The sequence below is a fragment of the Carassius auratus genome, chromosome 5 (assembly GCF_003368295.1).
Source record: "Carassius auratus strain Wakin chromosome 5, ASM336829v1, whole genome shotgun sequence".
NCBI classification, from domain to species: Eukaryota; Metazoa; Chordata; class Actinopteri; order Cypriniformes; family Cyprinidae; genus Carassius; species Carassius auratus.
Genome location: NC_039247.1, coordinates 12,863,785 through 12,985,300, shown reverse-complemented (window position 1 = coordinate 12,985,300; position 121,516 = coordinate 12,863,785). Strand labels below are relative to the sequence as shown.

Sequence of the window (121,516 nt, the reverse complement as noted above, 5' to 3'; positions counted from 1 at the left end):
CAGTAATCTGCATGAACTGTGTGCAATCTTCTGAAAGTAATTGTATGCTGTGCTTCATGTGTTTGCGGTACAGCACGTGTGGACTTGTTAGCACTTCACCCGGTGGCAACACGCTCTCCACTTGTTTAAATATACTGAAGAAAAAGGAGTGAATGACAAAGACATAAACTTTGCTGATGAATGCAAACCGCAAGAAGCATCCTACATACCACCAGCTTCTCTCTACTCTCCATCTTTTCTTTCCTAATCAGTTTCTTAAACCCTCTCCAAGTCTTTCTTTCCTAATTTTTTTACACAATTATTCTAAGCAAAATGTCTATTTGTCTGTATGATATTTATGTCTATTTGTTTGACATTTGAATTAAACATATAACTGATTATTAATCTGTCAAATTTAGCTGATACAGTTTGCTGCATTTATGCACACTCAGAAACTGGTGACTGTGAACGAATCAGCAGAGCTTGTACAAGCTTTTGTCATTGTTGAATCTTTCTCAGACATATCTATCTGTGCATGATGATGTCCAATGCCTCCAGTGATTGGAGTTTCTCAAAGTTGGGAATAGTCAAAAGAGTCCTCAATGGGGCAGGATAGGCTAAGCATGCTGGTGCTTATGAGCATTGAGCATGAGCTGCTGCACAGCCTTGACTTCACTAAAATGATCGAAGAATTTGCACTTGCTAAGGTTCGAAAAACAGCAATATAAGCAAGCAGCCTAGTAAGAGTGACAATATGCATATAAGTTGATCTGGTTTAGATTTAGTTTTATTTTTCAGAAAATTGCTATTGAATGTTGATGTTACATAGCTTGATGTTAATCTCGAGTTGTTACGATGATATGTCATTATTATTATCATGTTCAATAAAGGCTGGCTGTTTGCGTCACTTCTTGTTCCGAGTGTGCATGTGCGTTGAGTATCGAATGCACATGCACCAATGCCGAGAAAAAATAGGCCCTTTTTGCACTGCAGCATCAGGCCCAATTTTGTCTTAATCCGGCCCTGGTGGTGAGCACATGGAAATATGTGTGTGTAAGTGTCTGGAAAAAAAGGTAATTGAGCACCACTGAATCTGAGGTAAATTGTGTTCTCCTCCATCTGTCTGAACACGACCTCACATCCTGTCCAGCACAGGTGAGCTTCCCGCTACCCTTATGTGAGCTACAGCCCTTTTCCTGCTTGGACTTGTAATTTTCTTCAGAATACCTGCGTCACTATTCCCAATTCAATAAGGAAACTTGTCTGAAGAGTAAACAAGAGAAAAACCGAAGCACTCTTCAATAACCATTAACAGTGAAAAAATGAAAATAATAATTCAATACATCTGAAGTGACAGTCCAACCAAACGGTCCAAATTGTATTGCTCCCTCCTGTTAGAAAAAGGCTTCCAACTCAGTTATCAGCCTTGTTCTGAGACAGTAAGTGTTTATTCAAGAAGAGTTAGAGAAAGAGAACAATTGGGCTCCTCGGAGACCAGACATTTGTTTTTCGCTATCTTCAGTTAACTGTCACAAAGATAATGCCAAATTTACTTTGGACAGCAAGAATATTACTCACAGGGTGATAATTACCTTACATTTTCACTGTTGCCATGCCAACTATGTTATTGTAGAGAGATATCACTTGATATTTCTGTCTAGATATTTCTAATAAGACATAGGCTTACTTGTGATGGCCCCCAAAAAATTGACTTTGTTAGGACATTTGAAGCAGTTTTCTCTTGAAAAGTGAATTGGTCAAGTCTTGTTCCATCAATATATTGTATAAGGGTTTGAGGCATGGGATTTCCAAACTTTTTATCAGCCAAATCCCTCACATATTTTCTTAAATTACCCCCTGAGATTTGAAGTTAATGTAACAACATTTGTGCATGCAGAAAAACTAATTCAGAAAATTCCCACAAGAATCAGTACACTTTGAATACCCGTGAACTTATCTAAACCATATACATGTACAAAATGACTTAGAATAGGGCATATGCATACTGGGATGCACCCATTGATTGATCTGGGCTCATATCGGTTAGTGTTGTGATTGCTTTGTGTAGTTTTTGAAGCATAACTTTTGAGTTACTTTACACTGACATTATGTGGACTCAGAGATGGTTTATTAATCTAAAAAAAAACAATTCTGGGATGGCATGAATTTGAGTAAGTGATTAGAGAATTTTGCTTTCTTTTTTTGTGAAATTTATTTATTTATAAAAAAATTGTACCATTGGTTTATATGGAGAGGGTGGAGTTTATGAGCCACCACAAGGCAATCAAAATGCTTTTGGGCCCTATCTTGCACCCAGCGCAATTGACTTTGTACACCGACGCATGTGTCATTCCTATTTTGCACCCGCGCAAAGCGCGCTTTTCCCTCCACAGAAGCACGTCGCTAAACTAGTGAATGAACTTGCGCTCCCTGGGCGGTTCAGCGCAAAAAAGGAGGCGTGTTCCGGCGCAAACGATCCCTGGTGCTATTTTGCTGTTCCATTACACAATTGCGCCACTGACCAGAAAAAACCTAGTCTAAAGTCAGTGGCGCGTTGCGCGTTGTTCATTATGCTATTTTAAGGGCGCATGCTTGGCCATAATGTATAGCGTGCACAACGCACATACACTTTGCTCATGTAATCTACACAGATGCAACAGTTATTTTTGCAAATCATAAATTGTTACACTAAAAAAATATTAACACATGAGATGACGGAAATCATTGTGGTGTGACACGAAGATGTGAAAAAAAAATAGGCATAAAACTAGCTCACAAATTATTCAGGCTAATTATTCTCCCATCCCCATACAACACAACTTCTCTGTCTTTCACTGCTCTTACAAGAACATCAGTCTCCTCGGCTGTGAACCGCTCCTGGCGTGCGCCTGGTAAATACGCCATAATAATAGCAATCCGTAATGGAACTTGCGCACCTGCTTTTAAAGGGAATGTTGGATGACGCTCTGATTGGTTTATTTCACGTTACGCCCAAACCACACCTATGAATAATGAAGCTACTTCAGACCAACCCACTTTAGATTTGCGCCGGGCGCAAGAGCCATTTATCCAGCCGGGAAAATAGCAACAGCGCCGAGACCCGCCCACAAACTTACTTGCGCTTCGCGCTTTGACACTTGCGTTTCAGATCGTCAAAATAGGGCCCTTTGTGTCACTTTTCAGTATGTGTGCAGCACACTTGATGAAAACCATTACATCAAGGAGAGGTTCTTACTATGAAGCTTCAAAGGTCTGTCTGTCCACATGCACACAGCAGCTGCTTAATAATGCGGTTACATAGTTCACATGTAAACTCACATCTGTCACTTTCAGGACTCAGTCACATACTAGTGCAGTGATTCAGTTTGTTTTTCTTAACTTTTGACCTCTTAAAACTCGAAAAATGTTTTAGAATTAATATAAGGAATTCTCCCTAGAGGGTTTTTTTTTTTCTAAAAAATGCTAAATCTTTTCTATTTGTTCATTTAATAAGCTGGATTTAAAACATGCCCCTTTTTAGGATGAGAATGTATTTCTTCAGTAGGATTTGTCTTGCCTGCATAGGAGTCAGCTTTTTGCTGAATGAGAAAAAGCACTTCCTGCTAACACAGCCCACTTCCTATGTGCAAGACAGGAAAATATATTTAGCCAATTGGAAAAAAGAAACAACATCTATTCTAGTTCATGAAGGCTCTATTAATGCTGCTAAACTTGTGTATCAACAAGCAAGCTTGAGGCTATATTTCAGTGTCTGAGGGCATGAGAAAAGAAAGAAAGTCATAAAGATGGCATTAATAAGTTAAGGAACAAAGTACGTTGTGGCAGAAACGTTATAGTTATGCTAAATTAAGTTTGATATCTAATACTTAATTATGTAGGCCTATTCAAAATGTTAACTATACTTTTACGCAAAAGGATTTATTTTATCTCCAGAAAGGATATAAATAAGTGTTTGCATCAGGGATTGGCATTTTTATGCTTTCTCCCTATTCAGCTCATAATCCTGCAGTGAATCGGAGTGTCACATAAAGTGAATCCATAATTTTACTTTTTTTGTTCTCAAATATATCTCATTTAGAATACACACATCCTATTTTGAATGGCCTAGTGGAAGAAGTCAACAGTGACAAATAAAAACCCAGATAGTGTTTATGTCAGTTTACACGCCTTATTCCAACAACTGTTGCAGAGTTTGAGTTTGTGTGATCAGTATCTGCACCCCTGAGAAAGCTTGTGTTTTTCACAGCAAGGTTAAAGGTCAGAATTAGCTAGTCTGTTATCCATTACATTACTCACCGACACACAACAACTCACATTTTGTTATCTCAAAGACATACAGATCCTCTCACACAAAGGATCTGTTTAAAGTTGATTGTCAGCTTGATTCATATATTTTTTTTTTATTTAAAAAGTATAGTTCACCCAACTTGACAATTCACACCCTCATGTTGTTGCAAAGATTTCTGAATGATGGCTATTGGCTGTCAATCAACCAAAAATCCATAAAAGTGCAGTAACAGTGATGCATATGATTATATAAATCCCAGTTCTTCTAAAGCCATGCGATGTCATGTTCTTTGTGAGGAACAAAAAAAAAGTAAGCTGCCATGGTTCTCAATCTTTTTTTTATACCATTTAAAATGTCATTTAAAATACACACACAAAGCTCCAGAACACTTGGAAGACAAATGCACCAGCCACATCATCTCTACTTTTTTACTGTTTTACATTTTGGAGCCACTTTTTTCCATTTTGAGTGAACTATAACTAAATTTACAGTAGTTAAAGGTATAGTTCACTGAGAATTCACTTAAAAGATTTGAATTGTATTGATATTATCCACCTATTTAATATTATCTATGATTCATTACCTGAATTATTTCTGTTGACTGAATTCATATATCAAAGACCATATCTGATCAATGCAAAGAAATTGATGTACAAAACAGGCTCCACACCACATTCAGCTCAATGTTTGACAGACATATCTTTCAAATCTACTTTTCAGCATTAACATCTCTTTTAGCGATCACATGACACATTTGGTAGCAAGTGCCAATAACCTTTCCCTCTATGATTTATTTAAACAGAGATGGGTCTTGTTTCATATACAGTATACACATTTAATACCTAATATTCACCTAAGACTATGGATATGTAAAGTCGGGATTAGTCCATTTCCCTATATTCAATTCCTGTAAAAGTAAATGATTTTCCAGTCATGTTTACTGAATAATAAAGACATACTGTACAACAGTGGCTCTGACTTACAGTGTGAGTCAGTCGTACCATGTTTTTAAGGGTGAACTGATTAACTAATGTTTTACATAAGGACAGTGATTCTTTGTAGTAATGTTTCATGGAAATGTCGGAAATGGAAATGTTTCAGCAGCAGGCTAAATCTGTATGCATTCAGAGCTACAGATGAAATATGCTTTTATGTCCTTTTAATGAGAGGTAATCAAAGATATGGTCTTGAGTTTCTGTTTCTTTCTGAGGCACAGCGCATGGGGACAAACATGCACGCTTAAAAGCCTCTCTCAGCTGCATGAATATTAACAAGGGTGTGCAGGCCATTAATGAGCGCACATGCAGGAAATATCTTGTTGGTTAAATATTAAACCTGCAATGTGTCCAATCCACTGGGAGAACTTGTATATATATACAACTTAAATAAATAATAAATTGCCCCTGATGTATTATCATAAAATTCATTAATTTAACATTCTGTTTCCTTGATGATATGTATAAAATATAAAATACATACTTATAAAAAAAAACTCTCCTTCCCCCATTTCATAGACAAGGCTTAAGCATAGTCCTAGACTAAAATCCATGTCTGAGCTGTTTTAACTAAAAGAAACTTACATACACACATCTTAAAATGTTATTGCCATCGATTTGTCTCAAGATGCACAACAATATTGTTGTTGTTTTTTTTGTTGTTGTTGTTGTTTCTAATTGACAGAACAATGTGGATTCATTCAAGTTTTAAAATTATATTAGAACTGTGCTAAAAATAAAATTATGAAAACGCATGATCAGTGGAAGCCATATCCTTCATCGCCATAGTCATCACTATACAACAGAACTAAAGAAAATGTTAATTGTTAGACATGGATAAATTGGTAATATCTCAGATTTTTCTTCCTCTTTGTCTCTTAGGCAAAATATCTGTACAGTCTAGTTCTGAACATATTTGCAAAGGTGCCTGATTAAAATGACTTGGGAATCCATTTAATTGGCGTGTAAGATTAATTTCGCTCGCTGCATAAAGTGTGTTGTGTGTTCATGGAAAATACAACAAACAATGAACCTAACAAAATTGGTGGGACAACAAACAGCATGTTGGGAGGTTAGATTCCCCGCATGGAATGGCCTGTGTATGTATACAGTATGTACCTGTGTTCTTGTGGGACTTTGTTGGTATGTGCCCCGGACTAAGGGGTTTTGAGAATTTACTTATCATGTGCATGAAAGCTGTGTTTCACACTGCAGATACCCTAGAGGTCTTTGATCCACAGTGTGGGAGATGCCATGGGTCCCAGATTACATCATTCTGTGAGTGTGGTCTTTCTTTGTGTAGCTTTGTACTTGTTTAAAGCTTAAAATAATGATTTGTTTGGAACAGGCAAGTACTTTACTCAATGACTCAAGTTCTTGACTGGCACTGCATTTTAAGCACTCGCATGCGAGTACAATATGTTACAGTAAATGTTACTACTTTTTCTGTGATTAATTTTTTCTTTATTTAAATATTTTTTAAATACAAAGAGAACAATAGCTGTTATTTGAGAACACAATGGCTCAGCTAGACAATGATTACATTTAAATCATAATTTACACACTATAATGATGGACTGAAAAGACAAAGAAAACAGAAGGCTACTGCTGAAATTTATCTAATTCAGAACTTTCTTTGATGCAGTTTTTCTGTATATGAGGTGAATAACAGATTTCTTTGTATTGTGTTTTGCATAATATTGTTTGTAAATCATTTTCCATTGGAAACGTACTCAAAAAAAATTATGACATTCTTTCAGACCATCAGTTACATTTTAACCAAGTGTGTGAGAGAGAGAAAGAAAAAATTAAATTCTGACTTGTTAATTTTTATTCACAGGTCATCTTATCCATTAGTGGTTAAAAGTTCCTGCGTTCAAAAAAAAAAAAAAAAAACAGGTGGTTGATGGCTCGTCAGGTATAAAAGTCTTCTAACAGGCTAGCTTAACTCCAAATGTGCACTATGAAAGAATAAAGGGACACTGTTAAATGCTTTTATTCTGTGGCAATGAGAGAGAATTATGTATTTTAGTCCCTTATTTTAGAAATACAGCTGTGTTAAGTCAGGAAAATACAAACTCAGAGACTCAAGGAAAAAAGTAATGGGAATGGAGAGGTAGCGCATTTACACACTCAAACATTCAACTATTTCAGAACTTTGTTTGTATTAAATGGCAACTTTGATGGCAGTCCAGTGCATTGGGGATGACCTGCCGGCCTTTGCCAGATATCATGCCATCCGGGAATGCTGCTATTCTTCTAAAGCACTTTATCAACCACTGACATTTGGCCCAGGGAACAGATAACATGGAAAACAACTGACTGATGACCTGAACTCAGACCTCAGAACAATCAGTCATCAGGAAGGAATGACCTTTTGAAATATTTTAACCTCTTTTCTCTCCTGGATGTTATTAGGCTCCATATTTTAGAGAGGCCTCGTTATCATGCTTGCTGCTATTGATTAGTTAAGATTATTTTCTGCTTTTGAATAGGTTTTTATAGTTTTCTCTTAAATGTATTATAATGTGTAAATGTTACTTTAGATTGTAATGGCTATAGATTACAGCTATACAATAACAACTCTAAAAATTGCAGATATTTGAAATGTACTGTATGTGTATCTGTGATCTATATGTGTACATGTACTTTTATTATGTTGGCAGGTTTTTTATTTTTAGTTATTTTTTTATTTTACGCATGCATCTCAAAGAACATAGGGCTTCGTTGCATTTAAAAGTTGTCCAGTGAATGGCCAAAACTGATGTGCTTACACAATAGCTAAGTGCTTATCTTATTATCTCAAAAAACACATTTTTTTTAAATCATTGCGCATAACAAAGCTCCTCCATTTCCTGATCTGCTCTTTCTCCTCAATAAATATTATCTGAATACACAAACACTATCAAATGTTGCTTTAACAGTGGCAGGATGTTTGCGCTCATAAATATGAATAAAATCTTAGAGTTATCCTATCTTATCATGGTTGTATTTAAGATGCCAAATTTGTTATAATGTGATCCTGCTGTGCTAAATGATGCTTTTCTGTGAAAAACCTCCACAGTTTTCAAACATGAATTCCTTGAGATATTTCTCATCATTACACATCAATTCAATGGGTGGAAATGCAACAGTCCATTGAGTATTCCTATGGTAGTTGCTATTAAAACCTCATTTAAGCTTGGTGCAGAGTCATTTGGATAAACATTCTGTAGTTTATATTTTTTGTGATAATTAGTAGTTGAAACACAACAAATTTTAAGCAAAACTCACTGAAAAAGATGCAGTAATAAATAATTGGTTTGAGAAAGCAGGGAATGAGGGATGATTAAAGGTATTTGGCTAGTGTCTGCAGATTTAAGCTAAAAGAGAATGATGAATTGGTTAGAGAAAAGGTGTTCCTTGTGTTTAAACATTGGTAGGGCCATTAAAAATCAATCAAACCTATATACCAACTCCACTGTAAAACTGCCTTTTAGAACTAAACAGTTCTTGTTTAGAAAATCAGACATCAGACGCCGAGATCAACCTGTCATCATCCATTCCCCTTTTTTCTACTCCTTTCCTTCCCTGTTCATCCCTACATTTATACATTAAAGATTATTCTTACATTGCCAGTGTGGTGTGGTCCTTGCTAATGAAATAGTCTCTCAAATGTCCAAAATATCCAAACCCAAATACAGGGCTACTGGTCAGAGGCATATTTAGGGAAGCAGATGATGGAGTGGAGTTAAGTTTTCTGCCGCAAAGCTGTCATACGTCAACTTAAATGTGTGATTTAGATAAAGAAACAATTTCTTAGTGAAGATAACAGGAAAGGAAGTCTTTTAAGTTTCTATTTCATTCATGTTTCATGAGGAAAAAATTGAAGCTGACCTTACACTTATGTTTTTTTCTTTTTTTTTCTTTTTTTTTTTACGTATCAACTTTTTCATTATGCATAATTTTGTGCAGTTCTGAGACTTTTCATTGTTGTTAGTGAGTTTAACATTGATTACAGGTTACAGATGATGGTTTTACTAAGGAGGAAAGCTTTGACTGACTCATCTCACTCCAATCAAAACACTCTATATTGAAACAAACAGTTCAGTTCATGTTGATATTTGTGTCTGTTTACGCAGACTCTCCATATCAAAACCCTCTATGTTAACAATGTCAAATAAAATGGGGTACATATGACCAATAAGAGGAACTTTTAGGACCATTTTTCAGGTCAGTATGTTGCTACATAATGGTTTCACCGAGCAACGAAGCTGTAGAAAGAATCTGTGTCTGGATTGCAGGTGGAATTCAGGCACAGTGTGTTTCTTTGTTCCAGCTGTAAATACACATCAGACTGATGTTTCTGACCACTACACCACGTCAGTGTCTCGAGCATGAGCATCACATTTCTAAAATGCCTGTCAAGTTTAAAGTTCAATCTTTTCCTTAACCTGCACTGCTCTGGACTTCAAGAATGGCTTATAGCACCTTAGTTGAGTGAAGAAGAAAATCCAATCTGAGATGTATGTATGAAAGTGTTTACACAGGAGAAAACAGAGGCAAGTGTAGTGAGATGGACCATGCAATGAGAACAGAGAAAAAAAGGATAAAAATGGATATTTCTGGAAGTAATACAAGAGATTACATATGCGTGTCTGGCAAGAAATAAGTGCAGACTGCTCAAAAAAAGAAAGATTTAGGAATCCTACAGTGTGGTTTTTGACCTCTGAGATCCCCGGGAGTGTTCCCAAGCTTTTCTGGCTGGGTAGCTGTCCCATGTTGGCCTTTTTGTTGAACAAATACTGTCCAAAAATGCTGTGGTTTTATTGAGTGCACCAGTGAAACTGATCTGTCTTGGCATTTCCCTTGGCAAACAGATGGGCATCTTGAAAACTGTTGCAATTGTTTACCAGATTCTAAGATAGTTGCTAGTTTAGTTTGTGGGTCATAGACAGGTTTAACATATTTTGGGGAAAGACATGCTAAATCATGATTTACTGATTATCAGAACATTTCAATTGATTCAATGTGCTGGTTAAAATAAGAATGAAAAATGTTGGGTTGAGAAACATCATACCAGCAACAAAAAGTACTAAAGAAATTAGGTATACATGTATACACCTAGAGTGTTTCTGAAAAAAGTAAACTTAAATGGCTTTCCCCCCAACAAAGGCATGTCATGCTCAATGTGCTGTCATCAATAGGTGTCCAAGATCTATGTACAATTGTGCTGTAATTTTGAACGATTCCCACTCATCCACTTATATTAGACCACCCACAATCAAATCTGCATGTAATGTCTCAGTTCACAGATAACTTTTAAGGAATGTGGCCTTTTGCAAATGTTCTCAGCTGTTGGGACCAATCAGTCTTGCCAGATTTCCTGATCTAATGCCTTTGACTGAAATGTGAGCTGAAAGTGCAGTTGGGTGCATCTGTGCACACATGGTTTGTTCATTTAAGCAGGTCGAATGTTCTTAGATGCCATAGTGGGAGACACATTGCCAGCCAATGTACTCTGTCCAAAACAGAGCATATTTATGCTCAGCACAAAGCATTGTGCCAGTGTTAACAGAAGCTGACATGGTGCTATTAATTTAGCACTGTGACGATGACCATTAAATCAATCATCTGTTAAGAGCTTAATTCTAGGCAGTTAAATAAATGGCAAGGTATGTGGTGATCAGGAAGTCCTAGATTATGATGATGAAAATGAATAGCAGGTATTGTGTGTCATTTACTGGTAACTGTTTTTTGTTTGGTTTGTTTTTTCTCCGAAAAGGTGCATTACTGGAAAAGTGGTTTGCTGCATTTGTAAAGTGGCAGTAGACTGTAACTCTAGATTTTAATTCTAGCTCTTTATGGCAGCCGATAATAAATAATAGCTGATGAAAAGATAATCTTTAGCGAGTTGAAGGGTTGTTTATAGTAGATTAGACTGAAAATGTGTTGCAAATCCTTCTTGAACTGAGCTTGCCGATGTGTTTCTCTCATCAGCACATGAAGCCTCTAGTTAGGTTTTCCATATGTTCTGCACAAGCTATATAATACAAAACAAAATGATCATTTAGAAAGTATTGTTGTGGGATTTTAGAGGAATGGCAAATACAAATTGTAACTGTTGTTTTGATTTTGCATAAATACAGACTTAAAAAACAGCTGCTTTTCATCTCAGACTAACTATAGTTTGGGAACAGTGAAGTCTCCTTATGTGTGTGTGTGTGTGTGTGTGTGTGTGTGTGTGTGTGCTGTGTCCATAGTCAGACCTGCTGATTCTCTGTCTATTAGTAACAAATGTACTTGTAACCCATTGCTAATGCAGCAGCGCTTTGATCCTCAATGTTCTTACAAACTGCAGTATGGCATGTTGAAAAGCTTTTCATGTTCAATTTGAATGAGTAATATTCCAGAAAATTAACAAAAATGTTTTTTATGGGCTCTCATGTCATAGACAGCTTGCATTATTTTACTTGACAAACCAGTGATAAGATGCACAGCCCTTTGTAAAGTCATGTTGTTTGTTTTTACTAATAACTCTTATGGATATTCTTTTCTATGTATTACATAATTATTATCATAACATGTTGTGGACTTGCAATTGATGGTGATCAACCTGGATGTGTCACTGCAACCATGACATTTGGTTAGATGGACGGATATAAATGTGAATTGCAGTATTACCATAGTTCCTGTAGATGATGTAGTGAGGCAGTCAGTAGTATCCACATTCCTACAGTGACAAATATAGGTGCTAGTCATATGATTAGAATACCATCTAAAAGTTGAATTATTTTGATAATTCCATTCAAAAAGTGAAACTTGTATATTATATTCATTCATTACACACAGACTGATACATTTCAAATGTTTATTTCTTTAAATTTTGATGGTTATAACCGACAACTAAGGAGAATCCAAATTCAGTATCTCAGAAAATTTGAATATTACTTAAGATCAATACAAAGAAAGGATTTTTAGAAATCTTGGCAAACTGAAAAGTATGAACATGAAAAGTATGAGCATGTACAGCACTCGATACTTAGTTGGGGCTCCTTTTGCCTGAATTACTGCAGCAATGCAGAGTGTCATGGAGTCGATCAGTCTGTGGCTCTGCTCAGGTGTTATGATGAGAGCCCAGGTTGCTCTGATAGTGGCCTTCAGCTCTTCTGCATTCTTGGGTCTGGCATATCGCATCTTCCTCTTCACAAAATTTGACACTGATTTGTGATGTGTGATACTGTAGATGATGATAACTTCAAACTCTTTGCAATTTTTTTCTGAGAATCTCCTTTCTGATATTGCTCCACTATTTTTCGCCACAGCATTGGGGGAATTGGTGATCCTCTGCACATCTTGACTTGTGAGAGACACTGCCACTCTTAGAGGCTCTTTTTGTACCCAATCATATTGATAATTGATCTAATAAGTTGCTAAATGATCCAGCTGTTCCTTATATATACATTTAACTTTTCCAACGTCTTATTGCTACCAGTCCCAACTTTTTTGGAATGTATAGCGCTCATGAAATCCAAAATGAGCCAACATCTTCCACTATTCTATTGTGAATAAAAATACGTTTATGAGATTTGTTTCCCAACTTTTTGGGAATCTGGTTTGTACAGTGCAATTAAAAATGAATAATAATAAAAAAATATTAATAGGAAAAAACTTTCTTAAAGTTTGGAGCTTAATTATTAGGCTACAACAGACATTATTCAAAGAGTCTGGCGCTATTTGAAGAGTGATGAAGATAGCATTTGACAAAATATTTAACTTCACGGCTCATTTTAAAACGCACATATTGGTGGTTTATTCTCTTCTGTAAATCTAAAATACCAACTTAAGAGGTGCATTCTTATCCTTAGTGAAAAGCTCTTTTTAAAAGAGCCATAAACTATGAGTGGATAAAACATGACTCATGACACACCCCCTTTATACAAACACAGGCTGTTCAGACATGTAGCCTAGTTAAAGACATCGTCTACTGGGCTTGCAACAAGAAACTGAGTCTGGGTTGACAAAGCCTCACCATAGATTACTACTATTTGCATGGTTGTGTTTAATTTATTTTCCGAATCAGTATGTTTAAGCACTCATGAAGAGGAGAATGTGTAAAATAGAATGATAGCGACACCTAGTGGAATATTAATAAAATGTTTCAAGATATTACAATTTCAAGTTCAAGTCTGCTTCATTGTCAATTTCCACATGTACAGTACATACATACAGAGAATCGAAATTGCGTTAGTCTCAGACCCCGGTGCATACAGATAACATTAACATTAATGCCTAAAAAATAACTAGATCAAATATAAAATGTAGATAAAAATATACAATAAGGGAAGGATAAAAAAGGACATATAATAAAATTAAAAAATAAAGTTAAAAATAAAGTTAAATAAAGCAGCGCAAGGCAAATGACAGATATAGTGCAAATCAATGAAGTGAACAACAGTGCGGTTAAAAGATTTTTTAGTGCACAAAAATCACTTATTAAAAATATCTTATTAAATATCTGATTAAAGTGTCAAGTGACAAGTGACCAAGAGCAGTAATTTAACTGACTGATGAGGTAGTGGAATGACGTCAGTTCCATGCCGAATGAGGTAGTGAGCGGTGAGTGTCCAGACCAATGCTGCACAAGTGACTAGTGCATGCCATCATATAATTAGTGGGGGGGGGGGGGGGGGGTTCATAGTTCAGTGGTGCCTGGGGAAGAAGAGGGGAGGGGTGGCAGGTTTGGGAGGGAGTTCAGCTTCCTGACAGCCTGGTGGATGAAGCTGTCCTTCAGTCTGCTGGTCCTGGCCTGGAGACTCCGCAGTCTTCTCCCTGATGGTAGCAGGCTGAAAAAGCTGTGTGAGGTGTGGGTGGGATCACCTGCGATGCAGAGGGCTTTGCGGGTGAGACGTGTTCCATAAATGTCCTGGAGAGAGACACCAATGATCTTCTCAGCTGCTCTCACTATACGTTGTAGAGTCTTTCGACAGGACGCGTTGCAGGCGCCAAACCACACAGTGATGCAGCTCGACAGAATGCTCTCGATGGTGCCTCTGTAGAATGTGTACATGATGGGGGGTGGGGCTCTGGCTCTCCACAGTTTGCGGAGGAAGTAGAGACGCTGTTGTGATTTCTTGGCCAGTGCTGCGGTGTTTTCAGTCCAGGAGAGGTCCTCTGTGATGTGCACACCCAGGAACTTGGTGCTGCTCACTCTCTCCACAGTTGCACCGTTGATGGTCAGAGGAATGTGCTGAGTATGTGCTCTCCTGAAGTCTACAACAATCTCCTTTGTCTTCTCCACGTTCAGAGACAGATTGTTGTCACTGCACCACTTGGCCAGGCGGCTCGCCTCACTCCTGTAGTTTTTCTCATCTTTGTTGCTAATGAGACCCACCACAGTCGTGTCATCTGCAAACTTAATAAAGAGGCTGGAGCTGTGTGATGGTGTGCAGTCATGTGTCAGCAGAGTGAAGAGGAGGGGGCTCAGCACACATCCTTGGGGGGCCCCAGTGTTCAGTGTGATGGTGCTGGATGTGTTGCTGCTGACCCGTACTGCCTGAGCTCTTCCAGTCAGAAAGTCCAACAGCCAGTTGTACAGCGAAGAGTTGAGCCACAGCTGACTCAGCTTGTAAATGAGCTGTTGAGGGATGATTGTGTTGAATGCTGAACTGAAGTCTATGAACAGCATTCTGACATATGAGTCTTTTTATCCAGATGGGTGAGTGCTGAGTGGACGGCATTGGAGATGGCATCATCGGTCGACTGGTTGGACCGATATGCAAACTGGAAGGAGTCCAGGGAGGGGGGAAAGGCAGACTTGATGTGGTGCATGACTAGCCATTCAAAGAACTTCATGAGGATGGGGGTAAGTGCAACAGGACGGTAGTCATTGAAGCAGGATGGAGATGGCTTCTTCGGGACTGGGATGATGGTGGTAGTTTTAAAGCATGTGGGAACAACAGCCTGACTCAGTGAGATGTTAAAAATGTCTGTGAAGACATTCTGCTGCACAGTTCTGCTGCACAGACTTTCAGTACACGCCCAGGGATGAGCTTTGCGGGCATTGATCCTATTGAAGGATCTCCTCACGCTGTCTGGGGTCAGCGTCATCATCTGGTCGCCGGGAGGAGGTGGAGTCTTCTGTGCAATGGTGCTCTTTTATTGCTCAAAGTGAGGGAAGAAGGTGTTCAGCTCATTTAGCAGAGAGATGTTGTTGTCGCAGGTCCGTGGTGGGGGCTTGTAGTCCGTAATGGTCTGTATCCCCTGTACAGTTAAGCCAGGCGATATTTTACAGGCTATTGTATCATCTTCAGTAAATAATAATCCAAGGCTTCTTCGAATTAGACAACTAAGTATTGATCATGCACAAAATGTACAGCTATAAGCAACTAATAAAAAATTATAATATTTAAGACAAATATGTGCACCCTGAATGATCAAACACAATGTCTTTTGCTTGTTTTGAACAGACTAATAAATATTTTAATGTCTAAGTGCCAGATTGTTAATTTTGTAGATACTGTTAAAAGTACTAGCAGCTTGACAAACAAATGTATACATTGAGACATTATGTGATACCTCACTAGAACACTAGGGGGAAGCACAATACTGATTACATTCAGATTCTGAACCAAACTGATGATAATTACTGTTTTGAAACTGCCTAATCCTTTTTTTTTTCTTTTTTTTTTACAATGTATGCACAGTAAATAAAAGGTTTGTAATGTATCATGAAGATTAAATATATATATATATATATATATATATATATATATATATATATATATATATATATATATATATATATATATATATTACTTTTTTAAACAAAATTATGGTTTCATATGACAGAATCTGCCTGACAACATTTGATTATACCTATATGTATGCACACACACACACACACACACACACACACACACACATTTATACATGTCTGTATAGTTTTTATAAATATATACTTTTAGATATTTAGTTAGTTCAGTTTGAACTAATGAGAATTGTTGCCTTGGCAACTAACTGAAATATAAAGGTTTTAATATTTTATTTTAATGTTTAATTTATTTCAAGTAACAAATATGGTTTTTCTGGTTTTATTTTTTTTCTGCTCAGATATAATAACCCACATGTGTCCACTTTTCACAGTGTAAATAAACAACTGAATTTGCATTTTCGAAACCAAACCTCTTTCCATCTTTAAAAAATTTGTAATATATTGGATAAAATGACAATGATTCCAAATATTATTTTATATGAATTATCTAACACCTCTATAATTGTGTGTCTTGTTTTTGCCTTCTTTTACCTTATTTGACCCATTTAGTGCTTAAAGTGACCAGCAGACAGTGTGTACTACTGTGTAGATGGCAGACTCAGACAGAGCAAGGCACACTGTAGAGACAGATCAGTGGGAGGTCCTTCTGACTCATCAAAACACTGAACACATATTCAGTCCAAAAACTGTCATGCTGCTATACTGTTTACCACTTGCCCTGCAGAGGAAAACAGACTTTCGTGTAATTTGCTGGTTTTCACAGGCTGACATAATTTCATGTTTATCACAATAATTACACTGAGGTCATTTTATTTTCAGGTGCATTTGACCACAATGCTGCCACATGACTGCTTAGATAAGTTGCTGTGTGTGTGTCTTCCAAGGAGCATGTGGGCATTACAGTATGTGCTCAGAGTGCCCCCCGGTGATTTAGTGTCTAGTACAGAGAAGGATTTGCCAGATTAAGACTAGTCCTGCTCTTCATTCCTTTGTTAATTATTAACTAAAATGTGTTTTAAATCCTCAGTGTGTATGTGCAGTAAATGTAAATGTTTTTAGCTAAATGAATTTCTGTGTGTGTGTGTTGTCTTTAGTTTATTGTAACTATTAGTGTAGAAGAAGTGAAACTATGCTGTAAAGAAAAAGTTTAAATGGAATAAAAGTATAAGACAGTATATTTGTAAACGCATCTGTGTAATTGTTAGTTAAATAAAATGTTGGAAAAACTGATCAAGCATGACTTTATCAGATCTTGTCAATGGTCACTCATATGCCAGTCTGGGCATTTCCATAGCAATGATGATGGTTTATTCTGGTGCCCCATGCAGCGATGGGCTGATTATGGTCCCATGGCACAGCTACCATGGCAACAAATGTTGTTCTCAAGACAGACACCGCTTAACATAATTGTTGCTGAAATAATTTCATTCTCTTCCTTTAATCTATTTGGATTCCATTCCTCTTTATTGCCTCAGGGAAATGTAATCTCCTAATTCTGTTTTAAATCTAAAGACTCTCTCTTAAATAGCCATTTACAGAAATACACAATTATGTGTTTACTCTTTCTATATTAACACCTCAACTAACAATATCAACATTTCATTTCTTCTGACATATTCCATTCTGTCACTTTACATTATACATCCTTCCACACTTTATTATCACACTACATTTAACAAAAATGCCTCTGATTGGCTCAAATGTTGTCTTATAATTTATTTATAACAGGCTTCCTACTTTTCCAGATGTAATATGCTGAATGTTTGATGTGCTGAATCATGCACCACTTCCAGTGCTCAAAATTGCAGTGACTGACACACTGATTTATCTTACTGAAATATTTAGACATGCACATAGATAACAGGTTCATTTGAAAGAGCTGAAGGAAATGCAAAACAAAAATGAGTAAACTAGACTTGTGACTTGATAAAACAAATTCTTCATTAACAATCAAAAATTAAAATAACACTGAATAAACCCAAACTAAACATTAAGTACCTTTATACGAAATACTTAAGTTGGTGTGTTATCAGTCATATGTTGTAATAGTAAGAGTGGTTAATGTTCAGAATCTGACACAGCTGTATTACAGCGCACCCACCTTTATAAAGGGAAAGTAGAATATGTGCAATGACTCTGCCTAAAATGACATCATCAAGACAGGACGAGGATGAACACCCTCTTTTGCATCAGTACAAAGGCCTCTACATTAAAAATAGCACAACAAAGTATAAATTACATTTTGTCTTTTAGAAGTACGTTAAAATACAAAAATGCAGAAAATATGTTGCTGGAAATATATTTTTATTTTATGTATTTAGCGTTGCTGTTAAAGTGTTGAAAATTAACAAATACAATTGATGAGTAAATGAAGAAAATGACAGCCCAGATGTGAGATTGGGAACTCATATATATATATATATATATATATTTTTTTTTTTTTTTTTTTTTTTTTTCAGTCCTGCAATATTTATTCAAAAGAAAATTAAATATTTTATGTTGTATTATTGAGATACTTTAGCAGTCACTGTTTCTGACATGCTTTCTGTTCAGTATCAAATAAATTAATTGGTATAATTGTTTTATAGAATATTGTCAAGATATTGTGATACAATCCACATCAACAAGTTAGACCAATAGGTTCCGCTTGGGCTCGTGCTGTTTTCTGATTTGCTGCATGACATCAGCTGGATGAGAGGAGAGGCAGCAGCGGTTCCTCATCACAGTCTGAGGATATAAAAGCCTGGGCCACTCCTTCTGCGCCCGCTGCACGGCTTCAGACAGCAGCTCACTTCAGACAGACAGAGTGAGCGAGTGTGTGTGAGTGAGTGAGTGAGTGTCTGAGAGAATGGCGACGCTAGTTGGTCCAGTAGAAACTCCTGCACCCTTCGGAGGTGTCAGTTGCATCAAGAACATGGCATCACCCACGGCCTCGACACATCACTTCGACGAGAGCAAATATTACCTGCTGGTAGTCATTGGGGAGCTGGTCACCGACGAGCATCTGAAGTGTGCCATTGCGGACATTGAGAAAGGTAGCGCAGCTGACACGAATAACGTGCAATACTTTAGTGCCATTTACCCCATTAATCTATTTGAAATGATTTTTGGATGCGTATGCCTTCTGCAGTTGCCTTTTTAAGTTAAATAATCTAACCTTGAAGTCACTTTGGGGTTGAAAAGGTGATTTGAATGGAGGAATCTAGCCACAAAATTCTGCTGACTGCAAGAAACTTTCCATGCATCGTGTTATTGGATTTCTTTGTTGTGTGAATATGTAGATGGCAACTGTAGCGCAACCCCTCCCTGTTAGTAGCTGGCGAGTGCCATCAAAGCGGTCGCATCGCGCCACCCCGCTTCCCAAAGACATCATCAGCATAACCACCATCGCACCATCACTGTTTTCGCAGGGCGTGCTGCTCTGTCCGATGATCCAGCTGTTGTTTTTGGCCAGACGAACTGTCTTACTTGTGTTGTGGGCTAGGATGATTCAGCACGCATATTTATAATGCGTCGATCAATGAGGCTCATCGCTCGTTTTGCGGGTTGGAGGGTCGTTATGGAGCATCGATCTGCTCTGCAGTCAGGAGTGCACCATCACCTTGGGTCTGCGTGGATTTGATGTTTCTTTGTTTCCCAAGCTCGTGTTTTTCTCAGTAGCCTATACCCCTGTCTTGTTTTTGCGATTCTTGTGGGAATCACCCTAAATAACAATTTTCAGTAAATAATTAATTCAGTTTAATCGAATCACTGAGTGAATTCATCATATATTAAATATCTAGCTGTATTGTATAGCTAGCAACCCAGCAAGCAATAGCCGTCATTTCAACGTCTGGGTTAAATATAGACCAGATATAGTCCGGCTATGTGTAACCCACTTTTAGCCCAAATAACATTTAATCTGGATAAATATATTTTTTTTGCAAAATAACTTGTGAGATGTATGATATTCCATCATGTACGCAGAGTCTAACGTGATTACAAGTTGTTTGGCTTACTTTATTTTACATGTTATATGTGTAGGCTGTGCGTAGCCACGATTTAGCTCGTATTCAGACCCGGCTATTGTAGCCCACTTTTTGTCAAAACTGATTAATTGTATTTTTTGGCCAGGCAGTGCATGAAATGGTTAATATTCAATCATGTTCGCATTGGTATGATATCAAGGTTCAATACGTCATTTCACGGCATGGTAGATCACGATTTAGCTCCGAATTGGACGGGCTATATGCGGTCTGCTTTAGCCCACCTGGCGAAATTATTGCAATCTGGGCTCAGATATAGACCAGCGACCTAGAATATTAGTCTTTGAAATGTTTTCGCTTACACAGCTTAATATATATTTTCTGTCAAACATTCATACACAATCTACGATAAAAATATCTAATCAAATGCAATTGCATTTCCCAACCGCTAGATGGCACAATTGAAACACTACTGAGACATGTCTACTGGAACTAATGCCATTGCGTGACTAGATCACTTAAGCCAAATCTCGCGATAAACATTTCCGCCATTTTATTTTACACGAGGCAGCTGTCGGAGAGCAACGGGTGAGCAACAGTCTGAGTGAAAACCTTCACATTTCTACTTCGATCTTGTAAGTATGCGTGTTATTTTTGATATGTTTATTGTTTAAATTAGTTAGCTGTTATAATGTGTAGAAACCGTGACATTTTAACATTAACATTGCAGAGTACTACTTTTCTCCAAAAAGTTAACGTTACCTGCACGTGTTATTGCAAATGTATCTAAATTCAATGAATGTGGTAAGCATGAAACTATGAAACTTATCATTACTATTTTTGTATTATTATAAAGATACCAGTATATCTTTGTATTTAAATTAGAGTTGATTTAAAGCAAATTTTGTAAGTACTTTACATAAAATTTAACAGCAGCATAGTGCAACATGAAAAGAAAAAAAAAAAAAAATCCTCTCCATTTAATAAAAGGTAGTGGCAAACATAAGTCTTTAAACTTGTTTGTAAATAATTAAAATATGCAGCATACATTCAGTTTTCAGTGAATTTGTTTCAGATATAAATTTGAATGCTGCTTCTCCATGTTTTGTTTTGACTTTGGAGATATAAAAGTAGCTGGGTACTGTCCCAGATGTCCTGAGAGGTCTGCTCTGGATGGTTCATAGTGCATCACAAGATTAGAAATTTACTTTGGCCTTAAAATGTTAATTTAATAACCAACTGTAGTTGTTGGATATTAATTTTTTGACAGATAGCCAGTGTAAAAACCTCAGAACTGGAGTGATGTAATCCACTTTATTTGATTTAAAGACACTGTTTATTGGAAATCATCCTGCAATCAGTCAACAAAGTACAGCAATTGAATATACAGAACACTTGTCAGTGACTACCATTAAATGTCTTGTTACCAACATTCATCAAAATATATTTTTTTGTGTGTGTTCAACAGAAGAAAGCCATACAGGTTTGGAACCAAGTGAAAGTGAGTAAATGATTACATGTTGTTGTTTTTATTTTTTTTTAAGTGAACTACGCCTATAAGTATTTTTTAAGTTTATTAGAGTTATATGAGTAAGTGATAAAGAATGATTTATAATGATAGTTCACTTTGAAATTAAATTGATATGTTTAAGCTTACCTTATGGGCATCCAAGATGTAGGTGTCTTTGTTTCCGCAGTAGTTTCAATTTTTATATTTTTAGGTCAAACTGTTCTTGTCTGTCAGTCATATAATGCAGATATGGTCACCACCTGAAAGAGCATGCACAGAGAAGTCCAAATTAAACAATTCCCCACCATACACACTGATAGCCTAAGACACGAAACGAGCGGTTTGTGTCAGAAAACGAACAGTATTTATATCGTTTTACCTCTTATAACACAGCAACGTCGAAGTGATCTGAGGGCGCGCGTGCTTCGGTGTGTGCGCATTCTGGGCTGGCTTAGTCTAAGTGCGGCGCTTGCGCAAATTAAGCCAGAACACGGACGCATCACACACCTGGAAGCACGCGAGCCCTCATATCACTTGGACGTGGCTGTGTACAAGAGGTAAAAACAATATAAATACTGTTCATTTTCTCACACAGACTGCTCGTTTCATGTCTTAGTCCATCAGTGTGTACTTACGATGGGGAATTGTTTAATTTGCACTTCTCTGTGCATGGCCTTTTTAGGTGGTGACCATAGACCTGCATTATATGACTGACAGACAAGAATAGTTTGACCTAAAAAATCAAAGTTGAAACTACTGCGGAAACAAAGACACCTACATCTTGGACGTCCTTAAGGTAAGCTAAAACATACCAAAATTTAATTTCAAAGTGAACTATCCATTTAAACTTGAGGGAAGAACTAAAGTAGAAATGAAAATAAAATCTGTTTTCACCTTCATTTTAATGATAACTAAAAAAAATACTGTATTTCAGTTTCAAAACACATTATGGTAGTAGTCAGACATGTCTTGGGATAACAGTGTTACATAATCAATTATAATGTTAATTTTATTTCCATATTCAGAAGTTATGGATCCCAAATATCTAAGAGAATGGCGTCGCTTGAGAGATCGAGTTAATGCTCTTGCTGAAAATTAATAGGTCATTTTCATTGCCATTTAAGTGAAATTACAGAACTTGCATATATGAGCTTGATAAAAATGAACATTCGAGAAGAAAATTTCAGATATATATGTATATGTGTGTATGTGTGTGTCTGTATAGCCTATATATGTGTGTATATATATATATATATATATATATATATATATATATATATATATATGCCTTGTACAGAATTGTTCAATACGGTATCGTTACACACCGTATTGCATCACCACTACGCGAGCAAAAATGTTCAATTATTGATATTAATTATAATATTGATATAAATTATTGTCTATATTGATATAAATTATATAGTCTCAATCTATATTCTGTTAACTCTATCTATTAAATCATCCTAGCAAAAGTGATTGACTAATTAGTTAAAAAGGATTGTAAACAATGTTCTTCTTGAGCAATAATTCTTTCCTTTTTCTCATTTGGCAGACGCAGTGATGACCAGATTCCATCAGCTATGGAATGTGAAATAAAAAAATGCTATTTCTAATCATTTCAAACAAGCACCAGGGAGGGCAGGGGGTGGGGGTTATGGATCTAAAGTAAACAGTTAATTCTTAAAAATTAATTGTTTTACATATTTTTCCAATGTTTTTTATTTGTTCATTTTTATGTTTGAATGTTGTCCAAGTTGTTGTTGTCTATATAATTGTTCAAAATAAATCCCTTTATATTCAATTAGTTTGGATGGATTTTCATTTATGAGAACCTGTTATATTTGAGTGAAAAGAATCCTTATGCCTCATTTTGTTGTCTATTACATGTATATGTAGTGTAATGGATGACTAGTCTATTCTTGGGCTATGGTTAGACGTCTATTAGATTTTCACTGATAGCCCAAAATCAGCCTTGTTTTAGCCTAGACCCATATTGCCTGTCTATTAGACGTATGTAGTTGTTTAGCGGTCTAATTGATGACTAGTCTATTCTTGGGCTATGGTTAGACGCCTATTGGACGTATAAATATAGTCGTTCAATAGCTTTCTGATTGTCTATTCTTGGGCTATGGTTAGACGTCTATTAGACGTATATATGTAGTCATTCAATAGCTGTCTATTCTTGGGGTATGTTTAGACGTCTATTAGATTTTCACTGACAGCCCAAAATTAGCCTCGATTTAGCCTAGACGTCTCGGCTGTGTTTAGACGGCTATTAGACGTCTATTAGACGCAAAATTGCTTGCTGGGAAGTATGGCACTTCATCAGACCGAGAGACATTGTTGCTGCTCATCCTGATTTATTTCCATCCTACATTCTACTCACTCCTTTCTGGTCCGACACCGGCTTGTGGGCGTGGCTCGGGCCGCACTGCAGTCCCTACGGAAAGTCAGAAGGACCCGTGTTCCTGCCAAAAAAGGTGTTTCAGTTTAGTGATGGGACGTTCGAGTCGTTTCCGCTAACAACAGCAAATTCAAGTCAAGTATAGACGTAAAAAAAAAAAAGTTTAGGCGTAATTAGGCTTTGTCTTCACTTGGTCCTGCATCCAAATGTTACATTTTTATTACTAGTAACATGTAGGCTGTGTGTGTCCATAGATCTTGTTGCAACGAAGGCCTATTAGTTAAACCTTTTGTGTAGGCTATGTGTTGATAATACTGTCATAAACGTATTTCCAGTAGGCATAAGATTTTACATTTCTGCGATTTTGATATTAAATTTGAACCCCAATCAGGTTGACTAGCGCTAGATAGCTCGGTTCAATGAGTTCACGATTCACTCCGGTGAATCATTCAGAGCGATTTGGTTCAACTGATTCATTAAAAAGATCCGACTCAGAAGATCGAGTTGAATGAATCAGATAGTGGTAGTTACTTTTGTGGATTATCAGGGAATCATAATCCCTTTTGAGTGTGACAATGCGCAAGAATAAGAATAAGACTTTCATCTGCTCTATCAGGAGGCATTAGTATCACTTTGATGATATCTCTGCTTCCATACTGAACAATGGACGATTGTTCAGAATTGCTTGTTACCAGGTTCACCTTATTGGAAGCTTCACTGCTGTTTATTGTGATAAGCAAAAGGCTACTGAATTGAATTGGGAAATATTTATGCGATTGTTTTGTGGAACTTTATGAGTAAATGAGATTGGGCAATTCACAGGCAGATACTGTAGCCTAGCACTTCATTCTGATCTCGAGAAATGTTCTCTTCAGCAAACAATTTCTCTTCTGGCTAACCATTGATCAAAAAGAGAATTAGAACAGATATCTGGTCTCAGAACATTTCATAGATATTTCCATACATTGATTGACGTTTGTGTGTGAATCAGCAGAGCATGGCATTTAGTTAATGTGAATTTAGTGATGATACTGGGCTTCAATACAATATATAGGAAAGATCTAAACCTCAATTTGATTTTTTGAATACCTTCCCTTTTAGACTAATCCATAGTACAGTCAATTATGTTATTTCAACATGCCCAATTGAGTTTCAGATCTCTCCCTAGACCCTAGTGATGATCTGTAAAAAGTGCAACATATTTTGTGTTTTCACACTTTGCCCTCTGATTTGCAGGAATTCGTTCATGGGACACAAACCTGATTGACTGTAACCTAGACCAGGAGCTGAAGCTTTTTGTTTCACGACACTCTGCCAGGTTTTCAGCCGACGTGAGAGGTAGGCTAAACATGATCTGCTCACTTCTTATCCCTTTAGCCAGCTCAAAACTCTTACATAGCAATTTATGATAACCTAATATTAAATATTTAAAACACTAGCAAGCCCAAAGTTCAATAGTGGTACATTAAAGAGTAATTTTGTACTGTTTATTTTCCCAATATAAAAATGAGCATTGTCATGATGTAGCAAAATTTCGCATTTGTTACAAGGTCATTAAAACTTCTTAAAAAGCAGCTAGAAAATCTGCTTAAAAAAATATACTGTCTATAAATATAGACAGGAAAAGTCCAAGTGACATCATTTCAGTGCCACCTAAATCAGCTTGTTGGCGATGAAAGATGTGACAATCACTTCAGCGGTTCGGTGCCTGAATCTGACTCCATTACACCTGTTTAATTTTTTTCCATCATGGTTTGCTCTGTGACTCTTCTGACCATCCCTATCACAAGAGCAAAATGTTTTGTTACGTAATGTCATGCTTCAGCTGTTAAGTAAATGTGAAGTGAGTCTTATCAGCTAATTAGCATGTAAACAATGGTGAGATAACCACAGTGTTCAGAAATTTTGTTTCCTATTTATTTTTATCTTTAAGCCTCTTCTTTGTCTAAAGTCAGCTCATATTTGCTTTTACATTATGATGTTTTTGTGAGTTCTTGATTCATTATTTTGATGGAGATAAAAGAGGGGGATAGATGGTCTGCCTGAAGCTCTGTCTGGATCAAACCCTGTCCCTGGTGTCCACTCCCTGCACACTCGCTCTGTCTGTCTGCCTCTGGATCTTTTGTTTCCTCTATTTTCTCCTTTTTCCTCTCTCGTGCTGAATTGCTGCAAGGGATAAAAAGCTAGATATAAGATAATTAGCTGAAAAATGAATGACAATGGGTTTGTCTCCCTTTGAACTCAAGGCTTCACACATAGGGTTTCAAATGCAGTCAGACATGTACAGTAGAATAAAATGTAATTTTTTTCACAAAACAGCAGTAAATTGTGGGAGTTTAACCATAATGGAAATATCTTCCAGAGAGACACTCAGTCTGCTAAAGTAAGCAAATGATGAGCCAACACTGACCTTTAATGACTGAAATGTGATCTGTGCTTGAACACACACACACACAGCACTGTAGCTTAATAGCACAATAACTTACACTCACCATGACTGTCTCCTTGATTATATATGTTAATGCAAGAAGCACTTGGGAGTCTTCCGGTATATCCATTGGGCAGCAAAGCTCATTACTTTGATGTTCTTATTTACTCATCTGAATGGCTGTTGGAGGAGGACAAAACATGAATATATCATTGGCTGCTAATCCCCCCTTTTGGACAAATATGACACATGTAGGTGTTGGTTCATTTCCATAATCAGAGGAATTTGCATTGTGCCACTTTGACCACTAAGCCTTCTGAGTGCAAAGCCATAAACTGTCCACTACTACTTTCAAAGGATTTTCATTTAATTTAGTCTTTAATAGTTTATTACAGGATTTTTCTTGTAGGGTTAGACAGATTAGACAGATAAAAGGGGCCAGGGAGAGGTTTGAGTTATTAGTAGCTAGCAGGGTGTGGGGCAAAATATAAATCATTTAACAGGCCTGCGAAGAGTACAGGGAGACTCACACACACACATATATTTGCATTTATTAATTTAGTAGATGTTTCTATTCAAAGCAGTGCACAAATGAGAAAAAAACATTAAGATCAAACTAAGAAAAAATATATATATATTTTTTGAGAAATAAGAATGCAAGCACATGGTTATTCACATAATTCACAAGGATAAAGGTCAGACAAAATTTATACAAGGTTTATACAAAACACCACCCCAATGCCTTTGAAATGCTCAGAATCCCCATCAGAATCGCTAACAGAAGATGAGTCACAGTGCGAAACTCTGAAAAGAGATTACAATAAAAAATAAAATAAAAAAAGATGAGAAAGCACTTGAAAGGATGCTTGAGGAAGAATTATGAGAGAGGTAATATCTGTGAGGCTCAGGAGATAAAAGGAACATGGAGGATCCCTTTGCTTCTGAAGTACTTCAGGGCCTTTAGAGGATAAACATATTGTAGCTGAACTTTGACTTTTCCATTGCTTTGAGTCGAGACTAAGGCTTACATTTTGCCTGGAGGTTCAAAATTAGATCAGATATCATAGTCCAGCAGATTCGCACAGCATTAGACAGTGCAGTATGTAATCAATAATAATGAATCTGCTTCTGTAATGTAATCAATAAGCACTTAACAAATGACTGCACTGTCTACTGTATATTCCCATGCAGTCTTTTCATCTGAAATTATGCAGTATTATTAATATGAACAATATTAAATATATACTGGCTATATGATACATTATTATATCATAATATAAAGTATACTACTTTGTTTAGGTTTCCTTCAACAACTTGACAATCTAAAGGAATAGTTCATTCAAATATTTAGTCATTTACTTACCCACATGTTGTTCCAAACATTTATGAAATATAATGAATATCCAGTAAATTTCACCACAGTTTTATAGTAAAGTCCTGCTGTCCTATGCGTGTTTGCAAGTTATAGATTTTTGTCATAATAACTTTGATTTAAAAATAAAAATGAATTGATATAACATAAAGCACTGTAAAAATAAAAGTAACTTGATTAGTTTTGATTCTACTTCTATTTTTATATTTGAGGCCTTTGGGAGATGCTTTTATCAAATTGAATTCACAGACATGGTCTACAGACAGCAACCATGCAATTCTAAACATATTGTGAGTAAAAGAACTCACTAGCTATAATTCATACAAATAACAGATAAAGAGCATTTTATGTCATGATTAGAATAGAGTAATACAGGTATGTATTGCATGAAGCTTTTTGTGCAACATGCCATTTGTTCAAAGAGGATTCTGCTGTGGTAGTTTTTAGTGTCAGTGTTGTATTTTAGTTAATGAGACTATGGGAGTTAATGTTTTTAAGAGGAACTGTGATGGGGGAGACCGGGTATGGTTGTAACTTTGGGAGAGTTGTAACAACACCAATTCTACCAATAAGTCAAGTCACCTTTATTTATATAGCGCTTTATACAATACAGATTGTGTCAAAGCAGCTTCACAGTTTTAAAACAGTAAAAATGTGTGCTGATAATGCAAGAGGACAATATAAAACAATCAGTTTATCAGTTAAAGTCAGTTCACTGTTGATTAGGGATAAACTAGAAGTCCTATGACAATTTCATTATTTACCCACTTCCTCCCAGATCCTATATGAATGATGTGCATTTTTACTTTCTCAAAAAAACCTCATTCTGTATGATTCATAAGCGTTTTGAAAAATGGGGATTTTCTTGTAATACCTTGGGCTGTGATATTCTTGAAGAGGCCTTTTGTAAACAAACTCAAAAATTCAGCGAGTTACAGATGCAGAAACAAAAACTGTTACAGCCATACTCTGTCTCTCCCTAAGTGGTATTGATATTTCTAACTATTCATATGTGTGTTCGAAAGGGCTCTGCTATGCCCTATTCAAAGTCCTATTTTGGCATCGAAAGGACAGGACAGAGTTGGAGAGAGACAAAGTGAGGTAGAAAGTTAAGTTCATGTTCATGGCATTGTGTTTGTGTGGATGCTTTGTTTGTGCGTTGTGTTGAGTGTCATTGGATGAGGCTGCCTGCCCAAAGGGTGTTCAGTCTGTATTAGTATCAGAGACAGTGAGAGTTGAGATCAGGACAAGAGGGGTGCAGGACTGGTTTGGGTGAGTGTGGCAACACAAAACTAGTGTAAGTTAAACAATACAAAGGGTCAAAATGCTGGTGGCGGTTCGTAAATGCTTAATGTTCCCTGCTCATGCGGGAATCTTCTTCCGACTGGATTGTCCTAAGTGGTTATGTTTTGGGGAGGGGGAATTAGGGAAAATGTCTTTGATTTATATGTTGATTGTTTCCCATTAAGTATAATGCATATAATAAGTGCCATTGCACTGAGTACATCACACTATATCACTATTATTAACCATTCATCCATGCTTCTTTTTCCACTCCACTCTGTTTTCCCACTAAAAGTTTAACAGATATATTTACTTAGCCATATAGGCTTTCTATGAACTTGATTGAACTATTCACACTTTATATCATTGCCACAATTTGTCACAATCCCCAGCCCTAACATGCACTAATGCTTTTGAAACACATTTGACAAGCTTGTTAAATATTAATCTTAAATGTATTTAAAAAAAAAAGAAATACATTTTATTTTATTTTTCATGTTTTTAATTTATTTATTTATTTATTTTTATACAAAGGCTTTACATTTCTAAATAGTATTTTGTATTTCAAATACATAATTTAATTGCATGTATATTAAATACTGCCCATCACTGTGAGAGGGATAAATTAAATAAAAAAATACATTTAAAATTAAAACATTTACACACACTGATATTGTTCCATACCTGTATGCCATTCTTTTTGCTGTTGAACACAAAAGGAGATATTTAAAAAAATGTTTAAACTGTATTAGTCTATAAAATTGAAGTCGATCGGGTCCAAAACAACAGTGAGAGGGCGGAGAAAAAGAGGAAAACGTTTCAATGTCAGATTTGGAAAATCAAGGTATGGTGGGGAATCATTTCATCCTAAAAGCTCCATTTTACTCATCCATGTGAATAATAGTTGGTGGCAGCACCTACATTATCCAAGGGCAGAGGAAAACTATTGACCGTGCCGTAATTTGTTCGAACTGTAGTTCGCATCACTGATTCTAATAAAAAAAATGTATCTTCATCTCTTTGGAGTTCCTGACAGCAGCTGTTTTTGTCACATAAATGGACTTCCCCCCTGGTGTGAGACTGGCCCTGTAATGTTGCCGCTTTTCTGCTTGCGTGAGTCTGGGTGTGTGCTGTGCAGTTGGAATAGCATTCATGACAGGTTACTGCCATCTCAGCCATTTTAGGAGACCTGCCCGGATTTAGAGGTGTAAAGGGAAAATAAATTAGGTTAGAAGAGATTCATTCATTACCAATACACAGCTTTCTATGTTCTGAAGAATGTCTGGAGCTAAACTAGAGCAGAGAGTACTGCAGTGAAATGACTGCAACACCTCCAAACACCCCTGTAGAGAAGAAGTGCATCAAGTATGCTCCACTTGCTATGCAGATGTCAATTTCAGCCGAGTCAGATGCATTGTATTTCCCTTGTTTAATTCATTCTTCCATCCCATAGCTCCTCCCTCCCATCTACATACTGACCGCGATAAAGCAGATTCTCCCAAAGGAACTCTAGATCCCACTGTTAATGATCAAAAAGAGATTGGCATGTACTGGGATGTGGAGTCTCAGATATGCTGCATACCTACTTAAAAAAAAAAAAAATTATTGGGAGCAGATGCATGTAAAATGTAATATGAAACACTTTTTAACACTAATTAATCACTACCCTTGGGAAAAGTCTCACACATTCCATTGTTGTTGCCCTCGTCTGTCCACATTATTTCTCTGAAATACTACTAAACATGAACTGACTGAGTCAGTCTATGTAATCTTTAAAATATTTTGTCTGTGTACATATATATTTTGTGGAGAGCTGTACGAAAAATCTAACAATGCAGGGGAAATAATGATGAGGGAATGTGCAAATGAATCAATTCAGAGCGTTAATGATGACTCTGCAGGTGGGAAACACACCTGGATTTATGCACACACACACATACAGACTCCCACAAACATACTCAGTCCTAATGAGAACAGTCCTTAATACCCACACAGAACCTACAGATATATCAAACAGGTTGATGAGAGAAAAACAATAAATATATTTTTTGTAGACCCCTCTGAGGTTTAGGTAAGACATTGGGTCACATTCACTATAACTGCTAATATAGTTTTTTTCCAACACAGAAAAGGTTCTTATGCAAAGTTTCCAAACGCATATACATTTCTTCTCAATGTCAGTGTATCTGGACTATTCTAAATTAAGGGAGCATGTGCCTGCAGTTAGTAATACCATAATGCATCATACCAAATCCAGAACAGTGAGTTTAGGATATGTATGGATTATGTTTTTGTATTTCAAACTTATTTATGAATCATGCAATCTGTGTGAGTGTGTTTGCATGCAGGTTAACATACTTTAGTGAATGAGACCCAATATCTGCATTGTAAATTCCTTGGTGCACCAAAGCATGTAGCTTTTTTTACAAAAAATGTTGGCTGTGGTGTGACCAGTCATGTAAACGTTTGTGCACTGTTAAGTGCAAATGGAAAAATTGTGTGTGTCCTCGTGTTTTAGATTTAGATCTTGAAATTGTAGATATCGAAGGCCTTATTCTTCAGGCAATTTTCAGCACTTTTTGAGTGCGCAGGCACTGAACCTTTACAAACAACCTCAGAGGGGGGATTATGAGGCAATGAACAACAATTGTTGAATGAGTGAGGCTGATGTTACAGAAGGGGCTCACACACCTCTGCAGTAATAGCCAACACTCTAGTACTGACAGTGACAGACGGATTCCTGCAAGCTTATAGCCTCACTGCTTCTGGACAGCTTGATGAATTTATAATAGGATCAACTCACAAAGACAAAGAGATCTCACAAAGAGATCGTAAGGTTGAATTTATTTTGAGCCATTTGGGCAGGGGGGTGGGAAATATCAGATATTGAAAAATCAAAGGCAGAATTAGATTGTGATATACAAACCTGATTCCAAAAAAGTTGGGACACTGTACAAATTGTGAATAAAAACAGAATGCAATGATGTGGAAGTTTCAAATTTCAATACTTTATTCAGAATACAACATAGATGACATATCAAATGTTTAAATTGAGAAAATGTATCATTTAAGGGGAAAATGAGTGGATTTTAAATTTCATGGCATCATCACATCTCAAAAAAGTTGGGACAAGGCCATGTTTACCACTGTGTTGCATCCTCTCTTCTTTTATAACAGTCTGCAAACATCTGGGGACTGAGGACACAAGCTGTTCAAGTTTAGGAATAGGAATGTTGTCCCATTCTTGTCTAATACAGGCTTCTAGTTGCTTTCTATCTTCATTTTTATGATGCACCAAATGTTTTGTATGGGTGAAAGATCTAGACTGCAGGCTGGCCATTTCAGTACCCAGATCCTTCTTCTACGCAGCCATGATGTTGTAATTGATGCAGCATGTGGTCTGGCATTGTCATGTTGGAAAATGCAACATTGACCTATAGAGTTTTAGCCAGCAACGGTGAATGACACGGTGGATTGTGTTCACCGACAATGTTTTCTGGAAGTATTCCATCTAAGGCTCCGAAGATCAGGCATCCAGTATGGTTTTCTGGCCTTGACCCTTACTCACAGAGATTGTTCCAGATTCTCTGAATCTTTGGATGATATTATGCACTGTAGATGATGATAACTTCAAACTCTTTGCAATTTTTCTCTGAGAAACTCCTTTCTGATAGTGCTCCACTATTTTTCGCCGCAGCATTGGGGGAATTGGTGATCCTCGGCTACAAAAAATATTTTTTTTGAGATTTGTAAATTATTCAATTCCTTTTTAACTCACAATTTGTACAGTGTCCAAACTTTTTTGGAATCGGGTTTGTATGTCAGTCATGGTGTCAAAGGAAATGTATGGACAGGATGTACGGAGAAATTTCTCAGAGAAAAGGGAAAACTCCGCAGAAGCTTTTTCGTGTGCTTTTTTAATCATGAGGTGATTGAAAGAGAAAGGATGACAGGATGAAAGGAAGTTACTGGAGGAGGACAGAGGTTAATTATTTATCTGTGTCAATAGAGCATAAAGATGTCTCCTGTCTTTATGGTTCCTTAAGCTGCAGCATTGGTGTTTTGTGTTCAGTGAAGACAATTCTTAAAATATGTTGGCATATTCATAACATGCTATTTTATTTGCAGGACAAAAGAGTCTGCATCACAAAAGTAATGTTTTGGAGACAGTAGTGCTCATCAACCCTTCAGATGAAACTGTTAGCACTGAGGTAAACACCCTCTTTCTGTCTCTTTGTATTTTTAGAAATATATTTCAATGTCTGTTGCTAAAACATATCGCCTAGTATAAAAAAAAACACAAAAAAAATTATATATCTACAAAGATAAAACCTGTTAAATATTTTAATTCACTAATATGGCAGTATTTCAAAGAGTTCAAAAAGTATGTATTGGGTGTGTCACAGTTGCAGATAAACTAACAAATGCACAACACGCTCAAACACACAAGCTTTGCTTCCAAACTGTGACTGCAGTTTGACTCTGCATTAATAATATGGGAGAGCACTGCAGGTCTGACCCTGGCAGACTGCTTAGTACAGTCAATGGCAAAAAACTGGAAAACGCTGGCCCTGACAGAGAACAAGAAAGAGGAAAAGATTCACAGAGCTAAAGTAATACAATTCAGTAAAACTAAACCTTATAGAAGAGCTTATAGAAAAAAGTGTACTTGTTAGCTGAGTACTTCAAATATGGCATTTAAATCATTTAGAATAGCTTTCACATGCTGTGCTGGTTTGTTACAACAAATGCAAGCCATGATTTATTCAGATCAAGTCAGTGTTTAATGAAGATTATAATATTTTATAAACTTTCTGTCTACACTCAGGTACGTGTTATGGTCTCAGACAAAGCCCACCATAAGCTGCTTCTCCTAGCAGGACAGTGTTTTGAAAATACAGGCGAGCTGATTCTCCAGTCAGGCTCCTTTTCTCTCTCCAATTTCATTGACATTTTTACAGATCAAGAGGTGAGTGATTATTAGCTTTTTGCTTCGGTTTGCTTTATTTACCAGTTTTGTGACTGCTTTAGAGAAGAGATTCTCAAAAAAAGTAAAAAGTTTAGTGAAATGTTTCAATTCATTTGATTCACAGATTGGAGAGCTTCTAAGCACCATACATCCAGCCAACAAAGCCAGTTTAACTCTTTTCTGTCCCGAACATGGTGACTGGAAAAATTCAAACCTGGATAAACACAACTTGCAGGACTTCATCCACATGAAGCTAAACAACCCAACCATCCTTCCAGAAATGGAAGGTCTTTCTGAATTCACAGAGTACTTGTCAGAATCTGTAGAAATCCCATCCTCATTTGATATGCTTGAACCCCCAACTTCAGGTGGGTTCCTAAAATTATCCAAACCATGCTGTTATATTTTCCCTGGTGGACGGGGTGATTCAGCACTGTTTGCAGTTAACGGCTTCAACATGCTGATTAACGGTGGATCTGATAGAAAATCATGTTTTTGGAAGCTGGTACGACATCTGGACAGAGTGGATTCTGTTCTCCTTACACACATTGGAGATGACAACCTTCCTGGTATCAATAGCATGCTGCAGCGCAAAATAGCTGAACTTGAGGAGGAACAGTCACAGGGATCCACAGCTAACAGTGACTGGACAAAGAATATGATCTCACCTGATATTGGGGTTATGTTTGTCAACATGCCCCAGAACCTAGAAAACCTTGAGCCAAACTACAGGATTAGGAGAAATGCTGAGGAGGCATCTCTCACGCTGCAGTACCTAAACAAGCTGTCTTTAAAGCCTGAACCTCTGCATAGGAATACTGGAAATACAGCAGAACCAATTATACTTTTCCAGAAAATGGGGGTCGGAAAGCTTGAAATGTATGTTCTTAACCCAGCTGAGAATAGCAAGGAGTTGCAGTACTTCCTGAAAGAATGGACTGGTAGTGATAAAGACAAAGCCGCCATCTTGTTACCTAATGGAAAAGAATCAGAGCTTCCAATCTCATATTTGTCTTCCATCTCATCACTGATTGTGTGGCATCCTGCTAACCCATCAGAAAAAATAATCCGTGTTCTCTTTTCAGGCAATTCCACTCAGAATAATATTCTGGAAGGCCTAGAAAAACTTAAACACTTAGACTTCCTCAAACATCCCTTGATCACACAGAAGGAGCTTAATTCAAATTTAGCACCATCACTGAAACAAGCTAAGATGAAACACAAGACGGATAGTAAAGAGAGTCTGAAGTCCACATCAAAACCATCCCCAAGCAAAAATCTCCACAAAGAGTCCAAAGAAGAATCTCTTGAAAAACTAAAAACCTTAAGTAAAACTGACACTGTGGAAGCTCAAGAGCCAACACAAAAAACAGAGAAGAAAGAAAAAACACTTGTAAAAAAAGTGAAAACAGGGGATAAGGACATTAAAATCAAGACTGAACAACCACCCAAAATCGACACTCCAGAGAAAAAGAAAGTTGACATTAAACCAAAAACAATAAAGAAAGAAACAAAGAAATCAGTGGAAAAAAGTGAAGTTAGTAAAAAGGCTGAAAAACCCACACCCAAGAAAGAAGAAAAGGCCAAAAAAGAAGAGATGGTGAAGAAAGAGGTGGTGAAGAAAGAGGAGGTCAAGAAGGAAATTAAAAGACGAGACATTAAGAAAGATTCCTTATTAAAGGAGAGCAGAAAGGATGAAAAGAAAGAAACTCAAAAAGATGAAAAAGAACCTAAGAAAGATTTGAGGAAAGCCGGTAGCTTGAAAAAGAATGCCCCTAGCACACCTGAGGTGAAAAAACCGGCACCTAAACCAATGGTTGCAGCACGTGGCAAGGGCCCTGGTAGTCTCGTAAAATCCAAAGAAAAGTCTAAGCCCAAACCCACCAAAAAAGATGCTGGCAAATCAATGGAAGCACCTTCTGTCTCAAGTGCTACTGGTAAAGAACCTGCTGTTGAAACCAGTGTAACAGATGCAGTTGCAGTTGTTGAGGAAGAGAGGTCACTGATGTCTTCTCCAGAAGACCTCACTAAAGACTTTGAGGCTCTGAAAGCAGAGGAGATTGTTGAAGATGATGAAATCCTATCACAGACCAAAATAGATGATTCTGATCAAGGAGAGTTGATTAAGCATGAAGAAATAACTCCTTGCAAAGAGTCTCCAGAAGCAGCAGAGTCCCTGGATGAAGGAATAGCAACCACAGAAGCTGAGGAGGAATGTGCTGGTACTCCAGGAGATCTTGAACCAAATCAAAAAAGCAATGGTACCAGTGAAAAATTTGAAGATGAAGGAACAGGGTTGGAAGAGTCATCTGAGATTGGAGACTATGAGGAAAAGGGAGATACAGAGGAAGTGGATGAGCAAGATAGAGTAATATCTAAGTTAAAAGATGACAGAGAGCAAGAAGAGCAGGAAACCAAGGAAGGATCAGATTATGGTGCAGAAGAACCACAATATAGACATGACAAAGAAACGGAGTTGCAGAGTTTTGTTGTAACCACACCACCAAAGGTCTCTGAACCAGTATCTCCTGCTGTTTCTATTCATGATGAAACCCTACCAACGGGTTCAGAAAGTGAGGTTGTCTCTGATGATGAAAATCGAGATGAGCCACCAGAAGAATACACAACATCTGGACACACTCAATCTACAATTGAGATCTCAAGTGTCCCAACACCTATGGATGAAATGTCTACTCCAAGAGATGTAATGAGTGATGAGACAATTAATGATGAAAGTGATTCTCCCTCCCAAGATTTAGTTAAGTACGGTATGACTACAGATTATGAGAGAAAGAACCTTTCACCTCTCCAAGACCTACCTGAATTAGATCACTCCAAGAGCGATGCCACTGAGGGTCATGACTATCATGCATCAGCTTCGACCATTTCACCACCATCTTCACTGGAGGAAGACAAATCTGCCAAGGAGTTTTTAGCAAAAGACAAATTCTCTTTTGATTTAAACCAGTTCAGTGCTTCCACTACAACTTTGCCTTTTGTCAGGTCACCTTCTGTTGACCAAAATGTGAATGTTGACCATGTTCATGCAGGTGTATCTTCACCAATTGAACTGGGAACCACATTAGCTGGGATGTCAAAAGGAATGGAATCATACAGTCCAGATGAGAAAACCTTAGAGGGCCCTTTATCTCCTCAGTCCTCAGGTCACACACCTTACTACCAATCCCCAGTGGAGGAGAAAGCTGGCACTCTACCATCAGACAAAACACCTGAGCCCCAGGGTCCTATTATTGTTGACATCACAAGTGACAAGGAATATTCTCCCAGAGAAGCTAGTCCTATTGATGAAGCAGTACCTGTGTCACAAATGGGAAAGAAGCAATCACCAAGTTATGAAGCACATTTATCAACCACTTTTGAGGTTGACCACAAGACCCCAAGCCAAACTGACAATAATGATAAAAAGTTAGCAACTGATGACAGCTCTTCAGTTACATCTTTGCCACCAGCTAAAGTAGAAAGCCTTTCTGATACAAATCCTTTCACAACATTTAAAGAGGACAGCAAAATGTCCATATCTGAGGGGACCACATCTGGCACTCCAGTTGATGAAGTTGTTGCAGAGGACACATTTTTTCAGATTGCCTCTGCCTCAACAGCGTCATTTGCAACAAGTTCTTTACCAGAACCTACAACAGATCTCCATGCTGAAGTTAGCTCCCCACATTCCACAGAAGTGGAAGACTCTCTCTCTGTCTCTGTTGTTCAGACTCCGACCACAATGCAAGAAGCAGAAGTTTCCCCATCTAAGGAGGACAGTACCCGACCTATGTCAATCTCCCCTGATGTTTCCCCTAAAACAGCAAAATTGAGAATGCCACAACAGGAAACAAAATCCCCTGAGCAGTCATTGTCAGTTGAGTGTAGACAAGAATCCCCAGAACACTCATTTGTATTGGATTTCAGCAAGAAGTCACCAGATCATCCATTTGTAGGAGGAATGCAGCATACAGCCACTGAAAATGGTCCAACAGAAGTTGATTACATCCCCTTGGATGGAACCAATCTCATGGGAGAACAATGCAGACCTAGGGAAGATGGGGACAAGGCAGTGCTTTTCAGAGAGTCCGATAGTACCCAGGTTGCTTCTGTTTCCCCATCAGATGCCTCTCTGTCCACCCCATCAGTTACAACACCCTGCCAAATTACAGAGCCAAGAGAAGTTTCTTCAATTGTAGGACATTTCTCAGAGTCTGTTACTCCAAAACAGTCACCCCACAATCACTCTCCTTTATCTCCTGACTCATTGCTTGTTCTAGGCGTACCAAGCACCTCACATGAAGGAACAGATAAAGATAAACCTAGTTCCAGCTCATATTATGAAGAGACTGGTATGGATAAAATAGAGGATAGACTAAATCTGGAGAAGACTCTTCCAAAGGCCAGGTCACCCTCATCTCCTATAGTGCCATCTTGTTTTTCTCCAAAGACAGAAGAGCTTACACCTGGCTTAGGGACAAATTGTGATGGCGGGTCCATAGGGCCAGATACCTCAAAACAAAGCCCACCTGAGTCACGATCAGATGTGGATTTGTGTTTGGTGACCTCCTGTGAATACAGACATCCAAAGACAGAGCTTTCTCCATCCTTTATAAACCCCAGTCCTCTTGAGTACTTCATGAATGAGGAACATCCTTTGGAGGAGGAAAAGCCACTTGCTAGGTCTGGAGGAGGACCACCGCCACCTGGAGGGAAACAGCAAAGCAAGCAATGTGAGGAAACTCCTCCAACTTCTGTAAGTGAATCAGCGCCTTCTCAAACAGACTCAGATGTTCCTCCTGGCACAGAGGAGTGCCCATCAATAACTGCAGATGCAAATATTGACTCTGAGGATGACTCAGAAACACTACCAACAGATAGGACTGTCACTTATCGTCATGCAGACCCACCTCCAGTCATGCCCAGAGACCCCGCTCCTGCCGCTCCACATCCTGATGTCTGCATGGTGGATCCTGAGGTCCTTAAGGCTGAAGAGGCATCCCAAAAAGATGAAAGAGGGAAGCCAAAAAAGAACATCAGCAGCAAGACTAAGTCATCTGCAACAAAGAGCTTGTCAAAAACAAGTGCAATGAAAGAGTCTAAAGTGTCCTCTCCAAAAAAGACTACAGAAGATAAAGATGCCAAAAATGCTACTAATACCTCCGCATCAAGGGGAGTGAAAAGCAGTACTTCAGGTAACTTTAATTTAATACTCAGAGTTTAAAAATTTGAAATATACATTTGTATTATAACGCCTTAAAAATTACATTGTTATATGTCTGTAGTCTATAGCTTTTAAATAGTTGTTTATCTTTGCTTATAATATCAGAGATTACTGTATGTTTTTTATGTATATAAATAATATTTGTATTGTTGTTAAGGAAGCACTAAGTCCAGCAGTGGAACATCAGTACCTAACTGTCCTCCAATGTATATGGACCTAGTTTACATACCAAATCACTGCAATGCCAAGAACGTGGATGCTGAGTTCTTTAAACGGATCCGATCCTCCTACTATGTAGTCAGTGGTAATGATCCAACAGCACAGGAGCCTAGTAAGGCAGTTCTGGATGCTCTGCTGGAAGGAAAGAGCCAATGGGGAAATAATATGCAGGTACCATTATTCCTACAGTGGCCTGATTCATAATCCCTATTTATTTATTTATTTGTATAAATTAATGTTGTCTGACTTTATGACTTTACCTATCATATTGATAGGTTACACTGATTCCAACCCATGATACAGAAGTTATGAGGGAGTGGTACCAGGAAACCCATGAGAAGCAGCAAGATTTGAACATCATGGTTTTGGCAAGCAGCAGCACTGTGGTCATGCAAGATGAGTCTTTCCCTGCATGTAAGATAGAGCTGTGATTATCATGATCTAGATGTGGTAGAGGTTGGATGTTAGACAGCTAACAAATGAAAATCTTAGTGCACACATTCACAAAAGCAAATGTTTTGGATCACATTCCACATACTCAATAGAGGAATCAGTGAAATTGTCTAATACTTTTTGAGGTCTCAGGTTGTGAAAAAAGGTTGGATAGACACTGTTGACCACACAAAGACCAATTTTTGTTTGAATCAGACCTCCTTAACCCCACAAACAACCAGCAGAAGCTAAACTAAACTAAACAACTGACTAAATGCACACAGGAGTCGGTGGATGAACACTGTACTGAGCAGCTCCAATAAAACTGAACAAACTACAAATGTATTTATTTACAAACACATAAATGGATCACTGAAAAAGAACTCCTTATTTTAATGTTTACACCAAAGTTTGAGGGATTGTTTTAATGCCTTATTAAATTAACCTGAATGTACAACAAATATAATGCACTTATTATAAGAACAATTAAATGGTATGTATGATCCACAGTTAAATAAATATATCATAGGATGCAAAAGCTACATTAAAGATCATATTCCAGCTGCACTGAGTTGCATAAAACATGAATGTGAAGCTTGCTACCTTTGCAATTAAATGCAAAATAGAATATTTAAAAGACTCTCTTAAGAAAAAAAAAATTAATTATATGCCCATTATTAGTTGGAAATTTCATGAATTTTACACCAGCCTTTTTAATAGAGTAAAATATTAAATGTTTGAACTCTTAAAAAAAATGTTATTTATCAATTTGTACTAGTTAATATTAGCATTTATTTATGTTAATGTTTTTATCTGAGCAATGCACTTGTTCTATTTATTTGCTTTACTTAATGCCTAAATTATTTATAACAGAAACATTTGCATTTTTGGCATTCCTATTAAGTTAATCATGAAAAGAGATCTCTAAAATGCAAAACTCTTGTCGATTCAGTTGTCGAAGTTCAACATTTGTGTTTTCTTCTCTAACTCCAAATGGGGTTAATTATCCTTTTTAACTGAACATTTCACTCAATGTTGAGAGCTCTTCTGTATGCACTGTTCATCCAAATCTTATCCGTCTAAGAACTGTATTTTCTTAGCTTGTCAATGTTGCCAAGAAGAGCCATCCAGATTGTGGTACATTGAAAGTTGAGCAACTGAAAACTTTCCTTTCCTTAGGAGTATTTAATAAAATTTCACTGTACTATAATTATAAATAGTTTAGTGACGGAGTAAGTGGTGGGATGATATGTGCATGTGTAATGTATTATCCTTGACATTTCTCTGTGCTTTCTTTCACTAAGAGGGGAAACTCACTCTTTAGTGCCAACACATCACTGCAAGGATATGACAATTCATGATTGGAAAATCGTGAACTTGGATCTGGTTTCATGTATCTTAATGTCACTTTATTTAATCAATAACCATACAGTCATGAAAATATCATCTCACTGAAATATATTTGATTCCTATGACGCTATCACAGGATACAGATTTTACAGTTTACCAGAATCTACTTGACAATACAGGATTATGTCACAGGTTGTGCTGCTACTGCTTGAAATATTTTAGTTACAACATTATAACCAACAACATGTCAACAAAACAAACTACTGAGGAACTTGGTGCCATTGTGGCCCAACTCTTTTCAACAGCTCAGTGTAATAGTAAACTTGATACATTTAATAACTCAGAACTGGACGCATCTTAATTACATACTAACAGCAGCAATGGTTAACAGACTCTTCTAGCCACATGCTTCTGCAAAGTGCACTGTTGTTTATCTGCAAGACATCTATTACTAAATACAACACACACATCCAGTCTATCACTCCCCTCTTTGCTCTGATCCTCTGTAACACTTCACTTTCTCTCAAATCTTCACAACCCCTCTCGCTCACCTTGGGGTGCTAGTAAGAATATGTCTGCAGTTGTGTATGAAATATATATATATATATATATATATATATATATATATATATATATATATATATATATATATATATATATATATATATATATATATGTATATATATATATATATATATATATATATATATATATATATATATATATATATATATATATATATATATATATATATTCCTTGTGAACTTGCATCTTTCCTCTATTTATTCCTAATCCCATATCTAGAGGATAGTCTCAAGTGAAAGTATTATCTAGTGCTTTTTCTGTTGTTTGTGTGCGATAACTCTTTCCAATTATGGGGTGTTAGATGTAAAGGGAACTACACTTAAAAAGAAGGTAAATCCATCCACAATAAACAATTCTGTGGAAAATACATTGTGTTTGAGTATGTTTGAGTATGCACTCCATAAAAAGTGGTTGTGTTGTATGTGGAGGGGATTTGTGTGCTTGTGGTCGCTCACAGGCATTTCCCAGAGTTTAATTGGCTACAAAACAGGCCTGGGCCTTAAGGATCATGTCTGATTCTGGTTAGAGGTCTGGCTCTGACAAAATGTACTCAGAATAAACAGGATTTAGGCAAGGATTTGAGCATTCCATCTTTGACCTTGAAACAAAAAAGTAAAACATTGACCATAATATACAATAAACAATAATATAACATAATATATAATATACAATATTGCATGCTTTTATAAAACAGCAGAAAACACACTTAAAATGTACTCTTGCAAATAAGATGCATTGCTGTTATGGTAAATCAAGACTGGTTTGCATTAACATCTGTTTGATTGAGGGAACACAGACTGGTCACTGGCCTGGCAGTCTACCATGCCATCACTGCCCTTATGCCACGGAGGACATTAACTAATGATGACTTGTGCACTGCAGGCATTTTCCAAACCCAGACAGAACCGTAGCGGTAAATCAAAATGGAAATGTCTAGCGGCAAAAGTACCAGAGAAATAACATTGGCTGAAGTTCAAAGTGAGAAGTCTGGGTCACAGCATGCTATTACCTTCATGCATCTGAGCATGATGACAGCAGATCAATGCAAGTCAGACGGGTCATAGAACCTAAAGTGACTTTAGAACAACTGTGGGATTTAATGTTAAAGGAGTAAAGAAAGTATAATGTAAAATATACATACATTCATACATATGTACACACACACACACACACACACACATATACACATATACACTCTTGTTTTGTTTGGGTTGTTTCAACCCAACTTTGGGTCAAATATGATCTAACCCAACTATAATGTTACATTTTTAAATACATTTTTTAACCCAAAAGTTATGGATATTAAAATATGACAAAACTATTTGAATTGTATAATTCTGAAATATTGACAAGTGTCATTTAACAACACTGACTATTGAAAAAAAGTATGTTTTAGACCGCAAATATCCAGTTTTTAATAACACAACTTCAAGTTTTCAAGATGAAGAAGAAATTCAGAAAATTATTCTAAAATTCTAAATTCAGATCACACAGAAAGAAGGTCAGAGGTCATCCACAGGGAAGAGTTGATGTTCTCAGAAATGTCAAATGAAGCATTTTGGCCAATTACTACGGTGACTGGGAGGGGACATTCATTTAGTTTTGTCATGGCCACTAACTCATGGGAACATGAGATCATTTTGTCAAGGTAACAATATCCTTATGTCATGACCATGTGACATTAAATTTCAAATGTTCCATATTCAAGTAAAAAAAAAAAAAAAAAAAAAAAAAAAAAATATTTTAAATACCACATAGTATTCAATTTTGTGAAATTACACTTGTCAATAACTTACATTTACACAATTCAAGTTTAAATCGTTTTGTCATATTTTAAGCTCTATAAAAAGTTAGGTTAGTCAGGTTTGACACAAACTTAGGTTGAAACAACTAACCCTCTTCTGCAAACATTTTGATGGTACATGATTATTCCACATAATTGTTTGGTTTATTTGGGAACATTTTATTGATGAAACACAAATCTGTCAAAAAATGTAAAAAAAAATCATTAAGTGAAAAGGGAAAATCACTTGAAACACATTGCTATATTGTATTTGATACAGACATAGGTTTGTGTCATAGTGCAGGGCTGGGAAACTTCGGAAACACTGTCCTTCAGAGTTTAGCTCCAACCCTAATTAAACACACCTAGTGATCCTAAAAAACATTAATAAGCTGTTTTGATTGGGGTTGGAGCTAACTCTGTAGGACAGTGGCCCACCAGGAACATAGTTTCCCAGCCCTGATGTAGTGTGTCATATCATACATAATGGAATGAGATTTTACTCTCTGTGTGAAACTTCAAAAACCACTTCTTATCTGCTGTGAAACAGAGGAGCATGTTACAATTTTTACACATCACTTTGGGTGTTGCAGTGCATGCAGGAACCTTGCATCTTCCTTTTTTGTCACACATTAATTCCACGTATGTATTGTCAATGGGAAATCCTGGTTAGGGATGAGAGCCGTGGACCCCTGCTTCCTAACCCCTTAACGCACAACAGGGCAACGAAAAACTTAATTTTTGAACATGCAAAATATAATAAAAACTTTCATAAAACCTGACAAAAGTCTTCTCTACACCTATACACATATTTTTTTACGTACAGTTCATGTCATTTTAAATAAGATTACTAAAGCAAATAATCTTGCCTTCTTTTCACACCATATGCTAAGTGACAGTGTATCAGAAAAGGAAGTCCTGTCTTCAAATGGTGCTTGATAGTGACTCCTACACCTTATTGGACTGTTCTTTGATATTTTTCAAACATTTTAATTAGCTGCAATCATTAAAAAAAAAAAAAAAAACATGCACTGAACATGTGGCATGAGGAAAACTTGTTGTCTGAGAGTAATGCTGTTCTGTAGAGGGTGAACATTAAAGCATTACAGAGAGAGAGAGAGAGAGAGAGAGAGAGAGAGAGAGAGAGAGAGAGAGAGAGAGAGAGAGAGAGAGATTGTTCTCTTTTTTTGACATGATGCTTGATACAGCAAATGTTATCTCTTCCAAAATTCACTAAAACCACATGAACATTTCATGTAGCAAACAATCTCACCGATAAAAACTCTCACTCATAATTCCTTTGAAAAGACTGAATGTGGTAACATAACTGGATAACAACAGATCTTTAAGTATATCTGATTTTTTTCAAGCACTGAGGTCAAGTGTAAATCACACATTTTCTATTTTAGTATCTTATAATCTCAAAAACATAAACATAAGAGACAGAGGGATATGGAAGAATGAATACTGTAGTTCCCTGTGACACTGAACAGGTTTTGTTTCTATATTTAAAATGTAAAAGTGAGCAAAACTGTCTTTTATTAAAGTTCCGGTTGACTGAGTGACAAAAGATTTCAAGAGATTTGAAAGAAATGGTTGTTGAATGCATTTTATAACAAGGAAAATAAAAAATATTCACATAATTAAAGGCTTTTCAAAATGTGAATTATAGTTATCGAGATGCACACAACCAATCTACAGTATGTATAAACTGTACTATTGACAGTTATGAATGTACAGTTGCTAAACAACAAGTTTGATTCATTGGGCTGTGAGCAAGAAATACACTGGTAGACCTGAAAAGCTTTGCTTCAGTGGTGTTGTAATTTATCTAATATAAGTTAAAACAAGTACACATGATCTATGGCAGGAACAATGATGTCCTGAATTTACATGATTAGCCATGTTATTCTCATAGCATCATTTGAACACCTCCATCTTGGATCTCATCAATAATCCAGCGCACTTGAGAGTCAACCTCCATTTGGGCAAACGACGGTCTCAGCGGAGTGGGGTGAGGTGCTGTTGCTAAGGAAACGCTCAGCAGAGTCCCACCAGGACCACGCAACAACTCTAAGTATAACACAATCAGTGTCCTGTTACTGTCTATCTTTAACATCTTATATCACACACACACAAACACACACACATTTATATACACGTATATAGGCTTCTACAGTTTTATATAAACCTCTTTACAAAAATATAAAAAAATACTAATCCCTAAACAGAAACGTTTAGCAATATTAGTAGCCTACTCTGAGTCACTTTCCAATTAAGGACGACTCTGAATTTCCCCACAGCAAGGTTTGGTTAGATTTTGCTCGTGTCTAAATACAAAACTGTCTATATACTAACATGTTTACTTGTAGATCTTTCCAGCCATCTTGAAAAAATAAATAAATACATAAATAAGCAGATTCCCCACTGTGTTTGCACTGTCAGCTCTTTTTATAATTGATCACACAGTTATGTGAACTGTGCAATCTTTTGAGTCTTTTGAACAATCATTCTATAAAATAACTATCTAAACCTAATTTAAATGTATGTCCATGTCATCCTGTCAGCTTTAGATGCTTTACATATACTACTCTTTGCATGTACCTTCGTATACCAGAAAGCATGGAAATATCCACCCATCACAGCGAATTACCATGCAAGACCACTATGTCCAGCTTAACAGAGAAGATGCCCTTGGCTACAGTCACAAATTCAATCCCTGACAATCCTGTACAGTCATCAATCACAGAACCAACGTCAATGACTTACAGCGCTTTAAAAAATAATGCTCATCTAAGAGTCTATCTACAGTACAAACATCCAAATCTACAGGGTCACACCAAGCATTCTGTGGCTTTTTATCTTATACGTTCCATTTAAATCAAGCTAATAACTGTGTTAATAACTCAACACATGACTCTTTGCATTATATTATACTCTCAACACAATCTAGACATGCAATAATTTAGATCAAACCTGCCTTGACAAAAATTACCTACTGAAACATTTGTCACACATGATGTACTGTTGTGATATGCATTAGAACAAATCTCTCTAGCAGCCATTAATGATGACCTTTCAATGCAGAGAAAAGATTCTAGGCAATTTTCCAGCTGATAATTGATTATCTCCTGCTGTGTGGTTTGAACAGATGAGCAAGAGAAACAAAGACACACATTTAGCTTTTTATTGCTCCACTAGTAGCTCTTCCTTTCATTGTAATACAAAGATAATCTACGTGTCAAATCAATGTATCAATGTCTTGGCTTCCAACTAGCAGTGCTCAATTTAAATCCAACAGTTAATTGTGTCAAAGGAGTTTGAAGGCCGTGGTCAATAGCGCCATCTGCTGATTCAGATTGTGTAATTGCCATAACGTTACATGTAGCCTGTAGTGCTTAATTAAATGAAGGGTGTAAATTACAAGTTAAAAAATAGTTTAAAGCGTTTTATCCTCTTTTTGAAAAAAGTCCCTATACATCCACAATAGTCTGAATTAATATATGTTTCCCTATTGTAAGAGAGAGAAAAAATGTAATACACTGTAAACATACCGGTTGAAAGGAGAGCGACATATTGGAATGTTCCATTTTTACCTACAAAGGGGTTCCGGTGTTAGTAAAATACTTTTTAATCGTCTGTATCGCTAATAATATGTACACTTTTTTAAATTTGCTTTAAAAATAAGAATATTTATTGTTCAACGAATATATCTAAATAATTATAACTGTGAAAATATTGATTCGCATACTCAGGTCTGATAGAAAGCGCACACCAGTGACTGCTGGTTCAGACCAGACAGACATGGCGCTGCGAGGACTGAACGTCTGCGCCCGTGTTTTGCTGACCGATCCGTCCAGAGCAGCAGTGTTTCGAGGAGCCATACAATCAGACTGTTTCAAATGTCGACATGGAGGTAATATGCACACAACGGTGGTGTCTCTTTAAGCTGACTTTGGCCAGTGTACCGAGAACATACTATAGAAAGTGGCTATAAGAGTCAGAGCCAATGTCACGAAGGAGTAAACTAGTTAAACTATTCGAGCATAAACACACACACATATAAACAGACCGCAGGGTAGAGAACACATATCGACGTGACGCCGTTGTCCTCGCAGATGAAAATGTAGAGGAATTTGTAGAGAACTGAATAATTTGTCACTGAATGATTTGCTCCCTAGCCTGGGCATGTGAAAAGTGTTCAAAACCTGCTAAAATCCAAATTAGCACTTTCATTTTTTTTAAATGGGATGAAAGTGGTCAAACAAATGAGAGACCTCCCGACACAGCTTTACGTGGTTAAGGTTTTTCCAACAGCTGATGAGAAACTGACTTGTTTACAAATGCTTTTCAGCTAAACGTTATCTCTTGTCTGAAGATGTGGTGAAGCTGCAGGATTTCCAGCAGAGGAAACTTGCCATTGCCCACCAAGTGTCAGGATCAAAAGGCAGGCATCATTTGGCATGATTTAAATCACTTTGTAACTTACCTCTTTCCGGTCTCTCGGCCTCGATACTTTAAAGCTGCACTCATTCATATTTGTCTAGTTAAAAGAAATTAATAGAACTTCTCAAAAATGTTTAAAAACATCAACACCCTCATCAGACTGCAGTCATATTAGTCGGGTAACAAAAGCTGCTTTATTTGATATGAAAGTGGATTGCCTCATAGGGTCCGACATGCTAAGATCACATGACCAGCTAAGTACTATTTTATTCATCTCATTTTCTCTGTAATCAGACAATGTGGCTTGTGGACTTGCAGTGGAATCATGGCTGGCGGTGATGCATGATTCTATTGGAATATTCATGCCTCACATATCCGCAGATGTCCTGTTTGCCAGTCCAACCTAAACAAAATTCAATGAGTGCACCTTTAATTGTCATTTTCTCATTTGCACTGAATGTATCTTTTATTATTTTTATTTATTTTTTTACATTTATACAGGTTATTACTTTGATACAGTAAATCAGAAAATGGAGAAAAAACAGCTCATTTTGAAGGATGAATTAAAAATACTTCTGTATTTATGCCAGTCTGCTGAAGATGTTTTTGTGGCGAGAAATGCTATTTACAGGTAAAACTGCCTCAATAATTTGTCATGTAGTAAAATTAACCCTATTTTTCTTATAAAGACGTTATGTTTACGCAAAGAGCAATGTTAAAGTGAATTAATTGCATTAAGCATAATGTTCAACTTAATTTTTTAACAATTTTAAATATTATGCTGCTTGTATTTGAGATTATTTAGATATGTGTAATGTCTGCATATAGATATGTTTTTGTATATATGATAACCCTGTTCTGTCATTTCCAGGTACCATGAAGAGAATCGTAACATGGCATTTGGGGAATTCAAATTTGGCCCTCTTTTCATGAGGTTATGCTATGAGCTGGGTTTAGAGGAGCTGGGAGCCAGAACTCTGACAGATCCAGTACGTGAAAACGAACATGCATTGTACAAAAGCATTGCTGTGTAAATAACGACTATGTACATGAATTATAGTGAGATTTGACATTTTTCTTTCATTCTTTCTTTTTTTTTTGCCTAGGCTCTCAAAGGATTCTTTTCAGACTCCACCTCCTTTAATATTGCTATCGACATGCTTTTCATTAAAGAGTGTTACAAAAGTAAGTTTCCTCAGCTTATCTCTCCATTATGCTGGTGTATGAAACAATCACTAAGATTTTTATTGTGCTCCGGTTGCCTTTGCTGTTGGATGAGATTGTGGTTTCAGTCTATGTGACGACACTGGTGGTCTTCTCACAGGTGGCCTGGAGGTGGTGGGAGAAATGAAAAAACAAGGAGTGCAGTTCAACAAAGACACCTTCATGCTAGCCTTTGCTACTTGTTATAAACTGGTAAAGGCAATGTAGAAGCAAGTATTGTATGCTTTGTATTAAAGGCAATAACAATTACCTGGCTTTCTTCAATCAGAAAAGACCAACTAATTTCAGCATAATATCAGTTATTACTGTTACAGTCTTGTAATCTTTGTACAATGTGTACAATCTTTCTAAATAGGAACAGTCTTTTGGCTTGTTTTTTGGGCACTAGTTTCTCACTGTAATTTTAAGTAATGTCAAGTTCAACAGATGTGGATTATTATCATGTACTGTATAAACTGAACCCATCTGTTTCTGTATCTTGGGGTTGGCAGAACACCCCAAAGTCATATCATATCTGTCTGACCCTGTTGGAAGAAGGTCAGACAAAAGGCAACCTCATCCCTCGACATGCTTATTGCTTTGCAACCGCTCTTGCTCTCAAACAGGTAAGCTGCCTGTAATATCAATATCTCATTTAAAATGAAAGGAATCATTTAGGCCATGTACTGCCTTATAAACCAACTAGGTGGGTGTAACATCAGAATTTTATAGAAACATGGAGTTTGGATATTGTTGAATTGTCAATAAATCACAGACAATGTTACATACATCTTTTGATAAATTAACAGTAAATCACTTATCATTTTACCTGATGTATTTTGTAGAATGATATCGAGAGAGCCCAGGCATTCTACTCTCAGATCATGAGCACGGACAGTCGGCTATGCCAGAACCTGAGGGTAAGTATGTGTTTATATCTAAATCAGTCTTTGAAAGAGAACTTGCATATGTTTAACTGCTCTGTTTCTAGGTTCTCATATTGGCTATGAAAGGGTCCATGAAAGAAGCAGTCTCTGCTCTCACGACAGCCCTAGTGTCAAAGACTCCAGTGTTTGTGAAGAAACCAGAGTTTTCTCAGGAAGTGGTGAGATATCAGATACACCAGTCAAATATGGACACACCTACAGTCTACACCTCACAATTATTGCTGACTGCTGAAAATTCAGCTTTGCTATTACAGAAATATTAGGGGTGCTCCGATCACGATCGGCCGATCGTTATGCGCATCTCGTCAGTAAAGCCGGTTTTCTAATGAGCGGTTAATTCCATCAGGTGCTTGATTCCACATAGAGCAGCTGTTACTACACAGAGCCGTTGTTAATAGAGAAGATGCGCAAATCCACTTCATTTTCAGCGTTTTTTGGCGCATTTTCTCAGTTAACAACGGCTCTGTGTAGTAACAGCTGCTCTATGTGAAATCACGCACCTGATGGAATTAACCGCTGATTAGAAAACCGGCTTTAATGATGAGATGCGCATTAAAGATCGGCCGATCGTGATCGGAGCACCCCTAAGAAATATATTACATTTTAAAAGTAGAGTCATTTTAAATTGTAATATTATTTCACAATATTACTGTTTTAACTGTATTTTTGCATAATAAATGCAGCTATGGTGAGCATACGAGATCCTTTTCAAAATACTTACGAATCCAAACTTTTGATCAGTAGTGTACTTTATATTTGTCTATACTAAGCTAAATTCAAGCATATGAGAAAACTTGTTTTAAGATTATGAGAAACTTTTAAATTTATTCAAGGGTGTCCAAAAGCTTGACAGGTAATTTATATAAAAACATAAATATGGAATATCGGTTCCTCAGCTTTTAAAATGAAGCCAAACACCTATTGTAGGAAATGCTATAATTAGACTTTCCCTGTCTTCTTTGTCTTTCTCCCCTCTTAGATTAATGTATTGAGGAGCAAGAGTGCTGGTGGACTGTGGGAGGGGAAGGTGGAGCAGGTGGTGAGACCATTGGAGGGGGCCGGCCAGATCACCAAGTTGACCATTGATGATTTGCTGTGTCACTCTCCCTCTAGGAGGAGGAGGCCTCTGGGAATATTGGAGCAGGAAAGAAAGACCAGCCGAAGAACTCGCAGAACTCTGCAGTCCACACTACTGTTAGAGTAAACCCATAGAGAGTTGATGACTTTCATCTTTAGTGTTTTATGTTACAGGAGCAAAGATATATCCTTGACCTGCACACTCTGAAGACACTGCCAATTCAAGCTCAGGCTTTGGCATCATCTACCTCCTGTTTTACGCCAGCTTTTGTTACCTTCAGTTGTTGAAATCAAGTTAGGAATTAAATCACTTTAATAAAGTGGTATTCTTCTAATTTGGGATCTTGTGCAGTTTGTATTCCTTTTTGAGGAAATGTAAGAAATGTGAATAGAGCAGCAATCAGGTGATGGCTGTGAACTCTCTTAATTTCCATAAGCACTGACTTGTCAACCCTGTTAATTAGCAACATACAATACTTAAAAAAACGTATTGAACAGACACACTAAAAAAAACTTGCTGTTTGTCTTCTAAACAAAATAGAGACACAATATGTTCTTCTGGAAGGTAAATTGGTGGTTGTTTTGTATGTGGTTAAATGCCATGCATGCATGATATGTATAAAAACTGTATATTGTATAAAATAAAATACAAACATGGACAAATTAAAATTATGTATTTAAAACTGTATATTTAAGTTAATTAAAATCTGAACATTTTATTTGCGTTTTCATTCAGATCTTGACAATCAGCTTTTTCAGTTAAATCAAGTCTCAAAAATTAAATTCTGTCATTTATTCATCCTCATGTCCTTCCAAACCAGTACGACATACTCTTCTGTGGAAAACAAAAAATATATTTATTTTCAATAGAAGAATATACAGTTTCACAACAATGTGAGGATGAGTAAATAATGACAGAATATTCATTTTGGGTAAACCATCCCTTACATATTTCACATAGTTGCACCACCGTATGTTGTTTTGTCTGTATGTATGGTAATTACTGTGCCAAAGCAATACTGCAAAACTAGTCTGCAATAAAGTATTTGCCCAATGTAGGGCTCGAGTCCACGATCCTGAGATTGGACAGTGAACATTTGCCAAGTATCCCATGCTGTTCATTCACTTCCCCCCACCTACAATTTCTGCCAGCATCGAGACTCAAACCAGCGACCTTCATGTAACTAGTCTAACATGCTAACCATTAGGCCACAGCTGCCCCAAGGTGGGTTAAAGATTTAAAGTGAGTATGTATTTTTTTTTTTTTAAACGCATTAGAAAACTGAGTCGGGCCAAGTACTAAAACAAATTTGTAGCCAATCAGCAGTAAGGGGTGTGTCTACTCGTGGAAGAGAGAGTGCTCAGTGCTCAGGATGGACATCAGTTGAGCGAGAGATGGCGGATAAAAAAACAAAACAGGAAAATGTCTGCGGAACAAAAGAAGGCTTACGATAAGGCAAGAAGTAGGACACAAATCTTTTTTTTTTTTTTTTTACAAATTTATTTTCTTTGTCTCAAAAAATATCTGCGTCCACACAAAACAATGTAGTATACATGCCAGACCAGTTTGTGGCGCTGTAATTCTGCCACAATAAAAACAGAAGAAGACTTGGACTATCCACATAAAGCTTGCATGCAAACGAACATGGAATAATACGTTTATTAATCTGTGTTTATGATAGTTCATAAAAAGACAATCGTTCAGTGTTTGTTCATGTTTTTGTGGCTGTAACGTGACGTAGCTGTGTCTGACTAGAGGCCAGACGTAGGCTGATGACGTCATTGTTATATAACAAATATACAGATTTGCTGTCTTCATGAAACGGAAGGTCGGCAATTTCAGATTATTCACTCGGTGACCCGTTTTAAAAAAATATCGGTTTAACTCTCCCAAAATGCCAAATCTGTGTGGACAAGGCCTAAATCTCCACTGTCTGTTTCAAGCGTCAGCTCCCAAATTGTGTCTGAAAAGTAAGATAAAATGGGGAAGTTGTGGCCTAATGGTTAGAGTGTCGGACTCCCAATCAAAGGGTTGTGAGTTCGAGTCTCGGGCCAGACGGAATTGTGGGTGGCGGTTGTGCATGAACAGCTCTCTCTCCACCTTCAATACCATGACTTAGGTGCCCTGGAGCAAGGCACCGAACCCCCAACTGCTCCCCGGGTGCCGCAGCATAAGTGTGTGTGTGTGTGTGTGTGTGTGTGTGTGTGTGTGTGTGTGTGTGTGTGTGTGTGTGTGTGTGTGTGTGTGTGTGTGTGTGTGTGTGTGTGTGCGCGCGCATTTCGGATGGGTTAAATGCAGAGCACAAATTCTGAGTATGGGTCACCATACTTGGCTGAATGTCACTTTCACTTCACTCACTTAATACAGCAGATACTGCCATAATCGTTGATATTATGGCCTGGGTTAAATAACATTATGTAACCTTACGTAGGCTATGTGTGGGGCGGAGCTGTCAAAACGGGCGCAGGACCCGTGTTTGTTTTGGTGATTTGAAATATTAACATTGGCTACCAGAAATCACTTACCCCACCTTTAATATGATGTGATTTCAAATTTTCCTTTCTCTTTGGAGTGTTACATGCTCTTGGTTCATAAAGATCAGTAAAGTTGCAAGTCTGACACCCAAAAGAGATATTCTTTATAAAAGTTAAAGCTCCTCCACGCCCTCTTAAAACGCCTATTTTAAACACGCCCCCACATGTCTACGTATTGATTTGGGAAGATTTGTATAACAGCAGCCCCAATGTTCATGCAAAGGAGTAACTTTGATTTGCTGTTGCCATTGGCGCCATGTCCTGTAGATGCTGTGTTTCGTTGTGAAGGCGAAAATACTTTGTTTGGCCTTCCAAAAGAGGACACAATTTCTGAGCAGTTGTTGTTTGTCATTTCTCTGATCACAAATGCAGGCATGGTTATATGTTTATGCGGTTCCATGCAATGCAAAGTGTAAAAACACAGCATGAGTCATTATAATCCGTAATATGTCTCCACTGGATGCAACAGATGGCTCGTTTGTAATGGGATTTATAGTTTTTGTCTTGTAGCTCAGGTGTTCAGACTGGGATGCATCATAGTAAAGGGCGTAACATTTCCACCCCACGCTTGAGGCATTTGGCCAATCACAACGCAATACACCAAATACACAAAGTAGTGTTCTTTCAGCATCATCATATGACCCCTTTAAGAGTCTCATGCTAACTAAGCTTGCCAGATTTGTACCAAGCATTAATTGGGGTCACATGTAGGGTTTCCCCGCCATCCGGCGACTCGACAGGCGCTAGGACCCGGCCGGTGCAGAAGAGGCTTATCGCTGTCGATGTGCGGTGATCCGATCGAGTCCATGTATGTCAGCTGGTCTAGCGTCACCAACAACACAACGCACTCGAAACACGCTCGTTTTCTCACGGCCCTCAGCAAACTCTCGCAAAAGCGTTTTCCCCATCTTTCACTAGATAACAGCCGGCTTTGAAGCTGAAAGACAAGGTGGAGGCTTTAGATCTGTACGCCTACAGAGAGAGAGAGAGGCTCCAGCCATACAAGATGGAGTGCAAATGGAAACCAGACGAGCGGGGACTTCAGCAGATCTTACAGCTGCTCAAGGAATCACAGTCCCCCGACACATCCACGCAACGATCCGTCCAACAAGTATCCTTCACCTCAGTGTTTAAACAGAGAGAGCTGAAGGGGATAGCCTATGATTAACTCAAACCTTAGTATGTAACGTTACTTGACTTGTAAAACATACGGGTTTTTATGTTGTTTGTTTATATTTCAGCTGTAAATTAGGGTGGTGTCTGTATGGGGTCAGTAATATCTGTCTGTCATTCGGGGAGTGTTCAATTTAAAGGGATAGTACACCTCAAAATCAACAATCTGTCATTATTTACTCAGCCTCACGTTATACCAAACCTGTAGCGCTAAGGTCTTTGTTGTGTGGGACATAAATAAAGATATTTTGAGAAACGTCTCATTCTCAGTCCGTGCAATGGATGTCACTGGTGTCAATGCTGTTTGGTTAACACAATTCTTCAAAATATTCACACGAGAAAGAACGTCATACAGGTTTGGAACGACACGAGGGAGGGTAAATAATGACAGAATTGTATTTAATTTTTTTTAAGTTGTTGTTTTGAAAACTATCCCTCTAAGACTTAGATCTGAGCGGGTCAAGATGCAGCACATACACATCTCTGAAATTAGCCTATTTATAAACCATCATCTGATCAAATGAACGTTATGGTTGTGTGCAAAACCTAGATTAGACAGCATTTCTTCGCATCGTAGTTACGTTTAGACCACTTCAAATTGAAATGCTGTGTAGGGAGACGCTTGCAGTTCATAGTCGGACCTCCAGCTGCAGTGGTGCGAGTATTGTTATCGCAAGGTTTCTGTCACATAAACAGATGCAGCTCAGACAAAGGCATCTGACATTCGTGGTGTTTCAGTCTTTATTCCACGTAGGGGAGACTAAAAGATTTGTCAGTGGGTGAACTGTGACGCCCCCTTAAACTAACAAATTATACATAGTTTTTGTCCATCATATACAGATGCATGTGACTGAAGGAGCAGTTGAGAAAATGCTATTCATTGTTAAAAACTTTTACAACAAGCTTTTACATGTTATAGTACATTTTCTAAATTCCCAATGAAATGAATGTCAGAACAAAAGTATAAGGTGTAATCTATTATATATATATATATAGCTTAATAGCTCATATATCCATGGGTTCATTGATGTAATCATCCAAATAAACATCAATCAGTTTGTCGATTAGGCTAAGTATTGGAGCAGTGGTTATCTCTGTGGTCTGTATGCCTTTTCCTTAATGTGCACCACAGAAACTTGAGCAGCTCAATCAATACCCGGACTTTAACAACTACCTAATATTTGTGCTCACAAAGCTAAAGTCAGAAGGTAAGATGTTTTTCATAATGATGATTTATTATGAATATGTGATTTGTTCATTAGGAATATCTGGGGGAATATATGGCTCTCTTTCATTTGAAAACCTTAAGTGTGTGTGATCGCGTCAGTGCTTATAATCCTATTCATTTGAATGTAGACATACTGTGTGTTGGGAAGCGGTGCAGGAAATTACCTGTAGGCGGTCTGCATTGTGGTTTGTTGCAGTTTGAGGTTTGCCATGACAGTTTGTGCAGTATATTAACAGTTAATCTTATATTCCAATTACTAGATGGAATGTCTGAGATATGAAGGAACTGAGAGGGAGTAGAGTCAAGCAGAAGATGTTTAGTCTCAGTAGTGTTTTCTGAAGCCGTGTCTGTATAGCTGCTGTGACTTCAGATCAGTGGCGATTCGTCAAGTGTGCTGGGAGCGTAGCTACACTGACCTTTTGAGTCTGTGTCCTCTGTCAAGCCCCAGGTCACAGAACCGGTTTAGAAACAACACAAGTTCATCTGCCAGTGTTTCTCTCTCTTTTTACCTTAATTAGCCTGAGGTCCATTTAAAAACAGAAGGTTCTTTATTTAGCAATCTACTAACCAAGGCTCTAAAGTAAAGGGTTTAAAGTAAAAGGGTGGGCTGTAGTTTTATTTATTTATTATTTTATATATAAATAAATAAAAATATGTATGTAATTTTGGTTTTATTTTCAAGCACTTTCTAAAGCAACATGTTTTTTATTGTAATTGACAAAATTGTTATATTGCATTATTTGATCAGATTTAAGTTTTAAATGGTTTTGTTTTTGTAATCTAGTTGTATTTGTATTCTTGTAGTATGAACAGCTATTTCTGTTTATCCCTGTGGTTGTTTGATTCTTTCATTTTTCCTTTAATGCTGTGTCATGTGCCCAGGGCTGTATTTTGTACTCCGTCTGAAAGTAAAGCTTTTCATCCTTTCTTTCTCACAGACGAGCCCACTCGGTCTCTCAGTGGTCTCATTTTGAAAAACAACGTTAAGACCCATTACCAGAACTTCCCAAACGGCGTGTCTGACTTCATCAAAAATGAGTGTCTGCAGAACATTGGAGACTCCTCACCGCTCATTAGAGCCACAGTGGGTGAGTATGGAGCTACAGAGCATTTACTGTCTGCCTCTGAGCTCTCAGTTATTGCCATCTTGACCAACAGTATTATGCCTTTGGGGGCTGTGTCTGGCTTTGTGTTGTTGCTTTCAATGTAAGATCATTTATTGCCTCTTATAAGAATGGCTAAATTAGCCTTCTGTGATTCTGATTCGATTATTGTGAGGAATGCAGTGCTGTGTTTCTATTGTTACCCAGCATCAACAGCATAAAATATCATTCCTCCTCTTTTTGTGTATTTGGTTTAAACACTTTTTTATTTTTTTGTAGTCTTTTATGAGTATTTTCCCATTCAGTGATTCATATAGTAAAAAACTGAGTATAATTTGTCCACGTATTATAATGTTTTGTTATTAGATTTGCATATCAGCTTGATTTTTGTGTAGTTGTTTGCTTCTGGCAGTTGGTTATGTGAACTGCAGTATAGGCTGGTCTTATTGTGCATATGTTTGTGTTCCTCAGGTATTCTGATCACGACTATAGCCTCCAAAGGAGAGTTACAGAACTGGCCGGAGCTTCTACCTAAACTCTGTTTACTGCTGGACTCAGAGGACTATAACACTTGTGAAGTAAGATACACAAACACACACTTTGTGATGTTTCCCACCCCCATGACCAGATTGGTTCAAACGGTCCCTTATTCAACTAATTAACCTAGGTTTTGGTCTTTTGAAAACCACCATTTAGGATTTTTCATTGGAAATTTGAACAAACACAAAGTGAAAGTAAAGTCTGTGTGCCTGAAAACAAACGCAGAATAACACATTTGCATGAGAGAACAATTTTCACTATTTTTTTTGTTGCACTCTGTATATTTCTTACCACTTTGTGGGTAGCTTGTGAATCATTTGCACTGTTTTTGTATTTTTGTAGCAGAAGAAAATTTGTGCAATTGTTCTCACTAAATAGCTGCACGGTTTGTTTGTTTGTTGTTCATACTGAAATAAAAGTCATAAAAGTCACTTTATTTTTATTGCTTTTTGTTATTATATAAAACTGATTCTATTTTTTACTCCCTAAATGTGCCGTGGACACATCTATATTGTCAGTGAACCAAATAGACCTGTTTTTCACTGAAAAGCGGCTATAACAATATTGTAATAAATGGCTATTACTTGCTTGGGGAATGTTATATGTAGACTTTTTTTTTTTACAACATTTTGAAGAAAAAAATCCAAACTTCATGAATTGAATTATTGCTTGCATTTTTCTTAAAATTCTTAGAGAAAACTAAAGGACAATTGGGACATTAAATTATCTAGACTGAAACTTCAAGTTCTCCTGTTTATAATGATATATAACCCTTGATCCTTACTGCTAGAACAGCTCTTAAAAAACAAAGAAAAGTGCAGGCCTATCAGGTGCCCCAAAAATGTTCTAGGTCTTTAAGGGTTAATTCAGATGATTTTATACTCAACAATGTTTTGGTTTGTAAAGTAACTACAAATCAGGGATCAAAATTGGACTTTCTTTTTATAAAACTTGTATTTTCACCACAGTGGAAGAAAGTCACAGCTGACGCATCAATATTCACAATACAGCACAGCCCCATAAAGCAGTTACTAGTAAAATACTTTTTTATTTTTTTTATTTTTTAAATAAAATGATTTTATTCAGCAAGGACTTATTGAAAAAAAGTGACAGTAAATATATTTTTCATATAGTAAAATAAATATTTAAAAATAAATGCTGCTCTTTTTTAACTTTTTATTCATCAAAGAATCCTGAAAACTCTATCAAGGTTTTTGCAAAAATATTTAGCAGCACAACTGCTTTCAAAACTGATAATATTTCTAAATTTGGGATAACAATATATGCATCATTCAGTCTAGTAATGTAGACAAAGGCAACAAGTCCTTAAAATAGCCTTTCAATTCCAGAGTTCTTTATAGTCACTGGAGACCTGGAGACTGACCTCTGATTAACACACTCCTGTCATCTTGAGATGCTACTTTTATGTCCCTGCGTGCTGTAACTGAGTAAATTCTGTTTCATACACCCACACACATGAACAAAGCTCTGCCCTGTGTGACTGCGAGACTCTTGCTGAGGAGGCTTGTTAGCAGCACAGATTGAGGTCAGTTATTTTCTACAGTGGAGATCAGATCTGATCACAACTGACCGTAGACATGTCTGGAGACTTTCAGACTGTCACCTCCTCTTACGTACACAGAGCTGTTCAGGAGTCACCCATTGAATATCTGACTGAATATGTCCAGCTTAAACCTGCAAATAAAGTTTTTATTTTATTTTGAAGTGTCATGACATAAAAAGAGGAATAGCGATGTAAAATTCTGCGATATTTGTATATATATATATATATATATATATATATATATATATATATATATATATATATATATATATTATATATATTTGTAACACCATTTCATGATATTACTGTTTTTACAGTATTCTCTTATTAAATAAATGCAGTCTTGGTGAACATAAAAAACCTCTTTCAATAACAACAACAAAAAAGCTTTTTTTTTTCTAAATTAGTTTTTCCCCATTTTTGGTTGGGCTGTTTTATCTATATTTTACCTCATTGCTGTATTACAGATATGTTTTCTTGTTTTTGATCTGTCAAATTACATGTACGCTACATTTCTTTGGATGTGTGTGGAATGTCAGACCCTCAGCCTGTAATAATTAGCAGTCCTCACACAGCATGTGTTCTTCACTACGTAGAATATATGTCTATAATTAGTAGCGTGTATGCGAAAAATGCAGTTACATCAAAGTTACTTATGAGGAAACTCTCACACACCCACACTCTCTTCAAATGGCATGCTGAGTAAGAGAACTGTGAGCCAGTCCTCTAGTGCAGTGAATGTTCACCTCTGGCTCAACCGTTTGAAGCATGCCGAATGCCGGGCCAGAGACATTAGGGAGTTTAAGCAACAGCTGCGAATGGAACACTATGGTGACCGGAATTAAGATGTTACGTCGCCGTAGCCGAGAACATAAAATTCACTAAGCAAGCGCAAGTAAGATGGCACAGTGTGGCATTCAGTAGTTTACTGTAGTATTGTGAAGTTTTATGAGTAGAATGTTTTGGCAGTACTTGCGTTGCTTCACAACTCAGTCTCAGTGCTACCTGAGTTGTTACTAACAGCAGACTTATCTTAGTACAAATTGAATTTTTTAAAAAATAAGCTTAAAGGGTTAGTTCACTTGAGAATGAAAGTTCGTCCATCTTCTACTCACCCTCGAAGTTGTATTTAAAATTGTCCTTGCTCTACAAAGCCTTCTGGTTCCCAACAGTCAGCAGAAGTGAGGAAAAAAGTCTTTATTGTGTTTGAAATCTGGATATTTATCTTTTCACTACAGGGGGCCTTTATTCATTCCCCCGGAGCTGTGTGAGGGACGTTTTATTTCACGTCTTCTGAACTGCTGACAACAAACACCCACTTACTCCCACTGAAATGCTTTGAAGAGCAAGCACAATTTTTAATATATCTCCGATTGGATTATTTTAAAAGAAGAAAGTCACATACACATAGGATGCTTCGAGGGTGAGTAGAAGATAGACACATATTCCTTTTCGGTTAAACCAAACATTTCATTTTAAAATATATCAACACCAATTAAATAAAAGACGATAGAATGGTAGAATCACGTACTGCAATAACAGTGTTATGTATCATAAAATGTAACATTTATTTACCTAATCTGTCACATTGTAACGGTTACGGCAAACCAGATGTTCTTCCGTAGTAGACGGTTACAGTACACCGTCAAGAAGCATGTGCAATACAACATCAGAATGCCGTTGCCGTTCCATCAGTGGCTGTCGCTATAAGTCTCTGTTATAAGGGGAAGGAGACGGATCACTCGTTGATAAATGAATAGGAGAAAAATGAAGGTTTAGTACTATGGTCACTGTCTGCCTTCGTAGTTAATTTACTCTAGAATGTGCATTAACTGCATATATCAGAAAATGACATTATTTTAGTGTTACTAAGAAAACGTGATGCCACTGTTGTAAAATTGTGTTGCTTTTTTTGAAATATGTTATTGGTATAATTTAGTCAACATTTTGGTTATTTCAGTCTTTATCTCTTAATTAAATCTACTTTGTTCAAGTAGATGTGCTTGCATGCCTCTTACCAACAAAGAAAATACATGCTTAGGAGCATTACCAAGACTGAACTGACTAAGCTTGAAGAAACTTGGAACAAGGTCATGAGTTTAATTGCGAAGACACATAAGTGGTAACTTAAGCAGCAGACAGCCTAGCTCTTGGTGGATGTGTGGGTGTAAAATGGAGAAAGCATCCGTCCACTGCTGTGATCCCCTGGTTTGGTTGTGGCATGTGGGTCCTCATATTGCTATATGAAGTCTAAAGCCGTTGAGAGACTTAATGTCATGTTAGGGATGACTTTATTTAGCTTGAGCATAGAGTGGTTTTGCTTTCTGTAATGGGTTTAATGTACAGGGATGACATATGTTATCTTGCTTAATGTTTATGGTTAAGATATTCCTGACCTTTGAATCATAGTTTGTTGGTTGGAAGTGGCCATAGCACACCCTGGTCAATATATGAGCAAACTGATGCGGAAATGCATATGAAGGTGATATTAGTAATATGCCAAAAGCCATTGTTTGTTGTTAAAGATTTACTTTTCCTAAATGGTTGCTTGTAAATACATTTTCAATCATGCAATTAATTGCAATATTTAATGACATCCCAAACAATGTCTTTGTATATGTATATAGATATCAAGATTTGGTGTTTTGACCTTGAGAGACTGGTGGCTTCTTCTGTTGTTTTCTCTAAGCTCTCTAGTTCAGAATATGCCATCTCCAACCAAATGGAAGCTGACAGTGGAGACGGTTGCCATAGCAACAGCCGAGCCATTTGTGCTCGTGACCTGATTAGATTCCTCACAGGTGGAAAGTCTGTGAGATCAGGAGGAAGCTTGATGTGTTGGCTGGGTCCCTCGGCTGCAGGGTCTGGCTTGGTATTGTTCTACATCACAATCTCGTTTGTGATTTTGTTATTTATTTTTTGCAGTGAGTTCTATATTTACATTACATTTACGTGTATTTATTCTGTAGATGCTAATATTATTACATTAAGTGACTTATACATGAGAAATGGAGTAAGCAGGTCATTTTAAGGAGGCACTAGCAATTCTGAGTTTAACATTGTCCAAAAGTTTTATTTTGTTTTGTTTTTAGCAGGATGCAAGTGCTCATGGAAGAGATTTCTTGGCAGTCTAGATAGCCTGTTAATTAAAACAAGTTATTAAAAAAAGTTAGCTGGCTGGCACAATATATTAAAGTAGATTTTATTTACTTCATTGATTTGTTAAGGGACTGACTTGTGATGGTCCTTAAATCAGTTGAAATAAGGTGAACATTTTATTAATGTTAAATACTATTATTATTATTTTGTTATATATATATATATATATATATATATATATATATATATATATATATATATATATATATTAGGTATAAAGTATTTGAGTAAATGTAATTAATTACTGTACTTGAATATATTTTTGGATACTTTCTAGTTTTACTGAGTATCAAAGATATTAGCAACTTTTACTTTCTACTTCACTACACACCTAGCTTATTCCACTAGAAAAGAAGTGATATCGTCCACTACAGGGCACTAGAAATAGTGCATTTTGTCCTTACCCAAACTGCTTTACATAATAAGAGTTCCTTAGCAAGTAGTTGTGAATCACAGCTGTGAGATGACGACATGACTGCAGCTGGCAATGAGGCCAAAACTAGCACATCAGGTTTTTCTTTGTGTTTGTCTTCTCAGGGGGCTTTTGGAGCCCTGCAAAAGATCTGTGAGGACTCTGCTGAGATCCTGGACAGTGACATGCTGGACCGTCCTCTCAACGTGATGATCCCCAAGTTCCTGCAGTTCTTCAAGCACAATAGCCCCAAAATCAGGTAAGATCAGCCTGTGTTCCCTAATGGAGCACAATGTTTGAATCTGCAAGGAGATGTCACTTGTAATTAATTCATATAGACAGGGACTCTCGCGATATCAGATTTTCTTTTTGCGCATTTTACCTGTTTTTGGCCAATGAATCACACTGAAAAAATTCAAGTGTAGGGAAGTGGAGAAAGAGTTTAGTGAGTTAGCTATAACTACACAAAAGTTCAAAAAGAACTGATCAGACTGGACTGTTTAACTCTGCATCTTGTTTTCATCTGTTATCTCCTCCAACATGATTTTGTGTGGCAGTAGTAGCTGCACACAGCTACTGCCAACCAGATCCATCCATCCATCCATCCATCCATCCATCCATCCATCCATCCATCCATCCATCCATCTATCCAGTTACTAGCGCTAGACTATTTACAATATTACTGTATGTGTAGTAACATTATGCCGAAATGTAATTACCATAAATACCAGTCATTCTAATTGAAACTACTACTTGCTGTGCAGTTGTTCAGACTTGTTTGATACATGTACTATGCTTGTTGTCTGTTGTAGGTCCCATGCCATTGCCTGTGTCAACCAGTTCATCATCAGCAGAACACAGGCCCTGATGCTGCACATAGATCCTTTCATTGAGGTACCACTTATAAAACCAGCCACCTTAACAGAACATGTTCACCCAAAAATGATCATTCTGTTAAGATTTATGTACTTATTCCAGATCCCAGAAATGTAATGCCAGTTTTGAGTAAGTTGTCATTGTTTAGTTCTAAGAAATGACAATATTTGTATATGTATGTATGTGTGTGTCTTTGTGGCACAGAACCTGTTTGCACTGGCAGGTGACGAGGAGCCCGAAGTGAGGAAGAATGTGTGCAGAGCTTTAGTCATGCTTTTGGAAGTCAGATTAGACCGTCTCATTCCTCACATGCACAACATCATCGAGGTTAGAGCACACCTTCTTCAACCCCTCATTAAAACCTAATATACCGGTAACTAAACTCTGTTACATGAATGCTGAAAGTGAGAACCTTGACCTTGAATTATCTACTGTCTTATATAACTTCGTAAAATATATATATTTATATATAAATTTGGTCAGAAAATCACACAGAGGCAGAGTGAACAGCAGCCTCTTGTGCAGTTTCTTTGACTAGTTTGGTAAAAGTAGAATCAGTGAGCTTTCTTCATGAAACGCAAGTAAAAATTAATTTCTACATAGTTTTTCTGTAAAAGTGTTAAGGTACATTCAGTTGATTAATTTTTTTTTCTTGGTAAAAATGACTTTTTGAACAGTTTATTCAAAAATATGCTCTGTTCATGTTCCATGAATAAGGCCCAATGTATTTATGCTCACATCTGTTTTGCAGTACATGTTGCAGAGGACACAAGATCAGGATGAAAATGTCGCTCTGGAGGCCTGTGAATTCTGGCTCACACTCGCTGAGCTGCCTGTGTGTAAAGAGGTCCTGTGTGGACACCTGCCCAAGTGAGCATGCACGAGCACAAGTGTCCTTTTGATTAAAAAACCCCATCAACTCACGTAGATGCATTCAATTACAATACAGTTCTGAAACAGGGCAAAGCTGCTTATTTGATATAAATGATCAGGATCAGTCAGCAGAGTTTTTTCTTTTTTTTGTCACAGACTGATACCAGTTCTTGTGAGTGGAATGAAATACTCTGAGATTGACATAATCCTGTTGAAGGTCAGTTTCTCTCTCTGGTTCTAAAGCTTCTTTTTTAAGTTATCTTTGATTGACACTTTTTCATATGCCGTTATAAACATAAAACCTAAAAGAGTAAAACCCCGTGATTTGCCTCTGAGTTCATACACACAGCAAACATGTGATTTGGTAACGATGCTCAGCCACATTAAAAAAAAAAAAAAACATTGCCAGCTTGTTTACATGTGATTTGTTTACTTTTGTCATATACAAACTAATAGCATTTTATTTTCCATATCTTAGCCTGTCTTTTAGAAACTCAGTTATAAAGTACCTATTTAGCGAAATAAATACAGAAAGCATTTAATCAACAAACACTTGGATTTTATATTTATTCTGAAAGCATGTAATTCACTAATTCACCTATTAGTGCTTTTTAAAAAAGAAAAAAAAAAACAATTATAGGTTTAGGCCAAACAATTTTTCGAAAACAGCTTGTCAAAAAAATAAACACACATTTTGCATATCTCTTAATATATAAATGCTTTCCAGGGTGATGTCGAGGAGGACGAAGCAATCCCAGACAATGAGCAGGACATTCGCCCGAGGTTCCATCGCTCACGCACTGTGGCCCAAAAACACGATGGGGGAGAATCCATTGAGGAAGAGGAGGACGATGAAGATGAGCTGGATGATGATGAAACCATTTCAGATTGGAACTTGAGTAAGAAACGGTGTACTTTTAAAAGGACACCGACTCAGACAAGTCCTCGCCTTCTTAAAATGGATTTACACTGAGACGTTTGCATCGTCTTCCTCATTATTATTTTTTTTTTGTAGGGAAATGTTCTGCAGCTGCACTAGATGTTCTGGCGAATGTTTTCAGAGATGATTTGCTGTTGCATATTCTTCCTTTACTGAAAGAACTGCTGTTCCATCCAGAGTGGCTTATTAAAGAGTCGGGCATACTTGTACTGGGAGCCATTGCTGAAGGTATTCAAACATTTCCTATTCATTCATTGCCTTTACTGTCATGTTTAATCCACTAGTGCATCTTTGCTGAATAAAATAAACAATTTGTTTCAAAAAACAACAATCTTACCGGTTAACACTTTAGTTTAGAGTGTTTGTGTAATACATATTACTACCGTATTTTCCGGACTATAAATCGCACTTTTTTTCATAGTTTGGCTGGTCCTGCGACTTATAGTCAGGTGCGACTTATTTATCAAAATTAATTTGACATGAACCGAGAGAAATGAACCATGAGAAAACATTACCGTCTACAGCCACCAGAGGGCGCTATATGCTGCTCTGTTCTCCTGTAGCCTACCCCTGAGCAGCATAGAGCGCCCTCTCACAGCCGTAGATGGTAATGTTTTCTCTTGGTGCTTGGTTCTAAATAAATGCGACTTATAGTCCAGTGCGACTTATATATGTTTTTTTCCTCGTCATGGCGTAGTTTTGGACTGATGCGACTTATACTCAGGTGAGACTTATAGTCCGAAAAATACGGTATATTCCATAAAAAAAACTGTAATTACAAGCAGTTTAAAAAAATAACGACCCCAAGTTTTGGTTAATTATTTTATGAATGAATATGGTGTGACCTTAATTTCTCTCTGTCTTTTTTAAATTATAATTTTTGAAACTGAGTATTTTCTTTATTTGCTTTAGGCTGTATGCAGGGGATGATCCCTTACTTGCCAGAGTTGATTCCTCATCTGGTACAGTGTCTGTCTGATAAGAAGGCACTGGTTCGATCCATCACTTGCTGGACTCTGAGCCGCTACGCACACTGGGTTGTTAGCCAGCCCCCCGACATCTACCTCAAACCACTCATGACTGAACTACTCAAACGGATACTAGACAGCAACAAGCGTGTCCAAGAGGCCGCCTGCAGGTTAGCATGCATCGCAGTGTTGTGCTGCTTGAAGCATACGTGAATGCATGGCTTCTTGTCTAAGGACCATCTTTGTTACCTGAGGTGTCTTTTTAGCTTTCCTTCAACTTTTAATCTCTGACTCTCAATTTTCCTCCTACAGTGCCTTTGCTACCCTTGAAGAGGAGGCTTGCACTGAGCTGGTGCCGTACCTTGCTTTTATTTTGAACACGTTGGTCTTTGCTTTCAGTAAATACCAGCACAAGAACCTTCTCATCCTCTATGATGCCATTGGGACTCTGGCTGACTCTGTGGGCCATCATCTCAACAAACCAGTAATAGCACAATCAAATACACAGAAACACTTTGTGATTCATGCACATATACCATACCGTAGAGATTGGATGTTACATGCAATCACCTTTATTAAACCTCATGAAATATCGTAATGTTTACCGTAAAGATAAAAAACTCTCTGTGAGGAGTGGGGCGGGGCCGAGAGCCGTGGGAACAATTTGGAAATGAGCAATACCTGAGCCACTCACGGGTCTTCTCCATGAGACTTGGACTTTGTCTGCCATGTTGGATAATTTTTTAAAAATTTCTTTTAGAAACAGACTGTACTTGTCTAATAAATCCCTGCAGAGTCAAAGCTGGGGTTTGCGGGGCTCCAGGACAGGTTGTATCCATTGGCCCTGTTTGTAAATAGCACAAATAAATAAAGTTCAGGTACAGAAACAAAATAATTAAATGTAAATAGCACTGCATAGTTTTCACTGTATAAATTAAATATAGATTAATTCTGGATAAAACTACAAAATTAATTGTTTTTTCTTGGATTAACATTAAGGACACCGACAGCAGCTAGTAAACAAGGTGCGATCACTTTAAGAGACAATACATGGATCCAGTATATTGATACATGTCTGATTACTTTCTAAACTGTTTACGTTGACTTTAGACATAACCGAGCGTTTTTCGAGGATACTCACCAAGATGGATATTTCAGCATAATTTTGCATGTATTTCATGGATGTATGTTCAAGCACAAGAAAGACGCACAACTCAATTCATAGTTCACGGGCTGTGAGATGCAGCTCTTTGTGTGTGCTGTGCGCACAGAACACGGTTTGTAGTTGCTGAATTAAGCACTTTCACATCTTTTTATGCTTGAATATTTAATATGGCTAGGTGTATTTGTTCGTTCATGCACAGGAAGATACAAAAGAGACGTTTTTTTGTGTGTTTGCAGCTTTTTGTGTACACACTGAACACAGAGGGCAAGTACTCAGTTGAGTTATTTTGTGTCTTCTTGTGTTTGAATTCTTTAAAATCTCTCAAATGTTTAAATTGGCAAGGCTTAAAAAGATGTGTAATTGATAAGCTTTCATGACAACGTGCAGCAGTGGCCCGTCAACTGTCCTGAGAACCTTTCATGCTGACTCAGGCAGTCAGTAGAAATAGCTGGCCACAGCTGTGAGCCCATTTAATCGTTGGGCTGTCACGGATATCAGAATTTTCATTACACTTTTAGAGTTGCCACAAAAAGTGGTTAACCAGAATTTTTTAAATGGCACTTAATTCCCTAAAGGTTGCCGACCCCTGTGTAATAGTATTCTATACAGTGATAAATGCTATGTCAATTAGCAATACCTTATAAATACTTCACCTTGTATATGAAAATAAGATGCCTTGAAAAACAAGACAAACCACATACTGTTGCAATCCTGTGTTGACTGTCTTCATGTTTAATCAGATAAAACATTTCTTCTGCACTTTACTCATCTACAGCGATAGCTGGAAGCCTACAGGGATTTCCTGGAATGTCATAAGTTCTATTACTCCTATGAGTCTTGCTTGTGGACTTTCTGTGAGAGGGCGCCCTCCGGCGTCGAGTATGAATGAAACAAACTACATGTGAGAGTTAGAGTTAATTAATGGCACTGGGTTCTTATGTATATTATTCATTTTTAAGTATGGCCAATACCAGCATATTGCAACACCCCTAAATAACACGATAGCAATATTTCATTCTTTAAATTTCACGATTATTGTCAGTACCGGTATATTGCGACACTCCTAGACCTTTCTTCCCTCCAGCGACGGCCCTGAACACATGTTTGACTACTGTACATGTTTGCTCTGAGTGCAGGAATATATTCAGATGCTGATGCCTCCATTGATTCAAAAATGGAACCAGCTAAAAGATGAGGATAAAGATCTCTTTCCCTTACTGGAGGTAGTTGTCTAACGCTTGATATATATAAACTACTGTTCAGAAATTTGGGATCAGTAAGAATTGATTTCATTAAATTTTTTTGAAGGAAATTAATACTTTAAGTCAACACTTTTTAAATCATTCAAAAGTGACAATAAAGACATTGTATAATGTTACAAAACATATTTCAAATAAATGCTGTTCAAATCAACTTTTCATTCATTAAAAAGTGCATGTATTAAAAAATGTATCCACCGTCAAAAACAAACTTACTGAAAGAAAAAAAAAAAAAACGCTTGCTGAACCCAAACTTTTGAACAATATGTATGTGTGCACAAATAAACAATTTGAAAAACCAGCAGAGAAAAATCATTTCAGCAGAAGTGACAGGAAATCTTAGTATTGTTCAGAATCCAGCATTTTGATGCATGTACCTGATTATGACTCAAAACAAGATCTTGTTTCTATGTTGATTCCTCTTTCAGTGTCTCTCGTCTGTGGCCACCGCCCTGCGGAGCGGCTTCCTGCCATACTGTGAACCTGTCTACCAGCGCTGTGTCAGCCTGGTCCAGAAAACACTCGCCCAGGCTGTGGTGAGAAGCCACACAAATACACACAGACCCACTCATCTCTCGGTAATACTGTCAGCTGAAAAAACTACTAGTGTAGAAAAGGTTGCAAAATAAGAAATGCTCATAATTTAGAATCAGTGTGAATATCACTCGATGTCTTCTTCTGTCTCACAGCTCCACCAGAGTCAGCCTGAGTTGTATGAAGCTCCTGATAAAGATTTCATGATTGTGGCTCTGGATCTGCTCAGCGGATTAGCGGAGGGTCTTGGAGGGAACATAGAACAGCTAGTTGCCCGCAGCAGCATCCTCACTCTCATGTACCAGTGCATGCAGGTAACTATAAAGCATAGCAAGACATTGTAGCACTGAGGCATGGTATGTTTAACCTAATATATTTGATTTAATATACTTATTACATTTGATTTTAATATATTTTAAAATGTAGTAAATTTCTGTGATGCAAACTGAATTTTCAGCAGCCATTACTCCAGTCTTCAGTGTCACGAGATCCTTCAGAAATCATTCTAAAATTGCTGCTCAAGTAACATTTATTATTATTATCAGTGTTGAAAACACTTTTGGATCTAAACCATTGTATGTTTGTCCCAACATGATGCCACTGTATCTAGGTAACGACTGAGATGGAGAAGACTGCATCATCTCTGTATAATGTATTTTTCTCTCTGAATTTACCAGCTAATCTTTACATACACAGAAGGACATTTGCATTTGTCTCCTGCAGATAAATTGCACGAGATCCAAAACGTACAACTCCAAAAACGATTTATTCGTGGACGAGCAGCTATGAGAAATGTAATGTGACAATGCTAATCTTTTGATGGTTGTATTTTCTCAGGATAAAATGCCAGAGGTCCGACAGAGTTCTTTTGCTCTTTTGGGAGATCTGACCAAAGCCTGCTTCCAGCATGTCAAACCTTGCATTGGTGTGGAGTTATTATTCACTGACACTTTCTCAGTTTGATCCGTCTCTGTTTGCCTTCAGGCACTTAAACGTTGATTTGTTTGTGTAAATCTCTCCTCTCTAGCGAACTTCATGCCTATCTTGGGCACGAACCTGAACCCAGAATTGATATCAGTCTGCAACAATGCAACATGGGCCATTGGAGAAATATCCATTCAGATGGGTGAGAGTTTCCTCATCATCTTCTCTTATTAATTTCACTCCTTTCATCACACCTTCAAGGTTAACATGCTAGTTTTCTCTCTGCTCAGGTTCTGAGATGCAGCCGTATGTCCCGGTGGTTTTACAGCAGCTTATGGAGATCATAAATAGACCCAGCACACCCAAGACACTGCTGGAGAATACAGGTACCATCTGAGGGGCGCTAGACCAGGCTGACCCCTCACAAGAGGTTTCCACCCTCCGCCTTTCCCAAACTCTCCTAGTACCCATTCCACAGTGCTTATTAATCTCCATTCAAACTCCAGGAAGTGGACCTTACAAGGTTTGATAAAGGTTTTATGATACTGGATGTGAAAATCTCTACCAGTGCACAGTATTGTGGTTAACGGGCTAGTGAAAAAGAATAGGAGCAGTTTTTGGGGAATTTATTTTCTATATACAAACTCGGCTGAGTTCTCACAGCATATCCTGTCTTCAAAAATAAATAGAGCAGACCTTGTAACAGTCCAGCTGTGGTACTGACTGAAGTGGATCAATAGAACAGTGAGTTCCATGTTAGCGAGTAGATCACCGTAATGAGGTTACAAGCATCAGCATCAGTGAGATATTACAATGACGAATGTAAACCAAACTTAAGAGGAGTGTTTTTTTGATTTGAACATTTTTACTTGAAGATTTTAACCTCAAATAGTATTTCCCCCTATTTAATTCAGAGAAAACGTATAAACTCTGATCTAAATCTGTTTTGTGGCGTTTAGATTAATGTTTAGCACCTGTACCTCGCAAATTGTTTTCCAGTTACACTCCACTCTGATTGGACTGCTAGAATTGAAGCTCTAGCCTGAGCTGTAATGGCTGCCGACATTGATGTTTCTTTTTTTTCTTTTTTTTAATGAGGGTGAAATGTAACACTCCTAACATACTACCACAGAAACAAGGGTACTTGTAGATGTGTTCCTGTCTGTCGATTTATTTCTGTTGTTTTAATTCCTTTTATTTTTCAATGTGAATGCATATCTGCCAATAGATGTTGAATGTTGTTTAGTTAAGGACGGCTAAAGTTTGATGCAGGATTGCTGATATCTTGATTATTCACGTTGCAAAGTCTAAGTTTATTTTCAGCAAGAATGTATTAAATTCATCAAAATTCACCAAAACAGTTTTCAACATTGACCAAATCAGCATATTGATCAGCACTGAAGACTGGAGTAATGGCTGCTGAAAATTAAGCTTTGCCATTGCAGAAATGCATTACATTTGTATTGCATCTATTTACATTCTAATAATATTTAACAATCTAACTTTTATTTTGTTTAACTGTATTTTTGATGAATAAGAGCATGAGAGACTTCTTTCAAAAACATAAAAATACCTTACAGACCCCAAACATTTGAACGTTGGTTTACCTCTTCTTTATGGTGCAGGTTTTACATCAATGTCATAATTTTTGAGTATTTGATTCATCTATTTAATTACTAATTACTAAACAGTGCTTAACTGAGTTTCAGATTCTTTGAATCAGCCCATCCTGCACTGAACTGCGTTCTCTAATGAGCCAATCATCTGCTTTCTGCATGTCTCATTGGACTGTTCATAAATGCCTGTCTTTAATGAGAATTTTGCATAGTTTTGTGTCTCTTAAACTTAGGTCTCCTTCCTCTGTGCCTCTTAAGATCCTGGTGGAATCTAGTCCTCTCCATGTAGTTCGCTTGGTGTAATATGCATTTCTTAAACAACAAAAGAGACAGAAAGAAAGACTTTTCTGTTCTACTGAAGAATTTTTTGTTTAAGTTTAAGGGAGAAAATCTTTGAAAACAAGTTTGATTTCTCTAGTCTTCAATCTGTAATCCATGGATTTGGGGGAAAAGAATCACATAGAGACGTTAAATGAATTTGGCAGACACTTCATGTTTCTCTGTAACTCTGAGCTGTACTGAAGCCGTGTTTTCTAAGACTCCTCCCTTAAACGAGATCTATGTTTTCTTAGTGTCATATTTTACATTTGACCCTGTAGTCTGGGACTGTGAAGAGTACTAGTGAAATCTTGTGTTTACTCTCATACACAGATTCTGTTGAGTTCTGTTTCTGAGTTGTCTGTTTGTTTGTTTGTTTGTTTTTGTTTTCTCCTCCCCCTTCATTCGCTCATGTCTTGGTTGGCGTTTGGTGCTGTATAACCGTGATTGCGTTACCTTAGCAATAACAATTGGTCGTCTTGGTTACGTTTGTCCTCAAGAGGTGGCACCCATGCTACAGCAGTTTATAAGACCCTGGTGTGTATTATTCAATCTTTTATTTCATCCATTTCCTCTTTCTGTCTATCTTCTGGCTTTTGTCTCCACTGTTCTCTCTCTTTCTTTCTCTCACTCGCTCAATCTCTCTACAAACCTTGTCCCAGTGTTTTTGAAAAGGCTCCTGCATTGCTTCAAGCTTTGCGCTAGTATAGAAACAACCAGGATTTTGTAAAAAATAAAGCGTATAAACGTTATGCTGGTGAAATCTTTTCTTGTGAAAGAGACTGAGCAAGAAGACATGGTAGGAGGCCTATTCAAGACATTTGAGGGAAGGTACCCCTATCTTTCTCTCTGTTCTGTATGATTCAGTCGAAATCATTGCCAACCATGTGACTAACCCTGTCCCTCTAGGTCTTGTCGTTTAATTTACCTCAGTAGCACCTTCATGTGTTCTCAATTGATTTATTTCAGTTTTCACTTCTGTTTTCGTCTTTTACTGTCGCTATCTAACTACTAATTGAGTGCATGGGGTAATATCAAATGCTTGCTGGTTTTAGGTAATGGAAGTGATGGTTAAATGGATAAAAATAAGAGAAATAGAAAAGCATCTTTAAAAAGCATTTCTCCTCCCCATTAGATACAGAGTCTTTTAGCTGCATGATTCTATCCCAGAATGCTTGTCCCAAAATTTGCACTAGTTTAACTCTATAAACTTGCAGCTGACAGATACATGGTGCTATATGGACATTGTATTTGTCTTATAAAGAATACATCTAAGTAGTTTGTTTTATTGCAAAAAGCAGCTAAAGATCTTTATAAAAATTCATAATTACAAAAGGATGTATGTGCATATGATTAAGAACCAATAATATTAGTATATAATATATTCATATTGGATTGTCAGGAAATATTGCAGCAAACTAAACTTAGTTTCAACAAGAGTATGTTTTATTTATAAAGAAGATAAAACAAAATTTGGTTTTCTCGATTGACCAGTGTCTGTGATTTTAAAAGATTTGCTAGTCTCAAGGTGCTCTGAGGTGGTAATCATGATATTGTGTTGATTAAGTTCTAAACCACATGCAAACTAACCGCACAGGCATGTTATTTGAAAACTGGTTCTTCCCTTCACTAGGTGCACCTCTCTACGCAATATAAGAGACAATGAAGAGAAAGACTCTGCGTTCAGAGGAATCTGCACCATGATCACGGTCAACCCTGGTGGTGTGGTGCAGGTACAACACATTGTCCCCACTGATGTCTCTCTGAGTGCTTTGATCAGTCAGATTGATCCTTTGTTTTATTTACCACTTTGTAGGACTTTATATTTTTCTGTGATGCTGTTGCATCCTGGATGAACCCAAAAGATGATCTTCGAGAAATGTTCTATAAGGTAGAGCGCTGTGAGTTGGGAAAACTTTCAAGATGATTATGAATGCATGCCTCATACTCAAGTGTGTGTTCCCTGTTAGATCTTGCATGGGTTTAAGAACCAGGTTGGAGATGAGAATTGGAGACGCTTTTCTGACCAGTTTCCCCTTCCACTCAAAGAAAGACTAGCAACATTCTATGGGGTGTAGATGTTATCTGATTGAAGAGGTACATTTCCATGAGATTCTATAAGCTAGCCAATCTATTTAACTGTGTTACAGTTTCTTCGCATATATTTAGACTTGCTAAATTTGAGTGTATATTGCTAAATATATATAAACACTATTATTCAGAGGTTTTTGGACTGTAATTACTAATTAATATGAACAAACTTTTACAGTATTGGTTAACAGTTGGCTAATGTTATAATAGTAACAGTACCGTATTTTTCGGACTATAAGTTGCACCTAAGTATAAGACACATCAGTCCAAAACTACATCATGACGAGGAAAAAAACATATATAAGTTGCACTGGACTATAAGTCGTATTTATTTAGAAACAAGAACCAAGAGAAAACATTACCGTCTAGGTCCGCGAGAGGGCGCTCTATGCTGCTCAGGGGTAGGCAGGAGAACAGAGCAGCATAGAGTGCCCTCTTGCGGCTGTAGATGGTAATGTTTTCTCATGGTTAATTTCTCTCGGTTCATGTCAAAGTAATTTTGATAATTAAGTCGCACCTGACTATAAGTCGCAGGACCAGCCTAACTATGAAAAAAAGTGTGACTTATAGTCCGGAAAATACGATAGTAATCATTTTTTTCTTGTTTCAATTAGTTGTATAAATAAATTGTACAAATTAACATTGCTAATTTGTTCGTTCATGTTCATTAACTCTTTCCCCGCTATTGACAAGATATCTTGTCTTTTAGAAGACAACGCTTCCTGCCAAAGACGTGTTTTTCCGTGTTTTCACTGTTATACACTCGGGGGCGCTGTTACACATCTTCTGAATGAGTACCAAACCTCCCGAACAAAAACACACGTGAACAGGATGGAGAAACGAGCATTCTCTTATGTAAACAGATACATATTAAAAATAATGCGATCATCAGCAATAGATGGCATATAAATGAAAGCTGAATAAAGTTACAGAGTAAAATGTTGATCTAGGAGTGGTATATGTCTGTGCAATCTTTGGAGGTGTTGATGGAAGCAATTTACTGTATATATGCTTTGATAATCGTAGTGAATACTTTTTCTCAAAACTATACATTTTTTTGAAACCTACTTATATTCAAGTGCTGATTAAAAAAAAGAATGCTTTAAGCTAGAATAAAACTGACTTTTTGTTTAAAAGTAAAGGCTATGATATTCATTTTGGCGTATTGCATATTCAAATATTCATACAGCAAAATCTACTGGAAGCCGTCAAATTTTAGTAAAAATCATCTAAATCGCTGGTGGTGCGGGGTGGCTGGCAACCTTTTTCAAAAATGCTGGTGGGGAAAGAGTTAATAATGCATTGCCTATTGAACAATTTATAAATTAACATTAATTTAGATTCATAAATGAATCTTGACTGATCGTTATTGTGATATGTTACTGCTATTTATTTACTAATGATACTAATCTGATCTCTTTCTCTCTTGTTCTGCAGCTTATTCACTATGGGAGAGGATGGGAACCTCTGATAACCAGGGCATAATGTTGCCCTTTTCCTGGGGGGAAGGGTGGTCTAGCAGGGGTAGGAGCCATACAGCCCACCGGACCCCTGTAGACAGGGTGGGAGTGAAGTGTTAGCTAAGGAAACTAGTCAACGACACCTTGCCAAGCCAAACCAAAATAGGGAGGAAAGCTTTTTCATCATGTTATAACAATCAGCCATGATGGCAAAAACAAAATACATTGTTAGCATTCATTCACTAGGGCACTTAATGTAACGGGACATCCAGTGGTAAAAAAAACTAAAAAACAATGAGACGAAGATAAGGTAACACAATGTAACTCTAGAAATGCAAGTCCTTTCATATCATTGATAGTGAAATGGTTTTGATCTTTGCCATTTGTTTTGGATCAGCGGTGATGCAACGATAAAGGAAAACAAATCTGAATAACTGCATACTTTTCTGTCTTGGTAAATGAAGTTGGTATGCACAAATTGAGAGGTAAGGCTGCATATTAACGCAGTGAAGATGGTTGAATGGTGCAAACATCTGCTCTGTCGAGTTACACTTTCTGATCTCCAGCGTGGCTTGACATGGATCCAAACTAGTGAACCCTAAACACATTTTTTTGTTCACATTTGAAACATACATCAGCGATTTCTTTTTGCTTAGTTTGCTCAGAGCATGCATTTGAAGATGCTTGTGATATCTTTTTTTTGGCACTGATCGGGTTAATCTGTATGTTCAGTTGTATGATTTTGTGTATGTTGGTGGCCCAATTAGCGATAAGTTTTTCTATCACCCCTCATACAGACTAGATTTGATTGTGTTCTGTCCACACAAACACAACATACAAGAGGTGACGTGTTTTCAATCCACATATTGCTTTTGTGACTTGGTTTATTTAGTTATGTCACCTCCTGCTTGAGGTTTGAATAACATCGGTGTGTTGTGTGTGATCCTGGACACTTCCGTGCTTGTGGAGGCAGTTTTTGTGTCCCTCATGTGAATAGTAGCAAGCCTTGAAAGTTGGTTCTTACAACTACAAGATAAATTCTGGATTCAAACCGAACCAGCTGAGATTTCAAACCTTTCAGGATGTAAGGAGTTTTTCTATTTTTTTTTTTTTATTAATTTAGATCTGAACATCATGGGGTACTGTCAGGTGTTTGTGAGTCTGTGTTGTGTTGGTGTATTTCTGCAGTGTTTTTATTTTCTTCAGGTTATCTGTCACATTCCAGCTGTTTTGCATTTGTAACCAATAAGAAAGGAGATTGTTCTGACAAAAAAAAAAAAAAAAAAAAAAAAAATGAAAAGAACAAACAAAGAAACATGATGTAGGCAGATATTATGAATGTTAAGTGTGCCGTCTTACACTAATGAATGCTGCTATGTGTTGTAATTTTCTACTTGAATATTTTATGTTGTAGAGACATCAGGAGGTATGTTTAACTTTTTTTTTCTTTGCTGTGTTTTTTTAAGTTTTTATTTTTTATGAATCCCTCTCTCCGCTGTTCAGGCTCCCATGTTTTATAATAATAATAGAGCCATTCCCTGTAACCCATTCAGCTGCTAGTGAATATCCTTTCTAATGGTCATATTTTTGTCACTATCTCCATGTAAAAGAATGTAAAACCTTTTTTTTTATTTATTTTTTATTAGAGGAGATGGACACTTAAATAGGATACATCATGTGGGTTAAAATGGAAGTAACTGGGCCTTATATATGTGAACATTTGTTATTTATAAAATATAAATGCAGTATGTACTGTACCACCTTGAAGTTTTTCAGGGGTTAAATACGGCCATGAGACTTGGAGATTGCACAGTAATGAATCTAATGGTTTTACTTTTTTAATGGTTTAATTTTGTTGTTGTTGTTGTTGTTATTGTTGTCTTTTCTTTATGTGAAGTACAAAATGTAAAAATCGAAATATTGTGTCCCCACCCCAGACTGGACCTGTCTAGTTCTATGTGTGGAAATCAAGAAAATGTTATAATGAAGTCAAATTTTGCTCAAAAGCTCCCTTTTCTGTTTTTTTTTTTTTTTTTTTTTAATTTTTTTTATTACTTTTATTTTATAATCTGATTTTGCAGAAAGATTAAAATATAGAATGTAATAATTTTTAGGGGCCACCAGATATTTTGGAACATGCAAAGAATATATATTGTACTGTAGAAATTTTGTAAAGATATTTGTATGACATTCTTATGGACGTAAGTTTGTTTCACTGCTTGGATTTGTGCATTGATAAGAATAAACACTTTTTTAAAAAATCGTTGATTACATTTCTCTAAATATAAAGGTATATTGACTACTTTGGAAATGAAGTCTTTTTTTATTACATTTATTAAGTGCAAAAAAGTAATTTCAAATGATCAATTTGGATTATCTTTAAGATTTAATATGTACCAGCTACACTATATATATATACTTTTTTTGGTGTCCAAGAACAGTAGCTTATTAACATATAATAACTTTTATTTTATAATATTAGCGCATTTCGTAGTATAATTCCATATGAAGAAGCCAGAAAAGAGTCACTACACCAAGTGGGGCGTGAGAATTACGCGATTGCATCATGGGAATTCTGTCAATTCTTTAATTCGCCACTGGCGTCACTGTTTCTTCACAACAGTTCCCTCAATGAAATACTGAACAAGTGGAGGTGGGAAAAAAGCAAGTGGAGGAGGTGGAGTCGTGTTCAGAGGAAGGAAAACCAAGCAGAAGAGCAGGAAAAAAGAGAAAACCCACCAGACACAACAACATCGGGGGGAGGACGGTGGATTAATTGTGCCAACTGAGGCAATTCAAATAAAGAGAAGCGCTGCTGTGAAGAAAGGAGGACAGCAAGATGATAACGCCCTATTTCCTGGAACATTTCTGGGTAGGTTGCTTATGCTGTGCTCTTACTTATCTTTGCGGATTAAAGACAATTTAGCTCCACTCGAATGTCATTCTTTAAATTGTTATAATCCGCTTGATTTCTGGGGCTATTCTTCATATTTTGATTCACACCGGCCCTTGTTGGGATAATACCGCTAAAACATGGTCGAGGGAAGCACGAGAGCCTACTGGCCTGTTGCCCCCCTCACTTTCTCGGAGAATGCCGTCCAGCGAGACCGGGGATTGGGCCTCGTTACATCCATCTGACACAGACAGACAGCCAACTGCGTTCCACCTCCGTTCAATCTGATTGGCTGTCGATCAACGTCTTGGAATGTTAACGATCCTATTGTGAAACCCCATTGGATGTCACGGCTGTCATTCACAATGCTATCCTGCTCTACTTCTTCCGTAATGACGTTAGACCGGAGGCCAGGATGTGTTATAAAGTTTTTACACTGTATAATAAATACGTTAGCAGTGTAATAATTACCCCCTTCTCTTCCATAATATACCTTATGGTGATATTTAATTTTTTTATTACTTACGTTATGGTTAGTACTGTCATGGCTTTTTTATAGGCTTAAATGTATTATTTTATTTATTTATTTATTTTGAGTGCTCAAGCTGTTCATAGTGTGACTTCATTTTCATGTTTGTCGTTTTATTCTCAGTTATTACCTGAAAACATACCTCCTTATTAGACATATTTGCTACTTAAAGAGACCTGTGACTTTATTTGAATACAACGCAACAAGGGGTGTTAAAGTTACAGTCAGCCAAAAATAATAATTGTTTCCTTACTTTACTCACCCTCCTGTCATTCCAACCCTGTATCTCTTTGCTGTGGCATAAAACTGAAGATATTTTTTTAGGATGTTTTTGTCCATCCAAGTCAATGGCCACCAGAATGTTTTGGTTACCAGCATTCTTCAAAATGTCTTCTTTTGTGTTCCGCAGAAGAAAGAGAGCGTGAGTAAATGATGATGGAATTTTAATTTTCAAGTGCATTATCACTTTAAATAGAATGAAGGCGTATGTTTTCAGGTGCGATCATGCACAGTCTATCTTTTATTATCTCTTACATTCCATCAAGATTCAAGTCAGTTTTCAAATAATGACTATTTACCCAATGTATTGTTATTGAGGATTTTTGCAATCATTGCAGAACCGATAAAGCCTGACACAGTTTGAAAGCATCCCGGAAGATTCCTCTGTTGTCATGTACCGTAAATGACCGTGGTTTAAACATTAAACTGCATTTGACTGGCAGACGTGTCGAGCTGAACAGGGTGAGAAAGTGTGCATTTGGAAACCGTGACTGTCAAAACAGGAGATGGGGGAGACGAAGAGAGATGAGGGATTGCAGAGCTGCGGAGTCCTGTTCTCAATCAGGTCTTTGTGTTGAGGGCTCAGAGAAACAGGGACGCCTGTGATGAGCTGTGTGCTTGTAATGCAGGGCACAGACATAGACACATATACCCCACACACTTCACTCCACTGAAACTGTCAAGCTCAGGAGATGAATGCAGGAAAGGTCAAACTGTCAAAATAGTCTTGATATTTTTCTGCCATGACATCATCATGTCTTGAAATCAATCTTCACTGCCCTCCAGCGCCTGGCGCCCCACAGGTGTGACAACTTACCCAGAACCTCCCACAACAAAGAGGTGTTTGAAGGAAACCTCTCAGTCTTGTTTACCGCAATCAAACACATCTAACCGCACATTTCCTCTCTTGCTGTAAACACAGTGTGATTTTTTTTTTTTTCTTCTAGTGAGCTTTTGACCTTAGCTGATGCCTCACATCTACCTCTGTTGGTTTTGTTGGCGGATGTTTAGACTTGTTACAGTCAGAAGACACCTGCTTACGGAAATATATATCTGGTTGAGTCATCCTGCCGATATTCTCTTTAGTCTTGATGAGAACTCCTCATTCTCTTTATGTATTCTTATGTTAGTCATGCGTAGAGTGTAAAATGTCAGAACAGTTCTTGACCGATTAAAATTAAAAAAGATGTTTGCATGCTTCTGCTCGGTATTCCTGCAATCATTTAATCAACGTAATCTGAATAAACAAAAATATGCTTTTTTCATTCTATTCTTACTAGGAAATGCTAAAGATGTTTGTTCGTGCCACATTTTATGATGCAATTTAAAGTTCATGTCATGAGCGTGATGAACCGCAAATGCAGGTTGTGTTAGTTTTGTGTTTGTGAAATGTTAGTAAAAATCAGAGTCTCCTCATAATGCTAATGATGTGATTTTTCATGAGCTTGACTTCTCACCGCTGTCGAATATCTAATATTGCTCAGAATTGCCTTTGATGTGTGTGTGTGTGTGTGTGTGTGTAGTGTATTAGTTGTTAGATAAGCTGTAGCTTGAAATAAAACTGAAAAGTACAACCGTAGTCACTTTTGAGTTTTGTTTGTTTAGTGGAGATGGAATGGAGATAAAAACTTTAAACTTGTAAACTTGCAGTCGATTGAGGAGGGACTGGTTTATGCAGATTAATGATTGGAAAAATCTGGTATATATGTCATTTGAGAGAAGTCTATCATATTCAGCAGAAGACTGAGATATGATGTTTTGGTTAAACATTACAAGTGAAAATAAAAATGTTAAAAATGAAGCATGCGATATTAGAGTGAGTGAGTTTCCATCATGCTGAGTTTACCTGTAGAGTGCTAAAGGACAGGATGTTGAACGGTTAAAGGGATATTCTACCCATCACTTACCCCCATGTCATTCCTAACCCGTAAAATCTTCATTAGTCTTCTGAAAACAATTTAAGATATTTTGGATGAAAACCGGGAGGCTTTTGACTGTCCCATAGACTGCCAAGTAAGTTACAATGTCAAGGTCCAGAAAAGTATGTAAAGCATCATCAGAAATATCCATCTGCCATCAGTGGTTCAACCGTAACATTATGAAGCAACAGGAATACTTTTTGTATGCAAAGAAAACAAATATTAATAATAATATTAGTAATAACGACTTTATTCAACTATTTGTATCCTGAGTCTCTCTGCATCACCGAACCGCCATTTTTTTGAATATATGCTGAATGCAGGCAGCGTACGCTCTTCTGTGTCAGCCGTGCCACAAGGATACTATTCTGGACTATTCTGATGATGCTTTTCATACTTTTCTGGACCTTGACAGTGTACTTTAAAGTCACAAGCCTCATGGTTTTCATCCAAAATATCTTAAATTGTGTTCCGAAGACAAACTAAGTTTTATGGATTTGGAATGACATGGGGGTAAGTGATTAATGGCAACATTTTCATTTTGGGGTGGAGTATCCTTTTAATAGAAAAATCAATTTTAACATACTTGCTTTTTTTAACAAATATTGTGTCAGTGGACATCTTTGTCTTTTAATGCATTAGAATGTGGTGCATTTCCATTTATCTGCAATGCTGTGTCATTTGAGCGACTCAAAGCTGTAATGAAAGGGATTCAGCTGAACTTTGACACTGTTGATGTCTAGATGTTTCGCTCTGCTCATTGATTTACTGTGCACATGTTTGCTCTCAGAATGGCGGTGTGATTTTCATTAACGGAGCTACTGTAAGTGTTTGTAAATGAATTTGCTGAAGTTATGTTTGTTCTGCATTATTTGATTATCTGAGGAATCTTCCATGTACAAGGATATTTCTAACAGGTGCAATTATGCATTGGATTTATGCTTTGAAATATTGCATTTTATCAGACTGATTTTTGTTATAGTTATTTTTAGGGGTGAATGATAAATATCGGCCGATAATTAATGCGCATCTCGTCAGTAAAGCCGGTTCTCTAATCAGCTGTAAATACCATCAGGTGAAGTAACAGCTGCTCTATGTGTAATCACACAACTGATGGAATTTACTGCTGATTAGAGAACCGGCTTTACTGACGAGATGCGCATAACGGTCAGCCGATATTTATGGTGCAGCCCTAGTTATTTTGCTCCAAAATAATTGAAAAAATATCTTTCCTATATTAAAAAATATCTTATATTAAAAAATATCTTATTATATTAGATAATTTTATTGGTTATTTTTACTATTAGATAAATGTCATATATTATCTAATATATATATATATATATATATATATATATATATATATATATATATATAAGTACTTCAATAATAACAATAACTAATTATTTGAGCCTTTTAAAGACACTGTCTTTGTTAGGAAGAAGTAAATCTTATTTGGCACTTTGAGTGAAGTTATTTTATTTCCTAGTCTTCATCACTCAAGATACATGTAATGCATACTAATGCAATCACAATTCAGATCTCTGTGCCTTTTTCAACTGATTCAAGCAAGAAGCCATGCAGACTGTGTCAGCTATGCCAATTTTAGCATGCTTTGTAATATTTATCAAACCCTCATGGGTTAAGTTCAGCAGATGGCTGTGGACTAAACCATGCATTAAATCAGGGAGTAAACTTTCCCAGACTGTGTGCTATTATCTTACTTACAAGGACACATTTACATAAAGCTAATACATTTAAAGCTACTTTAATGAAGCTAGTATTTTGGGGACAGAGTATATTGTAAAAGTATTGCATGATAAATTGCAGCACTATGAGATGATGCTTAAATATGATGTGTAAAAAATTACATTTATCTTGAGCGTAGAAAGAAATCACAATGGAATTGTTTGTTTACGCATTTAAGTGCCTCTATATTTTTAATAAACACCTGCTGAGGACAATTTTTAAGGGCCATAGGAAAATGACACAATAGGCCTACTTTTTGGAACCCCATATACTTGTTTAAAAAATACAGTACAGACCAAAAGTTTGGACACACCTTCTCATTCAAAGAGTTTTCTTTATTTTCATGACTATGAAAATTGTAGAGTCACACTGAAGGCATCAAGGGCTATTTGAGCAAGAAGGAGAGTGATGGGGTGCTGCGCCAGATGACCTGGCCTCCACAGTCACCGGACCTGAACCCAATCGAGATGGTTTAGGGGTGAGCTGGAAAGCAGACAGAAGGCAAACGTGTCAACAAGTGCTAAGCATCTCTCGGGGAACTCCTTCAAGACTGTTGGAAGACCATTTCAGGTGACTACAGTACCTCTTGAAGCTCATCAAGAGAAAGCCAAGAGTGTGCAAAGCAGTAATCAAAGCAAAAGGTGGATACTTTGAAGAACCTAGAATATGACATATTTTCAGTTGTTTCACACTTTTTTGTTATGTATATAAATTCATATATAATTCCACATGTGTTAATTCATAGTTTTGATGCCTTCAGTGTGAATCTTCAATTATCATGAAAAAAAAAAAAAAAACTCTTTGAATGAGAAGGTGTGTCCAAACTTTTGGTCTGTACTGTATATATTTTTATTGTTATTTTATTGTCACTAACATATTTTGTCCGTATAAGAATACATCTATGCTGTCCCTGCACAAAATGTGTAATATTAGAGAAAAATAATTGTAATAATGAATAAGCAAGAGGGGGCAAGAGGGAAATCCTAACCATAACATAAACAAGATATAAATATGAGTTATGAAGTTAAATAATAATAAGATGAGCAGATTTATGAAGATGGAATATTTTTGAAAATGTAACATTTGCATATTCTTGATTTGAGCTTCTAAGAAGGGAGAAGTGTGTATATGTTTACTTACGACACCATATTTACGGGATCAAATTTGTACCCAAAAGTGAAATAAATCTGACAAAACATATTTTGGATGGAGTCCTTATTTGTAAAAATGTTATAAAAACAAAATAAAGTTTTTTTTTTTAATTATGAAAATGCAGAAACTTGTCTTTTAGGGTAAGGTATAGAGTGTTGGTTACATTATAGTATATTTATAAACTAGTTGTATATAACGACAGTAGAAGCCAATGGAATGTCCTCATTTCAAAAGCTAAGTAAACTTGTGTGTGTGTGTGTGTGTGTGTGTGTGTGTGTGTGTGCGTGCAGTCAGGGACTTTGCATATAGTCTCTGCATTGGGAACCTCACCCAGTTTGTGAGAGCAGCTGCATGAACAAACACATATGTACACACTCAAGCCAAACACACACATCTGAACCTGCATGTCTCCTCTTGTGTGTTTTGGCTTTAAATGTGAATTCTGTTTGGTTTGACCTGAGTCAGATCATGGTTTAAACCCCCTCAAAGAAACACAAACACACACAAAGGCATAACACAACAGTGAGCATTTTCCTATGCTCAAATTAGCTTCTTCAAACAGCATGTTTTGTTCCTCGTTTGCTGTTTGTCTTGTTTATTCAACCTCTCTTAACTTCTCTTTTGCTAATGTCATGGATTTGTAGTAAGTCACAGATGTTTGATATTGTTTTGGCAGTGTCATTGTGGGTTATCATTTGTTTTTAAGAGAGTAAATGTGATAATTATGTGGTCTTATGTTTGTAATTGAAAATTAGAGACTAAACACAGCATGATATTTCCATGACTTTGAAGCCTTTTATGATTGTTTGTCTTTTGCTAATCATCTCACTGTAATTCTTGTGATTCTGGCACTTCATTGTTTTACGCTGTTTAATTTTCACATCACAAGTGTGAAACGTTGCTTAACCGAGGGTTACTCGCAACTAAAAAATAATTGAACTCAAGTTAAGTCTAGCGCCCTCATGTTAAATATAAAAAGATAGGCTGGAACTGAACAAAATTAAGTGAAAGTAAGATACTGTGTGAAGACGATTTATGATTGGACTTGTGTTTAAAAGTCATGTGGGTTGCATGAACCAATCACAGCACAAACAGCATTTTGTTGTGCTGGTATTCAAGGAGTAGACGGCCAAAGCAGAGTTTGATGTTATTTTCCTATTGTATTTTTTAATATCACTGCATTCCTTGGTCACTTCTGTAGGGCTTAGCTTTCCTGTTGCTGTTCTTGCAACACTCACACACACACACACACACACACACACACAATCTTACAATCTCACACAGATCTCAGTTGTTTTTGCGCTACAGGAAACGCACACACTGCGTGATATTTGCTGTGTCCACAAAAGCTGATGTGGAAGTTACACAGTATAAGCCAGAGAGCAGAGCTTTATCCTTCCAATCCTTGGTTTATGTCTTTTTAGTGATCATGTCAATTTTGCATGCTTTTCTAGATTGTTTTCTGAAATACCCTGCTTTTCCCCAGTAATATGCTGCTTAAAAAAAATAAATAAATCGTACCGGTGAATTGTTTTCATTGAAGCACCCTACCGTTTAAAAGTTGGGCTCAGTAAGATATATAAAAAATATATATAATAATATAATATGTATATAAAAAAAAGTCTTACAAAATTAATGGGTTTTAGCAATTTCTAATTTCTCCATTGATTATCTATAATGTTGCTTGTTTGCAAAAGATTTCTATTTCAAATAAATGTCATAGCTATCATCCGAACTAGATCTAAAGGATCCTAAAAATTTTTATTGCGGTTTCCACAAAAATATTAAGCTGCACAAGGATTTTCAACATTGATAATAATAAGAAATTATTCTTGAGCACCATATCAGTATTTTATTTATTTATTTATTTATTTTTTAATAATGTTTCAAATTACTGTCACTGTTTATGGTCTTTCTTAAACAAATAAATGCAGTCTTAGTTTGCATAGAAACTTCTTTCAAAAATCTTACCAACCCAAAACTTTTAAACAGTAGTGCATGAATACAGATATTCTGGACAGATTTTTTATCTGTGTGTTTCTCTTTGAATCACAGGTTGAACTCTTGTGGTGTGCAGGTTTCTGTATTTTTACAGTTGGCTTTTGGGAAATGGTTATAAAATTTCTGAAAATGTAGATTTTAGTTTAATTCATTAATCTGATTCATTAGTCTGTTGTACCATTTTGGCATAGATGACAGATGTATTTATAGGCTGTCAGGGCAGATATGCTGAGCAAACATACTTATTATTATTATTATAGGGGTCATATGATGCAATTAAAATTTCTCCTTTCTCTTTGGAGTGTTACAAGCTCTTGGTGCATAACGATGCCCAAATGTTCACGCAAAGTAAGAATTCTCTTCTGACTCTCTGTAAGTAGTATGTTTACACATTTAAAGACTTTGTCACTGATGATTCAAAGGTGAGTCATTATAATCAGTAATTATGTCCCCACTGGATGCAACAAATGCCTCATTTATAATGGGTTTTACTGGTTTTGTCTCATCGTGCCTGGATGCACAGTATCACAGTATGTTAAGGGGTCGTAACATTTCTGTCTGCTTTTCAAATACACAAAATAATGTTCTTTTTAACAACGTCATATGACCCCTTTTAATTTTAATATGAAATGACCAGCACACACTTTAAATTCCAATTACGTGTTGTCATTAATTCTGTCATTAATTCTTAATAGGACCAAGCATTTGTAAATATTTAAATACTTCAAATATTATTTACAATTATTTGTAACTATTAGTCATCAACCGAAATTGTATGAGAGTAAAAAACCCTACATAGGAGGAGGTGATGCTCTTGGCATACCACAGTACATGTGAGAGTTTGTACTGCATTTACACAGTGTCTCTCTTTGAAGGCATGGACATAAAGCAGGCGTCCACATATGCATGGCCAGCAAAATACTTGGTTAAATGTATCTAACCTTAACTCTTATCACTACATTAAAAAATCGTATGTTTCAGGCATTACAAAAATAGAGGAGGTGTCAGGCTTCACTTCACTTCAGAACTGAATTATGCATTAGTTTAGTGCTTGCATTTTTTAAACGCTGATATCAGACACTTGTGGCATTTTAACCGTGGTGACTACGAAACCCTTCACCCAGTTCAGACCAAGCTTACAGCACTGACTTAACTTGCAAACGGGCAGAAGGTATGCTGCAGATGAACACTGTGGACCAGTCTGCTTTAAGAAGCCAGCTAGATGCCATTCAGACCATGACAGCAATGATGGTTCAGAAACCTAAAGTGGTAAACAAATGTCTGCACCATCTGATGACATGCAGTGCAATCCTTGAAATGCAATTTTTAATGTTCCTTTTTTGTTTTTGCCTTAATTAGGGGAAGAAAAAAAATGTGATGTTGACTTTTTTTTTTGTTTTGTTTTTTTTGTTATCTTTGGCAGGGCGAAAAAAATAATGGATTTGATGTACTGTACCATAACATGAAACATGGCCAGATATCCAGCAAAGAGCTGTCGGAGTTCATCAGAGAAAGGTAAAACTGTGATTTTTGTTATCATTTTTAAGAGAATATGGGTCATCGCCTCAAAGTGTTACATTATGACAGGCTGTTATGAATACAGACTCCTCTTCCCAATATAAATACTAAAATAATTCAGTATTAGCATTATAATATTACATGTGTGTGAAGTGTTAAACAATCTGTTGGTTCTGAATCTTTACAAGCAAATGTTTTTGTAGACTAAACCGCAGAAACCAGATCACATTTCAAAATAATAAGCTGGTATTTGGAAATCCTTATGAACAGTGAGATAAGGTGTTCTGTGTGTTTGTAGCTTTATACTAAATGTGAAGTTCACTTATTTTTGCTAACAGTCTTTGTCTGTGTCATTAGTATGCAGATTAGTGTATTTTAGAACAGGTACTGATGACACTTACCAAACAAATGTATCTAATTTCTAATTAAAGTCATAGTTTAATGCATTCAACTGAATACAGTACTGAATACACTTTCAGAAACATGCGTACTTCAGTCAGATCCTTCACCTGTGAAAGGGTTGAAGCACAAGCAAGACATGTGTCAGGGGAGCAAAGCTATTCCAGAGGAAACCATTTTAAAACTTTTCTCATAAAACTGTAAAAAAATAATAATAATTTCAGGAATGCTGCAAGTCCTCCGAAAGCCTTGTCTCACCAAACTAATGGAAAGAATCCACTCTGATAGATTTCAAAAGTGTAGAGGGTATAAACCGTCTCTTGAGCTCTGTGACTGACAGAGGAATTTCAAGGATTCATAATGCCAAGCCATTGGAAGCTTTATTTGTGTCATTTTAAGAATTTATTCTTGATTTACATTCTTTTGGCTATGGGGAATTCAGAGGATGATGATAGATATCGGCAGCTGTTTAGCCAGAAACTGAGCGTGTGTGTCTCCCCCTCCTGGACCCTGTGTGAGGTGGTCTCTGTCAGAGTGAAACAGTGCTCAGAAGAGTTTTCCAAATAACACTACCTTATCAAAGTTGTGGATGCACTTATAGATTTTCACATTTTAGAATAATAGTGAAATCATCCGAACTATGCAATGTCAAAAGTGGAAATTTGAAAATTACATAGTGACCAAGCAACATCCTAAAATGCTGCGTAAACAGTACTGAACGGGTTCATGTTTGGCTGAGCGCACACTGCTTTTTTAAAACCTAAAAACCTTTTTCATTCATGTGCAGGTGCAATTTAAATTTTCCTACAAACCCCATTTCAAACATTTACGCATAGGCTTTTGAATCAGAAGGTTAAGATCGGAACCAATTAATAGTACTTGTAAGTGACACTTTCAGTGTGTGTTTTTAATAATGGCCCATATGGCAGTATTGTATTATTGTTTGATTTAGTTCATGTCTTCTTTAAGTTCAAGACAGGACAAAATCAGAGGCCTTTGTTTGTCTATATGTAGGTGTATCTGTCATTTGTGCAACTTGCATTGAGTAGATATTAGCACAATTAAGTATGCTGACTATTGTCTGCAAGTATATGAAAAGGTCAGTGAGATCAAAGTGTTGTTTAAAGGATTTTTTTATTATTATTATTCTAAATAATAGTCAGTGTTAGACGGCCTTTCATTATTTGGACTTGATGGATTATTCACCCATGGTTTTCTCTCCTCTTGTCACAGATCCACCATAGAGGAGGCATATTCACGATCAATGACCAAACTGGCCAAGACCGCCAGCAACTGCTCTCAACTAGGGTAAGAGTGTGTGTGTGTGTGTGTGTTCGGACTTAGGGTTTACCAGTAGGTTCATTCTGAACACAGTTTCTCAATAATGTATTTATAATGAGTTGGTAAAGCCACATCATTTCTATGTCTCTAAGGCTTTATCCATGACAGCCCAAGCTCATTACCTGCAAGGAAACAAAATGAATAGCTGTTCACTTACCTGCCTGGAACCTTTTTGAATCTTTATTCTATGTAAACTTTAATCTGGCAGACGTGCTGTACTTTTCCTTCTAATGCAAGACATCTTGGCAATCAGGCGAAACTTAGTTAGCGACTTCAAAAAGATCTGCAGGAAGAAAGCATTACCTCATTGTTATTCTATTGTGGTCCTAAAATAGCCGAAGTTTGTATAACTTTGCTAAATATGCTAGTTGGGGGGGCACTTTATTCCTCTGAAGCCCCCTCACATATCATGTTGTCAGTACAGACATTATAGTGTCATTAAACCTTGCACAGAGCTGTTTCCATTAAAAACAGCCGGGACCAGAAGATAAATCTGATATCGAGAGAATAAACACACCTTGGTGTTAAATCACAAATCATGTTTAACACATTTTCTGTTTTATTTGTACAATGTGTGTGGAGTGTTATTCTTTGAGACGACTATTTGTTCCACAGGACGTTTGCGCCGGTGTGGGATGTGTTTAAACAGTCCACCGAGAAACTGGCAGCTTGTCACATGGAGCTGGGCCGCAAGCTTCAAGAGCTCATCAAGGAAGTCCAGAAATATGTGGAGGATCAAGCCAAAAATCATAAGAAGGTACGGGAGCTGCCGTCATCTTTGGCGTCTGATTAATATCCATGTAAGTTTGCTCACAACATGCTGCACAGGAAAGTATGAACTCAACTTCTCAGTTAAAATGAGACTGCGGTACACACGTCATTCCTCCAAAAAGGTCCGAGGTCTGATATCACTCATATCTCATTTTGTTTTTCGAGGGAGGAGTATCAATATGAAATGGGAATATAGTTACATAATAATAATATTGGTCTCCTGTACAATATGTCACAACATTAACTGCTTATTTCTGATCTGTTTGTGAATATGGTCCTCGTCTTCTCATGGAGACTTCAGAAATGTATTTTGTAATAATATATATAAATTATTTTTTTTTTTGCTCTTTAAATTTGTGCATATTTGTCTGACTATTTTCTCTAAGATTTTATTATTTCTGTGGATATGAGCTGTATGTTTTACTGAAAATAAATGTTTTTCGTAAATATCAACTTACAAGCTGAATTTAATGACAGTTAAAGACATTTCCCCTGCCAGCATAGATTAAAGACAGTACAAATAATACAAACATGGTTTATAAATACATTTTGATACAGAGAAAATTGAACACAAGTTTAAGATTTAGAAGTTATTTCATCCTTCAAGTTAGTTCTTAGTGTCCAGTTTAAACAATAAATATTCAATTCAAACTTCACAGATGAAAAACCTGCAAAAAATTAAGCATATGCATTAAATGCCCATTATACAAATTTAAGAGAAAGCTATTTAGGGCTGTGGAGATGACATTTTTTGAAGATGAGAGTAACACAGAGGCTCTTTCTGGTTTCTCTGGCTTGTAGACAAAGGAGGAGGTGTCGTCCACACTGGAGGCGGTGCAGAACATCCAGAGTGTGTCTCAGGCCTTACAGAAGAGCAAAGAGAACTACGTCAGCAAGACACTAGAGCAAGAACGCATGCGCAAAGAGGGGGCCACACAGAGAGACCTGGACAAGGTGCACGCATAGACTAGTACCTACATGAATGATAGTCCAAGCACTACTGAATGCTTGAAAGTTTGCCAGATCAGTCCTTTTACGAATGTCCATTCATCCACCGACCTGACTTCCTAAAGGAATTGTGTCTGTGGTAGATATAAGAGGAGATCTAGCAGATACAAAAGGAAAATTCAAAACACGTCTTCTAAGGTGTCTAACTGTGTACTCTGTCTGTTTTGTTTGTTTGTTTGTTTGTAGGCTGGGTTGAAGGTCAAGAAAGCCACTGAGACCTATAAGTCATATGTGGAGAAATATGCCACTGCAAAGACAGAATTTGAGCAAAGAATGACAGAAACCGCACAAGTAAGACTGTGTGAAGAGTGCATGAGTGTCGACACACATATTTTTATACTACAAGCCTGGTGTACCCATACTGTGAATTTAAATATATTTATGTATATGATATTGTGTGTGTATTCAGTTTCTATATCAGAATGGATGTATTTCTACCCTCAGTATAAATAGCTTTTAAAACTGCATTCTGTGACGCAAAAACAGTATTATTTATAAATTTATAGTGGATTTGGGCATCCACCATGACACAAACGGTTCCAGTGGCGATACTGGTTGAATATTTTACTGGTGGAAAGACCTCTCAACCAGTCAGACCAGAAACAACTGCTATATTTATAAGCAAGCTCACAACTTCATATAAATAGTAATATAATGTCTGAATATCATGTCTTTGGCCTTGGTGTTTTAAATTCAGTAGCACCATGCAGGAAACACTAGCAGTCCCTGACCAATCCTGCACAATTATTTTCAGTCCCAAAGAGGCCTCATACATACAAAGCTTAAGCTTCATTTATTTTTATTTTTTTTAAATGATCTAGACGCATGCACACACACGTTTTCCCCTGTGGTCACACATGCTCTGACTTATGCTGTCATTATCTTGTTTCTGCTCATTTCCTCATCTTTTTCTCCTCTTCCTCTTAAAATCTTCTGAAATCCTACTGTCAGTCTGAGAGCAGCATAAACAGCAAATCAGGCATGCAGCCATCCTTGCCACACACACACACACACACACACACACACACATATCCCGCATCCACTCATGCCTTATTTTCACTGTGTTTATGGATGTTAAATGTTTTTTTTAGCCTCCCAGACCACCCAAATAGGCTCTTCATAGTGTTGTGCCAAAAACATAATAATGTCTTATGTACAGACACAAACAGGACTATTGTGATTAAGTATCATTTCTTACATCTGCTTTCAGCTTCACTTTTCAACACTGTCTAAACCGAGTATTATGCATTTTTCAACTGCTTTTGCACCATTTCAGAAAGATAAATTATTAAAATGTTGTGTGTTTGTGTCTACAGAAATTCCAAGGCATTGAAGAGGAACATGTACTGCGTATGCAGGAGATTATCCATTCATACTGTCAGTCTGTTGAAGAGACGCACATACAGATAGGAGAGGTATACACAAATCACCCTTTTATTTATTTACACAAATGTGCTTAAAAAAAGGAAAAAAAAGTATAACATGAAATTTACAACAAAAACTGTGGTAACACTTTATTTTAAGGACCATTTCTCACTTAAGTAGTTGCTTTTTAGCATGCGTATTACTAGCACACTGGCTTATTAATGCTTTATTATTAGTTAATTAATACTTCTAAAGCACACATTAATGTCTTATTCTGTATGAACATATTTTTAGATCCCTTCATCCCACCCCATACCTAAATTTAACAACTGCCCTACTAACTAGTAATACACAGCTATTCATAGTGCAAATTAGAAATGTAATAAGGCAAACGTTGTAGTTAATAGTTAATAGAATAAAGTGACATATTATATGACATATATATATATATATAATTTAATTATTTTTACACAATATAAATATAATTTTTTTTTCCTCCCGGTAATTTCTAGTCCTGCAAAATCAGTTTTTCTAGTTATGATCTGCTGCACAATATTTCTTTTTTATAGTAATTATACAATTGTTTCTAAAAAAATATATTTATCCAGTAATCACAAAACAACTGGAAAATCTATGAAAATTCAATGTGTAAAAGGTATGAAATCTGTCTGTTGTAGCATTATTTACCAACAGAGGGCGCCAAACATGTGCAGAAGTCAAACAAACATAAATGAATTTCATAACGTGATGCTATCTTATCAGTCCTCAATCCCATTGCCTCTGATTTAGAGTGATTTAGAGCACATGCACACCCTGTTATTCATTGAAATATACTTCTGTGCAGGCATCTGAACACACCAATATAATTCCTATAGACCCACAGCAAAACGATCACTTTTAGGCATTTTAATGGTTATTGACCACTGAGCTGTTGCATGCTCATATTTGGGCTTCCTCCTAACCACACAAAGTCTTGTGTTCAGCTTGAGCCCGAGGAAAATAAGATTCAAGTTTTTCTTTAGTTAGTATGTTTATACTATGACAATGTGTATAGTGTATGAGTTGAATCCTCATTCGAGTGCAGCATTTGCTCATGCAACAGTTGGTGTAATAGTTTTCAGATCTTGGTCTTGTAACAAGGGGATCTAGATGTGGAATGAATGGCAGAGCAAGAAAATGACGTGTGTCTGAAAGAAAAGATATATAAGACTAACTTTTTAAATAAACCTTTTAAGACCAACTTAACTCTTCACAAGCTATGAGGCCGTTACGTGATGGTATATGCTTCTGTAGATGATACTCAGTGATTTCAACATTATAAAAAATTGTTTAATTGCCATATGCCAAAGTTAGAATTATGAAACATTAAATTTTTAAGAGTTGTTTTATACTTGTAAAAAGTCTATTTTTGAATTATAATTTAAGAGTACAAAATAGTTTTTCCCTCACAAAGGACATTAAAGTCTCTGTCAATTGGAAGTGACTGTCATGTTGACTTCAGTATCATGACATATTTCCAACTGAAATGGAGTGTTGAATGGAGGGCGGGGTTTTATTTTCGCACCCTCGGTCCATCTCTCGCTCACAGAAACCTAACGGTCTGAGGGGAGTGGTGAAGGAGACTCTGCCCAAGCTATCACACTGATAAAGATTAGCCACACAAACTTCTCTGGAGAATTGTTCACTTCAAGACTAGCAGTGTGTGCCAACAAAGTAAATAGTGTGCATTTATTCATGTGGACTTTAAGTGCACAATCTTATACATTTTGTCTTTTCGTCTGATATTCTTTCTTTTTATGTGATTAATTTCAGAGTAGTATTATTTTAAATCATTCAAATACTATTGAGTTTTTTAGTAATATTTTAAATGTTTACTTTTTCCATGGTCCTTTTGAAGTTTTCATAATTTTTCATTTTATTGTATTTTTATTTGTAATTTATTTTTGTGTGTTTTAATTGTTTTAGTATGACAAGTTCATAAAAAAATGAAAATGGGAAATGTAATTATTTCATTTAACATTTCTTTTATTTCAAATAACTAACATGCTTTTTATGGTTTGAGGTGTAGTTAACTATTGTTTCAGAGCTGGTTGGTTCGGTTTTTATGAAAGTGTTTTCTTTTAATCCTCAAGTGAATAAATGCTTGATCCTAGACCGCTTACAAAGGCTAACTTTAAATTGTTTTAGAGAACCATATAAAGAGTTCCAATGGAAAAGCCTCTAAGTGCTGTCTAAAATGAACATTTTTCTTGAGATCCTATGTTTATGTTCAGTTATTTCACTTTTGCATCTGAACTTTTCATATGTTATTTGAAACTGATTAAGCTTGTATACCTATTATATGTCTAGTCCGTCTATATTCAAATATACTTGTATTTCTCTCTGCTAAGATGTTGCAGTGAAAGTACTTTAGAATTGCATGTAATCTTCTGCTATCTGTTTTTTTTTCCCCCTCTGGTTTATTCTTTTAAAGGTGCAAGAAGAGTTTGTGAAAAACATGGAGAACACTTCTGTTGAGAGCCTCGTACAGAAACTGGCAGAAAGCAAAGGGACAGGCAAAGAGAGACCAGGTAATACAGCTGAATCACTCCCACATAGCATTAACCTCTGGCACACAACTACTCTGCTCTTGATATTATTAACATGACTGCTCATGAGTTCATTACCAACTGGCTAAATCAAAAGTTTTTTTTTTTTTTTTGGTGGGTTATCAGATATGAGCAATAGTCTGCACTATAACACTAGTAGTATGTTTGGCTTGATGGCTGTAACACTGGAGGATTTGTGGTGTCTCAGCCAGCATTGGCCGTCACATGCTAAGAGGAATGTCAAGCTCACCCACCTTTACATGGGACTAAGCCACTTGAAATTGATAGAGCTTGACACAGCTACACTTCCCCCTGTGTTCTTGCTATTTTTCCTCACTTATCCCCCCGTGACCTTTCAGTTGACCTCCTGCTTCTCCCTCCTTTCAGAGGGTGGAAGGTTTTTCACAATTCACATAGAGAATATAATCTTTCTTGAAGCTAAAGGGGTGTGGAGCATAATTAAACCAGTTTAGCCAACAATTATATTAACTATATAAATGTTAAACACTAGGATTTTGCCTTTGTTTTGGCTTGAAGGCTTTCATTTTTTCTTCTTCTTAAAATGTTTTTCCTCTCTTAGCAGTGTTTCAAAACTTTTACTGTGTTTTTCGAACACCATGGCACTGTGACGTCGGCTAAACCAAAGGCCTGAGTTTCTCACCACTCCTATATTATATTATATTATATTATGTTATATTATATTATATTATTAGTTATAATATATTTTGATATGTAATTTATTCTTGACATTTGCTTATTCGTGATCCTTCAGAAATCTTTCTAAAATGCTGATTTAATATAATAATAATAATAAAAGGAAGTTTAAAAACGTGTTTGAAAGAGAAGTCTTTTGTAGCATTATAAATATATTTACTGTTATTTTGGATTATTTGAAGGTGTCCTTGCTGATTAAAAGTATGTATGTGTGTGTGTGTGTGTGTGTGTGTGTGTGTATATATATATATATATATATATATATATATATATATATATATATATATATATATATATATATATATATATAATATTCAATATAAAGGTACCCCAGATAAACTATGTCTGAAGGTTTAGTAACCCCTAGAGTCTAGATTGACCATTCTGGCTTTTGGCTGCCCTCCATGTGTTTTGACAGCAGAATTAATTGAGTCTAAAAGCTGTTTTGGTCAACAAAACATTCCTTCCCCATATCAAGCTGTTCATTAGGGATTGAGCCATTGTCAGAGCAATAATCTGAGCAGAGTCAGAGCAGTCCTGACCAGTATAGAGAGAGAGATTGAACAAACTTTGTACCACGGAAACAATCCTGAAGAGACACGCTGGGCTGTAGGGAGACTGCAAGGTATCCAGCTGGGCTGTGAACTGGCCACCAGCCAGACACGCAAACTCTCCTCGCTGTGTCGTCCGAGAGTCCATGCTCAGCACATGCAATAAAAAAAAATATATATATATATTCCTCAGGTAAACGCATGACTGCATGCGCCACTCATAAACAAGCACACACATGTATGAGCATTGACAAAAGCATATATTACCTAGTTATCTAAATAAGGACGTACTTTAGACTGTTGTGTTTTTTTATCTTATTATAATTTCTAAAGACAATACATAATCAAAACTTAACTTGATTGAATTTTTAGAGTTTTTAAATTATTTTTCCAAGGAAGGAAATTACCCCCCCCCCCCCCCCCCACACACACACACATACACACATAAATACACATGTGTTTACACATGTAAACAAAGAGGTCTGTCTGTGAACATGATTTTAAACCAAACCTAATACTTTTTCCAGATTAAGATGGCATTGTTGTGTCTGCTGTTTGGATGTGTGTGTGTAAATGCTGTTAGATGGAGACTGGAAGTGTTGTCAGTTGTACGGTTCCTCTCCTGACTTCACTCAGTTAGAAGAAACTTTTCCTCAGTCCTGCAGCTGAATGGAAATCTTAGAAATCAATCTGCATTGTCCGGCTTTCTAAATCTGTTTACATATACTTGCTGATTTGTTGTAATGAAGGCAAGGCAAAGCAAGTTTATTTATATAGCACATTTTATACACAATGGTCATTCAAAGTGCTTTAAATGAATACAGGTTTTTGTTGTTTTGTTTCACTTTATTTTGTAGTTTTGCTTTTGTTTTATTCTAAAAATGTGGTTCTGAAGGTTAGGTTGTTTATAAATATTATATTATATAGAATTTAATGCTGTCAAGCGATTATTCGCACCCAAAATAAAAGTTTGTCATAATATTTGTGTGTATACTGTGTATATTTATGTATATATAAATGCATATATTTAAGAAAAATAAGTTGTTTCTATATATTAAATATATTTATATAATAAAACTTAAATATTTTCAAAATATTTACTGTATTGTGTGTGTGTTTGTATATACATAATAAATATACACAATACACATACACATACATGTATAATGCGATTAATCGTTTGGCAGCAATAATAGAATTATTACATAATATCAAAAACAATGCATGTCTGTGCTATGTCTCTAATAAGACAGTGTGTGGTTCAAGTAAATCAAATAATCTGGTATATTTAATATGATTTCAGTTGAAGTGGGTCTTTATTTTTGTTTGGGTATGTTTGTGAACTGACAGCACGTGACCTCTAGTTCTGTGTGATCCGAGATGATCTCAAACAAACAATAACAGACAGAGATAAGAGACTGAAGTGATCTGGTGCAGTAGAGTAGATCTTCCAGTCGTACTGTATCTACGTCATCAGCGTGTGTGATGTGTGCCTGTCGTGACTGCTCTGAACAGTGCGCATGAGCTCCACTCACAGCCGTCGTTCTCCAGGGAAATTGTGTTCAGCCGCTTGAGTTAAACATCACACGCTTTTGTTTTTTCAGGTCAAGGCATTTTCTGTGCAATGAAAATAGCGCCCCAGGCTCTCTTGCAGAGGTCTGATAGTAGTAAAATGCTGTCTGTCGTTTTCTTGAACAAGCATTAGCTTTTATGTGCATTAACACAAAAGAAAACACGCTCCAAAGGGCTCTTCAAGCACTGAGGGGCATCTCTCCTCTCTTTACGGCCAGTCACGAAAACACAGAATTCATATTTATATGCTGTCCAGATGAAATGATAGGAGTAGAGGTTAAATCCTATTGTTTTGCGTTTTAACTTCACTCTGAAATAAAGTGGCTGACATGTTGTTGGGTCATGACTGCAAACTGAGTATACAGCATTTAGCGTGAGAGTGTAATCAGTGCTGCACGTCATTGTATTGGATTTGTGTGTTCGTTTGATTTCTGAGGTTAAAGGCAGAAGTGCTTCCAGGCATTTGTGTGTGTGTGTGTGTGTGTGTGTGTTGCATGCTGGCTGTGAACTGAGTGCTCTGGCATAAAGGGGAAGTCAAATTGTACTGATTGCCAGGACCTACAGATGACTCTGTAAATTTGTTTGCCAGAAAATCTGACCTGCATATGTGTTACAGTCTTCATGGATATAAGTTCATGATTTTATGAAATGCTGTAAAAAAAAAAAAAATCAATCAAAAAAATGTTTGTTATCATTACAGGGCCCATTGAATTTGAGGAATGTAATGTCTCAGTCGCCACGGAAGGTCTGAATTCATTTTTCTCTCTGTTCCAGTTTTTTTTAGTTGTATAGAAAAAAAATATAGAATGTAATTTCCCTTTAATATCTCTGATTACATCTCTTTAGAATGATAGTTTTGTAGCCTTTACATTCTGTTTAAAAATCATAATACCCATTTTAAGATTTGTTTCAGAATCAACTCTATTTGTCTAGATTTGTAATAATCATTGCTGTGTCTGTTTAGCTGCAAAACCCAGAAAAAGGAAGACCTTTGCCATACCAGGCAGACGGAGAGATAAAGACACTGATTCCACGTAAGTCTTGACTTTTACTTTAATGTGCTCTCTCTGTTTTTATGATTTAAAAAATAATAATATTTTTTTAAAGAATTAAACCATTTTAAGCTAAATTCTTAAACTTACTGTTCTTCATAGTATTTTGTGAGTTACTTGTAATTTTTGAGGATTATGCAAATTTCGATCTGGTGATAAAAGAAATTAAGATTAGAAAAGTAGACATATTTTTGTTATGGAGAGTTTTTTTTTAATTTAGAGCAATGATTATAGTGTTTGAGTAATTATAATAAGTTATGTTTGCAGCATAATTTTGCAATTGTGGTAAAATGAAGTACTTTTCTCCCTGTTGAATAGTGAATCAGCTGAAGTAGAAGCGGTTGTGAGTATACTTTTTTTTACATTAATAATATTTTTGATAGAAATATAAATATATATATAGATATATAAATATATTTTGGAGAAAATTATTCTTATTTTGAATGTTACAGTAATTATTAATGAATTAATAGTATTAATACAATTATGAAGGTGTTTTTCAGTCATTTCATACTATGAAACTCGTTCTTTGATCGATGTATGCTCCCTCTTGTTATTTGGAAGAAACCCTGTTTGATTTGCACTTCCGATCTTTCTTTCAGAACACTTCCAACGGAGCTCCGCCGGGTTTCTACGGTGCTATAGATCTTCATAACGCCGTGAGTGGTGACCTAATGTTGTCTAGAATTCTTACAATGTGAAGTAAAGACAACATAGTCTAAATACTTCTTGCGACATTGCTAACAATAGTGTGTTTTACCTCAGTCGGACTCTCCTGGTGTTGTGATGTATCGGAGAGTGTGAATAATAGGATTTTTGTCTGTGGTGTGTTTTCTGCAGAATGTGCCTCAGCTGGACGAGGAGGGCTTCTGTATCCGACCAGAAGTCAATGAAAATGATATCCTTACTCCAGATCCATCGCTTCCATTCCCCAATCACACACACTTTCATCTCAGCCACAGAAACATTGTCCTTTATCTCTTTCATGGCCTCTACTCAATATAAACTCTGAACACTTTTTTTTTTGGCTTGAGAACATAGAGTGATAACTTTCTCTTTTGCACTTTTATCTGAATGCCTGCCAAGTCATTCCTTCCCATCAGATTTTCTTCGTTCTTCTGTTCTCTTTACCAAAGCTGTGTCATCACTCTATGTGGACTAAAATACATCTTAAAAAAATGTAAATAAAATACCAAATCTGATCTTCTTAGCCTGTGATCCTGTAGACGAATTTGCATGCCCGGCACAACCATTTTCCTTAATGTTCTGATCACATGCCAAAGAGAACTCCTTTTTTTCATCCAGCGACTCAGAAGATGAAGACGAGCCAAGAAAGTTCCACGTCCAGATCAAACCGGTGCAGACCAACAACGGCACACACCAGCACAAAGCCACCATCGACGAGCTGAAGGCCTCGATTGGAAACATCTCCCTCTCGCCCACCCCTGCCGTAAGAGACTCGCGCCTCACACCAGATCCCATGACCCCTCGCATTCACATTCATTCATACACACAGGAATGCACGCTGGGCTCTTTATACAGGGTGATTGTACAGCATCAGCAAAGAGACTTGTGATTGGTTGATATCATTTACAGTCATGTTTCTGTTTCCACATCTTGTTTCATCTCTTCCACCAAAACTACATTGGCCCAGCAGACACTAGAGGGCAATATTTGATTATGATATTTACAGGCGATCTTTAGAAATGCTGAAAGTCCTTTCACACATTTTTTTACAATCCTGAGTTGTGTGCCTGAGTACAATTACTGTATATTTTGTGTGTGTGTTGTGTGTGATCCACACCTGTAGAATTAACTGGCTCATTCAAAGCAACGTTGTGTTTTGGGAATGAATGTTTTATTAATCTGAAGCGGTTTGAGTCTGAGCTGGTCACTATGACATGACCGGTGACATCACACATGTACTGGTTTGTGCAAAGGGGACCTCCTATTCTGTCATTTAATGTTGTAAATGAAGTGCGTGTGTGTACAGTTATGTGGTCAAACAATTCCTCCTGTACACACTGTGAGCCTGTGGACCATCTGTGTGTGTGTGTGTGTGTGTGTGTGTGTGTGTGCTGTTGGTAAACAAACCAATGCAACTTCCTGCCTGAAATCTCACCACAGGAAGCACGGAGGGTCTCTGTTTCTAATGAGTAAGATCGTGTACTGTAGGTAAATGTGCGTGGGCAAGAGCTGTCTGTAGTAAAATTTTAGTTTAATAGTTTTTAATTAAAATAAAGGCAGCCGGTGTCTTGACATGTTCAGAGCCAGTTGGTTAAAAAAATCTAAATATGCCTGATTCTTATGAATGGTTTGCAGCTCTTCTCCCCAAAGAAAAAAAAAATGCATTCAATTGATCAAAAGTTACAGTTAAGTCATTTAATATTACAAAATATCTTCTTATTCTTATCAAAGAACCCAGATTCTACAAAAATGCTGAGCCCCACAACTATGCATTTTCAACAATAATGATAACAATAAGAAATGTTTCTTGAGCATCAAATCGGTCTATTGGAATAATTTCTGATCGATCATGTGACACTGAAGAATGAGTAAGGATGCTGAAAATACGGCTTCTCATCACAGGAATCAATAATATTTACAAAATACATAAATGAAATTAGAAAATTGAAAATATAAATTTTAAATTGTAACAATAATTCGTAAGAGACTTTGTTCAGAAAACAGTTTTAAAAATGGTTCCAACTAAACTATTGAATGATATGTGTGTGTTTGTATTGGCTGATAAACATAAGATGTGTTATGGACACAATAAAAGACATATTGGTTAGGTTTGTTAACAGTAACATTGTTTGTTTGTAAGATTTTCTCTTCTCAGTTTCACCCTTTGTGTGTGTGTTTCTCTCTGCATCGCTCACTCTTCATTCTGTTGTGACGCTTTGAAATGACAGAGTGATGTATTTCTGCAATAACACATCCTCACAAGAGCCAGCTTGTGTTTTCAGTGAGCACAGGGCGACAGTTTACTTTAGACACCTCGCTGACACAGCCTCTGTTTACTCTGTTTGAGATGGATTAACACACTCTCTTCATCATTCATTTCACCAGGCTTTGAGCTTTCAGTCTTCTCCCAACTGTCTTCAGAAATCACTCATTTACACATCTCAAAAACTACATTCACCATACTGAACATCTGTCTGTGACACATATCACAGTTGTTTCCTTTGCCTCTCGGTCTCATTTCTTTTAGTTGCTCTGTTTGTTTCATTTTTCAGGCAGATTTTATGTTTAACCATTTTGGTTAAGTCAGGAAATCTAGGTGACGACGGATGCCATGCCATCTGTTGTAGATTATTGCTATTATTGAGCTTTCCGTTTCCATCTCCCCTAGTCTTCTGTTGTCTCTCTTTCCCCTTCATGTTCTCTCTCTCTCTCTTTGTTTCACTGGCAGGTATGTGGCCTGGGTGCTGTAATTGAACCCACTTGCCACTCTGCCTGTGGGACTAAACCTTGCCTTTACTCTATGCACATGGAGGATGTGGATTAGTATGCATGTGTTGGTTTGTGTGTTTTTCCTTTGCAGTCTACCGTTTAGTTACTTGTATGGTCCATATGAGATTATTATTATTATTATTTTCTTCCACTCAGACAGAGTTTGCGACAGAGAGGCTTCATATGATTCACTTTGAATACACAATAAACTAAGCCTTTCCATCTTTGTGCATTTGTTGGCGTTTTGCTAGTTGACTCTTGTTGACATTTGTTAGCCTCAGTACAATCGTTGTAGTGAATTCGGTTGAATTTTCTGCCACTCATTTCCTCATGTTTAGACTGCCTGCAGAATATTGTTGCTGAACTTATGGTTTGAATATGTAATCTCACTACTGTAGTTCTCTGTTAATTCTTCTGTGTGTGTGTGTGTGTGTGCATGCGTGCCTCCGTGTCATCCTGTGAAGCCGGTATCTATTGAATGATTGTGGGGATGAAGCACTTCATGTCTTCTGCTGTTTTTATAACTCCTCTCACTCTCATTAATAAAAGCCTGTTTTCATTTCCAGGTTCATATGAAGAGAAACCAATCCAGTGAGTATTCCTCTCTTTTTTCATCCTCCCTCCATCCCTCTGTTACTCTGAAGGTCTGGCTCTGCCATTTTTGAGTTCTCTTTTTCGTTTTTCTTGGCCGTGACGTTTCTAGCCAAGCCTTCTTCATGTTGCTCTGGTGACCCCCTCCAAAGCCAACTCATCCCATGAGAAAATAAACATCATCTCCCATTTTTTCCTCATCGGAGTAGCACAGTGTTGCCTTCTTAAGCCATGAGCAAGATTAACTGCTTAATTGTGTGTTTATGTTTTTCTATCAATCATAATTTTACATTTTTCCAGTAAATTGTGGCTTAAATGAGCACAGATGCATGCCAGAATGTAGTGTTTACACTGCGGCATGTTCTCACATCAAGAGTAACCATTTCAACCTCCCACGAAAGTTTTACATACTTTAAATCTGTAAGACAGTAATTGAACTTACAGTAGAAACATTTTGTTATTCTTGCACTGGAACGGTAAACATTTCTTCTTCTTCTTAAAAAAAAAAAAAAACACATTTATTGCAAACTTCTTGCAGATGCTAAATTTGATAAGGTCTGGTAAATAATTGTATGCCATGAGTCCTTTAATCTAATATATGTTGTATTTTATCTGAAATCACACCAAGATGCAATTTCAGCAACGACGAAAGATAGATAGTCGAGAAAGCATTCTTTTCTTATGTTTTAATGGAAACATGTTTGAATTATTTTTACAAACTCATTTTATGGTCCGCATAAATTATATTTATCAGCTTACTGGTGTTGGGTTACGGCCAATAACTGATAAATGGCCAGTATTAAAATGTAATACTGTTTTGTCTAAATAAAATAAAACACGCACACAAAAATGTTTTAAATGCTTAACTTTGGACATCATTACATTATAATGGATAGTATGAAAAGTGTTTATTTATTTTGAGATCCATTGAAAGAGTAAATTCAACTGTTTTATTAAATTATTAGCGTTTTAACTTTAGTGCACTTTGGATGACTGCAAAATATATTCCTAATCGTGAAATGTGCACAGTTAAATATTCAATATCTAATCCGTAATCAGTAACTGATACCAATAATAAAAATAAATACATTCTGGTATAGATATATTACTTATTACGTGGCGCTTGTGTAAATTAGGTTTATAGAATAAACTGAAGAATATGCAGTACTGAATATTATTGTAAATGTGGATCTCACACGTACTTACTGTAGGAATGACACGACAACAAACGTTCCCTGCTATGAAACCAAAGGCTGGTGAGTATTCCCCAAGAATCTGAGCCAGTGTTCCCAAACTCTCTTTTGGTCCACAGCTGCGTTTGTGTTGGTGGGATTGAGGGATTCCTGTGAAGTTAAAAAAATTCAAAACAAAATGTAATGCAAATCACAAAATTAATTATTTGTACCAAAATTATATTTGGTTACTAATATAATCTGTTGTCTTTTAACACTGTCATTTGTCCCTTGTGTACTGTATAATATGATGTATGTCTTTGGGATTTGGTCTCAAATACATACCATTTCAGATGTAGATTCTTTATGGTATGTCATTTTAAATGTATGTATTTGATTCCTTGACCAGTGACAAATGGGGTTGCAAGAACATGTGTCTCATGTAGTACTCAACTTGCTACCAGTTTTAAAACACTTGACATGGCACTTAATGATTAGAAACACTATCCTTTCTTAAGCAAATGACTACTGCTGTTCATTTCCTTGCTTCCATATTATTCTTTTTTTTTCTTCTATCCAACAATAACCTATGTCTTAATCTAGTATTTAATTTTTACTGCATGAAACACATGAGCTGCATTTTAATCAGGGCTTAATGAGCAGTGCTCAGCTGTAAGAATGCCAAGTTGAGAAGTTATAATTGTAAAGGGATTTCTCATCTTAATTTAAGGGGTTTCTTGCACCTGAATCCAGTTCGTGAATAAGCCTGAAGAGTTGCGCCGTTACTCAGTTGCTTGTTTTCTCATTGTTTTACAGGCGATGAACTGGGACGGTCCAAGATAGCGCAGACATCCTTTAATGAGTAAGAGAAGCTTTGTTTTTTACCTTTTATTGAAAAAAAGGTTAACCAATTATTCACTTTGTTTTACAACTTTCGTCTTTTTTTTTAATCTATCTTCAAACAGTAGATTATCCAATAATGATCTGCTGTCTTTGGATCCATTCGGCCCGACCAGCGCTGGATCCAGCTCCTCTCTACCCCTCTCATCAGGTAACACCGTCTGTTGTAATACAGGAAATACACAGTCTGGGTACAAGAAAATATAAATATCGCTATGTATTAATGTCATTAATATATCCGTAATATATTGTTGTTTAAAGGGTTAGTTCACCCAAAAATCTAAATTAATAACCTGTGAGACCTCCGTTTATCTTTGTACATATCCTTCCAAAAATAAACAGAGGTCTAACGGGTTTGGAACGACATGAGAGTGAGTTATTAATGACATAATTTTGATTTTTTGGTGAACTAACCCTTTAACACTGTTATTATGAAACCAAATCTAAGGACTTTTTTACTTATATCTCATGCAAGTTTTACAAAATAGAAGATAGTGTACAATTATATTAATATTTATATTTAAAACACATCTCAGGGTCAGCATCTACACTAATCTCAATGACGTAGTTCAGTTTGACAGTGATGGAGTCAGAACGTTCTTCATCCACCACACACACACACACACACACACACACACACACACACACACACTGTACAGGCAGACAGTCTGAAGTCACACACCCCTCCACCCCCGGCCTCAGGAAGGCTTGTGTTAGTCTGACCTCCTTCATTATTGATGATGCTTACAGGCTGGTGAAAGTGTCTGGGCTTTTCCAGTCCACAACAGTCTCCTCTAGAGAGCTCGCTCAGGCCTCATATCCCACAGCGACTCACATAATCTGTAGTATAAAATCTTTTGTTAATGCCATGGGATTTATTTATTTTAAATTGTGGGTTTGTTTTGTTTTTATTTTTGTTTTTATACATTTTTTTTTTTTTTCATTTTGGTGAAAAAAAAAAAATTGCTTGTGCATTCTGAAAAGGACTCCTGTGTGTATGCCGTGTGTGTAGTCTCTGTGCTCCTTCATGACTCCCTCTCCTTTGCTCTTGACCCTGATTGTTGAAATGAAATGTAATTTTCTCATCTGGGAATTACGAGCTTCCATATCTTGGGGAATGGTGCACTTGACAGTAGTCTTGACCCAATATAATTATTATCATTTAGATGTACATCAACAAAAATGAGATGTAAATCATTTTCGCAGAATTAATGTAGTATACTCAAAGGTTTGTTTTTTTGTGACTTTTAATTATTTTAACTTATATATGGTAATATTTCGGTTTGGAAGGAATATTGCCATCGTTTGCAAACAAGTGAGTGCTTTTTTTCACTGATAATCCACTCAATGCAGTCACTAAAAAAGCCACCCATCATTCAAGCTCTGACCTTAGCTGCGAGGGCCAATCATAATCCCGAGTTAATTGGCACCTTCAGAGGTCAGAGGGTGGAATTCGGCGTCCCCATGTCACAGATGTTGTCAAACCTGATATTGGTATGTGTTTGACCAGGCAAAGAAACAAAAAGAGCAGTGAAGAGGACATGGGATGTTACTTACATAGCGAGTTAAGGCGCTAGATTTTTTCTTTTTTTCCTCCTGTGTGCCATTTAGTTTTTTTTTTTTTTTTTTTTTTGTTTGCTTAGCTTTTGAATATTATTTCTTTCATGTGGATTTCTTTCCTACTGTCCTTTCCTTTAAACTTAATATGTTTAAATTGATCCTTATTTTTGTTGGTTTCTTTTTATTTTCTCATCCTCGCTAATGCTTTTATTTCTTAGACCTGGCTTCTCTCTTCTTAGCATCTTTCCCTACATCTCCCCCACTGCAGTTAAATGATGAGGTTTTTGAAGACCCAGGTAATGCTTCTGACCCATGCCTGCAGTGTGATCATCCAAATAAAGCTCTTCCCATAACAGACACTGACCCTAATGGCTCAAAAATAATGCACAAATGTGAATGATGATAGGAATGTTTTGCTTGAACTCACCCCTACCCCTAATATTTCTAAGAGATTCCTACATTTGCTGTGCACAGAAGATAAGAACAGAGCCACATTTCATTGTACTGTTAGGATAGTTCTCTTAAAAAATGAAAGTTCATCATTTACCCAATCAACCAGTTATAGAGATTTGGAACGTCATAAGTGTGAATAAAAAATGACAGAATTTCCACATTGTGTTATTTATTCTATGTGATTTATTTTATTCATTTTGTTTTAGTTGTGAGTGACAGATGTGCATGAAGTTTAGCTTTATAAATTCATACTTTTATTTTATTTTAAAAAGTATTTTGTATTTACCGTTTGTTTTCTTTTTTATATATAGTTTTATACCGATTTTGTTTTACTTTTAATTTGTATCTTTACATGTATATTTAGATAATTTTCACTGATACTGCCTCATTTAAAAAGGTCTGTTTTGTTTATGTACTTCAAAATGTCCCAATTTTGTGTTCATCTAATTTTTTGTGTATAGTTAAGTGAATTGTAGAGCTGTTTTCCACATTCAGATTCAGAGCCTGCATAGACACACATCCAGGTCATCTGTGCTTCTTTCATCTTTTCATTTTCTCCATGTAGTCAGTATGTTTACAGCTGTACATTACTCTGTTCTCTCTGATGACCCCTGTAACAGAAGTGGATTTACAGTCGGAGCCCACGTCTCCTTCAACAGTCAGTCTTGAGGTTATCGAGGCTCCTTCTTTCCTCCTTCCCTCCAAACTGCCTCCTCCTGCTGGTCTTGCCAAGCCGAGCTCTTCTCCATTCCCTGCTCTCCCCTCTGCTTCCTCCATCTCTCCTCGGGAGCCTCCTGATAAGGCTGTTGGTGTCCTCCACCCTGGCCCAGCTCGAGCTATGAGCGTGCCCCCAGCCCTACAGTCCACTCCTAAGGACTGGGCTACCCACAAGCCCCCTCTCAGTGCTCCTGCAACTGGTCCAGACATGTTTTCTGCTTGGGCCCAGAGCCAATGGATTGCCTTTAATGATGCTTTTGTGCCATGTCGTGGACCGTCCCATCAACCAGCGAGACCTCGTTCAGTGCCCGTGTCTCAACAGCTCAAGGTTTTCTCCAGAGAGCCTGCTGACCCATTTGGCAACATTGGGAGAGAGGATAGCGCCCCCTCTCTGAAGGAAGCACCAGCCCGACCCATGCAGGATGGTAATATTGAGGAATGAGAGTTAAGCATGTTCAGACTCTGTCCCATGGCTACATGACAGTGATTTACGTGTTCTGTGGTTTTAACAAACCTGATTTTTTTTATGTAACTGTTGTTAATTGTATGTAACGTAATGATTTGGTGGATTTGATTCTTTCTTTTTTTTCTTTTTTTATGATTGGTGAAAATGTATTTATTATTGTTTGCATTTTGTGCACTGATTATTGTTTTTCGTTTATAATTTTTTTTTTTTTTTTGGTTCAGCTACACAAACTAACTTGGTAAAGTTACTCAAATTAAAATTTATTTCAATTTTTTTTATAATTTTCTGCACTAATTATTGATATGAATAAAACTTTTCAAAAGTACTTGTTAAGCTGGATACTGGAATACAGTAAGAAAATGTGTGGGCCAAATTTGGTTTGTTTTTTTATTACTTTTATGTAGGAATATCTGATGTATGTTTATTTATTTATTGTTTATTTATGGTTTTTACCTACACCACACAACTCAGAAAAATTTCTTTTTTGAAATGTGTCTGCAAACTTGCTCAGGAATTTTATATCCAGCATTTTCTAATTCCAAAACGATTTGACGAAGATGGTTTAAAAGGTGCAGACTTTTCTTTTAGGTTATTTGCCTGATCTTATTTTTTATTATTTTCTGTATTGTGCCGCTGACCCTTGCATGTGCATTAGGTGTAATCTTTAGATTTGACTCTTCACTTGTTTCTGCAAGACTGTGTGATGTCAAACCCAGTATAGCAACATTTTTAATGGATGCTACCTCTGTATTTTTCCCTTTTTTGTGGTTCTTACATTTGTGGTCTTTTTTTTTTTTTTGTATGCACAGTACCACCTCCAAACAGGCCAACCACTCCCCTGGGCACAGCAACTATTGTCCCGCCTCCAAGACCATTATCACGGCCCAAACTACCTGCAGGCAAGCTGACGGGCATCAATGAGGCTGTGAGTAAAGAAGATATTTCCTGTTTCCCCCTCACCCAGGCTAGTTAACAGGATTGATCTGAATGAAGATTGAATGCAGTGAATTATTAATGCGTTAGTTGTTTTCTGCAGGGTCGACCGTTCAGCCCTCCTAAGATGCCCAGCTCCAGCCCTCCTCCCGCTGTTCCTCTGGCTCGTGCAGAGAGCTCCTCGTCTCTCAGCTCAAACACCTCCTTGAGCACCAGCAACACACCTACTGTCGGTGAGCTTTCAGTCTCACACACTCACAGATACACATGATCAACACACACAATGTTTTTTCACATCATTCACATTCATATCACAAATGCCAAATAATGCAAATGTGATTCTTCCACACCGTTTTCATTTATTACATGTGTTACTTAATCATTATTATAACAATAAAGTCATAATTCATATATATTGGGTTATTAGTTTAAAATGTTTTTCTATATATATATATAAAATATTCTTAGGAATACTAACATAAAATATTATATACATTGTATTTCATTATATTGTCCACACATCACTCGCCAGGTCACTCCATTCTCACCCTTCACTGTCGGGCTGTGCTCTCGCCCTATTTCTTTCTTTCCTTTTGTGGTTTCCTTCCTTCCATTTTGATTAAAGAGGACGATCTGTTCGTGGGGAAACTGCCCACTTTTGAGAAGAGATGTGAGACTCCGGCAGGTACAGTGGAAAGCACCCAGAGGAACATTTAGTTCTAACTTTACTAACAGACTCATGAATGATCATCTGTCCTTGATTGCCCAGCTGCATTGCCCCGTCTGGAAAACCACACCCTGTTCTCATTCTGTCACTCACCATTTAATCTTCAGTGTTGTGTTGTGGCTGATGAGGATGCATGGCAGAAATAGTGCGGAGCAAACTTGCTCAAAGATGCCTTTTCTTTTTCCTGTTGATTTTTCAGTGTTTGTCATTACAAAGGTTTGTATTGTCTGAATTGAATAACATTCCTCCTCCTATTTGAGATTCAGTTTTTTAAGGTTTTTTTTTTTTTCTTTATATCTCTCTTCTCTTTGTTTATATCTCTCTTCTCTTCCTTTCTCTTATAGGGACATCTCGTGGGCCCAGTCCAGTGACACTGGCTTCCCAGGATGCATTGCCCATTGCGGTGGCATTCACAGAATCTGTTAATGCCTATTTCAAAGGAGCAGATCCCAGCAAGTGAGTTTCTCATCATCTACAGTACAGATTACATACTATACGCTTGACAAACCTTGACATATCAGAGAACTGTACAACTGTGTGTCTAGAAACATAATATAAATGAATAAATCTTAGAAAGGAATGGGTTGTTTTTTATAATTCATTAGTGAATGCTTGTTCTAGATACGTTATGCTCCACTCTGAGTGTGAACTCAAATGTGATTTTAGGTGCATCGTGAAGATCACAGGAGATATGACCCTGTCCTTCCCCAGCGGCATCATCAAGATTTTCACCTCTAGTCCATCTCCTGCTGTACTCAGCTTCAAACTCTCAAACACCAGCAGATTAGAGCAAATCATGCCCAACCAGCAACTACTGCACAGGTGAGTGTGTGCCTAACACTTGGGTGTTTCTGCTTGTGTTACACTTAATGTTCAAACGTTTGGGCGCAGTGTCATTGATTTATTTGTTTGTTAGTTTCAGAAAGTAATATTTTTATTCAGCAAGGAGGCTTTAAATTGATCAAAAGTGACAGTAACAACTACTGTATATGAGAAAGTATCTTATTTTAATCTTGATCCTGCTCTCTCTCTTTCTCACCCACATCCTTTTCTTGTTGTGTGATTTCGTGCCAGCAGCTCCCAGGCATGACTAATCAAATCAGGATAGATTTGTGATTTAATAGTTGAGCTGCTGCAGTAGGGTTAGTTGTTCCATGCTGCTACAATGACACGCAGCAATGAATTACTCAGCTTCTAATAGCGTTTTCTCTATATGTGTGTGTGTGTGACTCCAGTGACTCCTCCCAGAGCGACACAAACACTAAAGACTTTAGGCTGAACATGCCTGCACTGACTGCGTACCTCAGGAAGAGCTCTGAGCAGAACCCTGCTGCATCCTATTACAACGTGGACATCTTAAAGTACCAGGTTCATAGCTTTTCATTCAGTTATCTTTCAGAAAGTACTCAGGAAACATGACGGTAAAGCATGTTAGTACTAGCTGCTACAGTATACTCGCATGTTTACTATTGATATTTTATTATTGTTGTGTAAATCATAACTAAGCCATGGTCTTCAGGTGGTGAGCAAAGATCTTTTGGCCCTCTTTCTCAGGTATGTTCAAATGGGATTCAGTCAACACCTCTGAACCTCGTGGTGTACTGGAAATGCACTGCTAGTACTACAGACCTGCGAGTGGACTATCGCTACAACCCAGAGGCCATGCAGCCCCCCGCAGCGCTCACCAATGTACAGGTGTTAGTGCCCGTCAGTGGAGACGTCACAAACATGCAGTCGATCCCCAATGCCATTTGGTGAGTTGGAGGGAATAGGCACACAAACATACAAACACACAATATATGTCTTGTGTAGCAACAAAAACATTGCTGTATTGACCTGATTATTGTAATAGGACGTTATATACAAAATACAAACTACTGTTCAAAAGTTTGGGGTTGGTAAATGTAAAATATGATTTAAAATAATTGTTTTCTATTTTAAAATGTAATTTATTCCTGTGATGCCAAAACTGAATTTCCATCAGCAATTATTCCAGTCTTCAGTGTCACATGATCCTACAGAAATCATTCTGAAATGCTGATTGGTGCTCAAGAAACATTTCTAATTATTATCAATGTAGAAAACATGATCTTTTTTTTTTTTTTTTCATGATACTTTGATGAATAGAAAGTGTTAGTCTTTAGTGTAACTATTGATCACTTTAATGCATCCCTGCTTAATAAAACTATAAATTTCTTTCAAAAAAGAACAGCAGTGTATACATAATCATACAGTAACATGAACTGTATGATTGTTATTGTCTTAATTAGGAATGCGGAACAGAGCAAGACATTATGGAAACTGAGTGACATCTCTGAAAAGTCTGAAAATGAAGGTAAGAACAAATCCAGTCAAAACAAGAGTTTCTGATTAACTGCAGCGTAGCATTTTGGTGTGTATATTAATTTAAACAGGTCCTATCATTAAATAGAATTTTCCAAGATTGTTTGTAGTAAAAGTTATTTGTTCCATGTGCAATATAAGCATACTGTATCTTTAAAAAAAAAACACCTCTTCTGTACTTCTGGGACAGTTAAAAACTATTTTGGACTTCATAGCAACCACTATTTTTCTGGCACAGAGTATATCATTGTGGTGTGTGTGTGTGTGTGTCAGGCTCTGGTTCTTTGAGAGCAAAGTTTGAGCTGTCTGATGGTCCATCCATCCCTGCCACCCTGGCAGTTCAGTTCTTCAGCGAGGGCAGCAGTCTGTCTGGTGTAGATGTGGAACTGGTTGGCTCCGGTTACCGACTCTCCCTCAACAAGAAGAGATTTGCCACCGGTAAGAGTGATTTTAGACTTCACCAGTTACACTGTCAATAGAAGATTTCATGATTTAAGATCATAATGTTATTGTAACAGCTTACATTTCAGTCCATTCTCAACATATGCATGAGCATGTAGTTTTGTCTTTGTAATGAGTTGACAGGAGATGTGTGTTTGTGAACATTCACAGGCCGCTATATGGCTGACTGCTGATATCTGAGTAGAGGCCTGTCCGCAGGGAACTTGGAGGTTCATTTCTGTTCATTCATTAATTCTGTTACTGGTTCTCAATGATAATTATGGAGGATGGAAGATAAAAGAGAGCTGTCTCTGTGAAGGCCTCTCATGCTTCTGTTTCCTCTCCACATCCTGAACGATCCAGTGAATCACCTTCTGGAGACTTGAGATTTTTATACTACAGAAACGTAGCACTGAGTATCAAACACTGTGTACAAAGAAAAAAGAAAAGAGAAAAGAAGGAATGTCAGGAAATTGGTGAATAAAATCATTAATCTGGGATACTTTTTGATCAATTCAGACTTTTATAAAGTCAGAACGTTAGTCTTTGTTAATTTGAAATGTATAGTTAACCGTTTGCATTATGTATTAGAGGTGTATAAACATATAGCATATCTAAGCAACAACAAAAAAGGACAAAAAACCTGCACTAACAATCTTTATGGATATTTGTTGAGCATTCATCTCTCCGTTTGAATTCAGTCAGATGTCAGTCACACTGACGATGAAGTGAGCAAAAGGAGCGGTCTTTTTCGTTATGAATGTGCAATGAAGGTATAAGCTTTCAAAATGACATTTATGGATTGTTTTTAAAGTGTAGTGCCATTTTCACTTTAACGTTGTCATTGTCAGCAAAAGGAAACTTATACACTGACCTCAGTGCCTCTTTTATATTTAAAATAATTATACAGGAAAATTTGCATGTTTATGGGTTTTTTTTTTTTTGAAGTGCCAGTTCAGCTCTTTATGCTTCCTGATGGGATACTGAAGGGAAAACACTGCCTAAACTTTTGCCTTTGTCCTTCGAACCCCTTTAGAGTGCTTTTCCTAAACAGTTGACTGCAAAGGAATGCCCTTTTCCCGTGATAGATACAATCCAGGTGTTTTCTGTAATGCCTTATAGATGTGTGCAGAAATGATACCAAATTAAGCACAGAAAATTTTCCCTTTGAGAATATTCTAATTACAAACACCGACCTGACTATTTGGAGGGATCCTTAATTACAAGCATCCAATCTTTTCAGTACAGACTACCAGTTTTTTTTAGATAAATTTATTTTTAAGGGACACTTTATGTTTTTACCAAATGTGCCGTCACGTCTGTTTTTGAGTGTTTTATGTAAATTATAATAATAATAATAACCCGATTCTTAAAATGATGCCAAATACAAATCGTAAAGCACAATGATGCAATGGGCCAGTGGTAGTTACGGAAAAGATTAAATGCTTGCAGGGTCCCACCACCATGTAAGGGTCTTCTTCGCTTAGTCTTTATTTCTCAAATTTCTTTTTTTTGCTGGAACCCAGTGGTGAGCATTTACAGTGCTTTAAGGGGGCCTGTCCCCCATACAAGGGCTATGTGCCTTGTTCTCTTTAGAGGACCATGTCTCCAAGGGCTACCCCAATCCCAGCAATCGCCAACACCATTTTTACCTTAAAATGAAAAACACTAATAAACACTAAATGCCACCAATGAAGACTCTTCATTAATCTGGAACCAATGACGTTCTTAAGAATTACGTCTTGTTTTATTTTTTTACCAGGAACTTTTTTTGTCCCTTTGATAGCACAGTTTTGTGTACAGCATAAAGATTTTATATTCAGAATCGTCACTGTCTTTATGTACTTGTTTAATACTTGTGATTTTGATTGATTTGTATTCCGTATGAAATGTGGTGTTGGTTTCAATACAGAGGCAGAAATCAGCTGGTGAACATCCTGGTCAATGTAGCATTCATATACAATACGATATTGGCTCCTATAGTTAAGGGCTTCTTTAAGTGAATATGAACTAATTGTGTAGTTAGCGAGCTGGTTCTTGCTGCCTCTACAGCCACGGCAATATTCAAAGTCATTTTGGAACATTTAAAATCTCTTCTTTTATTTCTTTCTATGTCTACATAAAAAAAAAAAAAAAATGTTTTAACCCACATAATGTAAACTATTTCTGCCATGTTTCTCTGCTTTATGATTCTCTTTGTCTGTAATAAATGTGTAATATATAAATCTATTCAAATATAAGAAATACTACAGAATGCTAATTTGTCTGTTGTCTTTTTTGTTTGCTTCGATCTATTCAGAAATGAAGGTTATGTTTCATTCACTTCGCCAAAATTTCAGCTCAATTTCCAAGCAAAAATTATTATTTTTCTTTTTTTACAATTACAGTGAAGAAAATCTGTAGCTTGTGGAATGCTTTTCATCCGAGTCATTTTACAAAAATGGCTGTGATGTTTGGAATTGATTGTCGCATTTCTTCTTTTTTCTATTTGCACTAATTTCACCAGCTAATAATGACTGTTTAAAAATTCAGCCATATAAAAGGGTTACTTCACCACAAAATAAATTTTTTTTCATTAATCACTTGTCAAACCCATTTCATTCCAAACCCGTTAAAGCTTTGTTCCTCTTCGGAACACAATTTTAAGATATTTTAGATTTAGTCCGAGGGCTCTCAGTCCCTCCATTGAAGCTGTGTGTACGGTCTACTGTCCATGTCCAGAAAGGTAAGAAAAACATCATCAAAGTATTCCATGTGACATCAGAGGGTCAGTTAGAATATTTTGAAGCCATGGTGAATGATTGGAATATTTCGGTCCAAAAATAGTAAAAACTACGACTTTATTCAGCACTTCAGTTTAGTTATATCTGGTTACCGAACTGAATAAAGTCATAGTTTTTGTAATTTTTGAACCAAAATGTATTTTCGATGCTTCACTGCAAACCAGTGTAGTGAACAAACAGTGCAGATAAAAAAAAAAGCTTATTCAGTCTGAATAAAGTGAAAACTGACTGAAGAGGATCTCAACTTTCATTTTATTATCCTGAGCAGGTAAGTATTAGGTAACTCTGTTGCAGACACAGATCAAGTTCTGATTTGTAAACGTTTGTACCTCATAATTTTGATCAGCTATTCAATCTTGTTTCGATGTATTTGAACATTTTTCATGCACTTGATTGTTGATTTCTAGTTTAGAAAAGGTACGGATAGATTTAGCAATAAAGCAATTCAACATTCAGATATTTACACAGTCATGCTTCTGAACACATCTGGTGCACTTCCAGTGCTCATTGCAAAGTGAAATAAAACTTAGCCACATGTGCTAGCCATCCAGCTTTCTTACACACATCTTGTGTGTCTTTTATATGTTTATGTATGTGTCAAGGTTGTAGACCCCTTCATGAACTCTTTAAAAAAAAAGACGTCTGTGTGCTTCACAGTTTGATCTACATCAGGCCTACTTAATCCTGATAGCACTCATTGATCTGAATTGAATACTGTTTAGACACCTTTATACAAGTTATTTTCAGTCCTCTAATTTCTTCATTGTTTGTATCACACCATTTGTACAAAACAGACTTTTAGCGAATGTTTCTGCAGGCTACATCGTCATGCCATTAGTTGGTGGAAGTGACTCTATGAGTAAGTCATGGAATTATTTACTCAACTGATTCCTTCAAAACACTGATTTATTCATGATTTAATCAAAGATGCATCCCAATTTGCATACTTATGCAGTATTCTATGCCGTTTGTTATGGGAGTATTGTGCTCACCCTCTATAAAACTCTATAAAGACAAAGAGGACTTCAGATACCCTGATGATGCACTTAATCAACTGAAAAAAAAAAACTAATTGTGTAATGTTGAACACTTCATTTAGTTCTTCTCAACTGTCACAGCTTTCCTTACTTAGAGGAAGGCAAACAGACTTAGAATTTGGTTGACAAAAAACATATACTAAAAAAATTATACACTAGATTGTGTAGGCCCTAAGTACATAATGTGTAGTATGTCATACACCTTACAATCACCAGCTGGAGTACTCATGAGCTCCTCCATATAGCACTCCATTATTATGGACACTACATTCCCCATAATCCTTTGCCTGGACTCATGATCATTTATTGCACTCACCTGTGTCTTGTTACCTCCATCAGTCATTTAAAGTCTGTTTTTTCGCTCATTCATTTTTAGTATTGTATCCTGTAGTGCTGTTAAAATTCTGTGTTTTCCTTGTTGCCTTGCCTTATTTTAACCTTTACTTGTTTCTGATTGTTTGCTGCCAGTCCTGACACTTTCCTGTTTTGACCACTCTTTTGAATAAAGCTTCATTTGGATCCTCAACTTACATCATCATGCTCCCCACATTACAATATGTGAGTCTACATGAGTTGGAATCATTCTTTTAAGTGATTCATTTAAAATAACTGACTAAATGCTGTTCACACCAAGAAGGATAACTATAAAGGCAGCTATAATGATTTATAACAATCAATAACAATTATAGTGTCTGGCAAAAGTATTCATTTTTTTTAATTTCATGTTGCTGCCTTATGATAAACTTCATTACTTTGCACTCCATACACCATACTGACAAAGCAAAAACAGAATTTTCACAACTTTTACATTCATTAAACATAAAAACTGAAATAAGTACATTGCATAAGTATTCTATACTAAATACTTCGCTGAAGCACCTTTAAAGTCTCAAGTCGTTTTTTCTTTTTCTTTTTTTCTTTTTTTTATTGATGCAACAATGCTTTGCTCATCCGTTTTTGGCAATTATCTGCCATCCTTCTCATTTCTTCACCTCTCAAGCTCTGTCAGATTGGATGGGGGTAGATGCACGTTTTCAGATTTCTCTAGAAATATTTGATTGGGTTCAAGCTCAAGCTGTGGCTGGGCCACTCAAGGACGTTCACAGAGTTGTATATAAGCCACGCTTGCGGTGTGCTTAACGGTCACTGTCTTGTTGGAAGATGAATCTTCTACCCAGTCTGAGATTCTGAATGATCTGGACTGGGTGTTCATCAAGGCTATCTCTATATTTTGCTGCACCCAGCATTCCCTCTACTCTAACAAATCCCTCAGTCCCTGCCACTGAAAAACAGCCCCACAGCATGAGGCTGCTATCTGCACACTTTACTTTTGGGATGCTTATGTGCAGAGCAGAGCTGATTTCCTTCAAACATGATGCTAAGAATTGAGGTTCATCAGACCAGATAATCTTGTTTCTCAAAGCCTAGAGGGTTCTTTAGGTGCTTTTTTGTAAATTACAAGCAGGTTCATGTGTCTTAACTGAAGAAAGGATTGAGTTTGGCCACTTCGCCATAAAGATTGGTTCGGCGGAGTGTTGGAGCGATGTTTTTCCTTCTGTAGATTTCTCCTATCTTCACATATGATCATGGAGCTCAATTAGAGTGTTTGTCAGGTTCTTGGTCACCACACTATCCAAAGGCCTTCTCCATCAGTTGCTCAGATTGGCCAGGAGGCCAGCTCTAGGAGGAGTCCTGGTTGTTTAAAACTTCTTACATTAAGGTTAAGATAGAGGAACAGTTTATTGGCAATAACACAAGGCGGGTGTGGCAGGGAGTGCAGCACACTACAAACTTCAAGGGCAGTGCCACCACTGGCTGTAACACCAACGCATCACTAGCGGAGGAGATAAACTGTTTCTTTACGTATTTTGAAATTAAGTCTCCACTCCAACAAACATCTCCTCTTGTTACAGGCACCCAGAAACTGACTGGAATATGAGGTGAGACAGGCGTTTAGGTCAGTAAATCCAAGAAAGACTGCAGGCCCTGATGGAGTGCTTGAAAATGTACTTAATGCCATTAAAGTACTTAATATCTTGGAGATATTGCCGCAGTTCTTCTGGATTTAATCTGTTTCAGTTTGTTCTGTTTCTTCGTTTTATTCCAGACAGACTGGATGATAATGAGATCAAATCTCTGTGAGGAGCACTGGCTGTTGTCAGACTCTTTGTGCAAACAAAAATCTCACTGGATTATTAAATTTAATGGGAATGAGTCTATGGTGGGGAGTTTGGTCAAACTGTGGCAGTGATACAGACTTTGTCAAGACAAACTTGATGGAGCTACCCTCTCAGCTCTGAAATTCAACTGCTGAAGTTTCTCCTTTCTCTCTTTTTTTCTCTGCCATAGTAGCTGTTGATTATATGTTTTGCATCTTGCACTTTTATTGAGTAGGTCATCCAGAACAGGTATTAATGATTTACACTAATATTGTAATACAGCTGCTGGGCAATCAACCCTGGTTGTGGAGTAAATAAAGACATTACGGCAAATACATATGATAATAGAAATGACCCTTTCAAAGGCCAGTGAAGGCATACAGTACATCTCGGTTACCTATGTAACTGCGGTTCTCTGCATAGGAAATAAGACACTATATATGATGCTATGGGAAACTCCTTTGGTGTAACGATTGTCTGAATGATGCTAGCACAGTCTCTGAAGAATATTACACAGACACGTATACTTCAAAAGTGCATGCTCGTGCAAATCACTTCAGATTTTTCATTATTAAGGAAGCATTGATGCAAAATAGGAGAACAGCCAGCTACACAATGTCTCGTTCCCTGCTCAGGCAACCAAAGTTACATATGTAACTGAGACGTTCCCTTTCATAGGTTCACTCAACACTGCTGTTTAACGTTACGGGAAGGGTATACCATAGCACTTTCGACTACATTGCTGAATTATCTGGGAGACCAAGGTAAGCATTTAGCTCAAACAGTCAAGACCTAGGAGCCAGGTAACCACCCCCCCCCCCAAACCATAAAACCAGGGCTGTTTCTCAATTCTTATACATCCTTGTTCCCTTCCTCACTTCATTTTCTTGCGTCTTAGCTCCAACCCTTCAGGATGCAAGGGAATGACACAAGGAAAAGATGTGAGAATGGAGGAATTGAATCAAGTGAAAATATATATCCTAGCCCCACTTCAAAGCATCATCAACTGCACTAAAGGGATACTACATTTATAATAAATATTAATAAAGCAAGATGCCCTGTTTGAAATATATGACATTTATGGTTTATTTAAACTGCAGAGGTAAAATATAAATGAATCTTATTACAACAGATGTGAAAAGGGAGGAGAATTTAGACGTGCATCAGGTTTTTTTTATGAAAACACTTTGCATTAAATACACTTGTGAATCCTTACTCATAACTCCTCTGGAAGCCTCCTCACTGTGCAATTAGAGAATTGAGATATCCTTCAAGATGACCTTGATCGGTTTCTGGGTCATAGGAAGGAGGACGGAGGAACGAGAAAACGAGGAAGGATATTGAGAAGCCCACCTTGCCGCCACACAAATATCCTCATTCGTCTAGTGGATTGAGCACGTACACCTGGAGGTGAAGCCAAGCTGTGCGCCTCATACACTGTATTTGTCAGAGACTACTGGCACTTGTACTGCCATGACACAAAATCAGCTCCTGCCATTCTAGATTAACTCCAATCAATCCACTCAGTGTCTCAAAGTGATCCAGATTAAAGATATCATGCTCTACATACAAGGTTAAAAAGGAGAGGGTCTTTCGTCTCTTGGCTAACTGATTTTAAATGTTCTTTGGAAGGTTGTCACAGGCTGTGTTTTTGCAGAGACTCTGTGGGGTAATAGAGTTGAGTTATTAAAGATGGAGAGAGCAGGAGCAGTATCACTTAAATGTATGCTCCATTACAGAATGACATGGCCTTTTGATCCAGCGCCCCCCTCTTCAGTATGAGCAAAACCATCTGAGCAAACACACTAGCTGGACCTTCATAACTTAAAAATGTGTTTGCTTTTCTCCTCCATCTCACACTGTTCTTCTCATTTACTCCTCTTTAATCCTTTGGCTTCTCTTTCTCTTTCCATCTTTCCACTTTCCATCCGCACCCATCTACTGACTGTTTTCTGCTTATTTTCTCATCTCCTCCATTCTGAGAACATCTATCCTCCTTTATCATCTCTATTCTCTCTACCTCTTCTCCTAACCACACCTACAGTAATACCATTTTTGATCTCCTTCCACATCTGCCAGCTCCTCCCTCTCTTTAGCCTTTGGTTGGTCTCCCAAAACAACATAGCATGAGGAACTGGCTTCATACCAGCTGAAAACTTTTAAATTCTCCTGACACTCATATTTCACCCTCTAGAATCCATATGTTGAAAGATATTTTAATAGATACCTTGTTTTAGTACCATGTCATCTGTCCAGTGACATCTCTGCATCTCATAACACTTTCACTATTTCTACGCCCTGTTGACTCATTAAGTCAGCCACTGCTGTGATGGCTAATCGGGTTCTCGTAGACATGAATCTAGACATGGAAAGATCAGATTTTGATGGGATTTGTATGTGTGTGTGTGTGTGTATTTGCTTAGCTA

At 36.9% G+C, this 121,516-nt stretch overlaps 4 protein-coding genes across 14 annotated transcripts; all 4 read left to right on the top strand.

Moving 5' to 3' along the window:
- The first annotated feature begins 18,712 nt into the window (after positions 1 to 18,712).
- On the top strand, positions 18,713 to 41,744 carry LOC113076140 (microtubule-associated protein 1B). The gene is made up of 7 exons (XM_026248810.1): positions 18,713 to 19,050; positions 25,131 to 25,232; positions 33,107 to 33,189; positions 33,807 to 33,947; positions 34,072 to 39,142; positions 39,329 to 39,561; positions 39,666 to 41,744. The coding sequence occupies exons 1-7, from the start codon at positions 18,864 to 18,866 to the stop codon at positions 39,819 to 39,821; spliced, it is 5,973 nt and encodes a 1,990-aa protein (XP_026104595.1). The 5' UTR covers positions 18,713 to 18,863; the 3' UTR covers positions 39,822 to 41,744.
- A 5,600-nt stretch (positions 41,745 to 47,344) lies between these two features.
- ptcd2 (pentatricopeptide repeat domain 2) lies at positions 47,345 to 51,548 on the top strand. The gene is made up of 10 exons (XM_026248804.1): positions 47,345 to 47,456; positions 47,895 to 47,987; positions 48,488 to 48,617; positions 48,858 to 48,975; positions 49,093 to 49,171; positions 49,311 to 49,402; positions 49,702 to 49,815; positions 50,035 to 50,109; positions 50,181 to 50,294; positions 51,116 to 51,548. Exons 1-10 carry the CDS (start codon positions 47,345 to 47,347, stop codon positions 51,338 to 51,340), a joined length of 1,152 nt encoding a protein of 383 aa, XP_026104589.1. The 3' UTR covers positions 51,341 to 51,548.
- Positions 51,549 to 54,527: 2,979 nt separating this feature from the next.
- LOC113076089 (transportin-1-like) lies at positions 54,528 to 78,205 on the top strand. 8 transcript variants are annotated; one of them, XM_026248760.1, is made up of 24 exons: positions 54,528 to 54,859; positions 56,054 to 56,129; positions 57,088 to 57,237; positions 57,724 to 57,830; positions 63,053 to 63,186; positions 63,740 to 63,821; positions 64,008 to 64,130; positions 64,555 to 64,673; positions 64,833 to 64,893; positions 65,404 to 65,575; positions 65,692 to 65,844; positions 66,529 to 66,754; positions 66,897 to 67,068; positions 68,886 to 68,972; positions 69,437 to 69,586; positions 69,698 to 69,856; positions 70,380 to 70,467; positions 70,570 to 70,668; positions 70,757 to 70,852; positions 72,862 to 72,937; positions 74,034 to 74,133; positions 74,217 to 74,291; positions 74,371 to 74,497; positions 75,929 to 78,205. In XM_026248760.1, the coding sequence occupies exons 1-23, from the start codon at positions 54,755 to 54,757 to the stop codon at positions 74,476 to 74,478; spliced, it is 2,718 nt and encodes a 905-aa protein (XP_026104545.1). In that variant the 5' UTR covers positions 54,528 to 54,754; the 3' UTR covers positions 74,479 to 74,497; positions 75,929 to 78,205. The 8 variants fall into 8 exon arrangements, 5 of the variants coding, with proteins under 5 accessions (XP_026104545.1, XP_026104581.1, XP_026104552.1 ...); XM_026248767.1 differs by having other exon boundaries at positions 54,529 to 54,859; positions 69,437 to 69,544; XR_003281105.1 differs by lacking the exons at positions 72,862 to 72,937; positions 74,371 to 74,497; positions 75,929 to 78,205.
- A 352-nt stretch (positions 78,206 to 78,557) lies between these two features.
- LOC113076064 (F-BAR domain only protein 2-like) lies at positions 78,558 to 115,371 on the top strand. Of its 4 annotated transcripts, XM_026248728.1 has the most exons (30): positions 78,558 to 78,823; positions 87,897 to 87,988; positions 89,624 to 89,698; positions 90,347 to 90,488; positions 91,304 to 91,456; positions 91,697 to 91,801; positions 92,827 to 92,925; positions 95,349 to 95,445; positions 99,001 to 99,045; positions 99,265 to 99,334; positions 99,671 to 99,695; positions 99,955 to 100,011; positions 100,193 to 100,250; positions 100,627 to 100,802; positions 103,375 to 103,399; positions 104,611 to 104,655; positions 105,388 to 105,433; positions 105,537 to 105,622; positions 107,250 to 107,327; positions 108,105 to 108,626; positions 109,477 to 109,592; positions 109,704 to 109,833; positions 110,226 to 110,285; positions 110,672 to 110,783; positions 110,994 to 111,149; positions 111,563 to 111,695; positions 111,882 to 112,081; positions 112,598 to 112,662; positions 112,944 to 113,108; positions 113,283 to 115,371. In XM_026248728.1, exons 1-30 carry the CDS (start codon positions 78,791 to 78,793, stop codon positions 113,303 to 113,305), a joined length of 3,189 nt encoding a protein of 1,062 aa, XP_026104513.1. In that variant the 5' UTR covers positions 78,558 to 78,790; the 3' UTR covers positions 113,306 to 115,371. The 4 variants fall into 4 exon arrangements, with proteins under 4 accessions (XP_026104513.1, XP_026104522.1, XP_026104528.1 ...); XM_026248737.1 differs by lacking the exon at positions 104,611 to 104,655; XM_026248743.1 differs by lacking the exons at positions 107,250 to 107,327; positions 108,105 to 108,626.
- The last annotated feature ends 6,145 nt before the right edge of the window (positions 115,372 to 121,516 follow it).

Excerpts from the sequence above, each read along its gene's own strand:
- LOC113076140 (XM_026248810.1), top strand. The coding sequence starts at position 18,864 with ATGGCGACGCTAGTTGGTCCAGTAGAAACTCCTGCACCCTTCGGAGGT. Across the intron at positions 39,143-39,328 it reads AGTGAAAAGCAGTACTTCAG|GAAGCACTAAGTCCAGCAGT; the intron begins GTAACTTTAATT and ends ATTGTTGTTAAG. Across the intron at positions 39,562-39,665 it reads AATGGGGAAATAATATGCAG|GTTACACTGATTCCAACCCA; the intron begins GTACCATTATTC and ends TCATATTGATAG.
- ptcd2 (XM_026248804.1), top strand. The coding sequence starts at position 47,345 with ATGGCGCTGCGAGGACTGAACGTCTGCGCCCGTGTTTTGCTGACCGAT. Across the intron at positions 47,457-47,894 it reads TTTCAAATGTCGACATGGAG|CTAAACGTTATCTCTTGTCT; the intron begins GTAATATGCACA and ends AATGCTTTTCAG. Across the intron at positions 48,618-48,857 it reads GCGAGAAATGCTATTTACAG|GTACCATGAAGAGAATCGTA; the intron begins GTAAAACTGCCT and ends TGTCATTTCCAG.
- LOC113076089 (XM_026248760.1), top strand. The coding sequence starts at position 54,755 with ATGGAGTGCAAATGGAAACCAGACGAGCGGGGACTTCAGCAGATCTTA. Across the intron at positions 57,831-63,052 it reads AGGACTATAACACTTGTGAA|GGGGCTTTTGGAGCCCTGCA; the intron begins GTAAGATACACA and ends TTGTCTTCTCAG. Across the intron at positions 65,576-65,691 it reads CATTTCAGATTGGAACTTGA|GGAAATGTTCTGCAGCTGCA; the intron begins GTAAGAAACGGT and ends TTTTTTTTGTAG.
- LOC113076064 (XM_026248728.1), top strand. The coding sequence starts at position 78,791 with ATGATAACGCCCTATTTCCTGGAACATTTCTGG. Across the intron at positions 100,803-103,374 it reads CCCTCTCGCCCACCCCTGCC|GTTCATATGAAGAGAAACCA; the intron begins GTAAGAGACTCG and ends TTTCATTTCCAG. Across the intron at positions 110,286-110,671 it reads GAGATGTGAGACTCCGGCAG|GGACATCTCGTGGGCCCAGT; the intron begins GTACAGTGGAAA and ends TTTCTCTTATAG.